Here is a 144,179-nt window from a genome sequence, read left to right on the forward strand (position 1 = left end):
AAAAGGCGTTGCACACTCAAATGACGTCATAATCAGCCTGCGCCCATGAGCGGGCGCTAAGATATAGCGCCGGTGCTAAATGCATGCTCAATATGGAGCGAGGTGCTAGGCGCCTTGCGCCCGCCCAGAAATTGGCTAGCGCCCCACTTCTCGGCCTCTTTAGGCATTAATCGGTGGCGCTAACAACCGAATTTCTCCCCCATAATCTTCTGACTCAGAGGGGTAAGAGTGCCAGCAACAGAGCCAAGCTGAAACAGCATAACTCTGCAATTTTAGCTTAATTGCTACAGTCTAATTAACAGTTATCTGTATTAGTATAGCTTTTGGGTATATACTAAAAATAATGTATGGTCACAATATTCCAAAAGTATTGTTAGATAATATAACGTTACGTAACAGTGATACCTAAAGCAAAAATAATTAACCCAATTTTGGAACCACGCAAGAGGCAGTTTTTAAAAGGCAGTGCAAAAAGAGTGCAAAACATTATAAAAGGCTCCCGAGTCTGACCCCATTTGAACGAGCCCTTCAGAAAAACCACACTGCAAACTCCTCCTATCCTGATAGAACAGGCAATTAAAAATGCTGAAAAAAATTAAAAACTTGTAAGTGAATGAACCACATCAAGCAGTATTCTGAAAGTATTAGAATATGTACCTCCCAGCTGACCAGAAGAGGAAAGCAAGCAACAACAAATGATTAACAATTGTCCCACGCAGCAATCAGGTAACAAAGTCACAAAAGCCTCCGCAAAAAAAAAAATTCACACCACAATGGCCCCATTGATGCAAAAATTCTTCCTCTGCTGTCCATGTCCTCCTTAACTGGCAGATTCAAAAGTCGCTCCTTGAATCCCCCAATGAAAAGTCAAACAGTAGCACCCCTTCTACCCCGGGTAAAGCCTAACTTTCCCCTCTGCTCGTGTAACAATTGCTGTCCAACCCGACACCACTCCACACAACCAGCATAGGGTGCATTCACACATAAGAAACTATAACTGAGGCAAAATCACCCATTAGAAGCCCCTTTCCCATTTAATGAAAAAACATGCTAAGCCAACATTCACACTTTGCCACTCCCCCCACCACACTAAGAGGAATGGTGACTCTCATCTCATCCTCTCCCCTCCGTTTTGCATGCTCCCCTCTCTTTCCTCCTCTTTGTCCTTTCCCTCTCTCCTCCTATTTGCCTACTCCACCCTCCCCCACCTTGATTCAATTATCTTCCTGTCCTTTAACCTTGCTGGACCTGAACAGTGTCCATGATCGCCAATCCCCCTGTGCAATGTCATGGCAGATCAACTAGTACCTGTTCAAAGATCAAATTCCCATAAAGTTCATATTTTTTCTGTCCTGTTAACTTATTATTTTAGGATTTACCTCAACTCTCTTCCTTAACTCTTAGGGCTAGATTTTCAGTTGATAGCGCCAGCAGTTAGCGCCTTAAGAGAAGTGATTTTCGGGCGCTATGCGTGTAGCACCCGTGCGCAGCGCAGTTTGCGCCCCGCCCCAAATTAAGTTGCCCGTTAGCGCCGGCGCAAAGTTTAGCGCCCGCCCGGATGCGCGCGCAGAAAATTACGTCACATCCTCGTGCAACGCCCTTTGTGCGCCCCGATTCCAAACTTCAGTCGGACCGCCCCATTGTGCGGCTGGCGGCCGGAGCGTTTGGAAAAAGGAACGCAACACAACCAGCGCGGGCCCCGGGGGGCGCAAATTAAAGGGGACGTGCTCTCCAGTATAAAGGCCAGCCTTTTTTCAGAAAACACTCTTGTGCAACGCATTTCTGGAGACACAACAGGGAGGATAGCTAACTGGTTTCAAGCAGCAAGAGCTCAGGTATTTTTGGACTCAGGCCAGAGCGCTGCAAGTGGCCTTTTGGAAATTTGAGTGTTTGCCAGGATTTGATGGGGGCTGCATGGGGTGCCAACGCGGAGCTGCAGCTCCATGTCCGTAGGGCTCGCAGACGCATTGTGAGAGGGGCAGCCCTGGCTAGAGGCAGAGGGGGCTACAGGCGTCGGCCACGTAGGCCTTACCCAGTCAGGCTACACCGCCAGCAGCGCTCCTACCTAAACATGAGTGCCGCGCGATGTGTTAAAAGGCTCCGATTCTGAAAGGAGGTGATTGCAGAGATCTGCCACCTGCTTCGCCGAGATCTGCGGCCAAAGCTCAGGTGCAGGACGTCTCTGTCGGTGGAAGTGAAGGTGACGGTGGCATTGAACTTCTATGCCACCGGATCCTTCCAATACGCTGCTGGGGACATAGCAAACATCTCCCAGTACGGCGCGCATCGCTGCATCCGCCAGGTGACCGAAGCACTGTTCAGAAGGAGAAGCCAATTCATCTCCTTCCCCATGGCCCTGGAGAGCCAGCATCAGCGCGCATTGGGATTTTCCAGACTCGGGGAATTCCCCTTGGTGCAGGGCGCCATTGACTGTATGCATGTGGCTTTGCGGGCCCCTCTGGAGCATGGCGAGCAGTATCGCAACAGGAAGGGCTACCATTCTCTGAATGTGCAGCTGGTCTGTGACCACAAGCAGCGCATCATGGCAGTCAATGCCAGCTTCCCAGGCAGCAGCCACGATGCCTTTATCCTGCGGCAGAGTACTGTGCATGACATGTTCCAGGCACAGCCTCCCCCAAGAGGATGGCTACTCGGGGACAAAGGCTATCCTTTGTGCACCTGGCTCATGACCCCGCTCCGCGCGCCCAGGACCGCTGCTGAAGAGGCCTACAACGAGAGCCATCAAACCACCCGCAACATCATCGAGCTAACTATTGGGGTCCTCAAGCAGCGGTTCCGCTGCCTTGATCGCTCCGGAGGAGCTCTCCAGTATTCGCCGGACCGGGTCTCCCAATTTGTGGTGGTTTGCTGCATGCTACACAACCTGGCTATCCGCAGGACTCAGGCACTGCCACCTGACGTTGGACCAGCACCTCAGGAGGAGGAGGAGGAGGAGCATGAGGAGGAGGAGGAGGAGGAGCAGGAGTACGTTCCCAGGAGGGAGCGACCAGGGCCATGGGCCGCACGACGCCACCTTATTACACGGTACTTCTAAGCCCCCTGTCAGGGAATGGCCAGGGGCCATGAGGGAAGATGAATGCAGCCGCTCCGCAAGCCCTCAGCCGGCGAAGCCAACAAACACTAAGAAGAACAATCATGGAGACTGCATGAATAAAGATAATTTTTTATTACACAAAAATGAAAAGCCATTCCCACATGAATCCCCAAAAACAATAAACGGGCCCCACAAAAAGCCCAACAAACGACTCACTCCCACAAACTGGGGAGGAGTCACTCCACCTTTCTTCAAACCGGGCCTCAATGTCGGCCTAACGCAAAAAATAAGCCCTCCAACAACACAACCATGGGCAAAATAAAGATGGCCACCGCCATATAAAAGGAAAGCTGGCCACACCCTCTACTGAGTGGCCCGCGAGGGCGAGACCTTGCCCAGCCTTTTGCCTCCCCTGCCCGGCCTGCTGCTCCTTCGCAAGCTCTGCCCAGTGGCTGCTGTGAGGCTGGGGGAAGGTGCCTGAGGCTCAGATGCCCTTCCGCCAGATGCCGCTGGGGGGCGGCCTACACGGCGTTTGGGCCTCGAGGGGCCGTCTGCTGAGTGGCGCACCTGAGCCTGGCCACCATCAGCTGCAGCCGCTTGCCCTTGACGCCCCAGTGGGGGAATGGCGGCGACGGATGGCGCAATGTGGGCCAGCTGGCGTCTGGGATGCGCTGGCTGGTGCTGTGGCGCGGTGGCACTCGGCCGGGCCCGCACTGCAGGATCCGCAACAATCAGCCGAGGGGCGGCTTGCTGGGATGGCGATGCCTGCCTGAGACAGCGCGTGTGGCAGCAGTGAGTGCCCCTGTTGTCCTGGTGTGCGCGCGCATCACATCCGCCAGGGTCTTGACGGCATCAGTCAGCATGCGGCCACTCGCGGCAGTTGCTGCCCCGAACTCGCGCACACTGGTCGCCAGCGACTCGATGGCCTCAGGCATGCGCCCCACCACGCTCATGAGCTCCGTGTGGCGCCGGTCCGAATCCTCGGCCATCTTATCCAGCTTCCGCACCTCCTCCGAGGTGAAGGTGTCCGGACTGGAGTCGCGACTCTCCCGCTGGGGAGGAGGGGGCCGAACTAAGGGACCCTTGCCACGTTGGTGGCGGCGAGTGTGCCGATCAGCAGCACTCCCCTCTGATCCTTCCCCCCTTTGGGGGGAAGGCCGTGGGCCACGCGCACGGCTCCTGGGTGGCTGGACGCCACTGGTCCCAGAAGCTGCATTGCCCTGCGACAGTTCCTCCAGGCACTCGTCCAGTGAGGAGGTGTCAAGCATTTCCTCCTCTCCTGCGGGACGTGACTGTTCCCCCGATGGTCCGGCTTGCTCCTCCTCCTCCTCCTGCTCGGCGGTGCTGTCACTGGCAGCTTCACGGTCCTGGTCGTCACCAGCTGAAAGCAGGAATGCACAAGAGTAGCTTCAGAGTGAGGAGACGGCGTCAGCGAGGGAGTTAGGACTGGTGGCATTCAGCGCATTGGTGGGACAGTGGCAAAGGAGGTAGCTCGGATGGGCCAGTGCGACGCGAGAGGGCCAAAAGGCGAGGTCCTTACCATTGCCGGGCAGTGGAGGGTCGGATACTCCGCACGCTGTGGGGACGATCACACGGGCTCCCATGAGCACACACACGCGCTCCTCCAGCCGAGTGAGCTTCTGCAGCTTGGCGCGGCCACCCCTGGCACGGGCCTGGCGATTAAAGGCTACTTTAGCCTGCAAGAGAAAGGACGGGCTGTAAGTGCGCAGTGTAGCCCTGATGTAGTGTGCACTGCCTCCCATGGTGGAATAGCTTGGCCAGAGTGAAGCCCTGATGTAGTGTGCACTGCCTCCCATGGTGGAATAGCTTGGCCAGAGTGAAGCCCTGATGTAGTGTGCACTGCCTCCCATGGTGGAATAGCTTGGCCAGAGTGAAGCCCTGATGTAGTGTGCACTGCCTCCCATGGTGGAATAGCTTGGCCAGAGTGAAGCCCTGATGTCGTGTGCACAGCCTCCCATGGTGGAATAGCTTGGCCAGAGTGAAGCCCTGATGTAGTGTGCACAGCCTGCCATGGTGGAATAGCTTGGCCAAAGTGTAGAGTGCCGAATGGCCATTTGATGCTCATGACTGTCCCAATGCTGCTGGCTGAGGGCTGGCCAATAGGATTTTCAGCTCCCTTTGCCCATCATGTCAGGTGTACATGCAAGGATGAGGAGGAGACTGGAAAGGCTACTCACCTTGACAATCCTGGTCAGGTCGTTGTATTTTTTACGACATTGTTTGTGGGTCCTGGGGGCATCGCCGGTGAACGTCACCCTCTGGGCGATCTGCTTCCAGGCTTTGGTGTAGTCGTGGTGGGTTGGATTCCTCCCACTCTCTGGGAACAAGATCTTGCGCCTCACCTCCAGAGCTGTGACCATTATGTCCAGATCACCCTCTGAGAAGCGCAGGGCACGCTGACGGGCCTTCTCTGGCGTTGCCATGACTCCCTGGGGCTGAGCAGCAGTGTTGAGGCCTCTTTGCAAGGCTGCAGTGTGCAGGGCGTGGCAGCAGACCAATTCGTCCCTTCCCCCTTTAAGAGCTGGTCGGCGCCACGGGGTCTGCTGTCAGTCCAAAAATGACCGCACCCGCGCTGCGCCCCGCCTGGGCGCTATCCCTCTGGACCGCCGGCTTAGCGCCTAAAGATAGTAGTGGAACGCCTCTTTTAGCGCTCCACCAACCTCTTAGGGCGAAGCCACTGAATTCCCGGCAACGGGGCGCTACTTTGGGGCGGGCGCTAACTTCGGGCGGGCGCTAAGGTTAGCGCCCCAAAACTGTCTATACTGAAAATCTAGTCCTTAGTCTTCTTAGTCATAATATCATGGAGTCTTTTAGCACAGAAGGAGGCCATTTGGGCCGTCGTGCCCATGCTGGCAAATGTGTCCATAATACTTTATTCACCGTCTGGTTGATGTACTTCAATTCATGCTCATTCGTTGCTTACTTGTGGCTCATTTTCACCAACCAAACATGTCATGGCCTTGCTCATTGCACCGTCTACTAAAGCTTGGAGCAATTTGCCACTGAAACATCCTTTTCTCTACTGCTGTGTACCTCATGGTTGCATTAACAAAGTTTGGGGGATTTATATAATTTAAGTGGCTCATCAGCTGTCTGAGAACTGGTAAAGGATCATTATTACAGTTACATCATGATTGGCTGGTTTTTTTTGTTACTTTTTTGTTACAAATTGATTTTTGCTGGAATTTCACGTATGATTTTTACACTATTTATGATTGGCAAGAAAAATCAGGCTTTTCTCAAATTTATTGTTAAAAGAAGTTTTTAACTCAAATCAATATGCAACTCCTTGCCCTGGCACATAGTCATATTCTATGGACATTAATTGTTAATGCTGGGAAAAAGGCCAAGTGCTTGGTATACATACCATAGTGATTGATGCTGTTTATCAGCCTCACTCCTACTTGGGCATGGTTATTAGTCATTAGAACGATATCAAAAATTTCATCACTGCCAGGATAAAGTTCATGTAGTCGAACGTTAACTGTCTCCAGTGCCTAGAAATAACATATAGGTTTCCAATTATACAAATATAATTCAGACAATAGATACATATATAATATAAATCTCATGTTTGTACATATTTTCGGTCTATAAACTTTAGTTAATGCCAAGTTTTTTGGTCACACTTTTATATAAACTTTTCCCCTCTTGTAAATTCCTACATCCACATTTCCCATTGAATTTTCCTGTCAACTGACTCTTGTCCCTATATAATTATTGACCACTAGGTGACGCTGTATTACTCTTTCCCTAAAATGTTATCATCCACCATTTTATCAATTGCCTTTTGTGCCTTCTAATGCCTTTATTAAAGGATTAACTCGAAAGCCACAGCGTCTTCCAAAAACCTCAGCTTGAACCTGACATTTTTGCGGTGAGCTGTGACACTGTTAGCTGAATTCAGAATGTACAGTCTGAGCATTTGCCGTTCACCCAATTTTCCAGGTTGTAAAAGGAGCAGAACGTTAAATAGATTGACTATTTTTCTTTAGCTTCCAGCAGTTCCTGATAATTTTTTTAACTTGTTTTTATAATATACTCTCAGGATGTGGCATCACTGGCAAAGCTGCTTTTGTTGCCCATCCCCAGTTGTCCTGAGAAGGTGGTGGTGGGCTTTTTGTTTGCACCGCTGCAGTCTGCCTGGCAATGCTCCCACAGTGCTGTTATCTGAAGAAAAGCTATAGACTTTATGGCCGGAATTTTGCCTACTTGGGCAGGTCTGGTGCGGCCGGTGTCCATGGCGGGTCGTGACTCCGCTGCTGGCTCCATCCTGCTGTTGAAAAAGAACTTACCTTAATGGGGCCTATTAAGCCCATCCAGCACATTACCCGGCCCAATGAGATGGAGTGGGTCTGGTGACATCATTCATGACGCGTTTTCAGCCGGGTTTCTTAAAGGGGTCATGGCCATATTACATTTGAAGTTTTATCTAGCACAGTGCAGCACTGGAGTGCTGCAAACACTGACAATTACTGCACAGAGGCAGAGGGCTGCACTCAGCACACAGGGAGATCCTCTTCCCTTCCAATGGGTGGAACAGACCTCCCCAGGAGACCAAGACAGCCTGGTTGGAGATTGCAGAGGAGGTCTCAAGCAGGGATGTGTTCAGGAGGACCTGGGTGCAGAGCCGCAAATATTTCAATGATCTCATTAGTTCAGAAAACGTTAGTATAAAGCCACACTCAACTGCATCCCGCTATTCCTCTCATCACATCCCCATCACTCTGCCTTCCCTACCCTACTCCTGCACATCCTTACTCACACCAACATACCTTCACGTCCACCCATCCTTCTCTCTCTATCTACATTATCACATCCCCATCTCAGTAGCCATCCCTCACACTCACCCTCATCCTAGCGTAATCATAGCAGTAACACACAAGGGTAGGCACTTGAGTGTTTTATGCAATGATTGTGTAAAGTTTCTGTTAATGTGGTGTCAAACATAAAAATCTTTATTTTTAACATGTTCTGGTCTAGGACAGATTTGTGTGCATCTTTGGAAGTAACTTAGTGAGTTGCAATGAATGGTGAGACATAATGGTACCCCCCGCAATGGTGATGAATGTGAAAGGAATGGCTTGGTCATTGTAGGGATGCTTTATGCTGTTGGTGCAGTGTAGTGCCAACCTGGCGCATCATGTGGCAGCCACATGGGTGTACAGCGTTAACTAAATCTGGCCATGACGAGGCCATCCCTGGCCTCCCGGGCAGCAATGTGCTCGGGTGCTGATGCCCTGTGTCCTGTGCAGCATCAGGTGATTGCGGAGAAGGCTGGTGTTGTTGTTGCTGGTGTGCCTGGTGCTGCTGGTGTTGGGGCTCATCGTGGTCTGATTCTGAGGACCAAGGTGAGACAGTATAAACGACACCCATGCTGATGGAATAGATGACAGGTGAAGTAGAGATGACAGGAGCATTCTGTCAATGGTGAGAGAGTTCTTCCAATGAGGTGACACGGGATGGAGACTTTGCTGGAAACACTTGCAGCCTGCAGAATCTGTGCTGGAAATGGACTGAGCAACAGCTTCTGCCTGAGGCAAGTGATCATCTATCAGATGGGAGCTTTTACTGTACATTTGATGCTGTCAAGTAATCAGCTGGAGCAATGGCCACGGAACTCCCACCTCAGTTTGAAATTTAATAAGTAAGTGAAAAAAGGCTCTTAAGTGCCTGTAAATTACCTGATAATCATCTCAAATGAATCCCCCGCCACTGCCGGTCGAGTCGGCTCCGCGATGACAAGACGCGCTTGGGGTAAAGGTGCGTGGGAAATGACAGCAGGTCAAAAATAATAACTTTCCCACCCCGCCCGCCACCAATCACGCCCGCTACCACCCCGGAAAACTCCAGCCTATGTGTGTGTGTGTGTATGTATGTGTGCGCAAAAAAAGAATGAAAGTGTGCACTGATTACACAGCCTTGTAGCTTTTGTTTTGTTCTACAAACTTTGGAAAGCATATTAAGCTAACAGAGTCAGAGGGCCTCTCGTCACGTGCCCTTGGGGAGAGCCAGTGAAAGTGATGTGAGTGACAGTTGAGTGAACGGGAGCAAAGGCTATAGGAGCTAAGCAGGCAGTTCAAAGGGGAAAAGGCAAGGGTAGAGATTGGAGGGAACAGGGATTGTGCTGGGAAGGAGGGACTTGGAGTAAGTATAAGATTCTCAAAATTCACAGATCCCCCAAAGCTAGAAGAAAACCCTAAGGAAAATGACTTTGGACTCTTTCTAACAAGCTTCAGGATGATAAAATACACATTGGGCCTAACAGAGGGAGATTCAAGGTCGGAAACCAAGATTTGGCATTTTAAAAGGCATGTTGGGCCTGTAAAGGGAGAAAAGGCTGCAACAGGGAATGGGATCAACCTCTGTAAAGACAGTTTGGGAATTGGAGTAAATCAAATTGTCTGGGGAACTGTGTAACCTCACTCAGCCCCTATCAGACATTAACATCCTAACAATCGACCCACAGAGAAGCAGTCCCCACCCAAAACACAGGACCCATCCAAAACATGCATAATGCAAATCACCTCGCCAACCTACACAGAAATCTCGGGCTCGGACAGGAGACTCGAAACCTGAGTATAGCTATGACAATTAACTAGGAGCTCAACAGCTCATTGAATAATCAGTACAGCATCCCGAAACCATTTTACACATTTCTAATCAAGTTACCATTAACGAGCCTGCCCAAATCAAACAATAAACCGGGACTGATTTGGCGTGCAGATTAGAAGGCCCCTCAAAGTATAATTGAAGGCCTGTTTTCTCAAGAAGACTCAGTTCTCTCTGGAAGCAACACACAAGAAGAAACCGGAGCATCGAGATGGGGCAGCATTCTACCGTACACCCAAGTTCAACAGCTTCAGTGACGCAGGACATCATTGGACACATCGCGGCAACAAGAGCCTTACGAAACTACCAACAAAATATTACCGCCAACCAGCCTGGTAATATCGAGCCACCGCGACCAAAGAAAAACAACTCAGGAGAAAACCGAAGATTCGAAAGTTTTCCACTCTACAATCTATTCCTGACTTACCCCCGGGTAAGATTTTTACTTAAAAGAAACTCTAAACCCTATCTCTACAGAAGAAAAGTGGGTACTCACCCCATAAATCCAAAACGCACCCTACCATGTAGGGGGTGGTGGGTGTGGCGCGTGTGCCCAGTCAGTTATGCCCCTGACTGTTTGTGAGCGGTTCGAATCGCTCCCATGCCCCTGGGTTCTAGACACCGGACTTAGGTACAGGCAGCGATACAGAAAACTCGAGTAGACAGGCGGTTTGGATGTAAGCAAAACCAAGACTTTATTGAACAGGAAAAATTGATACAATCTTGAAAGAAGTTACTAATATAAAATTACAGGCAAATACAAATAACTACACTTATGCAGGGAATGGGGAACACACAGCACATCGAGGGAAAACAACTATCTTAACAATCCCCTTATCCTTATCCCACCCCTATACCTAACTAGAATAAGCTATGAGGGGCCAGAATTCAGGCTCACCAATTCAAAATCAAAGCCAACTGTTGAAAGGAAATGCAGGTTTTGAGGTTTAGCTCTCTGTCCTCTTAGGTACCCCGTCGCCACGTGGTCTTCAGTAGCGCGGTGCTGGAGCTGCTGCTGCGACACACCTTCTTCTCCTTCACTATCGTCGTCGTCTCGTCCCGATGGGTTCTCCTCTTCTTCTCCCTCGGACTGTCGTTGGCGGTAACGTTACGTCGATGAGACGATTAGCAGTTTTTACTGCTCAGATTTTACTAGCCAGGCATTGAACACCAGCATATTCGTCATGGCGTGGACATCTGCCTTTATTTGCAGTGTTCAACAAGATGCTTGTCTTCACCGTCCTTAAGGACTTTCTTCCCCAAGCGTCAGCTTATAACTAGGCGCTTGGTTTAATTAATCGATACGTTTTTCGCTGCCCTGCTCTGCTTGTATCGAATTATTATCGTCTTCTTCCTCATCTTACAAGACTACTATACAAGTCCTGAACTACCTGCTCAACCTCGCCTTGCCCCCTTCTGCGGCCTGGGCGTCCTGGATGGCTATGGACTTGGGTTTTGTTCCCCTCCCAAGAGCGAGGGCCAAGCGCAGGAGAACAGGGGGGTGGGGGGCAGAGCAGGGAGCAAGCAAGCCAGCAGTCGCAGCAGGGGCCGATTGCTACCCGGGGCCTTCGGTTATACCCTTTTGAAAACCCTTATCTTCGCGCCAAATCAGGTTAGTTCGTTGTCTTAAACTTGGCGGGCTAGTTTAAACAATGGTAGCAATCTATACTGACGGTTTTTAGATGGCCGGTAATCGCATCTACCGGCCCGATAATTGACTTGTATTGTCCTGAAAGTTCTTTGATGGGCTTGTCCAGCCTCGATGGCTGTGTTTAATCTGTTTCCGATTATGTATGCAGACTGTTTGATGGCTTTAACTATAGGCCTCACTGAATTTAGATCTGTCTCCAATTCAGTCTAATACATAATTCAAAGTCCTATCTCGTTCCAAAACACAAAGTTTCTCTTCACAGAAAGCCTGCCGCCTTAGTTTCGATTTCTTCCAAGCTGTCTGTGCTGCAGAATCCATTTTGGAATCCCACAGGCTTTCTGCCACGAGGCACGGACGCCATCTTGGGTACCCTTTTTAATTTTAAAATGTCCATGCAGGGTCCCTTTTATTGATAATAACATTCGGGGAGATGCAGAAATTTTGCAAATCTTACAACCGCATCAGCGGACTCGTGAAGACTGACCAGCAGTCGAAGTCCTCTACCACGTCCGAGGTACGGCAGACACCGACCAACACATCCAGCAAACCCCGAAACCGCAAACCAGCTCAACTGTCAAGGATTCGTTTGGTGAGCATTATCCCTGGTCCTCTAGAGTTCAACTTAGCTAGGAAGTGGGATTGGGAGGGGTGAGGTATTTTCTACTGTATTTCCCTCGTATGTATTAAAATGTTCCCCATTTTTATTAGAGTATAAGATTGTTATGTTGTATTTTCTTTCTTGAATAAAGGTCAAAGTTTCTTGCATCAAAACCAGTTGTCTGCTGCACTTTTGTCACCCCCCCAAATAAGCCCAAGGTCTAGAATCAAGGGAGTGGGAGCGATTCAAACCGCTCATAAGTCAGTGGTGAGGCTGACCCACACACCACCCCCTACACAAGACAAGATGGCAATGGGCAGAGTGGTGAGAATGTGGAACTTGCTACCACATGGAGTGGTTGAGGTGAACACCATAGATGCATTTAAGGGGAAGCTAGATAAGCATATGAGGGAGAAAAGAATAGAAAGATATGTTGATAGGGTTAGATGAAGTAAGGTGGAAGGTGGCTCGTGTGGAGCATTATCACCGGCATAGACCTGTTGGCCCCAATGGCCTGTTACTGTGCTGTAAAATTCTGTGTATGAAGGGGTGGGGGTTGCAAGGGAGTGAGGAGGTGGGGATGGGAGGAGAGCTGCTGAGGGCCACATTTTCTCCGTAACTCACCAGTGGAAAATGCAGCCTGCAATCGTCAGCATCTCCTATCCCTGCCATGCCATGCCACACCATCCCACCCGCCACCTGAAAGGAAAGAAGAAAAAAAGAGAACCATAAGAGCACAGAGAGAGAAGCAAAAAAGTATTATGGAGAGAAAAGGGAAAGAGACAGAAGCAGAAGATCAGTAGATAGTTTACTTTTGAGAAAGGCCACTCAATCCACCTTAATTCAACCAGCCACCCAGAGAAACTGCTAAGCCCCTCTATTAGAGGGAACGTTGCCAGTGGCTCTCTCATAATGATTGTTAGTGTGTCACAAATCTCCTCCCTAGTCTATCAGGTTTCCGCCCTTGCCACAGTACCGAAACGGCTCTCATCAAATTCGCAAATGACATCCTTTGTGACAGTGACAAAGGTAACCTATCCCTCCTCATCCTTCTTGACTTGTCTGCAGCCTTTGACACGGTTAACCACTCCATCCTTCTCCAACGCCTCTCCACCGTCGTCTAGCTGGGTGGGTCTGTACTCGCCTGGTTCCATTCTTGTCTATCTAATCGTAGCCAGAGAATCACCTGAAACGGTTTCTCTTCCCGCTCCCGGATCGTTACCTCTGGTGTCCCCCAAGGATCTATCCTTGGCCCCCTCCTATTTCTCATCTACATGCTGCCCCTTGGCGACATCATCCAAAAATAGTGTCAGTTTCCACATGTATGCTGTGTTTCCACATAGGGCATGTTGTTCATCTCTTCCCTTGTGAATACTTGATGGGAGTAATCACTCAGAGTATTCACTATTTTGTGTTCATCCTCATTTTCAAGTCTGTTTGCATCATTTAGGGCTTAAAGGGCACACTGATTGTAACACTTCAGTTTAGAGTACTATAGATAAGTTACTATGATTTAACCAACTCAAGTGATAAATCTATGGACCAGGCTCCCCAGGGAGACAGTAGAAGAGATATTGTCAATTCATTCAAATGCAAATTTGATTTTTTGGAAAATAATATTTTGGGATGCAGTATATAAATAATTTAAGACATCATGTGGCAAATGTAGGAACAGGTGACTTTGTACATGTTTCCCAAAACTTTCCACTACTGGGAGTTTCCCTCACCTAGGGCTGAACTCTGCCGGCGCTCAGAGGGCGGGTTCGGAGACGGGTCAGCTGTCAAATTAGCAACGATTGACAGCGGGTAGGGATCCCACTATCAACCCGCCTCCACACGAGTCTCCCAGGTGTTGGGTCTGTCGGCGCTGAACAGACCCGACACCAAGCGGCGGGGGAAGCAATTCACATCATTAAATGGGTTATTAACATCCAATTAACTGTTATTTTAAGCCTACATTTCAATTTTACGTGTTCCCCCAAGGGTTACCCGCTGCTCGGGGAACACGTCAGCTCAGCTGTCGTGAGTGGATTCAGCATTGAATTATTTCATGATTTAACAGCTGCCAAAGTTGTATAAAAGATCCCATGTTACAGCTGTTCACTTTCAAAGCTTAGAAACTGTTGCTTACTGCATTTGGAAGACGTATTGAGCTTTCTGCAGCTTGCAAGTGGTTGGAGTCAACTCTCTATCCAGTGCCTCCTCATTGGAACAACCTCTCTCATCATTGACAGATCACTTCTGTCGTCTCAACCTCACCTGCCATCTGTTACATCAGCATCGTTGCCCTTGAAAATATCTCACCTTGGTCCTCAGAATCCCACCAAGATCAGCCCCAACACCAGCATCACTGGGCACACCAGCAGCAACAACAACACCAGCTTTCTCCGCAATCAACTGATGCTGCACAAGACCCAGGGCATCAGTACCCGATCACATTGCTGCCCGGGACACCAGGGATGGCGTCACCATGGCCTGATTTACTTCACTTGACGCTGTACAGCCTGGATGCCACATGATGCGCCAGGTTGGCACCACCCCACACCAACACCATAAAGCATCCCTACAATGTCCAAGCCATTCCTTTCACACTCATCACCATTGCAGGGGGGCGGGGGGGGGGGTGGTGGTACCCTTATGTCTCACCATTCACTACAACTAAGAAACCACTTCCAAAGGTGCACACAAATTTGTCCAAGAATGCAAAGTGCTGATAATAAAGGTTTCAATGTTTGACAGCACATTACCAGACACGGCACGGCAAGAGAGCCCCAGGTGGGCAGAGGAAACACTTCAAGGACACCCTCAAAGCCTCCTTGAAAAAGTGCAACATCCCCACCGACACCTGGGAATCCCTGGCCCAAGACCATACAAAGTGGAGGAGAAGCATCCGGGAAGGCGCCAAATACCTCGAGTCTCTTCGCTGGGAGCAAGCGGAAGCCAAGCACAAACAGCAGAAGGAGCGCATGTCAACCCAAGCACCCCACCCACCCGTCCCTTCAACCACCATCTGCCCCACCTGTGACAGAGACTGTAGATCTGCATTGGGCTCAGTAGTCACCTGAGAACTCATTTTTAATGTGGAAGCAAGTCATCTTCGGTTCCGAGGGACTGCCTAAGAAAGAAGAGAAACTTCACATGAACATTGGCTAAACCACCCAAGTGCCTACCCTTGTGTGTTGTTAGTTGTTATGCTTGCAGTAGGATGAGGATGAGTGTGGGGGGTGGCTAGTGAGATGGGGAAGTGATAATGAGAGGGATGGGTGGAGGTGCAAGGTAAGTTGGTGTGAGTAAGGATGTGCAGGAGTAGGGTAGGGAAGGCAGAGTGATGGAGATGTGATGAGTGGCACAGCAGGATGAGGTTGCGTGTGGCTTTGCAGTAATGTTTCCCGATCTACTGAGATCATTGAAAGGTTTGCGCCACTGCAGCCAGGTCCTCCTGATGACATCCCTGCTTGTGTCCTCCTGTGCAATGTGCAACCAGGCTGCGTTGATCTCGTGGGGAGGTCTCTTCTGCCCAGGGGAAGGAAAGAGAACCTCCCTGCGTGCTGTGACTCCCTCATATGGAGGGAGTCATGGGAGAGTCTGAGTGCAGCCGTGCACCTCTGTGCACTGCTCATCAGTGTTTGCAGCACTTCAATGCTATAGAACACTGACAGCAGAACAGTCAAAATCAATTTGGACAGGGACCCTTTACGGAAACCGGCTGATGACATGTCATCAAATGACATCATCAGACCTGCTTCCTTTTAATTGGCCAGGAAGCTCATAGGGCGGGCTTAACAAGCCCTATTAACATAAAATCGCTTGAAGAGTGCGGGCTGCAGTAGGCAGCGGGCTGGGACCACGACAACGACCCTGGCCACCCCGGTCCCACCTCGGTCGGCGAAATCGCGGCCCTAATGTCTGGATCTGTTGTACGCTAATTATTAGCGATTGTTATGATTTGTCAACAACTCCATTATTATTGTATCATGTGACTACCAGGATGGTAGAAGGTAAACTGGAGGGACTTTAGTCTGATTTGTCTAACAATTCCTTGGCTAAAAATTTGTTTACCCCGAAACGGGCGCGGGGATTGCATGGTGCGATCACCCCGCGCCCGTACAAAGGAAGTCAGCAGCACGCTAACGTGGTGCTGCCTGCTGATACAATGATTGCAGCGTTCAGCCCAGCGCTGAACGCGCTGCTAAGTGGCTGAACGTTCAGCAGGGTGACAAGTTCGTGTGAGGCTCGCACCAATTAAAGCTAGGCTGCACTTCTTAAAGGGGAGGTGCATTCTGCCTGCAGCAGCTCATTCAACTGGTTGGGGAAGAGAGTGCGAGGAGAAAAAAACACCAATAATGTCACAACAGGGGAGAGCACGTGTGCCAAGGTTCTCCGATGCAGCACTGGAGGCCTTGGTGCAGGAGGTCAACTCGAGGAGAGAGGTCCTGTTTCCACAGGGAGCCATGAGGCCCCCCAGGCAAATGTGTAAAATCCAATGGGAGCAGATAGCCACTGTGGTGAATGCCAGCAGTATAGCTCTGAGTACCTGGATGCAGTGCAGGAAGAAGTTTAATGACAGAACATGAGTGGTCAAGGTCAGTGAATTCATTTTCAAAAGCCATATCCCACCATATGTGTCTTGTTTTGCACACTTTGTACAAAAATAATAAATTGCAGGACAACGGAGTATTACAGTTTAAACTCTTTTATGAAGCATCAGGTCTGTGAACTTACTCATACAGCACCGTGTGGACAAGATGGAGTTAGGACCCCTTACAGATGCCTGCAGGCCAATGACAACTCAGCATGTGATCACATGTGAATATAATAGGTATTCCTTACAGATGCCTGCAGGCCAATGATAATTCAGTATGCAAATGTTACATCTCCTTTCTTTTAAAAGAAAAATGTTATGCATTACTTTTAAACCTTTCTTCTACCTAATGTTCTCGGTAGCATAAACATATAAGTAAACTCAGCATTTAACTAGCGCTGAAAACATCTCAACGTTTCAATAACGATGTACATTTTTTTTAGGGCAGCGATCCGCCTACACCCTTTGACAGTTCACAAGTCAAGGATAACTCTAGGCTTGACCTCTCGTCCCGACCTTGTGTGGTATGGACCTGAGCATGCTCCTGAATTGGTCAACAAATCAGGTTCAGGTTTAGGTTCAGGTAAGTATGATGTGTTTTGTGTATTGCTATGTTCATCACACTCTGTTGAACTGATCCTCTCGTCGGAATGATGGTTTTGTTCCTTGTTGTTCAGGAGGTGCCTGCGATTGCGGCGGTACACCTGTCCTTCTGGGGCGCGGACGTGATACGATCGCTCAGTGTCAGCTGGCTGGATGACGACTGCTGGCTTCCAGTAGTCATGCTCCTGGATTCTGACGGATCCTCCATTGTGCAGCGGTGGCAGTAGTCTAGCTGACCTGTCATAGTATCTCTTTTGGTGTTGTTGTCTCTGTACACGTTTTGCATGCACTTGCTTGCAGCTGACGACCTCTGGCTGCAGCTGCTGGTTGGTGCTTGGAAGGATTGAGCGAAGTCTGCGGCTCATCAACAGCTGTGCTGGTGACTTGAAGTTGTCAACCGGAGTGTTGCGGTACTCAAGGAGACTGATGCAGGGGTCTCTTTTGTCCGCTTTGGCTTTGTCCATGAGTGTTCTTGCAATCTGGACAGTTTTTTCAACAAGGCCATTATTTGAGGGTAATGTGGGCTTGATGTGACATGTGTGAAATCCCATGCCTTGGCAAACGACTCGAACTCTTTTGATTTGTATTGGGGGCCATTGTCTGAGACTAAAGTCTCTACAATGTCATGCCTGGCAAAGGCTGCCTTTAGCTTGTGGATCACAGCTGCAGATGTGGTGCTGTGAAGCTTGTCCAATTCAAAAAATCTGCTGTAGTAATCAACAGTCACTATGTAGTCCTCGTTGTTCCATGTGAACAAATCCATTGCCGCGACCTGCCAGGGCCTGTCTGGGATATGGTGAGGTATCATGGGCTCTTTGACATTTGATGGGTGGCGTTCTAGACAAATGGAACATTTTCCGACAATGTCCTCAATGTGTTTGCACATTCCGGGCCAAAACATAATGTCACATGCTCTTTGTTTGCATTTTTCCATGCCCATATGTCCAGCATGAATTTTTGTCAACATCTCTTCTCTGAGACTGGTAGGAATGATGATTTTCTCCCCTTTGAAGATGATTCCGTTGATTTGTGACAGTTCGTCTCTGTGGTTCCAGAATTCAGATATGCTCTGAGGGCATTTCCTCCTTTCCTCAGGCCATCCTTCATGTATGACTTTGCTCAGCAGTGTGAGTTGTGCATCTTTCTCTGTTTCTGCTCGGATCTCCTTCAGTTTTGAGTCACTCACAGGTAAGCTGTTGTACACCATGTGCACCTGCACATCCATGCCTTCACTGAGGCTGCTGTCTTGGTAGCTAAGAGACTTTCTGGAGAGCGTGTCTGCGACAGGAATGTCTTTGCCTGGACGGTGAGTAATTGTGAAGTCGTACTTCTGTAGCTGAAGGATCATTCTCTGTAGCCTTGGTGGGGCTGCGGCTAGTGGTTTCCTCATGATTGACTCGAGGGGCTTGTGGTCGGATTCCACAATGACTTGTCGGCCATAGACGTACTGGTGGAAATGCTTACATCCGAACAGAATTGCATATAGCTCTTTTTCGATTTGAGCTTAGTTGATTTCACTATCTGTGAGAGATCTGGAAGCGTAGCCGATGGGCTTTCCTTCTTGCAGTAATACTGCGCCTCGTCCGTACTTTGACGCGTCCACTTGTAGTCTGAGCTCTTTGTTGGGGTCGAAGTAGGCAAGAACTGGTCCTGGTTCTCTGGTGATTAGGTCTTTCATTTTCTGAAATGCTGTGTCATGTTGTTTGTCCCACAGGAACTCATTGGATTGTTTGAGCAACTGACGCATGGGTGTGTTGATTTCAGAGAGGCTCGGGGCAAACTTGGCTAAGTAGTTAACCATGCCTAGTACTGTCTCTAGCTCTGCGCGGTTCTTCGGCGGCTCCATCTTCTTGATGGCGGAGATTTTCTCTGGATCCGACTTAATGCCATCAGTTGAGAGGCGATGCCCGAAATAACTGATCTCGGTGGATCCGATTATGCTTTTCTCGGGGTTGAGCCGGATACCTTTCTCCCGTGATCTTTGTAGCATCGCATGGAGGTTCCTGTCATGTTCCTCTCTATTCCTGCCATAGATGAGGATGTTGTCTACGATTGCGACTACTCTGTCAAGGCCTTCATAGGTTTCGGCGATCTTCCGCTGGAATTCATCCTGAGCTGAGATAAGACCAAATGGTAAATGCAGAAATTGGTAGCGTCCAAATGGTGTGTTGAACGTTGTTAGCTTAGATGACTCTTCCGTGAGCTTGATAGTCCAGTATCCTGATCGTGCGTCCATTACACTGAAGTAACGTGCTCCCACTAGCTTGGGTGTGATGTCATCTAGCGTTGGTAGAGGGTAGTGAGGGCATTTGATAGCCTTGTTCAAATCTCTGGGGTCAAAACAGACTCTGAGCTTGCCTGTACGTGGTTTCTCAACCACTACTAACGCGTTGACCCACTCTGTCGGTTCTGTTTCCCGGGCGATGATTTCTGTATTCTCCATGCTCTGCAGCTCCTCCTTCAGGCGACTACATAGAACAAGGGGTATCCTTCTCGGTGGGCAAACCACAGGGGTTGCTGCTGGGTCAAGGTGAATAGTGCATTCACCTGGGAATAGTCCGATTCCTTTGAAAACGTCAGCAAACTCCTCCATGACTGTCGGCTTATCAACTGGTGCTATCGATGATAGCACTGGCTTGACGAGGTCCATGTCTAATCATGCCTTTAGACCTAGCACTGGAGGTGCTTGAGTGTCAATAATGTAAAAGTGCACCATCATGTCGCTTTCTTTGTACTTGCATTTCATCACACATGTGCCTTTTACAATAAGCTGCTCACCCCCATAGCCGGTCAGTCTGCGTGAGGTGGGCTGTAGCTCACACTCATCCTTCAAGCTGTGATACTCACTCAGAGGAATTACATTAACCTGAGATCCAGTGTCTAGTTTAACCTTAAGCTCTTTGCCCTGTTTTCCTATCTCAATATCGGCAAAGGCTTGCTCAGTCTCTGAAATCTGTTTTTTCTGTGACACAGAATCAATAAACAGTTCCTCTGCATTTGGCTCTCTATCTGGCATTTGGCTGTCACTCACTGTGTGTACTGTTTTTCCAAAAACAATCCTGCAGACTTTAGCAAAGTGGTTCCGTTTACCACATTTAGCACATCGCCTTCCTTTGACAGGACATTGCTCCTTTTCCCCATGCCAGTTGTTTCCACAATATCCACAGTTTTTGAAGCATTTTATGTCTGTGTCGCTCATTTTTAGAACTCTCACCGTTCTTTCTGTTCTGAAACACGCTCTCTGGGCAGTGTTCTTTGGTGTGTGTCTATTAAATGCGTGCACTGTCTGTTCACGTGAGCTGTTCATGGCGCCGGTTATGGTTTTCAACTGTGCTTGGGCTATCTCGTGTGATCTAGCTATGTCCATAGCTTTGCCCAGCGTTAGCCCGGACCCAACATTCAAAAGTTTCTCTCTCACTTTAGCTGAATGTATTCCAAACACGATGCGGTCTCTGAACATCTCTTCTTTATCTTCTGCATATTCACAGACTTTTACCAGCAGTTTTAACTCAGTCATGAACTGTTCAAATGACTCACTAGCTCCTTGTACTTTCTTCTGAAACTTGTACCTAGCAAATATCGTATTTGTCTTGGGCATCACATATGATTCAAAATAACTTTTCAGTACCTTTGCTTCATCCGCGGTGAGAGACCATGCGTTAAAAATGTCTCTCCCTTTTTCTCCGATCCACAGGAGTAGGTAGCTGCATTTTTCTTCCTCCCCTTTGCTTTTCAACGGACCCGAGAACATTAACTCCACGTGTTGCTTGAACTTGCACCATTCTCTATGTAAGTTCAAAGATTCCCAATCCGTTCGAGGCAAGGGAGCTCCAACAATGTCCATTTTCAGTCCCTGTTCTGACACCATGCCTTGTTTTGCACACTTTGTACAAAAATAATAAATTGCAGGACAACGGAGTATTACAGTTTAAACTCTTTTATGAAGCATCAGGTCTGTGAACTTACTCATACAGCACCGTGTGGACACGATGGAGTTAGGACCCCTTACAGATGCCTGCAGGCCAATGACAACTCAGCATGTGATCACGTGAATATAATAGGTATTCCTTACAGATGCCTGCGGGCCAATGATAATTTAGTATGCAAATGTTACAATATGCACCACTAGCCTCACACACTGCTCAATGCACCACACCCCTATCACTCACCTACCAACAATCTCTACCAAACATGACTCATACCTCACATTCATAGCTTCACCTCACCCTCACACTTATCACTGCTACAAGCCTCACACCCACATCTTACAGCTTGCACATACTGTCCGCTATTCAAACATGACAGGCATATCATCCAAACACATTGCATCACACTCACTGACACACTTCCCTTTCTCTTGCAGGAAAAGGTGGCTCACAACCGGCACCAGCAGACCTTAACCAGCAGTGGACAGGCGCGCCTGTATAGCCTGACTCCCATGGAGGAGACGGTGCTGGCCATTATTGGGAGAGGCATCGTTGAGCCCCTGGCCAGCGGTGACTCAAAGAATATAAGATGCCGGTGTCCTCATACGTAATCCTCCTTCTCACATCCCACTTCCCCCTCATCCCACAATCTGTTCTGATTCACAAGCTGCACATGGTGCAAGCATGCACCTCTTGCTTTTTCCCTCTCCTCACCACATTACCCTTGTGCCATTCCCCTTTCAGATAGCTAAGAACTGACAGTTGGCCAGGTATGGATAGAGGAGCATGAAATAGAAGAACACCAAGGCACTGATAAAGGCACAGCACCGTCACTCGATTTCACACTCGCAGCCACCAGCTCTGACACGCCACGTAGAGTAGGTTAGAGGTGGGATCTGCATGTGGTGAGACACCGCGCACGAGTGGCCTGCAGCCAGGGCAGGGGGAAAGGTTAGCGCAGGTGCCAGTTCCCCGGACTTCGATGGGGCAGCCTACAAAAGAAGCACAATGATTGGCAGTTAGGATCAGATCAGCCATGATCTTATTGAATGGTGGAGCAGGCTCGAGGGGCCGATTGGCCTACTCCTGCTCCTATTTCTTATGTTCTTATGTTCTTAAATTCTTGGTGCATTGGGAGGCCTGCCAGAAAGCCTGAGTGCAATGTCAAGGAGCAGGGAGGAGTCCGGCGCCAACCTTGCACAGGGCTTTGCGCAGAGCTTGGTGCCTACGATTTCCAGCTTGATAGTGATGGGCAACTCCATTTGCGCACTTGCGGACCCAACCATGATGCAGCATCTGAGGCCTGATGTCTCAGCTTTCATTGCAGCACAAGCAGAAGCCACCCAACATCTGAGTCCTGCAGTGGAAGCTCAGACTTCTGCCATGCAAGCTCAAACTGCTGCCACGCAAGCACAGACTCCTGCCATCATGGCTGTGTTTACCAGTGTGGAAAGGGGCTTGCAGGGTGTCACAGCATTCCAGCAATCTGTCCTGCAAGAGATTACTAGGAATGCTGAGGTGCCGCACCAGGGGAGTGGCAGTGGCTCCATAGAGCACGACCCTGCTGTCCTCTCCCAGGATGACAGCATTCATCCTCCCATCACTGCCACTCTGCCAGTGCGCTTGCTGTTGCCTGTCAGCCAGCCAGCCCAGACTGCTGCTGCCCATGCCAAGGTGGTGCAGTCCACAGCTGGTCCTTCTAGGCCAGAGCTGCTCGAGGTCATCATGCAAGGTGCCATCTGCAGTCTCCCCACTGAAAGTAGTCTTCCACCAGCCATGCTGCAGCCACTGGAGCAGCACTTCTTAGGAGCACTAGGACAGGCAAAGGCACACTGAAGAAAGGCACTAAAGGAATGCACAATGGTGATTAGCTGACTTTGTTATGAAATATTGGATGGACTGATGTATAATGTTGGATTAGAAGGTTTCTTTTGTGGTGGCTTTTATTTCAGCATTGTGACCAGGAGGCAACTTTCCCTCTCGCTGTACTACTGCATGGCCACGCAGCTCTCTGCTGGTCCCGCGCAGCCCGGGCCGGCTTTTTCAATGTTAAGTTTTGCGCAAAACTGTGATTGGGCCGCGCAGCTCCTTAAAGGAGCCATGCGCGCAAAAAAATTAGGGGAACATTGCCAACAGGACGCTGTGATGGTCAATACCAAAGGGAAGGGGAGGTGTGGGACTATTGTTAAACAGGGAATTGGGGTTGCATTCACTGGTACCGCAGTCGGATGAGTCAATCACGGACAGCCTGGGCAGAAAGGGGCTGCATAGGTTGCCTCCTCCCTTCCGCTTACTCCTCTTCCACTTCCTGCTCCTCCTCTTCCACTTTCTCCTCTTACTCCTCCTCCTCCTCCTCAGCTGGTTGCCGTATGCCTGGTGGCAAGGGCTGTGCCCTCATGATAGCGAGGTTGTGGAGCATGCAGCAGACCACCACGAATCTTGAAACGCACTCTGGTGAGTACTGCAGGTCTTCTCCAGAGCGGTCCAGGCAGCAGAAGCGTTGTTTAAGGACGCAATGGTCTGCTTTATCAGGTTCTGTGTGGCAGCATGGCTTTCGTTATATGCATGCTGCCCATGTGTGCGAAGGTTGCACAGCAGAACCATGACCCAGGTGGTCAGCAGATAGCCCTCGTCACCCAGTAGCCACTCTCTGGTTTGTTGTGGTGGCTCAAAGACTGAGGGAACAGCGGACTGGTGCAAAATAAAAACATCATGACTTCTGCCAGGATACTAGACATTCACCATCACGCTGTGCTGAGCATGGGCGCGCACCAACTGCACATTCAGTGAGTGATAACCTTTGCGCTTGTGGTACATCTCAGCATTTAGATGTGGTGCCATCAAAGTCACATGCGTGCAGTCAATGCCGCCCCGCACCATGGAGAAGCCCGCTATCCTGGCAAAGCCACATGCACACTCTGCCTGCTTATCTCTGGTCAATAAGAAGACAATGGACTTCCCTCTCCTGGCATAAAGAGCTTCTGTCACCTCTCCTATGCAGCAGTGGATGGCAAACTGGGAGATGTTACAGATGTCACCTACTCCAGCCTGGAAGGATCCGGATGCGAAGACATTCAGGACCACGGTCACCTTCACAGCCACTGGCAGCGCTGTCCTTGCCCTGGAGTGAGGCTGCAGGTCTGGTTGCAAGACATGGCAGTGTTCTGTGAGCACCTCCTTCGTAAAGTGCAGACACCTCACACACTGTTCCTGGCTCAGGCTGAGGTAAAGGAATTGCTCTCGGGAGACCCTAGGTAGGTAAGGACTTCTGCTGAGAGTCCTTCTCCCCCTCCTCCTCCTCCCTCTGCGACCAGCTTGTCCTCTTCTTTGCTGCCTCTGCTCCATCTCCCTGTTATGCTGCAGACCAAGGGCGATGACAACTCCAGCACCCATGACTGGGACCAAGTGGTCTTAACCAGAACCCTTGAAATCAGAAGCAAGGCCTTCTCCACTTGCAGCACCACTCCCTGTCATTTCACTAACTTTAAACAACTCCAGAAAGCTCCAATCACTTCCAAAAACTTACACAGAGCCAGTAGAAATCAATCAGCAACTAACATGACAGTGGTTGCTGATTCCTTTAAATATCGCTGGTGGGGGTCCTTGCTGCTGCTGAACGCATGTTCAGCTGTACGAGGTTAAGACAGGGCATTAGCTCCAGCGTTGAGGACATAAATGGCAGCGCTGGCATCAAATCAGCTTTGCATGCTGATTGGCATCATGATCTGCCCACTCAACATACTTCCGCCCGCCCTACCGCCCTCACCAAGATGACATATGGTGTGGCATGCACCAGCAGTATACACGCGCAGTATGGACGCCATTTTTGTCACAAAACAGCACCCATAGTACCCCAAATTTCTAGCCCCCTATGTTTCTATTTCTCTGCTTCCAAAATTGATGTAGGTTTTGCTTTTTAACTATAAATAATCGATAAGGGCAGAGTGCATGACTTCAAAATAGGAATGGAATTATGTCTGCTCACCCTGGCTCTCTCACCCAGCTTCAGCTGAAGACTACACTTGGTCTGGACTTCCTCTGTGCAAAGCCAAGGAAGGCAACTAGTGAAACAAGCCAGCATAATATACTCAACCTGTTTCTAAAGGGCTTTCTTCACTGAGCTAACAATACACTGTCATAGTGCTGGCAAAGAACGAAGTTGTTATTAAGTAATCAGCGATTTGTTTCCAATCATCAACACACGACATTTTCAATTGATTAAAATAAAAACAGAAAATGCTGGAAATACTCAGCAGGTCAGGCAGCATCTGCCAGTTCTTTTGCCAGTTCTGATGAAAGGTCATCAACCTGAAACATTAACTCTGTTTCTCTCTCCACAGATGCTGGCTGACCTGCTGAGTATTTCCAGAATTTTCTGTTTTTATTTCAGATTTCCAGCATCTGCAGTATTTTGCTTTTTTTAAATTTTAAATTGATTCTCCATAATTGATTTGGACGTTGAATATTTTAGAACCGCCTTGTTAACAGAAGAATCCTTATAGTGGATGAGTGCACCTGGTCCTACCTTCATTAAGGAGAAGGCCAGTCCTTTCTTGAGTGGCTCGTTTTCGTGATCCTGTTGATACTTCACGTAAGACTCCAAGCCGCCAGACTCATAGATCGCCCTCTCATCGGCCATGTTGAAGAGTGTCCGGGAGGACACTGCGATGGTGATGGTCTGCTGAGGTTTGCTCTGAAAACAAGAGCCAGGTTTAGACATTTCTCTCAATTCTAAGTTTCCTTTTCTCTAGAATTATACACATGCGTAAAGTTAACATTTTTTCCACCTCTAAATCTATATGGACGCATAGATTTCTCTCTCTCGGCACTTACTGTTGCCGTTGGAGTCGCCGTTGAAGTTGCCTTGAATGACCCACTTGATCCTCGGTTCCTCTTTGTGGATGAGGATCTTTCCGGAACTGGCACGGCGCAAATGTCCATATCGTCAAGTGTGTAGAGCCCGGTGTCACTCATCTTAACTCGTTCCCTTTCTTGACTGGCAAGCCAACAACTGAGGCACTGCGGCTGAACGGAAGGTGGCCGTAGCAGGGTCGGAAACGTTAATGCCCCCGGGGTTTGGCGGTCTGCTGGCCCGCTCCTCCAACAGGTTACACGCCGCCGCGTCACAAAGAGTTAGCGGGGCTGTCACAAGAAGCGGCGGCGCACACGTCTGTACTGTGTGTCACTGGAAGAGCAGGGCTGTGTGATGGGCATCACTGTCACACTTAGCTGGAGAAATGAGCGGATCAAAAACTCCTCCTCCACTGGCCTGCCATCATAAATGCCCAGTTACACGAGAAGGCAGATTCAACTGCCATCAAAAATGACAGAAATAGGCTTTGAAACTCTCCTTTTCAGCCGAGGACTGGTTGATGTATATATTCATGTATGAATGGAATCTACCAGCAGTGTGAAATACATTCTATTGATGAAGCATGATTATAACTCAGGACTTTGTCACTGATGAGTTGCCTGCAGAAGATGGTTTTGTGTTTATATATTTATAGAATTGCAATATAAAAGTATAATAAAATCACATTAATTTTCACATGCAGCATTATATTTATATAGCATTTCTCTACCATAAAAGAGTCTTGGAATAAGAATCCCACTATTCATGATGTGTAGTAACATCATAGATGGCTTTGTCAAGATTTCCTCTGTTCACTATTTCCAGTGAAATCGTAAACACATCTTGAATTAGATATTTCATATTTTGCTAGAGAAAATCTTCAAAAATGCATTCAAAAGCAAGCAGAGCAATTCTTGCCTTCATTATTATTGTTTTAATGTTTACATGTTATCACAATGGCTCAGTGAACAGCTGAACCATGCAGAATAGATTTGATCTCTGGTTTGTGCTTGAGATAAAATGGATTTTTGCTTTTGTTCATTTTTTTAAATTTGTAATGTTAGATTCAACTGCCACCAAAATTGACAGAAATAGGCTTTAAATCTCTTAGAAACTCTCATTGAAACATATACGATTCTGAGGGGTCTTCCAGCTGATGTTCCTCCTGTTCCTCCTTCTCCTCCTCTGAAGAGGCTGTGCACTCAGTGCCCTGCTCCTCGTGCAGCGCTAATCCTCACTGCTGCGCTATGTTGTGCAGGGCGCAGCAGACCACGACGATTCAGGAGACCCTGACTGGTGCGTACTGAAGGGCTGCTCCAGATCTGTCAATGCATCTAAAATGCATTTTCAGCATGCCTATTGTTTGCTCTATGACAAAGCTGGTGGAAATGTAGCTTTCGTTATTTCTCTCCTGGGCCTCAGTACTTGGCCTCCTCAAGGGTGTCATGAGCCACGTATTCAGTGGATAGCCCTTGTCTCCAAACAGCCAGCCGGAAAGTGTGTTTGGAGAAGCGAAGACCTGAGGGAGGGTGGACTGGCACAGGAGCGGGCGATTCTGTGAGTATAAAGAGCGGGCGATTCTGTGAGTATAAAGAGTGAGCGATTCTGTGAGTATAAAGAGCGAGCGATTCTGTGAGTATAAAGAGCGGGCGATTCTGTGAGTATAAAGAGCGGGCGATTCTGTGAGTATAAAGAGCGGGCGATTCTGTGAGTATAAAGAGCGAGAGATTCTGTGAGTATAAAGAGCGGGAGATTCTGTGAGTATAAAGAGTGAGCGATTCTGTGAGTATAAAGAGCGGGCGATTCTGTGAGTATAAAGAGCGGGCGATTCTGTGAGTATAAAGAGCGAGCGATTCTGTGAGTATAAAGAGCGAGCGATTCTGTGAGTATAAAGAGCGGGCGATTCTGTGAGTATAAAGAGCGGGCGATTCTGTGAGTATAAAGAGCGGGCGATTCTGTGAGTATAAAGAGCGGGCGATTCTGTGAGTATAAAGAGCGGGCGATTCTGTGAGTATAAAGAGCGAGCGATTCTGTGAGTATAAAGAGCGGGCGGTTCTGCGAGTATAAAGAGCGGCAGATTCTGTGAGTATAAAGAGCGAGCGATTCTGTGAGTATAAAGAGCGAGCGATTCTGTGAGTATAAAGAGCGAGCGATTCTGTGAGTATAAAGAGCGGGCGATTCTGTGAGTATAAAGAGCGAGCGATTCTGTGAGTATAAAGAGCGAGCGATTCTGTGAGTATAAAGAGCGAGCGATTCTGTGAGTATAAAGAGCGGGCGGTTCTGTGAGTATAAAGAGCGGCAGATTCTGTGAGTATAAAGAGCGAGCGATTCTGTGAGTATAAAGAGCGGGCGATTCTGTGAGTATAAAGAGCGGGCGATTCTGTGAGTATAAAGAGCGAGCGATTCTGTGAGTATAAAGAGCGGGAGATTCTGTGAGAATAAAGAGCGGGAGATTCTGTGAGTAAACAGAGCGGGCGATTGTGTGAGTAAACAGAGCGAGAGATTCTGTGAGTATAAAGAGCGGGAGATTCTGTGAGAATAAAGAGCGGGAAATTCTGTGAGTAAACAGAGCGGGAGATTCTGTGAGTAAACAGAGCGGGAGATTCTGTGAGTAAACAGAGCGGGAGATTCTGTGAGTATAAAGAGCGGGAGTTTCTGTGAGTAAACTGAGCGGGAGATTCTGTGAATATAAAGAGCGGGCGATTCTGTGAGTATAAAGAACAGGAGGTTCTGTGAGTATAAAGAACAGGAGATTCTGTGAGTATAAAGAGCGGGAGATTCTGTGAATATAAAGAGCGGGCGATTCTGTAAGTATAAAGAGCGGGAGATTCTGTGAGTATAAAGAACAGGAGATTCTGTGAGTATAAAGAGCGGGAGATTCTGTGAATATAAAGAGCGGGCGATTCTGTAAGTATAAAGAGCGGGAGATTCTGTGAGTATAAAGAACAGGAGATTCTGTGAGTATAAAGAGCGCGAGATTCTGTGAGTATAAAGAGCGCGAGATTCTGTGAGTAAACAGAGTGGGAGATTCTGTGAGTAAACTGAGCGGGAGATTCTGTGAGTAAACAGGGTGGGAGATTCTGTGAGTAAACAGGGTGGGAGATTCTGTGAGTAAACAGAGCGGGAGATTCTGTGAGTAAACAGGGTGGGAGATTCTGTGAGTAAACAGAGCGGGGGATTCTGTGAGTAAACAGAGCGGGGGATTCTGTGAATATAAAGAGCGGGAGATTCTGTGAGTAAACAGAGTGGGCGATTCGTGTATATAAGGAGCAGGAGATTCTGTGAGTGAACAGAGTGGGAGATTCTGTGAGTAAACAGAGCGGACGATTCTGTGATTAAACAGAGCAGGCGATTCTGTGAATAAACAGAGCGGAAGATTCTGGGAGTAAACAGAGCGGTAGATTCTGTGAGTAAACAGAGCGGGAGATTCTGTGAGTAAACAGGGTGGGAGATTCTGTGAGTAAACAGAGCGGGGGATTCTGTGAATATAAAGAGCGGGAGATTCTGTGAGTAAACAGAGTGGACGATTCGTGTATATAAGGAGCAGGAGATTCTGTGAGTGAACAGAGCGGGAGATTCTGTGAATATAAAGAGCGGGAGATTCTGTGAGTAAACAGAGCGGGCGATTCTGTGAGTAAACAGAGCGAGAGATTCTGTGAGTAAACAGAGCGGACGATTCTGTGATTAAACAGAGCAGGCGATTCTGTGAATAAACAGAGCGGGAGATTCTGGGAGTAAACAGAGCGGACGATTCTGTGATTAAACAGAGCAGGTGATTCTGTGAGTAAACAGAGCGGTAGATTCTGTGAGTAAACAGAGCGAGAGATTCTGTGAGTAAACAGAGCGGGAGATTCTGTGAGTGTACAGAGCGGGAGATTCTGTGAGTATTGTGATGAAATATGCCATTCATCAGGCACGCTGTATTCTCTGTGTTTGATTGTGCCTGTGACTGTGACAAGCAGGGGAGTTTAGTTTCAGTTTCAGTTTCATTTCCTTACCTGTATTGTATTGTGTGTAGGGCTCCGCCCATACCTGGCCCCTACTTAAGCAGGCCCCAGCGTGTCTCACAGGCAGTACAGCAGATCTCTGGATGAGAGACACTTCTCCACTGTGTATTACTTTCTGAGTTAATAAAAGCCTTGCTTTGCTCCGTTAATGTTGAGTCTCGGATTCATTGAGGCACATCAAGTATAAAGAGCGGGAGATTCTGTGAGTAAACAGAGCAGGAGATTCTGTGAGTAAACAGGGCAGGAGATTCTGTGAGTGTACAGAGCGGGAGATGCTGTGAGTAAACAGGGCAGGAGATTCTGTGAGTAAACAGGGCAGGAGATTCCGTGAGTTTACAGAGCGGGAGATTCTGTGAGTGTACAGAGCGGGAGATTCTGTGAGTATAAAGAGCGGGAGATTCTGAGAGCAAACAGAGCAGCGGCAGTAGCAGGAGCGGCGGACCTGCGAGGGAGCAGCGGCTGTGGGAGAAAATAAAGGTCACTGATTTTCAGGCCCAGTCGAGCAGCGGGAGTGGCGGCAGAATTCGAGAGTGACGTCACAGTACAGAAAGTGACGCCGGCGCAGGGGACAAGCTGATTGGTGAATAGTGGGTGAGTGCTTTTTTTTCTTCAATTTTAACTTTATTTGTTTTAAGGTAGTTCATAGTTAAGGTAGTTCGGGAGAGCGAGAATCCGAGAGTTTAAATTTGAGTTTTCTAATTAAAAGCATGGCAGGGGACCTCAGTCCCGTGCGTTGCATGGCCTGCAGCATGTGGGAATTCCTAGACGCTTCTTGCAGTCAGGATGACCACATGTGCAGTAAGTGCCAACGGTTTGGCCAACTTGAGATCAGGTTTTCGGAGCTCGAGCGTCAGTTGGAGGCACTGCGGTGCATCCGCGAGGCTGAGAGTTATGTGGATAGCACGATTTTAGATGTAGTCACCCCGCAGCTTAGGAAATTGCAGTCAGAGAGGGAATGGAAGAAGGGGGGCAGGCAGGTAGTCAGGAAAGCCCCAGAGTGCATCTCACTCAACAACCGTTTTTCTGTGTTGGAAAACAGTGAAAGTGATGGTTCCTCTTGGGAGTGTAGCCAGAGTGTAGCCAGAGCCAAGTTCACAGCACTGTGGGTGGCTCAGCTGCACAAGGGGGGAGGAGTGAGAGTGGAAGAGCAATAGTGGTAGGAGACTCAATAATGAGGGGTGCAGACAGGCGTTTCTGCTGCTGCAGATGTGACTCCAGGATGGTATGTTGCCTCCCAGGTGCCAGGGTTAAGGATGTCACTGAACGGCTGCAGGGCATTCTGAAGGAGGAGGGTGTGCAGTCAGAGGTCGTGGTTCACATTGGTACCAACGACATAGGTAGAAAGAGGAATGAGGTCCTACAACAATAATTTAGGGAGCTAGGTAGCAGATTAAAAAACAGGATATCAAAGGTTGTAATCTCTGGATTACTCCTGGTGCCACGTGCTAGAGAGTATAGGAATAGGAGGATAGAGCAGATGAATGTGTGGCTAAAGAGTTGGTGCAGGAGGGAGGGCTTTAGTTTCCAGGAACACTAAGTCTGTTTCTGGGGAAGGTGGGACCTGTACAAGTCGGACAGGTTGCACCTGAACCAGAACGGGACCAACATCCTTGCAGGGAGGTTTGCTAGTGCTGTTTGGGGGGGGGGGGTTTAAACTAACTTGGCAGGGGGATGGGATACGGAGTGGAGCTATAGTAGGGGTGATGCACAGCCAAATACAGAGGAAAAAACAAATCAGTCTGGAAGGCAGACCAAATATGTAACGGCACAAGGGAGTATATGGCAAGGCTGGATGGCATTTATTTTAATGCAAGGAATCTTTCGAGTAAGGCAGATGAATTGAAGGTGTTGATGAACACATGGGAGTATGATATTCTTGCTATCACAGAGACATGGTTGAGGGAGGGGCAGGACTGGCAGTTCAATATTCCGGGGTATAGAATCTTCAGGCGAGACAGAGGGGGGTGTAAAAGAGGAGGGATGTCGCAATATTAATCAAGGTGTCAATTACTGCAGTAAAGAGGGATGATATCTTAGCAGGTTCCTCTAATGAGGCCATATGGGTAGAACTTAAAAACAAAAATGGGGCAAGCACTTTGCTGGGAGTGTACTATAGGCCCCCAAACAGTCAGGGGGAGATAGAGGAACAGATATGTAGGCAAATCTCAGAGAAGTGTAGAAATAATAGGGTAATAATAGTAGGGGATTTCAACTTCCCCAATATTGACTGGGATAGTCAGAGTGTGAAAGGCTTAGAGGGTGCGGAATTCTTAAAGGGCATCCAGGAGAGCTTTTTGAGCCAGCATGTAGAAAGTCCTACAAGAGAGGGGGTGGTACTGGACTGAATTCTAGGGAATGTAGCCGGGCAAGTGGTAGAAGTGTCAGTAGGAGAGCATTTTGGTGACAGTGACCATAATTCGGTGAGATTTAAGGTAGCCATGGCAAAGGACAGAGATGGACCGAAAATAAAGGTTCTAAGTTGGGGGAAGGCCGATTTTAATATGATAAGGCAGGATCTGGCCAAAGTGGAGTGGGATCAACTACTTGTAGGAAAATCCACATCAGAGCAGTGGGAGTCATTCAGAAAGGAAATAGAGAGAGTACAGCACCAACATGTTCCCGTAAAGGTCAAGGGTGGGACCAACAAGCCCAGGGAACCCTGGATGTCAAGGGATATACAAGAATGGATTAGGAAAAAAAGGGAGGCTTTTTGGCAGATACAAAGGACTAAAAATAGTGGAAGCCCTAGAGGAGTATAGAAAGTGCAAGGGGGTACTTAAAAAAGAAATTAGGAGAGCGAAGGCTGACCAAGGTTGGGAATTCAACATCCAGGGGTATTCAATATTCAGGAATGACAGGCAAAAGGGAAAAGGAGGTGGGGTAGCATTGCGGGTTAAAGAGTAAGGAAGGATATTAGCTCTGATGATGTGGAATCTGTATGGGTAGAGCTGAGAAATACCATGGGGCAGAAAACATTAGTGAGAGTTGTATACAGACCCCCAAACAGTAATGCTGAGGTTGGGGATGGCATTAAACAGGAAATTAGAGATGCATGCAATAAGGGCACTGCAGTTATCATGGGTGACTTCAATCCACATATAGATTGGGCTAATCAAGTTAGTAACAATACTGTGGAGGAGGAATGCCTAGAGTGTATACGGGATGGTTTCCTGGACCAATATGCCGAAGAACCAACTAGAGATCAGGCCATCTTAGACTGGGTATTATGTAATGAGAAAGGATTAATTAGCAATCTTGTTGTGCGAGGCCCCTTGGGGAGGAGCGATCATAATATGATACAATTCTTCATTAAGATGGAGAGTGAAGTGGTTGACTCAGCGACTAGGGTCCTGAATTTAAATAAAGGAAACTACGACGGTATGAGGCGCAAGTTAGCTAGGATGGATTGCGGAGCATTACTTAAAGGGTTGACAGTGGATAGGCAATGGCAAACATTTAATGATCGCATGGATGAACTACAGCATTTGTTCATCCCTGTTTGGTATAAAAATAAAACAAAAAAGGTGACTTAACCGTGGCTAACAAGGGAAATTAGGGATAGCATAAGATCCCAGGAGAGCACATATCAATTGGCCAGAAAAAGCAGCAAACCTGAGGATTGGGAGCAGTTTTGGATTCAGCAAAGGAGGACAAAGGGATTAATTAAGAGGGGGGAAATAGAAGTAAGCTGGCAGGGAACATAAAAACTGACTGTAAAAGCTTCTATAGATATGTCAAGAGAAAAAGATTGGTGAAGTCAAGCATAGGTCCCTTGCAGTCAGAATCAGGGGAATGTATAATGGGGAACAAAGAAATGGCACACCAATTAAATACATACTTTGGTTCTGTCTTCACAAAGGAGGACACAAATAACCTCCCAGAGACGTTGGGGAACATAAGGTCTAATGAGAGGGAGGAATTGAATGAAATCAGTATTTGTAGGGAAATGGTATATGAGAAATTGATGGGATTGAAGGCTGATAAATCTGCAGGGCCTGATAATCTACATCCTAGGATACTTAAGGAAGTGGCCCTAGAAATAGTAGATGCATTGCTGATCATCTTCCAAAATTATATAGACCCTGGAACAGTTCCCATGGATTGGAGGGTAGCTAATGTAACCCCACTATTTAAAAAAGGTGCTGGAGAGAAAACGGGGAATTATAGCCCAGTAAGCCTGACATCGGTAGTGAGGAAAATGCTAGAATCCATTATAAAAGATGTAATAGCAGAGCACTTGGAAAACAGTGACAGGTTCGGACAAAGTCAACATGGATTTACAAAAGGTAAATCATGCTTGACTAGTCTACTGGAATTTTTTGAGGATGTAACTGGTAGAATAGATAAGGGAGAACCAGTGGATGTGGTGTATTTGGGCTTTCGATAAGGTCCCGCATAAAAGCTTGGCGTGTAAAGTTAAAGCACATGGAATTGGGGGTAAGGTACTGACTTGGATAGAAAACTGGTTGGCAGACAGGAAGCAAAGAGTTGGAATAAACGGGTCTTTTTCCGAGTGGCAGGCAGTGACTAGTGGGATACCGCAGGGATTGGTGCTAGGACCCCAGCTATTCACAATATATATTAATGATTAGACGACGGAACTGGGTGTAATATCTCCAAGTTTGCAGATGACACAAAGCTGGGTGGACGTGTGTGCTGTGAGGAGGTTGCCGAGAAACTCCAGTATGATTTGGACAAGTTGGGTGATTGGGCAGATGCATGGCAGATGCAGTATAATGTGGATAAATGTGAGGTTATCCACTTTGGTAGCAAAAACAGGAAGGCAGATTATTATCTGAATGGCAATAGATTGGGAAAAGGGGAAGTACAATGAGACCTGGGTGTCCTTGTGCACCAGTCGCTGAAGGTAAGCATGCAGGTGCAGCAGGCGGTTAAGAAGGCAAATGGTATGTTGGCCTTCATAGCGAGAGGATTCGAGAACAGGAGCAAGGATATCTTGCTGCAGTTGTACAGGGCCTTGGTGAGACCACACCTTGAGTATTGTGTGCAGTTTTGGTTGCCTTATCTGAGGAAGGATGTTCTTGCCATGGAGGGAGTGCAGCGAAGATTCACCAGCCTGATACCTGGGATGGCAGGAATAACGTATGAAGAGAGATTGGGTCGATTGGGCTTATATTTGCTGGAGTTTAGAAGAATGAGAGGGGATCTCATTGAAACTTATAAAATTCTAACAGGACTAGAGAGACTAGATGCAAGAAGGATGTTCCCGATGGCGGGGAGTCCAGAACCAGAGGTCACAGTCTAAGGATAAGGGGTAAGCCATTTAGGACTGAGATGAGGAGGAATTTCTTCACCTAGAGAGCGGTGAACCTGTGGAATTCTCTACCATAGAAGGCAGATGAGGCCAATTCATTAAATATATTCAAGAAGGAGTTAGATATATTTCTTAAGGCTAAAGGGATCAAGGGATATGGGGAGAAAGCAGGGTACTGAAGTTGGATGATCAGCCATGATCTCATTAAATGTCGGAACAGGCTCGAGGGGCCGAATGGCCTACTCCTGCTCCTATCTTCTATCTGTATTTCTATGAAGAGGGGGCATGAAAAAACACTGGCAGGCAAAATAAAGGAAAATCCCAAGGTGTTTTATAAGTATATTAAGGACAAGAGGATAACCAGGGAAATAGTAATGCCCATTAGGGACCAAAGTGGCAATCTGTGTGTAGAGCCGGAAGATGTAGGTGAGGTTTTAAATGAATATTTTGCATCTGTGTTCACTATGGAGAAGGACGATATAGGCATCGAAATCAGGCAGGGGGATTGTGATATACTTCAATAAATTAGCATTGAGAGGGAGGAGGTACTAGCAGTTTTAGCAGGCTTAAAAGTGGATAAATCCCCAGGCCCAGACGAGATGTGTCCCAGGCTGCTCTATGAGGCAAGGGAGGAGATTGCAGGGGCTCTGACACAAATTTTCAGAACCTCTCTGGCCACAGGGGAGGTGCCAGAGGACTGGAGGACAGCTAACATAGTACCATTATTCAAGAAGGGTAGTAGGGATAAATCAGGGAATTACAGGCCAGTGAGCCTAACATCAGTGGTAGGGAAATTAGTGGAAAAAATTCTGAGGGACAGAATTAGTCTCCACTTGGAGAGGCAAGGATTAATCAAGGATAGTCAGCGTGGCTTTGTCGGGGAGATCATGTCTAACCAAATTGATTGAATTTTTCGAGGGGATGATTAGGTGTGTGGATGAGGGTTGAGTATTTGTTTAGTCTACATGGACTTCAGTAAGGCTTTTGACAAAGCCCCGCATGGGAGACTGGTCAAGAAGGTAAGAGCCCATGGGATCCAGGGCAATTTGGCACATTGGATCCAAAATTGGCTTAGTGGCAGGAGGCAGAGGGTGATGGTCGAAGGTTGTTTTTGTGACTGGAAGCCTGTGTCCAGTGGTGTACCGCAGGGATCGATGCTGGGTCCCTTGCTGTTTGTAGTGTACATTAATGATTTAGATATGAATGTAGGAGGCATTATCAGTAAGTTCGCAGATGACACAAAAATTGGTGGAGTGGTAAATAGCGAGGAGGGAAGCCTTAGGCTACAGGACGACATTGACGGGTTGGTCAGATGGGCAGAACAGTGGCAAATGGAATTTAACCCTGAAAAGTGGGAGGTGATGCATTTTGCGAGGACTAACAAGGCATGGGAATAAACAATGAATGGTAGGACCCTAGGAAGGACAGAGGATCAGAGGGACCTTGGTGTGCATGTATATAGATCCTTGAAGGCAGCAGGACAGGTAGATAAGGTGGTTAAGAAGGCATATGGGATATTTGCCTTCATTAGCCGAGGCATAGAATATAAGAACAGGGAGGTTATGATGGAGCTGTACAAAACGCTAGTTAGGCCACAGCTGGAATACTGTGTGCAGTTCTGGTCGCCACACTATAGGAAGGATGTGATTGCATTGGAGAGGGTGCAAAGGAGATTCACCAGGATGTTCCCTGGGCTGAAGCGTTTCAGCTATGAAGAGTGAACGACTGGACAGGCTGGGGTTGTTTTCCTTAAAGCAGAGAAGGCTGAGTAGGGACCTGATTGAGGTGTACAAAACTATGAGGAGCATAGATAGGGTAGATAGAAAGCAACTTTTCCCCTTAGTAGAGGGGTCAATATCCAGGGGGCATAGTTTCAAGGTAAGTGGCACGAGGTTTAGAGGGGATTTGAGGAAAAACTTTTTCACCCAGAAGGTGGTTGGAATCTGGAACTCACTGCCTGAAAGGGTGGTAGAGGCAGGAACCCTCATAACATTCAAGAAGCATTTAGATGAGCACTTGAAATGCCATAGCATACAAGGCTACAGACCAAGTGCTGGAAAATGGGATTAGAATAGATAGGCCTTGGTGGCCGGCGCAGACATGATGGGCCGAAGAGCCTCTTTCTGTGCTGTATAACTCTATGACTCTAGGACGAAAGAGTCTTGGCAGCTGCCAGGGAATTTGGCGCACACATTGCATGATGATCTTTCTATGGTTGCAGATGAACTGCACATTGAGGGAGTGGAAGCCCTTGTGGTTGACAAAGACTCTTGGGTGATGTGGGGCTGATGGCCACATGTATCCAGTCGTTGATGCCCTGCACCTGTGGGAAGCCAGCGAGAGCAGCAAAGCCGAGCGCCCACTCAGTAACACTAGCTTCATCAGTGGCAAAGTTTATATAATTGATGGACTTGTCAAAGAGGGCATTGGTGACCTGTGTGATGCATCTGTGGGCGGCCGACTGTGAGATGCCGCAAATGTCTGCTGCAGATCCCTGGAAGGAGCCTGAGGTGAAGAAGTTGAGGACTAGTGACAGCCACTGGTAAGCTATGTCCACCTGCTCCTTTGGGCTACAGGTCTTGCTCCAGCAATCTGTAAATGTCTGCAACGACCTGGTGCAATAGTCACATTGACTAAGTTTATCCTCTGCCTGTATACCCTGTGTTGGGGCATCGCCTCTGACACGGTGCAGCCCTGCGCTGATGCCCTCTGTCCTGTGCAGCATCAGGTGGTTGAGGAGAAGGTTGGTGGTGTTGTTGGTGCTGCTGGTGTTCCTGGTGCTGCTGGTGTTCCTGGTGCTGCTGGTGTTCCTGGTGCTGCTGGTGTTGGCTCATCGTGGTCCACTTCTGAGGACCAAGAGGAGACAGTATAAACGGCACCCATGCTGATGTAATAGATGGCAGGTCAAGTAGAGATGACAGAAGCAAGCTGTCAATGGTGTGGCAGGTGGTACCAATGAGGTGGCAGTGGATCCCAACTTTGCTGAAAAGACTTGCAACCTCTCAAAAGCTAAATGTGTGCTCACAATGTACTCAGCAACAGCATCTGCCTTAGGAAAGTGACCAGATGTCAGGTGGGAGTTTTTATTGTACTTTTCATGCTGTGCAATAATGAGGTGGATCACTGGCCACTCAACTGCCGCCTCAGGTTCACAGACGTGGTTCCGGAGCTGCATGATTCCCATGGTCATCCAAGGAAATTTGAAAGGTAGGGTTACAAAGCGGTTTCAGGGTCTGACAAGTACCTGATAATGATCTAAATTACCTCGGCCGCCTCTGCTGTTCGGGTCGTTGCCGCAATGGCAAACGCACCCGAGGGAAAGACTCGTTGGGGCGGGATGACAGCGGGTTGCCGACCCGCTCCAAGGTTTCTCAAATATCCCTCCTGACCCGCCTCCAATCGCATCCGCACAGATGCCAGAAAATTCCGCCCAATGTGTATGTACTCGAATTGGAAGGGAGTGGCTAATGGTGTCCCACAAGGATCTTTGTTGGGCGCTCAACTGTTCACTTTTTATTAATTACTTAGCTAATACAATAGAGAGTCATATATCCAAGTTTGCCGATGACAAAATGATTGAAGGTATAGTAAGCAGTGTAGTCTGGAGCATAAAATTACAAAGAGATATTAATGGATTAAGTGAGTGGGCAAAAGTCTGGCAGATGGATTTCAATGCAGGTAAGTGTGAAGTCATCCATTTTGGAGCAAAAAACAACGGATCCGAGTATTACTTAAATGGTGAAAAAGTAGGAACAGTGGCGGTTCAAAAAGATTTTGGGGCCCATATACACAGATCACTAAAATGTAGTAGGTACAAAAAATATCAAAAAGGCTAATGGAATGTTAGCCTTTATAACTGGAGGGCTAGAATATAAAGGGGAGGAAGTTTTGCTACAGCTATACAAAGAGCTAGTTAGACAACATCTGGAGAACTGCGTACAGTTCTAGGTTCATCACCTTCAAAAGGATATATTGGCCTTGGAAGGAGCGCAGCGCAGATTCACCAGAATATTACCAGGGCTCCAAGCGTTAGATTATGAGGAGAGATTACAGAAAACTAGGCTTGCATTCCCTGGAATATAAAAGGTTAGGGGTGACTTGATTGAGGTTTTTAGGATTTTGAAAGGAACTAATAGGGTAGATCGAAACTTTTTCTGCTGGTGGGGGTGTCTAGGACAAGGGGACATAACCTTAAAATAAGAGCCAAGACATTCAAGAGAGAAGTTAGGAAACACTTCTTCACACAAAGGGTGGTAAAAGTGTGGAACTCTCTCCCACAAAAAGCAGTAGATGCTAGCTCAATTAATAATTTTAAATCTTGTGCTCAATAGATTTTGCTAGCCAAGGGTATAAAAGGATATGGAACCAAGGCAAGTGGATGGAGTTAAGATACAGATCAATCAGGATCTCATTGAATGGTGGAACAGGCTTGAGGGGCTGAATGGCCTACTCCCATTTGACTCAAGAACTTGTCCAACACCCTTTTGAACACTTGTAGCAAATTAACACTTACCACACACACTGGCAATCTATTCCAGAAGTCGACAATTCTCTGCGAAAAGAAGTTCTTCCTAACAGTTCTTCGGCAGCACCTCCCAAAGCCCCGACCTCTACCACCTAGAAGGACAAAGGCAGCAGGCGCATGGGAACACCATCACCTGCAACTTCCCCTACAAGTTACACTCCATCCTGACTTGGACATATATCGCCGTTCCCTCATCGATGTTGGGTCAAAATCCTGGAACTCCCTAAAAGCACTGTGGAAGTACCTTCACCACACGGACTGCAGCGGTTCAAGAAGGCGGTTCACCACCACCTTCTCAAGGGCAATTAGAGATGGACAATAAATGCAGGCCTCGCCAGCGATGCCCACATCCCAGGAATGAATAAAAAAAGTTAACCGTACTCTTATGTTTCCATAACTTATACTTATGCTCCCTAGTCCTCTCTTGCCTTTCTCATGCAAATAATGTATCCATTTAGACAGAATCTAATCACTTAATTATTTTACATACCTCAATACAGGAAACTCTCATTTAAACGGCACCGAAATATCTGGAATTCTCTATTAACTGGCAAAATTCATACTCCGAAAACACCACCTCAATAACCGGAAATGTTGCCGAGTCCAAGTTCGAGTCTCCCGCAGTGGCCGAGTTAGTCAGTGGGGGTAGTTCTCCAAACTGGCACTAGTCGGCTTCTTGGCGTTGTCGGAAGTCTGGACACCTCAATAACAGGAGTCTGACTCTCCCGCGCTGCCGGTAGTCTCTTCCGATCCACCATTTTTCTGTGTGTCTCTCCATCTTTATCGTGAATTATCTCCCCCATCTTGCATTATGGAATTCCCAAAAGTTGGTCCAAGCAAAAGGACTTGGAATAACTGTACAGTCAACTACAGTACTGTATACAGTTGTTAACAGTAAAACAAAACTTCTATAGTAAAGTAATTAAAGAGCTATGGATTACCCTCAACTGGCAGTACTGAACTTAATCAAGCATCTTACACCATCCATTTAACACAATATTCTATAGGTGAGCACCCAATTACTGTATACTGCACATTTCTTGATTTTTTAATTTTTGTTTGTTAAAAATAGCCTCAGTAGATAACCCTCTCTGTCATCCGGAATTTTTAATCAACTGGCACCATCCCGGTCCCATCGGTGCCAGATAGCAAAGAGTTTCCTGTAATATCCTTTCAAGGTCTATGCTTTTCCAAAGTAAAATGTCCAATTCTAAGTCTGTCCTGATAACCAAGAGCCCTTAAACTAAGTATCAATGAAATAAACCTCTTCAGATCCCTTTCTAAGTCTTCAATGTTCTCCATCATGTGAGGGGATCTAAACTGCACACATTATTTTGGTTGTGCCTGGACTAAGGCTTTGTACAAGGAAAGGATTGTACTTCAAGTTTTTATAGTTCATAGTCCTTAGAGCTTGTTTACAATACCCATACCAAGGGATACTCACCTGCTCGCCTTTAAAACTAGAAATTCGTTATCGCCAAGAAATGGGCGATGTTTAGACTAAATATGGTTAAGTAGCCTTTAACAAATAATGAGGGACTTCTGCAATTGAATCAACACTCCCTGTCATCTAAAAACTTGAAATAACTTAAAGAATACTGTTTCAGTTGCAAGAAGTAGCAAACAGGCACTGAAACAGCAGAACCATGTTAATTGGAGCAACAATTAAATATTGGGAAGACCAAAGCCATTGTTATCGGTTCCCACCACAAACTCCGTCCCCTAGCCACTGACTCCATCCCTCTCCCTAACATCTGTCTGAGGCTGAGCCACACTGTTCGCAACCTTGATGTCATATTTGACCCTGAAATGAGCTTCCGACCACATATCCGCAGCATAACAAAGACCGCCTATTTTTCCGTCTCCATCTCTGGGGATAGGTTATCGACCAATATTTACTACAAGCCCACTGACTCCCACAGCTACCTGGACTACACTTCCTCCCACCCCGCTTCCTGTCAGGACTCTATTCCATTCTCCCAGTTTCTCCACCTCCGCCGTATCTGCTCCGACGACGCCACCTTCCACACCAGTGCTTCAGACATGTCTTCCTTTTTCCGCAACCGAGGATTCCCCTCTACTGTGGTTGACACTGCCCTCGACCGTGTCAGTTCTATCTCCCGCACTTCTGCCCTCACCCCTGCCCCTCCCTCCCGGAACCACGATAGGGTTCCCCTTGTCCTCACCTTTCACCCCACCAGCCTCCACATTCAACGGATCATCCTCCGGCATTTCCGCTACCTCCAAAGTGATCCCACCACCAAACGTATCTTCCCCTCCCCTCCCCTCCCCTTTCAGCATTCCGCAGGGACCGCTCCCTCCGAGACACCCTAGTCCGCTCCTCTATCACCCCAAACAGCCCTTCCTCTTCGCCTGGCACCTTCCCGTGCAAGCGGAGATGTAACACCTGCCCCTATACCTCCCCCCTTCCCACGGTCCAGGGCCCCAAACACCCCTTCCAGGTGAAACAGCGATTTACTTGTACTTCTCGCAATCTAGTATACTGTATTCGCTGCTCACGATGCGGTCTCCTCTACATTGGGGAGACCAAACGCAGATTGGGTGACCGCTTTGCGGAACACCTCCGTTCAGTCCGTAAGGGGGACCCCGAGCTTCCGGTCGCCTGTCATTTTAATTCACCGCTCCATTCCCACTCGGACCTCACCGTCCTTGGCCTCTTGTATTGTTCCACGGAAGCTCAATGTAAACTCGAGGAACAGCACCTCCTCTTCCGATTAGGCAGTCTGCAGCCTTCCGGACTCAATATCGAGTTCAACAATTTCAGATCATAAGCTCGGCCCCCATTTCATTTTCTCTTGTAATTGTTCCACTCCTTTCCCCCCCCCCCCTTTCCTTTTGTTTCTCTCTCACACCTGGCAGCTATCTTTTGCCCTGCCAGTACACTTTACACCTAATCCCAGCCTATTACCATCTCGTCTAGCTTCTAATCTCTTTTACTTCTTTTGTTTCTTTTATCCGATCGCAGCCCTGCCTCCGATCTAGTTTCTTTTCTTTCCAGTTTTGAAGAAGGGTCCAACCCGAAACGTCAACTCAAATTTCTCTCCACGGATGTTGCCTGACCTGCTGAGTTTTTCCAGCATTTTCTGTTGTTATTACCGCCTATTTCTACCTCCGTAACATCGCTCATCTCTGCCCTTGCCTCAGCTCATCCACTGCTGAAACCCTCATCCATGCCTTTGTTACCTCTAGACTTGACTATTCCAATGCTCTCCTGGCTGGCCTCCCACATTCCACCCTACGTAAATTGAGGTCATCCAAAACTCGTCTGCCCATGTCATAATTTGCACCAAGTCCCATTCGCCCATCTCCCCTGTGCTCGCTGACCTACATTGGCTCCTGGTTAAGCAGTGCCTCGATTTCAAAATTCTCAAATCCCTCCATGGCTTCGCTTCTTCCTATCTCTGTAATCTCCTTCAGCCCCACAACCACCCGGAGATATCTGCGCTCCTCTAATTTTGCCCTCTTGAGCATCCCTGATTATAATCGCTCAACTTTTGGTGGCTATGCCTTCTGTTGCCTAGGCCCTAAGCTCTGGAATTCCCTGCCTACACCTCTCTTTCCTCCTTTAAGTCGCTCCTTAAAACCTACATCTTTAACCAAGCTTTTAGTCACCTGCCCTAATTTATCCTTATGTGACTCGGTGTCAAATTTTTTGTGTTAAAATACTCCTGTGCAGCGCCTTGGGACGTTTTACTACGTTAAAGGCGCTATACAAATACAAGTTGTTGTTGTTGATTAGCGATGATACCTTTAAATCTCGCTGCTGCAGCCTGCTTCCTGCTGATAGATGCCAGCTCTCCCTATCATTGTTCTGCGCTGCCGTTAAGGTAAGTGGTTATAATGAAGTTGGGAGATCGGACATCCAGTAAGTGTAGCACACTCACTGACGTCACGGTCTCCATGATGGCGAGGTCCCTGGTGATTGAGTTTACCGGCAGTGCTGCCGGCACCACTGATAGGGCGTGTGGCGCTGGAACCGACATCAGCTGTCGTTACAGCTGTTAATGGCATTTTAGCACCACCTTGTGGCGCAAACCACACAAATTTTTCCCCCTAAGATTTGGGAGATATTCTGCTTGTAGTTTATAGTGGTAATTGACTATTTAGCTATCTGCGCTCCTCCAACTCTGACCTCTTGTGCTTCCCCGATTGTCACCCCTCCACCATTGCCGGCCGTGCCTTCAGCTGAGAGGCCCTAAGCTTTGGAGTTCCCCCCTAAACCTCTCTGCCTGTCCACCTCTCTCTCCTTTAAGTCACTCCTTAAAACCTACCTCTTTGACCAAGCTTTTGGTCACCTGTCCTAATATCTCATGTGGCCCAGTGTCATATTTTATCTGATTTAAACGCCTTGGGATGTTTTACTATGTTAAAGGTGCTAGATAAATGCAAGTTGTTGTTCTTTGCAGTGAAATTTCTCTAAAATTTTAAGGGGCTTCTGGCAACAGACCATTCTCTGCAAGGGGACCCTTGTGTCAATTACACTCTGCCTAGAGGAAGAGAAGAGCTGTAGCTGCAGCAAAGGCAGATAGTAGTAGGCATGTTTACAATAATCCTTACCCTCTAAACAGGGAGTACAGGCCCAGGACAACATACCTGTGTAGCGATCATAAGATTCAACTTTCAGTTCGTTGGTCCCTTAGCTGAGACAGTAACAGAAACTGATATTAATTGAAAACTGATATTAAGCCAGTTTATTGGCTGTCATTTGAAAATATAAACCATTAAAAGCGATGCTTACAACTGCGGAGCACGGCCCAGAACGTGGAGTGATCAAACCATTGTGACGGGAGAACTGGAATGACCATCTTTGTGTCTTCGTCCAATTCTTCGTCTTCCTAGTCGATATTTCCCAGCACTCGGTGTTTAGCTGCTCCACCGCAGTGCCCTTTCGCTCTCTTAATTCTGCAGTATCTTTCTTTTATGCTTTTCAATGGTTTGTTATGGGTCTTGCCATATATGAATCCTTCTTCTGACACTATACAGTTATCAGTTGATACAATTAACAGTCCTATCGTCTCTGCACTTTAGCTGATCCTGTGCAATGGTTCATTATGCTCTGCACCAACCATTCTGTGCTGATCACAGAGGCTCCTGGTTCTTACACCTGTACTTCTCAAAGGAGGCTGTCAGAGTTCCTGCAACAAGACCTTCAACTTATTGCCACAACTAGCACAGCATTTCCTGTTACAGTTAAAGTCACTGCAGCCCTTTGCTTCCCTTCCTCGGTCTCCTTCCATGCTGCAACAGGGATATCAGTAACATCACTCATTCTGCAGTTCATGCTTGCATTTAGCAGGTGACTGATGTCATATTTGCTAAAGCAGACACTTTGATTACTTTCCTCATGGACAACCGGAAACAGCAGGATAGGGTTCTGGGGTTCGCAAAGATTGTAGGCTTCCCCCAAGTCCAGGGTGTCATTGACTGCACCCACTTCAGACAAGCCCGCAGCTTTCATGAATCACAAGGGCGGCCACTCTATTAATGTGCAGCTATGATGTGATCACCAGAAGTGCATCGTGCAGGTCTGTGCCTGCTTCCCTGGCAGCTGCCATGCCTCATTTATATTATGGTAATCCTTCATGGCCCCACTCTTTGCCCCTGCACAGCAAGTGAGAATCTGGCTGCTTGGCATATGATTCCTGTCAGGAACTCCTACTTGGTGGAAAAACTGTGCATCAGTCAAATCCATTGGTCAATTAAAGTCCTTGTCAAGCAGACATTTGGAGTCCTTAAGAAATAATTCTGCTGCCAGGATAGGCCTGGTTGCTTCCTCCAACACAGCCCACAGAGTGCATCCCATGTAGTCGCAGTTGCTGTATGCTGCATAGCTTTGCTCTGCAATGGGGGCAACACACAGAGCCTCCATTGGACAATGTGGTAAATGATGCAGGTGTCCACCTTCTTTACATTAACAGGATTTGGGACGAGGTCGACACTGTCGGGCTAAGGTCCTTGCGCCGCTGCACTTCCAGTCACCTGGCCTGCCAGGGCTTTCAGGGACTGCTGTATAATTCAAGCATTTTCTGTTTCTCAGATTTCCAGCATGCAAAGTTTTCCTTTAATCCCTTAAGAAATACATTTTTGATGCAAAGTAAAAATACCATGTTGATCCTGATTTTTACATAAGGCAGCTTTATTGAAATTGTAAAAACAAAGTACAGTATTTTTTTTAATTGCAAAGGCAATTGCTGTTAACAAAACAAATATAAAATGCATAGACACTACAATTTAATACCCACACAATGCAATAAGGTAAACCACAATAGACCAAATAATTTCAATTTAGTTTGATACCATCATCATTTTACAGACTGTTGCCTCTAAACAAACCCATTAAGTATGTCATTAAATAATGTTTGTGGAATGCAGCTTGTAAAAAAAGGTGCCATTTGCAGGACAATATGCCGAAATAATCTACACACAAAACTTAAAAATGGCATTGATGTTTAAAAGCTTTGTATATCTCTTTCACACTTGATTTAAAATACAATACCGTTCAGATATAATTTTCTAAGCCTCGTTTGTCAGGAGTATAAATCACTCCCTTCTTGTACACTCAGTTACAAATATGAAGGAAACATTTATATTATTGTCATTTGTTTAATTCTCATAATTCTAAAAAAAATATGGCCTAGAAATTGGTTTCGGGCGGTGGCACAAAACAGGCGGCATCGGATCGGCCGCCCATTATACCCAGTGCCCGATATTCAGAACACCAGGTGCTGGGTATAACAGGCGGCCAATCCGGTATTGCCTATTTTGTGCCACTGTCCAAAACGAATTTCGAGGCCTAGGGGTTTTAAAACTTGTTTTTATTTCCTTACCTGGGTGAAGGATGTTAATACTGACTGTCAGTCCGGTGTTTCGCGGTTAGATACAAAATAAATGTCCCTTTACTTTGTTCTGACACACCCTAGCCACAATTAGCGAAGAGTCCATACTGCTCTGGTGTGGCATTTACATTTCCCATAGCAACCATCTTGGTGGTCTCTATAAATGAGATTGTTAATTTAGGAAAAGTTCTGTGTTATTAACCTGCACCCAAGTGGGAACTGTGCTAAGATTTTTCAGACTCATTTCATTCAGGGCCTTCACATTCACAGACAACAGAGATCAAAAGACTTACAGCCCATGAGTTTGGTCTGGAATAGAATCCAGTCTGAGGCCAAGAGATAGTATACAAGCCTACTGCACCAGTTATTCCTGGATTTCCTTTCAAAAAGGAAATTCCCAATTGCTTTGTGTGAAGGAGTTAAATAAATGCATTAATCAGAAAAACTTTAAAAAATAATTTCTATGGGCTTCTCACAATGTAACAGTTTACAAATTGAAAGTGATATTCATAGGATTAAAAACACTGAGGAACTTCAATACATTTTGATATATTTACTGAACAATCCCAGGTACAAAGAAAGTCCAAATTATTAAAAACCATAACTCAACTAATCTATCAAACAGCATCTGCTAAAAACATTCATTCCCAAATGATGCCACTCTTAGAATCATTTACACTTTTTAATTTAATAGTTAAAAATGAAAATAGGAATTCCTGGAATATTTTCCAAGATTCACTGTACAACTCATGGATTCTCAGTCCAAGTTTTTTTCCTACTCATTTCATCCATAATGGTGTCCTGCACCATGGGCCTATACCTTTACCTAGATTTTGCAATAATAAAAAATTGAGATAATGGTGAATGTAAACATCTATGCTATTGCAGACAAGAAACATGATCTAAAATCATCTACTTTGATGTAAAACAAGAGGAAAGATTAATATAGAATGTAAATAGAATTCATCACTGTAACCAGAGGATTGTATCATAGGATTGCTGGTGTAAGTCCCAATCTTTTACAGATACAGGAATGGTGTCACTTATTAGTATACAAAAGTGAAAAGAATTAAACCACATGTAGTGATACGAGTGACCTAAAATGCATTAGCGTATGATGTGCATGATTGGCTTCCATCAAATAACAGCTGTCTTGCAGCAATATTGCATCCCTAGCATATACGTTAAACAAATAAAAAGTTAAACTGGAGAAGGGAGTCTCACAGAACATAACTCCAATGTAGTGTCAAACCTATTTTAAATACAGTAGTGCTCAGGAATGGTATCAGGGATCAGAGGCTTTTGTTATGAGAAGGAATTGGAGAAACTGGGGCTCTTTTCATTTAAAGAGAGAAGATTAAGAGATGATCTGATGAATACAAGGGATTTTGATCAAGTAGAAAGAAACAATTTCTGCTGGTCGATGAATTGGTAACTAGATGTCAAAATTCATCACCAAAAGATCAAATGGAGAAATTAGGGAAAAAAAAAATTAGACAGAGGGCTATTAGGACAGAGTTAAGACAGTTAAATTGGGCCACGTAGCACTTGTTATTCAGGTGCTCTCTCTCTCTCTCGTCGGCAGTCCCTCTACGCGGCTTCCTAAGACCGCAAAATGGGGGGCGGGGAGCATGTGTGTACTTCCGACCAGAAGTGCGCCGCCCATCATATTGGTAAGGACAAACACCTAGAAGGACAAGTGCAGCAGGCGTATGGGGACACCATCATCTCCAAGTTCCCCTCCAAGTCATACACCATCCCGACATGGAAATATATCACCGTTCCTTCATCATTGCTGGGTCAAATCCTGGCACTCCATACCCGTTACATACAAACTTCAAAAAGCACTTCATTGGTTGTAAAGCGCTTTGAAACGTCTGGTGGTCATGAAAGGCGCTATATAAATGCAAGTCTTTCAAGTCTTTTAACAGCACTGGCAGTAACTTCAGCACATGGACTGTAGCGGTTCAAGAAGGTGGCTCACCACCACCTGCTCCAGGGCAGTTAGTGATGGGCAATAAATGCTGGCCTTGCCAGCAGCGCCCACATCCAGTGAATGAATAAAAAAACAAGCGACGTCCTTTACCCACGCTAGAAGCAGGCATTAGTCCCTTTGCATATGCAAAGAAAAGGCTCAACCCCGGCTGCAGGTCCCTGCTGCAATACTGGTTTGTCCAGAGGCAATCACACTCAGGGAAAACCAACCCTAAGCATCGCCTAGATAAACAAAAAAGGTAAGTATTCACCAAAATTAGCAACCCGATCGCCGCTGCTCCCAGTCCCGAGATCCCAACCCCCTATCACTCCCCTGGCCCCAATTCCTTGTCTGAGACCCCGATCCCACCCAGCCCCCGATCCAGAGTTCAATCCCCCTATCCTGACTCGACCCCTCCCCTGGCCAATCCCAAGCTTAAGCACCTTGCAGCGGCCCAAGCCTGTTGCAGCGACCTCCTCCCGTAGCACCAGGTCCGAGGCCCAATATCCAGGGCGCCTCGGACCTCACCATTTGTGTGCGGGCGAATAACGCTGCGCCGGGGGTCCCAGAATTGGACGCTCCCGAATTTAACCCCCAGAATGTCCTACCATAAACAGAAGTGGAAGCAAAATTGATAATAGCTTTTAAAAGGGAAGTGGATGAATATTAGCAAAAAACATTCTAAGTATGGGGAAAGGGCAGGGGAATGGGACTCTCAGAGAGCTGGCACAGAAATTGTTTCATTCTGTGTCATCAAATTCTGTCTCCAAGGGACTTCTTTGATCTTTTTAAACTCATCTGGAGTTCATTTAATTTCTAACCTAAGCAAACAATTTCAATTACATAATATTCCAAGTGGAACAAACAGGCTGAAAGTACAGTGTCAATAAGATAAATGTCTATCATTCTAATTGTTGTTAACACCACTCAAAATAGCTATATTATGGTTGCCACAAATCTGAAATCCATCTGGCCACCATCTTCCATTTTATTGGAGCTATTATGGAAAAGATAAGCAATTTTAGTGATAGGAAATTTTTTGGTGCTAATCTGATAAAGTGTTGTAAAGTTACTGTGGGTTAAATAAATGGTACCACTAAAAGATATGGTAAACTCATTTTAAATGTTGCCAGTTTTGAAAAGAAAGTCAAGCATTCTTAAATGAACAAAATTATTTCAAGGCTATTGTGGTCAGAATTAAAAGTGGGATGAAAATGAAAGCTGATGACTTCATGCAGCTCTCCTACCCCTCAAGCTTGATAGCATAAAAGATAAATAAGCTGTAACAAATATTAGAGAGTGTGGAAAAGAGACAAATAAGTGAATGCGTGCTATGTAGAACAGGCCCCACTGACTAAAGTCCAATTTTCTCATTGGCCTAACAGTGTGATTTTATCACATTTCACTTACAGCTATAGTAGCAGTAAACGTTCTGAACTTGGTATTTTGTTTATATATAATATATATCTGGAGTTGATTTACCATGCTGCAAGCTTAACTTTTTTTAGCTGGTTCAGTTATGGGAGTGCTCTTATTGTACTTCTGTCCAATGCCATATGGAACATGTGCTGCAATGGTCCCCATCTCCTGCGCTCCTTTAACATGGAACATCTGGTCATCAAAGAAAATATGTGGACGTATTTTTTCTAAGAGTGGCCCTTTTGGTGCCCCAGCAAGGAAGAGTGCTTCGTCAACTTCCAGCCCCCAGCTGCGAAGAGTCTTCAAAGCCCTTGCTCCAGAACTTGCAGCACTTCTTGCTGTGACAAGATAGGTCCTGATGGGGCAGTTCAAACGCAAATTCTTGGCATAAAACTTCTTCTGGAGTTTTCCTAATGCTTCCAAAAATCCTTTGAGTGGACCCTATTTGGAAAATAAATGAGTAAATTACACCTTTCAGAAACAATTGCTGTGTAATAGTTGCTAGATCAGATATCTTTAACCTCTATTTAAAGATAATTTCTCATTTTACACTTCTGTCATTTGAGGTAATTGCTGGCACTATTACCAGTTACTACCTCAAAAGCACTTCTCCCCCCCACCCCACATACTTTCAAGTCAAGGCCAATTTGGATGAAGTGAAGTTGACAGCTTTCCCGACACTTTCCTGAAGTACTCCCAAAGCATAATCTGAGAAATCTCCAACCGATACAGGACAAGGCAAGATGCTCCTTTTCACCTTACACAGAATAGCAGTCCGACATTACCATGTACATTATCTACATTTTGTCTTGAGTGTCAAACTCAATTAAAAATCTGATGGGGTGGGATAGGAGTAATTTTATCTGGTTTAAAATAATCAAAACATCGCTAAATGTTTTTTTCAAAATGTTCTTCTCATTTCACTGTGTTTCTGCTTTTGCCAAATAACATAGAATCTTCAATGGAGTGTCCCTTCCCTGACCATTACTGATTTGAATCTTCCCTTCCCTTACTGTTTGGAAAATAAAAATACGTTTTTCAAAAATGTGTTACTGAATTTTGTGCTCACCAAAGGGAGTTGGTGCAGTAGAGGTTAGCATTTAGGAGGAGGGGGGATGGGGCGCTGAGGGGGCAAAGGATGGTCTGTCCAAAGATCTGAAGGCCTCAAATTTCCTTCCCTGCTGCTCCCTCACTGGTGAGCCCCTTATTCAAATGGAAATCGATCTCTCTTGGATCATTTGCTATTTTAATAGAGCATTATGGGGCTCATATACAGCTCTGTATGGCAGGCGCTGCTGGGAGATGCCTCAGTCAGAAGTTATTGTGGGAGCCAGTAAAGGGCAGACACCTCGCGGAAATAGGTTCAGCTTCCCGCTCCTCCACTCCCAGTACATTGGATTTCTGCCCCATTAAAGAGAGGAAGGTCGATATCTGCTTCCAGCTGCAGCAGTTTTCTTCTCCCTGCCTAATTCATTGTTCATACCAAAGGTTTTATTTTTATTTTAAGAGTAATTTGTGGTTGCATTGTTCCAGCAATTCGCATATGGTGAGAATTCAGCCCAAGACAAGACATTTGAGGAAGCCACTGAATAGAAGATGCTGTCCCAGAAGGATTTATTCTGAGCCACTCGTGCATTCCTCTCACTACATGAATTGCATTCAAACATTCTAAAATATTTACCAGGATATCACATTTAAAAATGACACTACCTTCATGGAAAAAAAAGTTTGGCAAACTTTCCACTTATAAAAACAGAATGCAATGGCAACTTGCACTGAAACAGATCGCTTACGCTTAATGTTACTGGAACAAAAAAACATCTAGCTTCTCTCCCTCCCCAAATGAAGAAAGGTTTACTAAACACTCAAAACGGACCATGAAATGAGGTGGTAAGAAGTCCTGCTGGATTACCACAGGATGTCAGCCATACTCCATTTTTTCATCTGCCCAGCAGTGGCCTTTAGAAGTTCACATTTGAAGCAGGCGGGAGAGTCAGTAGTATACATAAAAAGGAATAGGCAAGAACCTCACTGCATTTTGCGACCATCAAGTATACTGAACACCAAATCCTCAGCATGCCAAGGAAACCTGGTGGGAAGTGAGCTTCGGGGTGGACTTTCAGGCTGCTCTATCAGTTGCCTGTAGACTTGTGCTTGCACCGAGAGTTATCTATTTCTTCACTTCTGCCAGCCTCTTTTGGGGTTCCTGTTCCTTCAGGCTCAGCAATGGCTGCTAATGGGTTGAGATACCTTTTGAGGCTGTCTAAAAGCTTTGTTTTTTGCCTCCTCCCCTCACCATTGTAAGACTTCCCTTTAGTAGTTTCATGCCAAGTGGACTTGAACCAATGTCTTCCCTAGGCCCTTCTGAGATTGCACATGTTGTTGTGAATAATTATGCAAATATGCTTAGACTGAAGAATTGAAAGCGATTTGTACTAGATTTTTCAGGCAAGAACTATGCAGAACTAGCATGGAGCTGCAGCTGAAAATCAGCCAGTGCCTCTTTGAAACTGTAAATAAAGCAGAAAGTATTATATAAGTGTCAATCTTACCTGTGCGAGTGGATTGTCTTCATACTTCTGCTCGTGTTCAAAGAATGTATCTAATCCATGAGCCTTTACAATCCTCTCTGACTCATCAGAGAAAAGAACGGCATCTCCGTCAAACGCCACTCTGAGCTGGTGAACTGAAAGCTGCAGGTCCTTCTTACTATGAAACATAGTAGCTGCTGCAATTCCTGAAATCAGGTAGGCAAAATAAAGCAAAATATTATTACAGAGCATAGTTGCTAAATAGTGTCATGCTGCTAGTAATCGTGTTAATACCACAAGAACTGTTCTAGTAATGCCACACCACAATCTAGCGAATGTTAAATTAAAATTTGAAAATGACTGAATCCCTAAAGGGACTCTAAAGGGACAGAGCGATTCTAAACATTCTTTTAACCGTGTAGATTAGAGGAGACCTATCCTAACACAAGGTGAAGCTCACAATGGAACACATTATCTGCATCCATCTCCCGCCCCCTTTTTCCAGCAGTATCATATTTTGGGGTCTTTATTTAGTAAATTCCTTTGAAAAGCAACATTTACATGGGGTTACTGCCACCAACTCCCAATGTCTGAGTCTTGCGCAGCCAATAGCTAACTCAAGGTAAACTTGCTGGATTTGCCAATGTCAGCTAGTAGGATGATCAACATATTTTTGCTAATAAGGTTTTCCTGGTAGCTGATATTAACAAATATGGTAAATTTGCTTTGGGGTGCTACTTACTACCCAAGATTTGCTCATTGGAAGCCAGCAGCACTGCCACAAGACTAAACCAATATAAAAACAGTTAAACTGTGCAATCAATTCAACAACATGTATTTATATAGTGCCCTTAACATAGTAAAATGTCCCAAGGCTCTTCACAGGAGTATTAGAAGACAAAAAATGTGACACCGAGCCACATAAGGAGAAATGAGGGCAGCTGACCAAAAGCTTGGGCAAAGAGTGAGGGTTTAAGGAGCGTCTTAAAAGGAGGAAATAGAGGTAGCGAGGCAGAGCGGTTTAGGCAGGGAATTCCAGCGCTTAGGGCCAAGGCAACAGAAGGCACAGTCACCAATGGAGGAGCGATTATAATCAGGGATGCTCAAGAGGGCAGAATTAGAGGAGTGCAGATATCTCGGGGGGGGGGTGGGGTGGGGGCGGAAGTAGATTACAGAGATAAGGAGGGGCGAATGACACAAAACTTGGATGTATAGTTAACAGTGAGGAGGAGAGTGATAGACGTCAGGAAGATTTAGACAGGCTAGTGAAATGGGCGGACACGTGGCAGATGAAATTTAATGCAGAAAAGTGTGAAGTGATACCTTTTGGTAGAAAGAGGAGAGAACATATAAACTAAATGGTACAATCCTAAAGTGGGTGCACAAACAGAGAGACCTAGGGGTATATGTGCACAAATCGTTGAAGGTGGCAGGGCGGATTGAGAAAGCAGTTAAAAAGGCTTATGGGATCCTGGACTTCACAAATAGAGGTATAGAGTTCAAAAGTGTGGAAATTATGATGAACCTGTATAAAATATTGGTTCGGCCCCAACTGGAGTATTGTGTCCAATTCTGGGCACCGCACTTTAGGAAGGATGTGAAAGCCTTTGAGAAGGTGCAGAAAAGATTAACGAGAATGATTCCAGGTATGAGGGACTTCAGTAACGTTGATAGACTGGAGAAGCTGGGGTTGTTCTCCTTGGAGTAGAGAAGATTGAGAGGAGATTTGATAGAGGTGTTCAAAATCATGAGGGGTCTGGACAAAGTGGATAGAGAGAAACCGTTCCCACTGGCAGAAGGGTCGAGAACCAGAGGACACAGATTAAAAGTGATTGACAAAAGAACCAAAGGCAATGTAAGAAGAAAATGTACGCAGCGAGTGGTTAGGATCTGGAATTCACTTCCTGAAAGGGTGGTGGAAGCAGACTCAATCTTATCTTTCAAAAGGGAGTTCGATAAGTATCTGAAGGAAAAAAAATTGCACGGCTACAGGAAAAGCACAGGGGAGTGGGACTAGCTGAAAGATGGCATGGGCTCGACGGGCCGAATGGCCGCCTTCTGTGCTGTAACCATTCTATGAAGGGCGAGGCCATGGAGGGATTTGAAAACAAGGATGAGAATTTTGAAATAGAGGTGTTGGTTAACCGGGAGCCAACGTAGGTCAGCGAGCACAGGGGCAATGGGTGAACGGGGCTTGGTGCGAGTTAGGACACGGGCAACCGAGTCTTGGATCACCTCAAGTTTACATAGGGTAGAATGTGGGAGGCCAGCCAGGAGTGCGTTGGAATAGTCAAGTCTAGAGCTGAGGCAAGGGCGGAGACGGGCGATGTTACGGAGGTGGAAATAGGTGGTCTTAGTTATGCTGTGGATGTGTGGTCGGAAGATCATTTCAGGGTCAAATATGACACCAAGGTTGCAAACAGAGTGGTTCAGCCTCAGACAGATGTTAGGGAGAGGGATGGAGTCAGTGGCTAGGGAATGGAGTTTGTGGCGGGGACCGAAAACAATGGCTTCGGTCTTTCCAATATTTAATTGGAGAAAATTTCTGCTCATCCAGAACTGGATGTCGGACAAGCAGTCTGACAATTTAGAGACCGTGGAGGGGTTGAGAGAAGTGGTGCTGAGGTAGAGCTGGGTGTCATCAGCGTACATGTGTAAACTGACGCAGTGTTTTCGGATGATGTCACCAAGGGGCAACATGTAGATGAGAAATAGGAGGGAGCCAAGGATAGATCCTTGGGGGACACCAGAGGTAATGATGCGGGAGTGGGAAGAGAAGCCATTGCAGATGATTCTCTGGCTATGATTAGATAGATTAGAATGGAACCAGGCGAGTGCAGTCCCACCCAGCTGGACGACGGTGGAGGCTTTGCATTCCAAAATGGCATGCTATTACCCAACTCCACCCCCTCAACCCATGAAAGACATTACAGATGAGCCTGCTCCTGTCCTCGCCCAGAGTGGGCAGCACAGATTGATTCTAAACGGAGTGCTTCTAGACAGAGTGCTAAATTGGGAATTTGGAGAGAGTGGTAATTTGGAGCAGAGGGGGAACGAGGAGAGCGCGAGAGGAGTGGCCAGAGATTAAGGTAGGCGCGAGAGCCCGGAGGGAGTGCGAGCGTCAGGGAGCAAGGTGAGTGACATCAGCACAAGGGAAGGAGCTGAAGAGAAAAAAACCAAACTGGCGAGTAGCTGGTGATTGTTCTTTTTTAAGTCTTGAATTTATTTCTGTTGTTAGTTAATAATCTATTAAGTAGATGCATGGCAGGGCACCTCAGTCCTGTGGAATGCACATCTTGTGCCATGTGGGAACTCCAGGACGCTTCCCCAGTCCTGGACAACAACGTATGCAGGAAGTGTCATCAGCTGGAGGAGCTCAAGCTCCAGGTTTTGGAGCTTGAGCAGCAGCTGGCGACACTGCGGTGCAACCGTGAGGCTGAGAGCTACGTGGATAGCACGTTTCAGGAGGTGGTCACCCCGCAGTGTAAGGGTGTGCAGGTAGAGAGGGAATGGGTGACTGTCAGACAGACAAGGAGGACCAGGCAGGTAGTGCAGGAGTCCTCTGAGTGTATCTCACTCTCTAACCGCTGGCGAGGGCGATGATTCCTCTGGAGAGTACAGCCAGAGCCAAGTCCACAGCACCACGGGTGGCTCAGCTGTATCGTGGGTGGGGGGGAGGGAGGAAGATCGGGAAAGCAATAATGGTAGGTGATTCGATAGTTAGGGGAACAGACAGGCGTTTCTACAGCCGCAGACGTGTTTCCAGGATGGTATGTTGCCTCCCTGGTGCCAGGGTCAAGGATGTCACTGAGCCGCTGCAGAACATTCTGAAGGGGGGGGGGGGGGAGGATGAAGAGCCAGAGGTCGTGGTCCATATCGGTATCAACGACATAGGTAGAAAGAGGGATGAGGTCCTGCAGGCAGATTTTAAGGAGCTAGGAGATTAAAAAGGAGGACCTCAAAAGGTTGTAATCTCCGGATTACTCCAGGTGCCACGAGCTAGTGAGTATAGAAATAGGAGGATAGAGATGATGAATGGATGGCTGGAGAGATGGTGCAGGAGAGAGGGCTTCAGATTCCTGGGACATTGGGACCGGTTCTGAGGGAGGTGGGTCCTGTACAGGCTGGACGGGTTGCACCTCAACAGAGCCAGGACCAATGTCCTTGTGGCGGGGTTTGCTCGTGCTGTTGGGGAAGGTTTAAACTAATTTGGCAGGGGGTTGGGCAGAATGTAGCATTAGAAAGAATAAACAAAGTGCACAGAGGACTGGGAGAGACAGATAGCACTAGCGTAAGGTATAGTACAGTATTAAGTGGGGTCAGACTAAGAGAATACAAGAAGGGATAAGATAGGGTTACAGTGCATGTGTGTAAATGCACGAAGTGTGGTAAATAAGGTTGGTGAGCTGCAGGCACAAAGAGCCACATGGGAATATGATGTCATGGTGATAATGGAGACCTGGCTCAAAAAAGGGCAGGATTTATTTTAAATATTCCTGGATATAAGGGGCTAAAAATTTGCGACGCTAACTTTGCCGGGGCGCTACTTTTAGTGCCCCAGAAAAATTAGCGCCCCCACGCCGGAAATTGAGTGGTTGTGCCCCAAGAGGGAAGCGGGGCGCTAGTGGAAGCGACCCGCATTCCTCTTGGGGAACTGCGAGTCAATATCGCGGCGCTACGTGCCTTCTTAAAGGGGAGGGGCCTTGCGCAGCGCGACCTGGGGCCCAGCTGGGTCCCCGGGGACTGGGAGTGCCAGCAAAAGTGCCCAGCACTCGAGAAGAGCCGGGCTCTTGGAGCGCAGCCGGCACTCCGCGGGGGAGGGGCAGTTCAGGAGGCCGGGGACGGGAGTGCAGGCAGGTGGCCAGCAACAAAAATGGCCGGCCCGCACCTCGCCTTTAAATAGCGCCTCCTCGGCTGCAGGCAGACCCCCTGACGCTGTCGAACATAGCGTCCGGTGGCAAGTCAGGGGGCACTCCCGAAGTTCGCGGCCGGAGCGCGAGCGGGGCGCTGCGGACGGCGTTGACGTCATCGCCGGCGGCACAGCGTCGCCGCTAACCTCCCGCTAAGTTTCACGGGAGGCGCTGCACCTGGGCGCTAGTTGCTTTGCGCCCTCTTAGGCGCAAAGCAACCCAATTTTCCTCCCAAGGTGTTCAGGAAAGATAGGGAAGGAAAGAAAGGAGGTGGGGTGGCAGTATTGGTTAAGGAGAATGTTACAGTGATGGAGAGAGAGGATATCCTGGAGGGGTCAAGGACAGAATCTATTTGGTTAGAGTTAAGAAATAATAGAGGTGCCATTACACTATTAGGTGTAGTCTATAGCCACCAACTAGTGGGAAACATGTAGAGGAGCAAATCTGCAGGGAAATCCTGTGGCAATCAGAGAAATCAAGGGTTTAAAACAAACATGGCCACAGTAAATAATAATTCTAAAAGGTCTAAGAGCGTTAAAAAAACAAGCCTGAAGGCTTTGTGTCTTAATGCAAGGAGCATTCGTAATAAGGTGGATGAATTAGCAGCGCAAATAGAGGTAAATGAATATGCTATGAATGGAATTACGGAAACATGGCTCCAGGGGGACCAAGGCTGGCAACTCAACATCCAGGGGTATTCAATATTCAGGAAAGATAGGCAAAAAGGAAAAGGAGGTGGGCTAGCATTGCTGGTTAAAGAGGCGATGAACACAATTGTAAGGAAATAAATGAGCTCTGATGATGTGGACTCTGTATGGGTAGAACTGAGAAATACCAAAGGTCAGAAAACGTTAGTGGGAGTGGTGTATAGGCCCCTAAACAGTAATGCAGAGGCTGGGGATGGCATTAAAAGGAAAATTAGAGAAGCGTGCAATAAGGGCACAGCAGTCATCATGGGTGACTTTAATCTACATATAGATTGGGCTAACCAAATTAGTAACAATACTGTGGAGGAGGAATTCCTGGAGTGTATACGGGATGGTTTCCTGGACCAATATGTCGAGGAACCAACTAGGGATCAGGCCATCTTAGACTGGGTATTATGCAATGAGAAAGGATTAATTAGCAATCTTGTTGTGCGAGGCCCCTTGGGTCGGAGCGATCATAATATGATCGAATTCTTCATTAAGATGGAGAGTGAAGTAGTTGACACAGAGACTAAGGTCCTGAATTTAAATAAAGGGAACTATGATGGTATGAGATGCGAGTTGGGTAGGGTTAATTGGGTAATGTCACTCAAAGGGTTGACGGTGGATAGGCAATGGCAAACATTCAAAGATCGCATGGATGAACTACAGAATCTGTTTATCCCAGTTTGGCATAAAAAAACAAAACAAAAACGGTGACTCCACCGTGGCTAACAAGGGAAATTCGGGATAACATAAGATCCAAAGAGAGGACATATAAATTGGCCAAAACAAGCAGCAAACCTGAGGATTGGGAGCAGTTTAGGATTCAGCAAAGGAGGACAAAGGGATTAATTAAGAGGGGGAAAATAGATTATGAAAGTAAGCTTGCAGGGAACATAAAAACTGACTGTAAAAGCTTTTATAGATATGTGAAGAGAAAAAAATTGGTGAAGTCAAGCGTACATCTCTTACAGTCAGAATCAGGGGAATTTATAATTGGGAACAAAGAAATGGCGGACCAATTAAATGCATATTTTGGTTCTATCTTCACAGAGGACACAAATAACCTCCCAGAGATGTCGGGGAACATAGGGTCTAATGAGAGGGAGGAACTGAAAGAAATCAGTATTTGTAGGGAAATGGTGTTGGGGAAGTTGACGGGATTGAAGGCCGATAAATCCCCAGGGCCTGATAATCTACATCCCAGGGTACTTAAGGAAGTGGCCCTGGAGATAGTAGATGCATTGCTGGTCATCTTCCAGAACTCAATAGACTCTGGAACAGTACCCATGGATTGGAGGGTAGCTAATGTTACCTCACTATTCAAAAAAGGTGGTAGAGAAAAAGCGGGGAATTATAGACCGGTAAGCCGGTCATCGGTAGTGGGGAAAATGCTAGAGTCCATTATAAATGATGTAATAGCAGAGCACTTGGAAAGCAGTGACAGGATCGGACAAAGTCAACATGGATTTACAAAAGCTAAATCGTGCTTGACTAATCTACTGGAATTTTTTTGAGGAAGTAACTGGTAAAATAGATAAGGGAGAACCAGTGGATGTGGTGTATTTGGGCTTTCGGAAGGCTTTCGATAAGGTCCTGCATAAGAGATTAGCATGCAAAATTAAGGCACATGGGATTGGTGGCAAGGTATTGACTTGGATAGAGAACTGGTTGGCAGATAGAAAGCAAAAAGTTGGAATAAACGGGTCGTTTTCCGAGTGGCAGGCAGTGACTAGTGGGGTACCGCAAGGATCGGTCCTCGGACCCCAGCTGTTCACAATATATATTAATGATCTGGACGAGGGAATTGGATGTAGTATCTCCAAATTTGCAGACGACACAAAGCTGGGTGGGAGGGTATGCTGTGAGGAGGATGTCGTGAAACTCCAATACGATTTGGACAGGTTGGGTGATTGGGCAGAAACATGGCAAATGCACTATACTGTGGATAAAGGTGAGGTTATCCACTTTGGTGGCAAAAACAGGAAGGCAGATTATTATTTGAATGGCAATAGATTGGGAGAAGGGGAAGTGCAAAGAGACCTGGGTGTTCTTGTGCACCAGTCGCTGAAGGTAAGCATGCAGGTGCAGCAGGCGGGTAAGAAGGCAAGTGGTATGTTGGCCTTCGTAGCAAGAGGGTTCGAGTACAGGAACAAGGATGTCTTACTGCAGTTGTACAGGGCCTTGGTGAGACCGCACCTTGAGTATTGTGTGCAGTTTTGGTCGCCTTATCTGAGGAAGGATGTCCTTGCCATGGAAGGAGTGCAGCAAAGATTCACCAGGCTGATACCTGGGTGGCAGGAATGACGTATGAAGAGAGATTGTGTCGATTGGGCTTATACTCACTGGAGTTTAGAAGATTGAGAGGGGATCTCATTGAAACCTATAAAATTCTGTCAGGCCTGGACAGACTAGATGCAGGAAGGATGTTCCCGATGGCAGGGGAGTCCAGAACCAGGGGTCATAGTTTAAGGATAAGGGGTAAGCCATTTAGGACTGAGATGAGGAGGAATTTCTTCACCCAGAGAGTGGTGAACCTGTGGAATTCTCTGCCACAGAGGGTGGTGGAGGCCAGTTCATTAAATATATTCAAGAAGGAGTTGGATATATTTCTTAAGGCTAAAGGGATCAAGGGATATGGGGAGAAGGCAGGGACAGGGTACTGAATTTGGATGATCAGCCATGATCTCATTGAATGGCGGAGCAGGCTCGAGGGGCCAAATGGCCTACTCCTGCTCCTATCTTCTATGAAATTACAGAGAGGTGCAAGAACTATAGAGTAGTGGTAATGGGGGACTTCAATTATCCTAATATAGACTGGGATAGTAATAGTGCAAAGGGCAGAAAGGGGGAAGAATTTCTGAAGTGTGTTCAGCAGAACTTTCTTGATCAGTACGTTTCCGGCCCAACGAGGAAGGAGGCATTGCTGGATCTGGTTCTGGGGAATGGGGTGGGTCAAGTGGAGCAAGTGTAGGGGAACATTTAGGGATCAGCGATCATAGTATCATAAGATTTAGATTTCCTATGGAAAAGGACAGGGAGCAATCTAGTGTAAAAATACTTAATTGGAGGAAGGCAAATTTCAGTGGGTTGAGAACGGATTTGGCCTGGGTAAATTGAAATCAAAGATTGGCAGGCAAAACTGTAATCGCACAGCAGGCTGCCTTTAAAGAGATGGTTCGGATATAGTCGGGGTACATTCCCACAAGGGGGAAAGATAGGGCAACTAAAGCCAGAGCTCCCTGGATGAGAAAAGAGATAGAGAGTAAGATGAAGCAGAAAAAGAGCAGGTATGACAGATGTCAAGTTGAGAATACAAGTGAGAATCAGGCTGAATATAGAAAGTTCAGAGGGGAAGTGAAAAAGAAAATAAGAGGAGCAAAGAGAGAGTATGAGAATAGATTGGCAGCCAACATAAAAGGGAATTCAAAAGTCTTCTATAGGCATATAAATAATAAATGGGTAGTAAGAGGGGTGAGGCCGATTAGGGACCAAAATGGAGACCTATGCAAGGAGGCAGAGGACATGGCTGAGGTACTAAATGAGTACTTTGTATCTATCTTCACCAAGGAAGGAGATGCTGCCAGTCATAGTGAAAGTGGAGGTAGTGGAGATACTGGATGAGATAAAAATTGATAGGAGGTACTAGAAAGACTGTCTGTACTTAAAGTTGCTAAGTCACCAGGATCAGATGAGATGCATCCTAGGATGCTGAAGGAAGTTAAGGAGGAAATCGCGGCGGTACTGGCCATAATCTTCCAATCCTCCTTAGGTACGGGTGTGGTGCCAAAGGATTGGAGAATTGCAAATGTTACAACCTTGTTCAAAAAAAGGGTGCAAGGATAAACCCAGCAACTATATGCCAGTCAGTTTAACCTCAGTAGTGGGAAACATTTAGAAATGATATTCCGGGACAAAATTAACAGTCACTTGGACAAGTGTGGATTAATTAAGGAAAGCCAGCATGGATTTGTTAAAGGCAAATTGTGTTTAACTAACTTGACTGAGTTTTTTGATGAGGCAACAGAGAGGGTTGATGAGGGCAATGCGGTTGACATGGTGTACATGGATTTCCAAAAGGCGTTTAATAAAGTGCCACATAATAGGCTTGCCAGCAAAGTTGAAGCCCATGGAATAAAAGGGACAGTGGCAGCATGTATACGAAATTGGCTAAGTGACAGGATACAGAGAGTAGTTGTGAACGGTTGTTTTTTGGACTTGAGGAAGGTATACAGTGGTGTTCCCCAGGGGTCGGTACTAGAACCACTGCTTTTCCTCATATATATTAATGACTTGGACTTGGGTGTACAGGGCACAATTTCAAAATTTGCAGATGACACAAAACTTGGAAGTATAGTGAACAGAGGATAGTGATTGACTTCAAGAAGACATAGACAGGCTGGTGAAATGGGCGGACGCTTGGCAGGTGAAATTTAACGTCGAAAAGTACAAAGTGATACATTTTGGTAGGAAGAACGAGGAGAGGCAATTCTAAAGCGGGTGCATGAACAGAGAGACCTGGGAATATATGTGCACAAATCATTGAAGGTGGCGGGGCAGGTTGAGAAAGCGGTTAAAAAGGCATACGGGATCCTAGGCTTCATAGAGCACGATTTTCATTTGGCCGTGGAGGCGGGATTAGAGGCATGTGGGGGGTTAAAATCCCAAAATCGGGGGGCACGAACCCATCCCGACCCCAACCCGCCTCCATGCCAATTTCAAAGGAGGCGGGTACCCAACCTGTGCTGGGACCCGCCTCCCCGAGGCGGGAAGGGGATTAGTGCCAATTAACTGCCTGTTAAAGTAACAGGTAGTTAACAAGCAGTTTTTAGCCTAATCCCTATTTTCATTCTTGAAGTGTGGGATTCCCGACAGCTCCAAACCACGCCAAGTTAGCGAGGCGGGCCGTCAGGCTGAAGGGCTTGGAGGGGTTGAGATGTCTGGTGTTCAGGTAATGGGTGCATGAGTGCAGAGGTAAGTGTGTTTGGTGTGTTTAAAGTATCTAAAGAAGTTTTACTTACCTTTACAGCCTTCCTTCCTTCAGGTCTCGAGTGTCCCTCATCTCACCAGCACAGAAAGCAGAATGGCCGCGAGCGGTCAAAAATTGCAGCATTCAGCTTTCTGTTCCGGACAGATCTCTAAATCATCCTGAGAGGAAGGAATTAACTTAGAGTACAGATTGTCAGTGTTTGACAGCTTCAAACAGCTGTCAAATGCTGAGATTTCATCTGTCAAAAGGTCTTGGCAGATGAAATATCAATCTGTGACGTCACCTGTTGCTGGGTGGCCCTTAATTGGCCTGCTGAGCCCGCTGGGCAGGCTCAACAAGGTCAATCAAGTCAAAATCACGTGGGTTGGCTACAACTCGACGGAGGCGGGACTACAACCCCGAAAGTTGTAGTCCTGCCTCCTACCCGTCTCCTCAATGAAAATCCAGCCCATAGAGTAAAAAAGCAAGGAAGTTATGATGAACCTTTATAAAATACTGGTTTAGCCTCAACTGGAGTATTGTGTCCAATTCTGGGCACCACACTTTAGGAAGGATGTGAAGGCCTTAGAGAGGGTGCAGAAAAGATTTATGAGAATGATTCCAGGGATGAGGGACTTCAGTTACATGGATAGACCAGAGATTAAGTTTATTCTCCTTAGAGTAGAGAAGGTTGAGAGGAGATTTGATAGAGGTGTTCAAAATCATGAGGGGTCTAGACAGAGTACATAGAGAGAAATTGTTCCTATTAGCGGAAGGGTCGATAACCAGAGGACACAGATTTAAGGTGATTGGCAAAAAAAACAAAGGCGACATGAGGAAAAACTTTTTTACGCAGCAAGTGGTTAGGATCTGGAATGCACTGCCTGAAAGTGTGGTGGAGGCAGACTCAATCATGGCTTTCAAAAGGGAATTGGATAAGTACCTGAAGAAAAAAAAATTGCAGGGCTACGGGAAAAGGATGGGGGAGTGGGACTAGCTGAATTGCTTTTGCAGAGAGCCGGCACGGGCTCGATGGGCCGAATGCCTTCCTTCTGTGCTCTAACGATTCTATGATTACCCACTCAATGGATAGCTGCGTAGCAATTGAGAGCAGGAATCTTGATTGATTTCTCTCCCATCTCCATCATAGCCAGAGGCCCTGAGACCATCGTAGTACCCCTACCATTACTCCGGCTGACAACAGCTAACTCAGCAGCGACCAACAATTGAAGTTGGGATCTTTCTGCTATGTACAATTCTGTGCCACATCAAGCAATACATTTACACTTGAAGCTGGTAGATTGTTTTTTCGGGGTGGGAGGGGCAGAGACTGTGACTACATGATAATACATAAATGCTCCCACTATAGGAACAGGAGTAGGCCACTGAGCCCCTCGAACTGGTTCTGCCATTCAATGAGATTATGGCTGATCTGCGACCTGACTCCATATACCCGCCTTTGGCTCATATCGCTTAATACCTTTGATTAACAAATATCTAGCAATCTCAGATTTAAAATGAACAATTGATCTAGCATCAATTGCCGTTTGCGGAAGAGAGTTCCAAACTTCTACCATCCTTTGTGTGCAAAAGTGACTTAATTTCATTCCTGAAAGATCTGGCTCTAATGTTTAGACTATGCCCCCTAGTCCTAGACTCCCCAACCAGTGGACATAGTTTCTCTCTATCTACCCTATCTGTTCCCCTTAATATCTTGAAAACTTCGATCAGATCACCCCTTAACCTTCTAAATTTTAGGGAATACAATCCTAATTTGCGTAATCTCTTCTCGTAATTTAACCCTTGGAGTCCGGGTAATTCTGGTAAACCTATGCTGCACTCCCTCCAAGGCCAATATATCCTTCCTAAGGTGTGGTGCCCAGAACTGCTCACAGTACTCCAGGTGTGGTCTAACCAGGGTTTTGTATACTGCAGCATAACTTCTACCCCCTTGCATTCAATGCTCTAGATATAAAGTTCAGCATTCCATTAGCCTTTTTTCAATATTTTCTGTACATGACATTTTAATGATCTATGTACCTGGACCCTCAAGTCTCTCTGGATCTCCACTGGCTGCAATGCCACCGATCTTTGTGTCATCGGTAAATTTGGATATATGGCTTTCTATGCCATCTTCTCAGTTGTTAATAAATACTGTGAATAGTTGAGGCCCCAACACAGATCCCTGCGGGACACCACTAGTTACATCTTGCCAATTAGGCTACCTGCCCATTATCCCTACTCTGTCTCCTGCCGCTCAGCCAATTTCCTAATCAGGTCAATAATTTGCCTTCAATTCCATGGGCTTCTACCTTAGTTAACAGTCTCTTTTGTTGGACTTTATCCAATGTCTTCTGGAAGTCCATATAAATAGCATCCATAGACATTCCCCTGTCCACTACGTTAGTCACCTCCTCAGAAAAATGAATCAGGTTTGTCAGGCATGACTTACCTTTCACAAATCCATGCTAGCTCTCTCTGATCAGCTGAAAATTTTCAAGGTGTTCAGTCAATCTATGCTTCAATATAGACTCTAGTAATTTTCCGACAACAGATGTTAGGCTAACTGGTCTATAATTTTCTGGGTTCCCTCTCTCACCATTTTTAAAAAGTGGAGTGACATGCGCAATTTACCAATCTAAAGGAACGGTTCCTGAATTGAGAAAACTTTGAAAGTTTATAGTTATGGCATCTGCAATGTGCTCACCTATTTCCTTTAACCCCTGGGATGGAAACCATCTGGTCCTGGGGATTTGTCACTCTTCAATGCCATTATTATCTGCATTACTGTTATTTTACTGATGTTAATTTTATTGAGTCCCTGTCCCTGATTCAGTATAGTTTCCTTGGGATTTCTAGCATTCTATCCTCTTCCTCTACTGTAAACATTCCCCACATTTGGCCAGAAAACTATACTAAGGTTTAGACTGTCAACTAATATTGTTACAAGTAGGACCACTTTCAAAAACTTCCCACTCTAATCCCAAATTTATTACATTTAAAATAATGATTAACCATTAACTAGCCCAAAATTCAAGTCAGCTTGTAGGTTATTTTTAAGTAAATACAATCCTGTAAATATTTATCCCCACTTTGCAGTGCCTATTGTTTTCTTCTTGCTATACAGGAAACTTTCTGGTATCCGGCACTGACGGGACCGAGCTGGTGCCGTACCATCAAAACTGCCATAGAAACCAGCGCTAATGTTAAAACATACGGAGCTTTTGAGCTCCATGTGAATCAACAAACCCTGTTGCTTAGCAACAGCTTCAAAACAGTCGGCCGCAGCTTAAAAGCGTCTTTGTAGCTAAGCAACAGCTTCAGGTAGACCTTGCAGAGCCTGACTGGGAAAAAAAAAAACGAGAAGTAAAAAAACTTATAGGAAACGACTCCTGAATTTTGCCGGTAGATAGAGCTTTCCAGACATTTAACCTCTGGTTAAACGAAAGTTTCCTGTATTTCTTTTCTTTCTCATATTGCCTGCTTATTGTTGTTTCATATGACAGGAAAAGCTTATAATGGGATGTCTAGTTTGGCTATCCATTCGATGGCCTCCTTATTGAGTGCATTTGCTCTTCTGCTCATGTTCTCTTGTTCTCTTAGTGAGGGGACCTTCATTTGTTGTTCAGGTGCGGCAGGGGGGTGGGGGTGGGGGGTTGTCATAGGCTGGAATTTTCTGTACCTGGGTGGGTCGGGTGCAGGTGGTCACCATGGCGGGTCGCAACCCCGTTCTTCATTTCATCCTGCTCCTGAAATTGACTTTCCCTTAATGGCGCCTATTAAGGCAGCCCTGTGTGTTACCCGGCCCTATTAAACGGTGCGGGTCTGATGACATCATCGATGATGCGTTATCAGCCGGGATATTTAAAGGAGCCATGGCCACTTTGCATTTGAAGGTTCATCTAGTATTGTGCAGACACTGCACTGTGCCATTGGAGTGTTACAAAGAGTTTTAAACATGACTGCACAGAGACAGAGGGCTGCACACAGGTTCTCAGATGACTCCCTCCATATGCTTGTGGAGTGAGCGAGAGCACGCAGGGAGGTTCTCTTCCCTTCCGATGGGCGGAAGAGACCTCCCCAGCAGACCAAAGGAGCCTGGTCCATCAAGAGCCGCACCCCGCCACCCCCCCCCCCCACTGTCTTAGGAGGAAGGGGAAGACAACTCCTCAGAGGAGCCTCCAGCCTCTGAGGGTGCAGCATCACTGCACATAAGTGCACCCAGCGCCAGCGCAGATATGCACACCTTGGCAGGTGCCACACGAGATAGAGTAGTGTTGTCACCTAGTGTCTCACAAGTCACAAGTGAGCAAGAGCAGATGGTGGAGACAGGAACAGCAGTGGAGACTCCTTGCCGGAGGGCGCAAGACGCTCCCAGCTCTGCTCAGCTGCATGCAGATGCTGAGCCTCGGGGGCCATCGAGAAAGAGGGCAATCCTGGAGGTGCAGCAAGAAGTGCTGGAGGCTTTGACAGGTTTTGTGACCATGATGTCTGTAAATGTGCAGAGAATGGAGAAGTCTATCTCCAACATGTGCATCACCGTGTCACAGGCAATGGCGACGGTAGGTACTTCCATGGATTGGATGGCCACCTGCATGGAGCAGCTAATGCGCCACAGGAGCACATGGTCTCTATGGAGAATAGATGGCTATCTATGGAGCACAGATGGCAGATGCTCATAGACCTCCTGTCTAGGAGCGATGTCAATGCAGACGTGGGTCGTCATGGCCTCACTGTTGTGCAGCAAGGTGCTCTCCAGCTCCTTGCTAGCAGGGATGAGGGTGAGGGGGGACATGGAAGTGGGGGCTCCTTTCAAGGCGCTCACACTTCTCCCCTGTTGCCCCCCTCCCCCCTTCAGTCAGAGCCCCAGATGGCTCCAGCAATCTGCAAATGTCTGCGATGACCTGGCACGATAGCCGGAGCCCCCTTTGGCAGTGCTGTTCCGTCACATTGAGGAAGCTCATTCTTTGCCTGTATACCCTGTGTTGGGGGTATCGCCTCTGGCGCGGTGCAGCCCTGTGCTGATGCCCTCTATCCTGTGCAGCATCAGGTGGTTGAGGAGAAAGTTGGTGGTGCTGCTGGGTGTTGGGGCTCATCGTGGTCCGATTCTGAGGACCAAGGTGAGACAGTATAAACAGCACCCATGCAGATGTAATAGATGGCAGGTCAAGTAGAGATGACAGAAGCAAGCTGTCAATGGTGTGATAGGTTCTACCAATGAGGTGACAGTGGATCCTGACTTTGCTGAAAAGACTTGCAATTGTTAGAAAGCAAAATCTGTGCTAACAATGAACTCAGCAACAGCATCTGCGTTAGTAAAGTGACCTCGTGTCAGTTGGGAGTTTTATTGTGCTTTCCATGCTGTGCACTAATGAGCTGGATCAGTGGCCACTGAACTTCCACCTCAGGTTCACAGATGTGGTTCCTGAGCTATGTGAGTCCCATGGTCATCCAGGGAAATTTGAAAGGTAGGGTTAAAAAGAGATTCAAGGGTCTGACAAGTACATAATAATCATTTAAATTAGCTCGGCTGCCTCTGCCGTTCGGGTCACTGCTGGTAAATGCGCCCGAGGGAAAGGTGTGTGGGGGTGGGATAATGGTGGGTTCCCGACCCGCTCCAAGGTATTTCAAATATCCCTCCTGACCTGGCCCCAATCGCACCCGCATGGACACCAGAAAATTCCGGCCATAGTATTTGATTCTTCAATTTATAATATGCAGAATTAGATGGGAAATTGAATATTTGATATTTCAAATTTACAGTGACTGAAACAATATAGAATGCACTGATCCTACAAAATAGTAAATTATTGCTCATTTAGGCCTTGCATACAGTAATTATATATTAAAAAAGACTTGCATTTATATAGTGCCTTTCATGATCTCAGGACGGCCCAATGTGCTTTACAGCCAATGAAGTGCTTTTGAAGTGTAGTCACTATTGCAGTGTAGGAATATGGTCAACTTTCACCATTTCTCTCCTACAAATTAAGGACCATCAACCCCTACTTCTATATTAATTATTACTTTCAAATGTAAAGTGAAATATTTGGCTGTCTACACACTATTCTTTCTTCTTTCTGTGTTTCTCCACCTTCTTCCTCATTCTGCCTGTTCATTAGGTGCCTTGCTTCTGCTCCTGCTGTCTTCTGGAGGAATAGTTGTAGATATGCTTTGGGAGAAGGAGCAAGTCTAAACTTCTCAACACTGAAATTTGAAAGAGTGTAAGTAAGCTCAGCTGCCCATGGCATAATTCTGACTAGCATAGCTCTGGACTCTGCTGGAATATCTGGGGTCAAGGTAGGGTCACCAAATTTAAATAAATTGGGTGGGTGCCCAGACTCCTATGGGTGCATCTTGAGCACCCACTAGAGGGGCCAGAGGAAGATGCAGCATTGTACAGCCACATGTGGATGGCATTGGCAGGTCTGCCCTTAAAGTTAAGGGTGTGCAGGTAATCTGCTTCCATTATTATGATGCCAATTTAAACAAAAATTCTATGAACAATTCTGGGGTATTCCAGGTCATGACACTGGACTCCAGTAGCTTACTGGTATCCACGTTGCTCAGTGCAAAGGCAGGCCATCGATCAGGTAGATAGAACTCTGCTCTTCCACCCACAGAGGAAATCCCAACCAGATGTCATTGGGAAGGTGACCTGGAATTTCTAAGTCCCACCACTTTTATACAAGCATTCCACCCTAGCCTCTGAAAAATTCAGGGCCACTCTGAATGGCTTCCATTTTCTGGACTGTTGTAAGCTACTATACTATGATTTAAAAACTAATGGTGAAGTTATGTTCAAAGTTTAGCATGTAATTAAACATCACCTGTGCAATAAAACATAATTAAACATCAATTTTATGTTAAGATAATACAGAATTATTTCATTAAATATTTGGGAGTTTTGCTTGATTACCTTTAAGAGGTGTTTTGGGTGTTGGGGGGGGGGGGGGGGGGTGGTGGAGGTGGGGAGCAGTTATTGTCAGTGGGTTTCCCCAAACAAACTCAAGGCCGCATTTGACATTTTTTCCCCGTTTCCCGCCTAGCAGCTGGCCAAAATCGACAGGCTGGCTGGCTGCCTGCCGTGCGGCAAGGCCTTCACTGGTAGGCTGCAGCTGGGGAGCAGAGAAGGAGGAGACTGGGAGGGAGAGATCATGGGGAGGGGCGGGGGGGAAATCGGGATGGAAGCTCGGGAGTAAGATCGTAGTTGCAAGGTCGGGGATGAGACAGTGAGTCAGGGTGGACTTGGTGGGGGGGCCCAGAGAGATCGTGGGTCGAGCGTCCAAGACATCGGAGGGGCCAGAGAGGTAGGTCAGGGCTTGGAAAGTTCGGGGGGGGGGGGGGGGGGCGGGAAGGGAAAGAGTTAGTTAACAGGATAGCTTGTGGGGCTTGGGGGGAAGCACTCCTGCTCCTCCTGGCCCACAAGCAGTGCAGGAAAGGCACTTGCCAGTTCCATCCAGCAGTTCTCGCCTTCCTTCAGTTGCCGGGTTTCCTGAGACCCCGGAAACATGGCTGGCTAATGTTAAAAGGGCAATTAGCGATGGGCAATAAATGCTGGCCTTGCCAGCGACGTCCACATCCCATGAATGAATAAAAAAGGACCCGCCTCCTGAGAGTGGGTTGCTTGACCGCCACCCGACTCGCCTCCGTTAAAACCGGAAGTGGGGAGGTATTAAAGGCGTGTTGGGTTTGTGTTTTAAATTTTTTAACTTCCCACCTGACAAAAGCCCACGCGTTTCTGGGTGTTAAAATTACCCCCATTAAGCTTTTACTCCTTCCAATGAAGAATAACGGAGGAGAAATAGCAGGCTAAATAGCATGAGCCACTAAGTTTTTAAAGTGCAGTGGGCCTGATATGGTGTAACAGAAGTTTTACATAGCCTGATTTTACAGGAGGCCGATGGTCGCATCTGTTACTGCTTGGATTTAGGAGAACGAGGAACAAACGAGTCAAGATGTAGCCCATGTCTGGAACAGTTGCCGTATTTATTACAGCAATTTACCTGCCACCTATCAATGTTACAGTATCGCATTCAGCTTTTGTGGAGAAAGCTCTTGTTGTTTAAAGCGCATCAAAGTGACACAAGCAAAGCTCCAAACCTGCCTATGGAAGTGTGTTATCTTTTAAATCAGCTCAGGCTCCAGCTCGCAACAGTTCTACAGATGGAAAAAGGGTTCGACAACTTGTTTATTCATTTGTGGGGACTCTGTCGACTGCGCCGGGGAAGTCTGTAGTTTTGATCATATGGGATCGAAGGAAAAGGTGGAGGGTGTGGGTGTAAAACAGGGCAAATTAATTATTTGTTTGTACTGTAGTCTGTACCTCTCATTGTGCTGAAGAAGACAGGCAGCATTCAGTGTTGTTTAAAGAGAAACCTTTCCCTGCGGATGCAATGGCTAAAAGGGAACACTGTTCATTTTTTCTTGCCATTGAGCCAAGATGGCCCATTTAATGCTTTCAAGAACTCTCCCCTATTACTTTACCCACACATCTCATTCAAAAGCAATAGACACTAAGCCAAGCTGATTATTTTAAATGTTTGTTTAAATTTTCATGAAGCAGGAAAAAAAAGATGTAGCACAGGAACGATCAAATCCAGCACTTTGTAGTTTTTAAAACCGTTATACTGTAATCATAATTTCATTGATATGCTGAGGTCACTTTAGTCACTGGCTTAGGAGGATCTGACAACTGAGAGCTTTTCACTGTTCCATGCTGAGGACAGAGTGCTCATAGCTGATAACTTAAAGAATTTGAATTCACACTTCAGATTTCAGAGATCGAAACACTGAACATCCATAGGTGATTCCTAATCCAAACCTCAAGCTTACTCTTCTAGTCACAGAAGTAATCACTTGCAATATTCTGCATCTTCCTATTTGTTACATTTGGTATCACAATCTCAGGCAGGACAGTTTCAAACCACCGAAAAAAAAAATTCACCTTTATAAATCCCAAGGGTTAGCTATCAAGTCCTAGGTTTGCGATTAATATAAACAATATATTGGGGCAGAAATTCGGGTCGGGGGCTTGCCGCGCGTGCAAGCCCCCGATGTGCACTTACCCGACGCGCCGGCCGTTGAGCTTCAGGGACGCCTGGAATTCCTGTTTTAAAATGTTGACTCCCGGGCAGCGTCTAACGTCACGCCGCCCAGGAGTGCAGCCAGCGCGAAGCCTGGAGCGCGCTGTGCAAGTGAGACACGCCCCTTGAGGTCTCACTTTAACAGGACACGCCCCCAATACTTCTCACAAGCTGCAAAGCATTTTTACACGTAGAGCAGCATTTTAAATAGGTTTTTTGTATTTTTAAGAAGCTTTTGGTAACTTTTATAAACTTTTAAAAACGTTTAAATTATTTTGAAGAATCTGAAGTAGTTTTAAACAGAATTAAAGCGATTTCAAGACTTTTAAAAGCCCTGAAAGCATTTTTTTCATTCCATTTATTTAATTAGCAACATCGTCGTCGTACGTGTCTTCACACTGTTCCCTTTGGGGAACGGTATGAAGTGGTGGAAGGATTTCTGGCCGTGATTAACGCTCCTTCCGTGACCGTAACCATCTTTGTACCAGCCATTAGGGTGGTTAGTCCTATGGCGGGAGGGTTTTACGGGCTCCCACAACCTATACGAGGGGGGGGCCACCCACACCCACGGACGCAAATATCCCACTGGATGTCTACCCAGAATTTAGAGCCGGAGCTCCGACTCCACTTGCCGGGAGTGTCTGGAGCGGGGTTCGAAACCCTACGCCGTGTGGCCCAGCGGCGGGGATGCTACCGCTACGCCAAAGGCCCACTCAGATTAGCAACGTGAAATGGCTGGAATGAGCACAATTCACGGCATTAAAAGAACTCACAATTGAACTGATGATGACCTCAGCAATCTCCTCAATGAGGTGGATGTGCAGCGCCTGCTCATCATTGGTAATGAGAAGTCCAAGGCGCCGCAAAAAGGACAGATGATAGCTTGGTCTTTCAAGTGGCAGCATAGGGCTCCAGTCACGGGGAGGGAAAAGGTGTAGGAAACGTAAGGGTGTCATCTTTTGCGCGGAGTGGGCCTTTTGCGTAGCGGTAAGCATCCCCACCGCTGGGCCAGAAGGAGTAGGGTTTCGAACCCCGCTCCAGCCAGTCCCGGCAAGTGGAGTCGGAGCTCCAACTATAAATTCTGGGTGGACATCCAGCGGGATACTTGCGTCCGCGGGTGTGGGTGGGCCCCCCCCCTTCGGATGGGTTGTGGGAGCCCGTAAAACCCTCGCGCCATAGGACTAACCACCCTAATGGCTGGTATGAAGATGGTTATGGTCACGGAAGGAGCGTTAACGTGGCCAAAAATCCTTCCACCACTTCATACAGTTCCCGAAAGGGAACAGTGTGAGGATACGTACGACGATGACCTCTTGCGCAATTGCACCTCCTTGGACCCTCAGTCGCAGATGCGAGTGGGCAAATCGTGCAATTTTTAAATTTTTCATTTTATTGACATGTAAAATGTTGGCCCAGTAATTCCCTTCCAAATGTGCTAGTACGGTCGGGGTATTCACGCGTCTGGCCGGAGGAAATGCCGGTTTTCAGCATGCACAGTGCATGTGGGGAAAACCGGCATTTCCTGTCCTCTGGACGAAGGGGTTCAGAGGCAGAACGCGTGCGACTGCACAGGCAGCGCGTCCGCAGTAAAATTCGCCGGTTTCATTCATGCTTTCAGTGAGGTCAAGTCCTTAAAACTTACACATGAAAAAAGCATGAGTGCAGTTGCTCCAGAGGAAGATATTTTTTAGCGTGGATCTTCTGAAAGGCAATATTTTTGTTTGGGAAAGGGAGGAAAGTTATTTTAAGAAATGCTGAGGTAAGTTTTAAAGTTTATTTTTGTTTTTTAAAATGGGTTTTCAGTACTGTAGGTAGAAGGATCAATTGTGGCTCTGTGAATTGAATTTGCTGTGTTTATTAATGTGAAAATGACTCCAACATTTTTAAGAAAGAAACTTTTCATCAGTAATATATTCTTTTAAGTAATTATGTATGTATGTCTGTATATATTCCTTTGCGTGTATGTATATATTCCTTTACTTATGTGTATGAATGTATTTATTTAATTATGACTTTCAGAGAAAGTAACTTATTGGAAAATCATAATTAAATACATACATTCATACACATAAGTAAAGGAATATATACATATACGTAAAGGAATATATACGGACATACATACATAATTACTTAAAAGAATATATTTTAGAACAGTCATTTTCACATTAAACACAGCAAATTCAATTCACACAGCCACAATTGCTCCTTCTACCTACAGTACTGAAAACCCGTTTAAAAAAAAAAAAAAAAATTAAACTTTAAAACTTACCTCATCATTTCTTAAAATAACTTTCCTCCCTTTCCCAAACAAAAATATTGCCTTTCAGAAGCTCCACGATAAAATATATCTTCCTCCGCAGCCTCTGGAGCAACTTTACACATGCTTTTTTCATGTGTAAGTTGCAAGGACTTACCCTCACTGAATCCATGAATGAAATCGACGAAGTTCACTGCGCACGCGCTGCCTGTACAGTCGCACGCGCTGTGCCTCTGAACCCCTTCGTTCAGAGGACTGGAAATGCCGGTTTTCTCCGCATGTGCTGTGCATGCTGAAAACCGGCATTTCCTCTGGCCAGACGCGCGAGTACCCCGACCGTACTCACGCGTTTGGAACGGAATTACTGGGCCATTAGCTATGTGGAGATATTTCTATCTTTACTTTCCAGCTGTCTTACATTTGTCACTTGAAGCGTCCTCAGGGAATTGCTGTGTATGATGGTGAAGTGCCGTCAGCGGCTGCATGCACGAGTGTGCTTTGGAGAGGGCAGTAAGAGGGGCGATCTCCAAAATGGATGAGCGGGAGTCAATTTGGCGTTACACGCCGATTGACATCACACTCATACTAATTGCAATACTTTCAGCAAGCACATGCAATGGTAGCGTTGCCGACCTACCAAAAATGGCTGCTGCCACGGAACCTGCTGACAGCGGGCGGAAGTGAGGCGGCCACCATTTTGACCCCCAAAACGGGCCTTAACAGCCAGCGCTAACACTTCCAATTTCTAGGCCACTGAGTGCAACCTACGTGTTCCACGTTCTAAATATTTTGCATATGTGATTGCGTATTTTGGGTGTTACGCTGCCTCTGCGGATGTGGCATCTGAATTTCCGAGAGTAATCATGTGGAGTTTTACTTACTGAGATGTGCAATTTTAGTTCTATAGGCCCTGATTTGTGACTGTAACTCGTGAATAAAGGGGGTTTGTAGTTCTCTCTTTTGAGACTGTGCTGTTTAAGGGCTGCTCTTTGGAGGCTTTGCTGTTTAATATTAAACTAGCTTTTCTTGAGTCCATTCTGCTTGCTATTAAATTAACTATTCTTTTGAGACTGTGCTGCTATCAAATCTAGATTGGTGCAAAATGGGACCTTTCTGAAAAGGATTCATATACAACAGGCGATGATCTGCAAAGCCCAGCAATGTCCACCACAACCCACGGGATCATGCACAAATGACAGTACATATGTCAGAAGACAGGCAGGACCAGGCAATTGGAACAACACGCTGGACATGGCGGACTCAAATGCAGATTCATTGGACTTCAACAACAATGATAAATTATATTTATATAGCACCTTTAACATAGAAAAAATGTTCCACACTACACAGAGGCCTCATGGCACCATAATCCCACTAGAAAATTCTGCAGCTAGCACTTACTCCTTCCAATGAAGAATCATTGAGGAGAAAGAGCAGGCTAAATATCATGTGGCACAAACAAACCACAGTAAAAAGGGCAAGTACCAAGTTAAATTACCTTGACAACATTTACAGAACACGTGATGGATAAAATAACCGCCATAGCATACAAGGCTACGGACCAAGTGCCGGAAAATGGAATTAGAAAGACAGAGCTTGATGGCCAGCACAGACACGATGGGCCGAAGGGCCTCTTTCTGTGCTGTATAACTCTATGGGCAAGATTTTCATTGGGCCATGGAGGCAGGATTGGAGGCGTGTGGGGGGTTAAAATCCCAAAATCGGGGGGCACGAACCCATCCCGCACCCAACCTGTCTCCATGCCAGTTTCAAAGGAGGCGGTTACCCGACCCGCACTGGGACCTGCCTCCCCGAGGCGGGAAGAGGATTAGTGCCAATTAACTGCCTGTTAACAGGTAGTTAACAGGCAGTTTTTAGCCTAATCCCTATTTTTAATGTTGAAGTGTTGGATTCCCGACAGCTCCAAACCACACCAAGTTAGAGGAGGCGGACCGTCGGGATGAAGGGCTTGGAGTGGTCGAGATGTCCGGTGTTCAGGTGAGTGATGGGTGCATGAGTGCAAAGGTAAGTGTGTTTGGTGTGTGTAAAGTGTTTAAATAAGTTTTACATACCTTTACTTACCTTCACAGCCTTCCTTCCTTCAGGTCTCAGGAGTCCCTCATCTCACCGGCACAGAAAGCAGAATGGCCGCGATCTGTCAAAAATTGCAGCATTCAGCTTTCTCTTCCGGAGAGATCTCTAAAGCAGCCTGAGAGGAAGGAATTAACCTGGAGTACAGATTGTCAGTGTTTGACAGCTTCAAACAGCTGTGAAACGCTGATATTCCATCTGTCAAAAGGTCTTGACAGATGAAATATCAATCTGTGACGTCACCTGTTCCTGGGTGGCCCTTAATTGGCCTGCTGAGCCCGCTGGGCGGGCTCAACAAGGTCAATCAAGTCAAAATCACGTGGGTTGGCTAGAACTCGATGGAGGCGGGACTACAACCCTGAAAGTTGTAGTCCCGCCTCCTACCCGACTCCTCAATGAAAATCCACCCCTTTGACTCTAACTGCACAGTACTTGATTTGTACAACATCTGTACATCTCATTGATTAAATATAACAACAGCACAATAAAACATAAGATTAGATGGGCATGAAAAGGTTTTAATTGACAGAAAATCCTGTGGTGTTGGCCGACCTCGTGTCCAAATTCTAAATATACCTTCCTAGCAGGCAAAGCACCACACCCGCAATGCAAATTCATAAATATATATCTTTATAAGTAAATAAAATGTATTGCACCATAGTGCCAGGTCTGTGTTCAGATGTAACCACTTCAGTGTATAGTCAAATTATCAGTTTTGCTAAGTAGTTATTTTCCACCCATTTACATCAAGCTTAAAGACAATTTTTGAACTTAACGACATGTGCTTTTCTCACCGCCTGCCATTGGTCATATAACTTGCTGACTTCCCTTGTTGCAAGGGCAGCACTTTCTCATGACTGTTGGAAGCTGCTGTCAGAGGTGCCGGTTCTGCAACTGTCCAGTGTCTGGTGGAGAACAGTGACAGGAGAGAGTGGCACTGGCAGAATGCACCTCTCTTGAAACTGGCCCTAAAAATAGAAAAGCAAACTAATACTTGGCTATTTATTTTCCCAGCTGATGTACTGCACTTATCTAAAGCAACTTCATCTTCCTTGACTTGTCCCAGAATTAAATAAAAATGTTTATCTTTCTAAAGATTTTTTTTTTACTGTTGCGGTTTCCACCTTTTTCACTCGCACTTTTTTTTGTTGTCCTCTGTGGTTGCACTCCTTAAAAAGTGTTCCACACCCTAACTGTCTTGAGCTAAAGGAACAAAAGAACAAAGCACTGATCTGTGTGATTAACAATGGAAAAATTCCTACATGACTCAGATATAGGTTTGCCTAAAGGTACATCACCCACATTACATGTTCAATTTGCGTAACAGATCAGCCACTGATACGGAGGTTATTCACAGAACATTATGAAATTATTCAATGTGAATTCCACAGAAACACCAAGAATCAACAGATTGTAAAAATCCTAGGGGTGGGAAACATCTAACATGCTTGAAAACACTTCCACACAAATCAGTGTTATATAACATTCAAAGTACACTGTGGAATAGCATAGTAAGATTCCCTTGTGGCAAGCCCTACTGAAACTATTGACATTTTCACAATAAACCAAAAGAAATCTCACTCATGACAGATACGTTTCATTTCTGAAAGCAGCTTCATGTTTAGAGAGACAAGTCAAAAGAATGTGCTCTCTTAGTTCGTGTGGCCAGCTTTTAATGCATAGCCACCTTAATAATGGGAACGGTAGCGTAGTGGTAATGTCACTGGGCTAGTGGACTAATGATCCAGAGATGCGAGTTCAAATCCCACCACAGCAGCTGGGGAATTTAAATTCAGTTAATTAAATAAATCTGCAATAAAAATCTAGTATCAGCAATGGTAACCATGAAACTATCGGATTGTCATAAAAACCCATCTGGTTCATTAATGCCCTTTAGGGAAGGAAATCTGCTGTCCTTACCTGGTCTGGCATATATGTGACTCCAGACCCACAGCAATGTGGTTGACTCTTAACTGCCCTCTGAAATGGCCTAGCAAGTCACTCAGTTGTAACTAACTGCTAAGAAACAAAATATGAAACCAGGCATTGACCTTGGCACCGGCTACGGACACGGCAACGGCATACCGAGCCCAGTCGACCCTGCAAAGTCCTCCTCACCAACATCTGGGGACTTGTGCCAAAATTGGGAGAGCTGTCCCACAGACTAGACAAGCAACAGCCTGACATAGTCATACTCACAGAATCATACCTTTCAGCCAATGTCCCAAACTCCTCCATCACCATCCCTGGGTATGTCCTGTCCCACCGGCAGGACAGACCCACCAGGGGTGGTGGCACCGTGGTATACAGTCAGGAAGGAGTGGCCCTGGGAGTCCTCAACATTGACTCCGGACCCCATGAAGTCTCATGGCTACGGGCAAGGAAACCTCCTGCTGATTACCACCTACCGCCCTCCCTCAGCTGATGAATCAGTACTCCTCCATGTTGAACACCACTTGGAAGTAGCACAGAGTAGCAAGGGCACAGAATGTACTCTGGATGGGGTACTTCAATGTCCATCACCAAGAGTGGGTCGGTAGCACCACTACTGACTGAGCTGGCTGAGTCCTGAAGGATATAACTGCGAGTCTGGGCCTGCGGTAGGTGGTGAATGAACCAACAAGAGGGAAAAACCTACTTGACCTCGTCCTCACCAATCTACCTGTCGCAGATGCATCTGTCCATGATGGCATTGGCAGCAGTGACCACCGCCCAGTCATTGCGGAGACAAAGTCCCGTCTTCACACTGAGAACACCCTCCATCGTGTTGGGTGGCACTACCACCGTGCTAAATGGGATAGATTCAGAACAGATCGAGCAGCTCAAAACTGGGCATCCATGAGGCGCTGTGGGCCATCAGCAGCAGCAGAATTGTATTCCACCACAATCTGTAACCTCATGGCCCGGCATATCCCTCACTCTACCATTACCACCAACCCTGGTTCAACGACGAGTGTACAGGAGCAGCACCAGGTGTACCTAAAAATGAGGTGCCGACCTGGAGAAGCTGCAACACAGGACTACATGCATGCTAAAAAGCAGAAGCAGAATGCTATAGACAGAGCTAAGCGATCCCACAATCAACTGATCAGATCAAAGCTCTGCAGTCCTGCCACGTCCAGTCGCGAATGGTGCTGGACTATTAAACAACTAACAGGAGGAGGAGGCTCCAAGAATATCCCCATTCTCAATGATGGTGGAGCCCAGCACGCGAGTGCAAAAGACAAGGCTTCAGCCAGAAGTGCCGAGTGGATGATCCATATTGGCCTACTCCCGAGGTCCCCACCATCACAGAAGCCAGTCTTCAGACAATTCGATTCACTGCATGTGATATCAAGAAACGGCTGAGTGCACTGGATACAGCAAAGGCTGAGCCCCGACAACATCCCGGCTATCATGCTGAAGACTCGTGCTCCAGAACTAGCCATGCCTCTAGCCAAGCTGTCCCAGTACAGCTACAACACTGGCATCTATCCGACAATGTGGAACACTGCCCAGGTATGTCCTGTCCACAAAAAGCAGGACAAATCCAACCCAGCCAATTACCGCCCCATCAGTCTACTCTCAATCATCAGCAAAGTGATGGAAGGTTTCATCGACAGTGCTATCAAGCGGCACTTACTCACCAAAAACCTGCTCACTGATGCCCAGTTTGGGTTCCGCCAAGACCACTCGGCTCCCGAACGCATTACAGCCTTGGTCCAAACATGGACAAAGAAGCTGAATTCCAGAGATGAGGGGAGAGTGACTGCCCTTGACATCAAGGCAGCATTTGACAGAGTGTGGCACGAAGGAGCCCTAGTAAAACTGAAGTCAATGGAAATCAGGGGGAAAATGCTCCATTGACTGGAGTCATACCTAGCACAAAGTAAGATGGTTGTGGTGGTTGAAGGTCAATCATCACAGCCCCAAGACATCGCTGCAGGAGTTCCTTAGGGCAGTGTCCTAGGCCCAACCATCTTCAGCTGCTTCATCAATGACCTTCCCTCCAACATAAGGTCAGAAATGGGGATGTTCGCTGATGACTGCACAGCGTTCAGTACCATTCGCAGCTCCACAGATAATGAAGCAGTCCATCCCCGCATGCAACAAGACCTGGACGACGTTCAGGCTTGGGCTGATAAGTGACAGGTAACATTCACGTCACAGAAGTGCCAGGCAATGACTATCTCCAACAAGCGAGAGTCGAACCACCTCCCCTTGACATTCAACGGCATTACCATCGCCGAATCCCCCACTATCAACATCCTGGGGGTCACCATTGACCAGAAACTTAACTGGACCAGCCACATAAATACTGTGGTAACAAGAGCAGGTCAGAGGCTAGATATTCTGCGGCGAGTGTCTCACCTTCTGACTCCCCAAAGCCTTTCCACCATCTACAAGGCACAAGTAAGGAGCGTGATGGAATACTCTCCACTTGCCTGGATGAGTGCAGCTCCAACAACACTCAAGAAGCTCAGCACCATCCAGGACAAAGCAATCCGCTTGATTGGCACCCCATCCACCACCTTAAACATTCACTCCCTCCACCACCGGCGTACTGTGGCTGCAGTGTGTGCCATCTACAAGATGCACTGCAGCAACTCGTCAAGGCTTCTTCGGCAGCACCTCCCAAACCCTTGACCTCTTCCACCTAGAAGGACAAGGGCAGCAGGCGCATGGGAACACCACCACCTCCAAGTTCCCCTCCAAGTCACACACCATCCTGACTTAGAATTATATCACCAATCCTTCATCATCGCTGGGTCAAAATCCTGGAACTCCCGAACTAACAGCACTGTGGGAGTACCATCACCACACAGACTGCAGCGGTTCAAGGAGGTGGCTCACCACCACCTTCTCAATGGCAACTAGGGATGGGCAATAAATGCTGGCATTGCAAGCCATGCCCTGATCCCATAAAACAAATACATTTTTTTTTTTTTAAAGAAAATACCCTTGGCTAGCAAAAATCTATCTATCTCAGATTCTAAATTATTAATTGAGCTATATCATCTGTTGCTTTTTGTAGGAGAGAGTTATAGTCTGATCTGCCTGTCCATACTGAAAATAGCAGCCCTAGCAAGAAGGTAAGTGTCTGAATTGATGTGCGATGTTCCACTTTGGCAGAATACCATGGGGTGGAGGTCCACCTACGCCAATGGCCCACCTCTGATTACAGCTGATTTTCCAGGGGCACGATAATTTTGGCAATCTGCTATCCAGATTTCTACCTCCAATGAGAAGTCCGCCCGAGTGGGATACAAAATGGTTGCAGAAGGCCTCGGGCACCTGCCACTCTGCAGTGTAACCGGAATAAGGTGCCCAACCTTCCTGGAATGACCATGAATTACCCAGAATTGGGGGTTCCTCCTCCGAGCATTGCCTCAGCAGCCCGGGGGATCAGCAGTTTCAATTTCCCGCCGCAGTGCACCATGTGAGTGCAGTCGGGAGGGGGCCGGGAAGTCCGGAATCAGAGGGTTCTCTGAAATCGGTGGGAGTCGAGAGTGGGAGGGACGAGATGGAGATTGGGGGGAATCAGGGGGAAGAGGGAGACTGGGGTGGGCGTGGGGCCCAGCATTTCCCACAGAGCCAGAAGCAGCATCAGGAAGGTAATGAGTGGGAGCAGCATTGAGAGAGGAGCAGCTAATAAAGGAATGAGAACCCTACTGTGGGTAAACAGTGAAAGACTATTTCCACTGGTGGGTGAATGGGGAGCTAGGGAATGGAAACAAAAGATTCTCACTGGAAGAAAGGGGGAACGGAGGAGGAAAGTTCTTGAGCCGAGGGCTATTAGGCCATGGGGTACTTCACCACATGTGGCTATTGAGGTAGAGACTAAGGGGGAGAAATTCGGTATAGCCCTGTTTGGGGCGCCATTAGTGGCCATGCGCAAAGTTTAGCGCCTGGTGCTAATTATCGCCTCCGACGGCAAACTTGGCTTTTATCGCCCCTGGAGATGATTGGAGCGCTAAATCAGGCGCTACATACCTCTCTTAAGGCGCTATGGCCGAGGAGTGAGGCGCTACCTCAGAGGGCGGGCGCAGCGCAGGTGCTATCAGTTAGCGAATGAACACAGACACACTAGCGCCGGTCAGTTCTTAAAGGGGAGGGTTGATCTTGCTCTGCAGCCACATCCTGCTCAGTGGAGCCTTGAATCTCAGCCTGGGCAGACCTGTGGCTAAATCTAGCAGCCAAGGACTATGGAGAGGGCCAGGGAGCAAGCACAGCGCTTCTGCGAGCAGGCCTTGGAGGCTCTGGTTGGCACAGTGGAGTGCAGAAGATCTATTCTGTACCCAGAGAGTGGCAGGAGGTCTTTGCCACGCGAGTACAGAAGAGTGTGGAGGGAGGTGGCTCAGAGAGTCACCTCAAGCAGCATGGTGCCTAGGACCCATCTCCAATGTAGGAAAAGTTCAACAACCTCACTCGGGTCGTCAGGGTGAGTGCCTTTTTTTCAAAAACCTCTCCATCCTTCCATCTCAACCTCACTTTATGGCCAGAGGGTCTTAAAAGCCCCAATGCCCAACACTCATCCAACACCTATGGCCCTTTCATCAAACACACATGCACATTCCACACTTTGCATAGAGTAAGGGCTATTCAACTATGGGAGGCATTTCAGGCATGAACATGGCTGCATACAGTAAGGGCTATTCAACTATGGCAGGCATTTCAGGCAAGACCATGGCTGCATACAGTAAGGGCTATTCAACTATGGCAGGCATTTCAGGCAAGCCCATGGCTGTATATTTACTCAGACGCCGTCCTTTTTCTTGCAGGCCAAGCTATCTCATAATAGGAGACAGCAGCAAAGGACCGGTGGAGGGCGGCCTCAGCTGCAACCCCTCAGCGATCTTGTGGTGCGCGTCCAGCGGATTGTGGCAAGCCAGGTGATTGGTCCCGTCGCCACTGGAGACGCCGACCCCGTTCTGGACAGCAATGGTAAGGTCATCATCTTTTTGTCCTTTCTCCTTCCACTTGTTCCTCACAACACTAGCCTTTGACACTTTCAATCCAAATCACTAAATCGCTGCACTCATGCCTCCCTTGCTGCCACCCTGTCCTCACGCTAAAGCCACTCTTGTACCTCCCTGCTTTCAGATGGTGATTCACCAGGTGAGGAGACGGGCCCTCAAGCTGCCAGTGGGAGTGACGCTGAAGGCGAGGAGGAAGAGGAAGCCGGAGCATCAGCGCCACCCTCTCCTGAGGAAGCCCATGCCCACACTGGGAACACGCCTTCCCTGGAGGGGAGCAGGGGGGAACGGTCTGATGAGGTTGAAGCTCCAGGACCCAGCAGGCTGCAGCAACGCGATGGGGGTAGGGAAGCTCAGGGTCCTTTTCCCCGGAGGGAGAGTATGCCATTTAGTCCCGCTGCACGGGACGCAGAGGAGGAGCGGGTCCTCACTGAAATGAGCGCCCAGGCGGAGCAAAGGCACACTGAGCTCATGGTTGCAGTGGCAAGGGTGCCCGAATCAATTGAATCACTGGCAAGGAGTGTGGAGCACTTCACTGTAGCACAGGCGGCTGCCACGCAAATTCTTAGTGCTGCAATGCAGTCACTGGCTGGTCTCATGCAGACACAGATTGAGGCCACGCAAACACTGTCTGCTGCCACCCTCGCTGGATCGGACACATTTCCCCGGGGCTCTCACCGCGCCGCAGCAGGCTAGCAATCTGTGCTCCATGAGATTGCTCCGGATGCTGAAGTGCTGCCCCGTGGCAGTGTCAGTGTGTCGGTCGAGCATAGAGTTGCTGTCCTCTCTCAAGATGACAGCATTCCTGCTGCCACCACTGGCACTTCTCCACTGCAGTTGCCACTGCCTGTAGGACAGATTGCTGCCGCCCATGCAGAGTTGGTGCTGTTTGCAGCCGGGCCCTCCAGGCCCAGAGCTGGTCGAGGCCATCCTTCAAGGGCATTTGCAGTCTCAGGTTGTGACAATCAGCAGCCTTCCACCAGCCTTGCTGCAGCCACTGGGGTCCCATTACAGAGGAGCTGCAGGGTGGGAAGGGGGGAAGTGCGCAAGGGAAGGAGATCACCCTCGAAGGGCAAAAAGTAGGAGGTGTGACAAAATGTTTTTCATTCTTTTATTAAAGGCCAAGGTTCGTGGTCAAATTTTTGTAACTGTTTTTGACATTGTTTCCAGGTTGTGACAGCCAGTTATGTTAATGACTTTTTTTTTGTGTTTCTTTCTATTAGTTTGTCATGTGGAAATGAGACACACAGAGTTTGTCAAATAAAGAAGTTTCTGTATTCAAAATGTACATGTTTGGTCTTTGCAATCATTGTTGCCTTGACCGGCTTAGGGGTTGCGGGATGGTTTCATTCAGGTTGTTTGAATGGCAGAAGCCATTTCCTCAGAAGGGGCCTAGAAGCGACTTGCTATGAGCCTTTGACGGACGGCCCTTCCACTTCGTACATTGTGTGCCTCCCTCCTACCTTGGTGCTGCTGATGATCATCCTCCTGCTCCTCTTCCTCCTCTGGTGGTGCTCCAATGTCTGGTGACATTGGCTGGGTCCTGAGGATTGCAAGGTTATGCAGCATGCAGCACACAACAACGAAGTGGGAGACTCGCTCAGGCGAGTACGGAAGGGCTCCTCCAGAATGGTCCAGACAGCAGAACCGTTGCTTGAGCACGCCGATTGTGTGCTCAACGATGTTCCTGGTAGCTTGATGGCTCTCGTTGTATCGCAGCTCAGCAGGGGTGTTAGGCGTACGGAGCGGTGCCATCAGCTAGGTGCACAGAGGATATCGCTTGTCCCCGAGAAGCCAACCACTGGGTGATGCGGTGCCTGGAAAAGGTCTGCCACAGAAGTCTGGCGCAGGATGAAGGCATCGTGGCTGCTGCCAGGAAAGTGGGAATTGACAGCGAGTATCAGCTGTCTGCGGTCACAGACCAACTGAACGTTTAAGGAATGGAAGCCCTTTCGGTTGCGGAAATCCTCGGCATTCTCTTGCGGCGCACGCAAAGCCACATGCGTGCAGTCAATGGCGCCCTGCACCATGGGGGAGCCCGCTATCATCGCAAAGCCCATTGCGCGTTCTTGCTGCTTGACCGGGGTCATGGGGAAAGAAATGTACTGTCGTCTCCTTTAAAAGAGAGCATGTGTGACCTGACGGATGCAGCAATGCACCGCGAACTGGGAGATATTGGTGATGTCCCCTGTAGCTGAATGAAATGAGCCGGTGGCATAAAAGTTGAGAGCCACTGTTATCTTCACTGCCACTGACAGAGACGTCCTGCTCCTCAGTTGAGGCTGCAGATCTGGCTGCAGCAGGTGGCAGAGCTCAGTGACCACCTCCTTGCTGAAGCGCAGCCTTCGCAAACACTGCTCCTCAGACATATTAATGTAGGAGAACTGTTGGCGAAAAACCCTGGGAGGGTAAGGTCTCCTGCACAGAGGCCTGTTGGCCCTCCTCTGTCTGGCCATGATTGCCACTCTCCCTCTGCATCTCTGTGCCCTCTGAATGTGATGGAGAAGGACAATGTCCCCATCCATTGCAGCCCCCATAGTATCTAGGCAATCAAAGTTATGAAGGTCAAAAACCAAAGTACCTGCAAAGTTATGGTCAGAAGCCAAAACTACCTCAGACAGCGTTGACTCAATGCAGAAGTCTCTCTTTCTCTCTTTGTCTCTCTCAAAATCTCTCTCTCTCTCTCAGAACGAGTGGTGCAAAAATGGCTACCACACAAAAGCCAGGAAGAGGCCCCCTTTAAATAGCGCCCCCCCAGCCCCACAGCGATTGGGAAGCGTTCCAGTCTACCTGTCGTTGGTTGCGCCAGGCGGAAAGGAGGGGGGCGCCACTCAATTTCCATCCCGGGGCGTCACAAGGGCGTTGCACTCTCGAATGCCGTCAAGATCTGCGTGCGCAGGAGATTGGGCGGTATTGTTTAGCGCCGCCGCAAAATGTCCGGTCAATTTCGCGAGAGGCGCAGATATCGCCGCCCACGGGCGGTAGTTGCTTTGCGCCCTCTTAAGGCGCTAATGGGAGGCGCAAACCAACTGAATTTTCCCCCCTAAAACTTCATTCCAAAGGGAATGGGATAAATATTCAAAAGGGAGGAATATAAAAAGATCGGAGGGCGGAGATGTGGTTACAGGAGAGCGCGCCAGCACCAGGGGTCGAATGGCCTCCTCCTGTGTTGCAAATTCCATCAGTCTCCTTTACGGAGTCCAAGAACAGGGAGCGGTTTACAAATATTGGTGCGGAGCTGAATTTAGAATGTGGTGCCGTGAGAAGTGCCCTAAATACTGAGCCCACTGCCCTTTGTGCAAGCTCTCGGTTTGGTTCAGGTCGGTCTGTGCTGCCCGGTTTTGACGAGTGAAGTCCAAGTGCAGATCAGAACTGACTGAGGTTCCCAGGTCAGAGTCGTCACCTTCACACGGAACCTGGGTCCAAACTAGAATCAGGCCTGCTAAAAGTGACATCGACTGCGGAGCCTGTCTGCACCTTGTGCAGTGCAGGGGGATTCTGGCTATAGTTTCAGGGTGAATATCAGCAGGTTATAGGATTACTACTAGTTACAGGTAGGATATCGGGGCATTACACCTATTACTACCATTGCATTACTATTGGTTATGAGGGGAACGGAGTGTTACCATTATTACTATTAGTTATCAGTGAAATTTCAGTGAGTTACCATTAGTTACTGGTGGAATCAAAGTTAATCTCACCTCTGGTTTTCCCTCTGAGAATCACTCCCCCACTATCAGATTTCCCCCTTCCACCCCCCCTTCGTTTCTTTCCCCCTTCCCCGCCCTCGGTTTCCCCCCTCAGTTCCTTTCCCCCTTCCCCCACCCCCAGGTTCCTTTCCCCCTTCCCCCCACCACCTCAGTTCCCCCCCTTCGTTTCTTTCCCCCTGCCCCCCCCTCCCTCGGTACCCCCCCTTCCCCCGCTCGGTCCCCCCGCTTTCTTTCCCTTCCCCCCCTCGCTTTCTTTCCCCCTTCCCCCCTCGCTTTCTTTCCCCCTTCCCCCCCTCGCTTTCTTTCCCCCTTCCCCCCCTCGCTTTCTTTCCCCCTTCCCCCCCTCGCTTTCTTTCCCCCTTCCCCCCCTCGCTTTCTTTCCCCCTTCCCCCCTCGCTTTCTTTCCCCCCTTCCCCCCTCGCTTTCTTTCCCTTCCCCCCTCGCTTTCTTTCCCCCTTCCCCCCTCGCTTTCTTTCCCCCTTCCCCCCTCGCTTTCTTTCCCCCTTCCCCCTCGCTTTCTTTCCCCCTTCCCCCCCTCGCTTTCTTTCCCCCTTCCCCCCTCGCTTTCTTTCCCCCTTCCCCCCTCGCTTTCTTTCCCCCTTCCCCCCTCGCTTTCTTTCCCCCTTCCCCCCTCGCTTTCTTTCCCCCTTCCCCCCTCGCTTTCTTTCCCCCTTCCCCCCTCGCTTTCTTTCCCCCTTCCCCCCTCGCTTTCTTTCCCCCTTCCCCCCCTCGCTTTCTTTCCCCCTTCCCCCCTCGCTTTCTTTCCCCCTTCCCCCCTCGCTTTCTTTCCCCCTTCCCCCCTCGCTTTCTTTCCCCCTTCCCCCCTCGCTTTCTTTCCCCCTTCCCCCCCTCGCTTTCTTTCCCCCTTCCCCCCCTCGCTTTCTTTCCCCCTTCCCCCCTCGCTTTCTTTCCCCCTTCCCCCCTTTCTTCCCCTTCCCCCTCGCTTTCTTTCCCCCTTCCCCCCTCGCTTTCTTCCCCCCTTCCCCCCCTCGCTTTCTTTCCCCTTCTCCCCCCCCCGCTTTCTTTCCCCCTTCCCCCCCCTCGGTTTCTTTCCCCCTTCCCCCCCTCCGCGTTTCTTTCCCCTTCCCCCCCCTCGCTTTCTTTCCCCCCTTCCCCCCCCCTCGTTTCTTTCCCCCTTCCCCCCCCCTCGGTTTCTTTCCCCTTCCCCCCCCCCCTCGGTTTCTTTCCCCCTTCCCCCCCCCTCGGTTTCTTTCCCCCTTCCCCCCCCCCTCGGTTTCTTTCCCCCTTCCCCCCCCCCCTCGGTTTCTTTCCCCTTCCCCCCCCCCTCGGTTTCTTTCCCCCTCCCCCCACCTCGGTTTCTTTCCCCCTCCCCCCCACCTCGGTTTCTTTCCCCCTCCCCCCCCCACCTCGGTTTCTTTCCCCCTCCCCCCACCTCGGTTTCTTTCCCCCTCCCCCCACCCTCGGTTTCTTTCCCCCTCCCCCCACCTCGGTTTCTTTCCCCCCCTCCCCCCACCTCGGTTTCTTTCCCCCTCCCCCCCTCGCTTTCTTTCCCCCTTCCCCCCTCGCTTTCTTTCCCCCTTCCCCCCTTCTTTCCCCCTTCCCCCCTCGCTTTCTTTCCCCCTTCCCCCCTCGCTTTCTTTCCCCCTTCCCCCCCTCGCTTTCTTTCCCCCTTCCCCCCCCGCTTTCTTTCCCCCTTCCCCCCCCTCGGTTTCTTTCCCCCTTCCCCCCCCCCTCGGTTTCTTTCCCCCTTCCCCCCCTCGCTTTCTTTCCCCCTTCCCCCCCCCTCGGTTTCTTTCCCCCTTCCCCCCCCCTCGGTTTCTTTCCCCCTTCCCCCCCCCCTCGGTTTCTTTCCCCCTTCCCCCCCCCTCGGTTTCTTTCCCCCTTCCCCCCCCCCCTCGGTTTCTTTCCCCCTCCCCCCACCTCGGTTTCTTTCCCCCTCCCCCCACCTCGGTTTCTTTCCCCCTCCCCCCACCTCGGTTTCTTTCCCCCTCCCCCCACCTCGGTTTCTTTCCCCCTCCCCCCACCTCGGTTTCTTTCCCCCTCCCCCCACCTCGGTTTCTTTCCCCCTCCCCCCACCTCGGTTTCTTTCCCCCTCCCCCCACCTCGGTTTCTTTCCCCCTCCCCCCACCTCGGTTTCTTTCCCCCTCCCCCCACCTCGGTTTCTTTCCCCCTCCCCCCACCTCGGTTTCTTTCCCCCTCCCCCCACCTCGGTTTCTTTCCCCCTCCCCCCACCTCGGTTTCTTTCCCCCTCCCCCCACCTCGGTTTCTTTCCCCCTCCCCCCACCTCGGTTTCTTTCCCCCTCCCCCCACCTCGGTTTCTTTCCCCCTCCCCCCACCTCGGTTTCTTTCCCCCTCCCCCCACCTCGGTTTCTTTCCCCCTCCCCCCACCTCGGTTTCTTTCCCCCTCCCCCCACCTCGGTTTCTTTCCCCCTCCCCCCACCTCGGTTTCTTTCCCCCTCCCCCCACCTCGGTTTCTTTCCCCCTCCCCCCACCTCGGTTTCTTTCCCCCTCCCCCCACCTCGGTTTCTTTCCCCCTCCCCCCACCTCGGTTTCTTTCCCCCTCCCCCCACCTCGGTTTCTTTCCCCCTCCCCCCACCTCGGTTTCTTTCCCCCTTCCCCGGCTCACAGGTGGCCTCCTGGTTGTTGGAACTTGTCGCACAACTGCTGCTAGCACAAAACCATAAGGAAAAATACTCAACTACAGGGGACCCAATCTTTCATACGGTAATTGTCACATTTGTAGAAGTCATGTAATCAGATGTCATGTGATCAGGCATCACATGGCCAGATATCATGTGGTCAGAATGTCACATGATCAAACCTCCAGGAATGCCTCCAACCAGAGTTGGCAACTCTAGGCCGGAAGCTTCTATTAGATTTTTAAAATGTGATCCCAAATTACTTCAATCTATGCAATCGATCACCCTTTAAATATTAAGAGATGCTCCCTGGCTCTTGCAACCTTGGACACCCAAGAATACACCAGCACTCATAGCATGTTGCTCATGTGCAAGCGATAGGAAATATGTCAGCTGATGTAATTTCACCATTTGCATGCTCTCTTATTTTACCCACCCATAATTGGACAGACGTAATCTCCATCCCGACCACTTCCGTCAGAAAACCCCGGAAGAGCAGGGACAAGCAGGGAGCTGGCAGAGCAACTTCTAAAAGATTTTCCACCCCACTGAAGGTACACCAAGGAGGTGGTCTAACCCCAGTGGAAAATCTTAGCCAATAACTGAATCTTGATTTTTTTTATTTTTTTTTTTAAATAAGTTTAGTGATTTCAATAACATATTGGCCCTGAAATTAGGATCGGGAGCTTGCCGCGCGTGCAAGCCCCCGATGTGCACTCACCCTGCGCGCCGACATCTGAAGCCCGGGCCTGCTTGCATTTCCTGTCACTGGCCCGGTTCAGATGTCGGCGCGATGTGCTTACCTGATCCAGCGGCGTAGTTAGTGCGATGTGCCGGCTGGGATCAGGTGAGCACTGTGCAGCCAATCAGGGGAGGGGAAACTCATTCATGAGTTTGACAGTAAGAGCTGTCAAACTCATGAAAACTCCTGGCCCCAAAACACTACTTAAACCTGAAAGAAAATTAAAAAAAACATTGCACTACTTAAATGAACAATAAAGAACTCTGAAAAACTATTTTAAACAATAATTTTAAAAATTGAAAAAAAAATTTATATAAAAAAATCAGGGCTAAAACTAAACTTACCTTACTGTAAATTCTTTAAAAATAACAAACCTGTGGAAAAAAAATTCTCTATTGTACTAAAAGCCCACTTACCTGAAAAACTAAGTACTTGCGTGTGGTTTTTCAATGCGTAAAGACCGGAGGCCTTTACACACGCGCAACTCTGGGAAAAAAAAAGGAATTTCATTGCGCACGCGCTGCCTGTGCAGTCGCGCGCGCTCTGCCTCTTAACCCCTTGGGTCAGAGGACAGGAAATGCCGGTTTTCAGCACATGCGCTGTGCATGCTGAAAACCGGCAATTCCTCCGGGTACACGCGTGAGTACCCCGTCCGTACTCCCGCGTTGTGCCCGGAATTACTGGGCCAATGAACATTCCACAGAGCCAGTATTCATTTTTGTTAGCAAAATGGGCACTCTGTAAATTTATGTAAATAAAACTTCTAGACTGAAACTAGACAAAGATGGATTCTATATTATTTTGAAATGATTTTCTCAGAATCATAGTTTGAATAGATCAGACAATATTTCCATATTAAAATGATTTCGAGTGGGTAGCGAACTCACCTCTGAGTCAGTAGGTTGTGGGTTCATGTCCCACTCCAGAGACTTGATCACAAAATCTAGGCTGACACTCCAGTGCAGTGCTGAGGAAGTGCTGCACTGTCGGAGGTGCCGTCTTTCGGATGAGACGTTAAACCGAGACCCCGTCTGCGCTCTCAGGTGGACGTAAAAGATCCTATGGCACTATTTCGAAGAGGAGCAGGGGAGTTATCCCCAGTGTCCTGGCTAATATTTGTCCCTCAATCAACATAATAAAAACAGATTAACTGGTCATTGTCACATTGCTGTTTGTGGGAGCTTGCTGTGCACAAATTGGTGGCTGCGTTTCCTACATTACAACAGTGACTATACTTCACTGGCTGTAAAGTGCTTTGGGACATCCTGAGGTGAAAGGTGCTATGAGTCTTTCTTTCTAGCAAAGAATGTGTGGAGCACAGCAACTATCCATCAAAACAATAAGTCGAACGAGGTAAATTCATTCCTTACAGGAGTCCTGTTGCCAAGAATATACCCACACTCACGAGCCTAGCAGCTTAACTTCACTGCACTGCTTAAAGCAATAACTATGGTTTCTTTCTCCTGCACTTACTGCAGCATTTCATTGTTGTTGAGTCCTTACCTGCTTCAATTGCCTCCCCCACTTTCTCAGAATCTACCGAAAGGTATAAATTGGTGTGGTATGCTTTCAGATATCCGACTGGACTTTTTCCACCCGTCATACAGAATCGTTCAATTGCCAAACCTGTTTGAAAAAACCAAAGGGAACGTTGTTTTTAAGATGCAGCCCTCCTTAGGCAGCTTATTGAAATTCATTTTCAATTTGCAAGCGTATATCTATAAAAATCATCTTTTCAATATATATGTATAATAACAAGTCGATAGTGTGTGCTTGTTCACATTCCATTACAAAACAGGTTACACCCTTCCAGTGCTGATGAATTGAGTCATTCAGGCATTAATAGGCTGCAGGCACTGCCAATAAGTCTACTTATTCACCAGCCCCTTCTGTGCTTAAACCTGGTCACATCTATGATGCACGCAGGTCAATCTTCAACATTGATATAGACATGTGCATTGTACACGGATGTGTCATTTCCAACCCCCGTGGGGTGGCAAATCAGCCCAGGTCCAAGTGTATTAACAGGTTAATGGAACAAGACATCAATCATTCAGTCATGTCCTGCCCAAGTTGTGCAATGCAAGTACAGAATTGTCTGGTTCCACTCAGAGCTCTAATCTTAGATTAAGGGAATTTGTGCAATGTGCATGCTGTATGCTGGGAGTCAGGGCTCCATGCAGGATGTGGGGGAAGAAATCCCTGAACTCCATTCTCATAAGAACTCTCATGGTTATGCTCTCAGAAGCTGAGTGGCTATGAAGCAAGTGTTTTTTTCGCTCTCATTTCATGTTTTCTGTTGGTGTTTCTGGGTGGGAGCAGAAATGTGAACTCTGTCATTGGGGGGGAGACTCATGCTCCAATTTTAGCTGTCCCCACCTGGCAGAAACCGGGCGGGGTCAGTTAGAATAAGGCGAGCCACTTACCTGCTTATTCTCACTGCCTTCCTGTCGTGCCCCAATATTAACCTGCTCTTTTGAGAAGGGGTACAGGCCCCCCTCAGAAAGGAAGTGGAGTCCTAATCAATGTTCCCTCTAATTTTTTTTGTACTCCTTTGAGTGCAACCTTTTCGCCTGTGGGCAAATTTTACAACAATAATGACAGCAACAGCAACCACTTAAAAGCATATATACAGTAATGCCATATTGCCACCCCAACGTCTCAAATCATGAGACAATCAGACAAGGTTCTGTACAAGTTTAACATAACTTAACTGCTTCTGAATTCTATTCCTCTAGAAATGAACCCCAATGCTTTATTTGCACTTTATGGCTTTTTTAACTTTTGTTGCTACATTTAATAATTTGTGAAGCTATATCCCTAGATCCCTTTGCACCTCTACCCCATTTAGACTCTTACTTTCCAAGGAGTAGGTCGCCTCCTTATTCCTCCTACCAAAATGCACCACCGCCCACTCACCTATATGGAAATTCATTTGTCATTTACATGCCCATTCTGCAAGTTTGTTTACAGTAGAATTAATTAAAAGCTTTTAGTACGTCATGTACAAACTATTAAAAAAAAAATCCTTGTCAGAAATGACTGGGACATAAAAGAACTGCATAATAGTGCGTTAGCACTTCAGAAATGTCACTCAGTTACACAGTTATAAGAACATAAGAAATAGGAGTAGGCCATTCGGCCCCTCGAGCCTGCTCCGCCATTCCATAAGGTCATGGCTGATCGGATCTTGGCCTCAACTCCACTTTCCTGCCCGCTCCCCATAACCCTTGATTCCCGTTTTTCAAAAATCTGTCTATCTCCACCTTGAATATATTCAATGACTCAGTCTCCACAGCTCTCTGGGGTAGAGAATTCCAAAGATTCACGACCCTCCGAGATGAAATTCCTCCTCATCTGTGTTTTAAATGGATAACCCCTTATTCTGAAACTATCCCCCCAGTTCTAGATTCCCCCACAAGGGGAAACATCGGCCCTGCACCTACCCTGTCAAGCCCCATCAGAATCTTATATGTTTCAATAAGATCACGTCTCATTCTTCTAAACTCCAATGAGTATAGGCCCAACCTGCTCAACCTTTCCTCATAAAACAACCCCTTCAACTCAGGAATAAACCTAATGAACCTTCTCTGAACTGCCTCCAATGCAAGTATATCCTTCCTTAAATAAGGAGACCAAAACTGTACGTAGTACCCCAGGTGTGGTCTCACCAATACCCTGTACAGTTGTAGCAAGACTTCCCTACTTTTATAGTCCATCCCCCTTGCAATGAAGGCCAATATTTCATTTGCCTTCCTAATTACTTGCTGTACCTGCATGCTAACCTTTTGTGTTTCATGTACAAGGACCCCCAGATCACTCTGTACCGCAGCATTCTGTAGTCTCTCTCCATTTAAGTATTTTGCTTTTTTATTCTTGTGGATAACCTCACATTTTCCCACATTATACTCCATCTGCCAAATTTTTGCCCACTCACTTAACCTATCTATATCCCTTTGCAGACTCTTTGGGCAGGATTTTCATTGGGCCGTGGAGTCACGATTGGAAGCGTGTGGGAGTTTAAAATCCCGAAATCGGGGGTCCCGACCCCATCCCGCCTCCATGCCAGTTTCAAAGGTGGCGGATACCCGCCCCGCACTGGGACCCGCCTCCCCGAGGCGGTAAGGGGAATTAGTGCCAATTAACTGCCTGTTAACAGGTAGTTAATAGGCAGTTTTTAGCCTAATCCCTATTTTTATTGTTGAAGTGTGGGATTCCCGACGGCGCCAAACCACGCCAAGTTAGCGAGGCGGGCCGTCGGGATGAAGGGCTTGGAAGGGTCGAGATGTCCGGTGTTCAGGTGCATGAGTGCAGAGGTAAGTGTGTTTGGTCTGTGTAAAGTGTTTAAAGAATTTCTACTAACCTTTACTTACCTTTACAGCCTTCCTTCCTTCAGGTCTCGGGAGTCCCTCATCTCACTGGCACAGAAAGCAGAATGGCCGCCAGCTGTCAAAATCTGCAGCCTCTGCTTTCTGTTCCGGGGAGATCTCTAAATCATCCTGAGGGGAAGGAATTAACCTGGAGTACAGATTGTCAGTGTTTGACAGCTTCAAACAGCTGTGAAGCGCTGATATTTCATCTGTCAAAGGTCTTGACAGATGAAATATCAATCTGTGTTGTCACCTGTTGCCGGGTGGTCCTTAATTGGACTGCTGAGCCCGCTGGGTGGGCTCAACAAGGTCAATCAAGTCAAAATCGCATGGGTTGGCTAGAACTCGATGGAGGCGGGACTAGAACCCCAAAAGTTGTAGTCCCGCCTCCTACCCGACTCCTCAATGAAAATCCAGCCCTTTGTGTATTCCTTACAACTTGCTTTCCCACCTATCTTTGTAGCATCAGCAAATTTGGCTACAGTTCACTCAGTACCTTCATCCAAGTCATTAATATAGATTGTAAATAGTTGAGGCCCCAGCACTGATCCCTGTGGCACCCCACTAGTTACAGTTTACCAACCTGAAAATGACCCATTTATTCCGACTCTCTGTTTTCTGTTAGTTAGCCAATCCTCTATCCAATCTAATATATTACCCCCAACACCATGAGCTCTTATCATGTGCAGTAACCTTTTATGCGGCACTTTATCGAATGCCTTCTGGAAATCCAAATACACTACATCTACTGGTTCCCCTTTATCCACCCTGCTCGTTACATCCTCAAAGAACTCTAGTAAATTTGCCAAACATGATTTCCCTTTCATAAAACCATGTTGACTCTGCTTGACTGCATTATGATTTTCTAAATGTCCTGCTGTTACTTCCTTAATAATGGATTCCAGCATTTTCCCAATGAGAGATGTTAGGCTAACGGGCCTATAGTTTCCTGCTTTCTGTCTCCCTCCTTTCTTGAATAGGGGAGTTACATTTGTGGTTTTCCAATCCGCTGGGACCTCTCCAGAATCCAGGGAATTTTGGTAGATTACAACCAACGCATTCACTATCTCTGCAGCCACTTCTTCTGCAACGACAAACAATCCAAAAGCCTAAGGTATATCTATTCGTGCAATTAGTATTAATTTTAAAGTTTTCAACATATTATCCCATCCCTCATGTCACTATACCAATGGCTGCACAAGCAGCAGCCGCGCACCTTAGAGAGAGCAGTGATCCCACTTTAAATATGCAGATCTGGTCTAATTGTATCATCAGGACCTGATCTGTAATTTTAGTTGAAGGCCTGAGCAGATGGCCAGTTACAACTCCTCAGTCAGGCAAACTTGTGCTGGATTGTGGGCCAGGACGGGCCCAGAAGATAAGTTTTACATTTTTATTTTGTGGGGGAGTGCTCTTCCGGACCTCACAAGGAAGCGTTGGGCCTCCCTTGCACTGGGCTAACCCACCTGCCCCCGATCACCACTGACAGCCCTACCCCCCTGCACCCCCCACCCACCTCATCCCGATTCAGTTGACAGCCTTCTTCCCCCACCCCTCGCAAATCTCTGCTGACAGCCTTGTCCCGTGCCCCCCCCACCATCTCCGAATCTCTGCTGACAGCCTTCTCCCGCCCCCCTACACCACCTCTGAATCTCTGCAGACAGCCTTCTTCCCCCTCGCAATTTTTCCATAGGCTTCTCTCCGCCCCCACCTCCATCCCCACCCCACCCCCTCCTGACTGCCCCACTCACACAGGCCCCTGGCTGCAGCCTCCTGCTGTTAAGATTGGCAGAGCCTCCAGGTCCCTGGCCTTGCTGGGTTCCTCGCCTGCTACTGGGCTCCCCTGCACCCCATGAAAATCGAGGCTTCAAATTTTCACAGTGACCAAAGGGGTGAAGAAACAAGAATGGAGAGGAAGGCAACAGACTCCAGATCTTGAGCGACCATGCCCCGGATGTTTGGTGAGGTTTAAAGAGGAGGGATTTTTTTGCCATTTTCACAAAAAATTTTGAATGTAAATTTTCAAATGACCATTATTAGTTTTCAATATTTCTATTTATAAGTTTCCCCTTTACAAAAGAGTAAATCAAGATGATTTGTTTATTGCAATGCACAAAATATGCTACATATGAATATTTCCCACACATGACAAGCAGATACAAACTATCGGAAGGTTTCTCAATCAAATTGACCTGCCCTTTTCAGTATTATTGCTAACAGATCATATATATACCTTGCTGCTATAACAAACCTGATTCTATATTGTCTACAGCTGTGCTGCTGGCACATAACCTCTGACATTACGATGAAAAATATTGCTCAGTTTGAGAGAGTAAACTTGCGATTGTATTTCTAATGTGGGAAGCTGGTGGTGGCATAACTCATGTACAGAGTGAAAAAAAAATAGGGGAACTGGCAGAAAACAGAAAGGAGGAAGGAGGAAGGAAAGTACAGAGAGTGACCAAACATGTCGCAACTCATTGTTATGAAATGAGGACGACTTCATTTTAATTGAAAGCAACTTATTTAGATATACAGTAACTCGTTTATTTCGATATGTTAGCCAGATTTTCAATCTGTCTCTCCCCTTTTGATGAGGAATCTCTCAGGCTATTTATGTTGTCAGTTTTCCCCGCTGCAGCAATTGATTATACTACCAAGGGCTCGTCCTTTATTTCTACTCCCCTTCCTCCAGTTGGGCTCAATTGAGTGTATCGATGGTGCTGTGCCTGGCGTGGGTGGCATCAGTGGGCCCGGACTGGTGCGTCACTGGAGGTGCAGCATGCATAAGCCACAGTGCCCACTCTGCTATGAATGCACCCAAAGCAGCTCAGCACAAATTAACTTGTTTAGTTAATTTCCTTTAAAGAGTTTCAGTGGAATTAACATTATTGCAAAGAGCTGAGGAATGTAGAAGTAACATCTGTAATATTGGAGCCTTCAGGTGTTATTTTTGTCACTGTTGTGCTATGGAAGCCTACTGTAAATGAACCCTCTGCATTTTATGCTTTTCATAGATTTTACAATTAAACCAAGTGGCTATAGGCTATATCAATGGTGCGTGAATAAATTTACAGAATAATAGCTGAATGCATTACATTTAAATTGACATATTTGAATTCTTATAAATGTGCCTATAGTATGTTCAGCTGAAGCTCACGTGGACAAAAATGACCTTCGCTGTTAGAACCTTGAATGTCAAAAAATTCAAAGTACTACAGTGATCAAAATATATTTTTGGATATTAAGGGAATCAAGGGATATGGGGATAGTGCAGGAAAGTGGAGTTGAGGTAGAAGATCAGCCATGATCTTATCGAACGGCGGAGCAGGCTCAAGGGGCCAAATGGCCTACTCCTGCTCCTATTTCTTATGATTTTATGACCCAACCCAGAAGATTGTAACTTCTAATTAAAAATCATCTGTATTTGTGGTGAGGTGTTTCTTAGCAATTTGTTTCACGGGTATACAGTGCAGTTGAGCACTTTCAGTGAGCTGACCATGGGAGTAACCAGTTACTGTATAAGAGATGTGTGAGGCAGACTATCCCCCACTTCTAGCTGTATGAGGAAGCATAGCATCAGTGGAAAGAACCTGCAGTGTGTTTGGGGGAAGGCAGCAGGAGAACCATAGTATAAAATTAAACTAAAATCCAATATGCATCAATGCTGCTAAACATACATCAGAGTTTCTATGAACATACCATAGTGATTGATGCTGTTTATCAGCCTCACTCCGACTTGGGCATGATTGTTTGTCATCAAAACTACATCAAATATTTCATCACTGTCAGGGTAAAGGTCACGTAGTTGCATATTAACTGTTTCCAGTGCCTGGAAGAAACAAATTCATTACATTCTAACAAAATACAATTCACTGCTTTACAAATACAATACAAGCAACGATCTAACCCTCAACATATTGAAAAGTGTTTTAAACTTCATGAAAATCCACAAACTGATCATAGACATTCTGGCACAGCAAGAGGCCATTTGGACCATTGTGCCTGTGCCGCTGCTAGCTCTTCAAGTGCCCTTTCCAAGTATCCTTTTTATCTATCCCGTTCTCTCTAAAATGATGTTATAGTCTCTACCTCATTAACCACTTGTGTAAAGCACTGAGGTCCTAATGACTATCAGAAAAAAATGTCTTCTTTGCTGTTCTAATGGTAATACTGTCTATGCCACTTTGCCACTGATTTGCTAACTGGTAAACAATCTTTCACTGTTTACCCTCTCCAAACCTTTTCATAATTTTGAAAATCTCTATTAGATTCCCCCCTTTAACTTTATTTGTTCCTGTGAGAAAGGACTCAATTTATAAGCCTTTCTGCAGAACTATAATCTTCCTAAACTCTCAAGCTCTTGGATTAGAAAATTGCCAATGTCACTCCATTATTTAAAAAGGGCAGGAAAGATAAACTAGGAAATTATAGGCCTATTAGCCTAACATCAGTTGTGGGAAAGTTGCTAGAATCTGTTATTAGGGACAGAGTGACTGAGCATTTGGGCAAATACGAGCTGATCAGAGAGAGCCAGCGTGGAATTGTAAAGGATAAGTCATGTCTAATGAACCTAGTTGAACGTGGTATGGATATTACTTATACAGACTTCTAGAAGGCATTCGACAAGGTTCCATGTAAGAGACTGTTAACAAAAATGAGAGTGCATGGAATTGGAGGCAACCTATTGGCTTGGATAGGGAATTGGTTAGGAGGTAGGAGACAGAGAGTAGAGATAATGGGTTTGTACTCAAATTGGCAGGATGTGACTAGTGGTGTCCCCCAGGGATCCGTACTGGGGCCTCAGCTTTTCACTATATTTATAAATGATTTGGATGAAGGAATAGAGAGCCGTACATCTAAGTTTGCTGACATCACTAAGTTAGGTGGCACAGCAAAGAGAGTAGAAGGGGGCAGAAAGTTGCAAAGGGACATTGATAGATTAGGTGAGTGGGCAAAACTGTGGCAGAGAGAGTTCAATCTGGGACATAAGAAAGATCATAGAATCATAGAAAGTTACAGCACGGAAGGAGGCCATTTCGGCCCATCGTGTCCACGCCGGCCATCAAAGAGCTATCCAGCCTAATCCCACTTCCCAGCTCTTGGTCTGTAGCCCTGCAGGTTACAGCATCCCAAGTGCACATCCAAGTGCATTTTAAATGTGGTTAGGGTTTCTGCCACTACCACCCTTTCAGGCAGTGAGTTCCAGGCCTGCACAACCCTCTGGGTGAAGAAATTTCCCCTCAAATCCCCTCTAAACCTTCCAATTACTTTAAATTTGTGCCCCCTGGTTTTTGACCCCTCTGCTAAGGGGAATAGGTCCTTTCTATCCACTTTATATACCTCAATAAAGTCTCCCCTCAGCCTCCTCTGTTCTAAGGAAAACAAACCCAGCCTATCCAGTCTTTCCTCCTAGCTCTACTCCCAGCAGCATCCTTGTAAATCTCCTCTGTACCCTCTCTAGTGCAATCACATCTTTCCTGTAATGTGGTGACCAGAACTGCACGCAGTACTCTAGCTGAAGCCTAACTAGTGTTTTATACAGTTGAAGCATAACCACCCTGCTCTTATATTCTATGCCACGGCTAATAAAGTCAAGCATTCCGTATGCCTTCTTAACCACCTTATCTACCTGGCCTGCTACCTTCAGGGATCTGTGGACATGTACTCCAAGGTCCCTTTGTTCCTCTACACTACAGGTAGACTACCCTTTATCTGGACTTCGGAAAACCGAAACCCTCTAAAAACCAAAGGTTTTTTCGTTCAGCGTAAGTCGTGCGTACGAACGAAAAAACCTTCGGTTTTTAGAGGGTTCCGGTTTCGGAAGTTCGGATCAAGGGTAAGTCGTGCGCACGACCCCCCGCCGGCCCCGACAACCGCCGACCCCGCCAGCCCCCCCGCGGACCCCGCCAGCCCCGACAACCACCGACCCCCCCGCGGACCCCGCCGGCCCCGACAACCGCCGATCCCCCCCGCGGACCCCGCCGGCCCCGACAACTGCCGACCCCGACAACCGCCGACCCCCCCGCGGACCCCGCCGGCCCCGACAACCGCCGATACCCCCCGCGGACCCCGCCGGCCCCGACAACCGCCGACCCCGCCAACCCCCCCGCGGACCCCGCCGGCCCCGACCCCCGCCTGACTTACGCTGAGCGTCAGCGTAAGTCGTGCGCACGACCCCCCGCCGACCCCCCCGCGGACCCCCGCCGACCCACCTTCCGAAATCCGAAATTCTCCTTTATCCGAAACTCGGCTGGTCCCGAGGTTTTCGGATAAAGGATAGTCTACCTGTACTCCGTGTCCTACCATTTAATGTGTATTCCTGTTCCTTGTTAGCCCTCCACAAATGCATTGGGGTTGATTTTAACTCAGCCGTGAGGCGGGCTTTGAGGCGTGTGGGGGGTTAAAATCACAGAAACTGGGGGTCGGGACCCCCCCCTCCGCCTGGTTCCTGACCCCGAGCCATTTTAACCCAAGCATGTCTGATGGTCCCAAATCAGTCCCGCCTCCAACAGGCGGGACTGATCTTTGAGGCCCTTAATCAGCAATAATTGGCCTTTATAATCCCATTTCAACAGGCCCTTGCATTTCTAACCCTTTTCCCATGTAAAACACGCCTGGTGGGGATCACACCTGTGAAACCTGGCGTGAGCACTATTGGCTTGCTGACTATCAGCTGCAGGTCAACCATTAAAGAGGAGATTTGATCAGTCATCATTTGCAGGTGGCAGGACTTTATTGTTTCAGGCCTGGGGCAACTTTTACCAGGCTTAACCACACCTGTGGAAGGTTGGAGCCTCACACACATCTCCAGTGTGACCTCCTGGGAAACCCTGCTCGCCACCTTCACTCAGCGCTTCCTCAACGGAGGCATATACCAGAAGCATGGGAGCCATTTATTTCCTTCCCTTCTGGGCATTAGATGAGCTCAAACACCAGCTGCGGCACCAGCAGAACTAGGAACAACAGCAGCAGCAACAGGAGCGCCAGGCTGCTGCTCACCCACCTGAAGCTGCACAGGCCAGAAGGAGCCAGCGCTTGGTAGTGGCTTGAGAGCACCTTGCTGCACATCAGGGGGCCATGGGGACCCGTATCTGCACTGGCAGTCCTACTCAGAAGGACGTCCATGAAGGTCTGGTTTCTCTGTTCAACAGATGCCCATCGCTCCTCAAGAGATGTCATTCTATTATGAACACTCACCATGTTTTCCATACCCTGGCGACTTATCTCCTCCATGGAGGTTGCCATCCTTTCCATGGTGATGCGTTCATGCGCCAATGACTCCACAAAGGCTCTGCTCATGTTCGCTATGTACTCCTCCATTCACTCCACACTCACATCGACCCTGGAGACAAAACCTGCCAGAGACTCCTGCATCTGTTCCTGGAGTTCCAGCCCCGCTGATCTTATGGACGGACCCAGAGGCAGAGGGTCGACATGCAGCTGAGCCGAGCTGGCAGAGTCCTGCGCCCTCCGACGAGGACTCTCCACTGCTGTCCCTGTCTCCACAATCTGCTGATGCTCACTTGTGAGCTGTAATACACCAGGTGACAACACTACTCTATGTCCCGAAGGTCCCACCGAGGTGTGTCTGCGCTGGTGCTGGGTGCGCTTATTTCTGCTGACGCTGCGCCCTCAGAGGTTGCAGATTCCTCTGAGGAGTTTGGAAGCTCAGGCTCTTCCTCCTGGACAGTAGGGATGGGGGCTCTCGATGGTCCTGTGGGGGAGTAAAGGAAAGAGTTAGAGATGTGAGGTCAAGGTTACATGCACATTGCAGATGATCATAGGTCCATCTGTTATAGCTTCAGAATCATTATCAGTGACTCATGCAATGTCAATGAGATGGAAAACTATTCTGTCACCAGCTTGCTGTGATGCACCCGTCTGTCCGTCCCCCACATGCGCCTCATCCTCCAGTCCTACGATCTCCAGGACCACCTCCTCCCAGGGGGTGAGGTGGGCTACTGATGGTGGCCCTCCTCCTGTCCTCGCTCGTTCTCTTTTATTGTGAGCTCTCTTTTCCTGCAATGAGGGAGACAAGTGGAGTTTGAGTGAGAATGAAGGAGTGAGTGTAGAGAATCCATAGCATAGATGCTTAGAAGGAGACAAAGATGGAGTGAGGTGGCAAGACCAAGGGCCCTCCCTGTGTGTTGTCAGTTGTTTTCATAGCATCAGAGTTATAGGGAGTGTGAGGGCTGCAGTCGAATAGTTAAGTGAATGTGAGCATAGAGAGGGAATGGGTAAGGGTACATGGATGTCAGTGTCAAGTGGGATGTGGAGGAAGAGATTGCTAAAGCTGAGTGCTGGTGAGGAGAGGCAATGGAGATCAGATTGAGAGTGATGGGAACTTCATACTCACTTTTCCAGTGTGCTGACGGTCATGAAATCTCTTCCTGCACTGTATCCAGGTTCTGCGGGTAGCCGATAAGGAGTTGATCTCCTCTGCCACTTGCAGCCACGCAGCCTTTGTCTGCTGGGGAGGCATCTTCCTCCCTGATGAAGGGAAGAGCACCTCCTTGTGAGCTCTTGCTCCCTCCACTAAAGCCTGCAGGGCAACGTCGTCAAAACGGGGTGCAGACCTCGGTCTTTCTCTTGCCATTCTGCTTCCAGCTCAGTGTATCAGCAAATGCCAAAAGGTTGGCAGCCTGCAGAAGAAGCAAGGCTTGTTGCAGACCCTAAATGCAGCAGCAATAAGGACGTCATATTATGCGACTTTCTGACTGGAAATAATCATTTGCCAAGGGTTCCCACACATTGGAAATCAATTGGCCAATTGAGTTAAAATTGCATCAATCTCACACACCCATTTAGATTCGTGTGGGAAACACCAAATTCGGGGAACCCGACAATTCCCCGCACCCGAGTTAAAATCGACCCCATTATCTCACACTTTTCCGGATTGAATTCCATTTGCCACTGTTCTGCCCACCTGACCAATTTATTGATATCTTCCTGCAGTCTACAGCTTCCTTCTTCAGTATCAACCACACAGCCGATTTTAGTATCATCTGCAAACTTGTTAATCATGCCCACTATATTCAAGTCTTGATCATTGATATATACACAACAAAAAGCAAGGGACCCAGTACTGAGCCCTGTGGAACCCCACTGGAAACAGCCTTCCAGTCATAAAAACACCCATCAACCATTACCCTCTGCTTCCTGCCTCCAAGCCAGTTTTGAATTCAACTTGACACTCTGCCCTGGAGCCCATGGGCTTTTAACTTCGTGACCAGTCCGCCATGTGGAACCTTATCAAAAGCCTTGCTAAAGTCCATATACACATCAAATGCACTACCCTCACCTACCCTCCTTGTTACCTCCTCAAAAAATTCAATCAAGTTTGTCAGACATGAACTTCCCTTAACAAATTCGTGCTGACTATCCTTGATTAATCCGTGTCTTTCTAAATGAAGATTTATCCTGTCCTTCAGAATTCTTTCCAATAATTTTCCCACCACCGAGGTTAGGCTGACTGGCCTGTAATTACTCGGTCTATCCCTTTCTCCCTTTTTAAACAAGGGTACCACATTAGCAGTCCTCCAGTACCACACCTGAAGCCAGAGGGGATTGGAAAATGATGGTCAGGGCCTCTGCTATTTCCTCTTTTGCTTCGCTTAACAGCCTGGGATACATTTCATCCGGGCCTGGGGATTTATCCACTTTTAAAGCTGCTAAACCCCTTAATACTTCCTCTCTCACTATGTTTATAGAATGGCGAGAAGCTAGGAACTGTGAATGAGCAGAGAGATTTAGGGGTCCAAATCCAGTGGACAGGTACAAAAAATAATTTAAAAAGGCTAATGGAATGTTGGCCTTTATATCAAGGGGACTGCAATACAAAGGGTGGAAGTTATGTTACAGCTGTACAGAGCTCTGGTTAGACCCCATCTGGAGTACTGCATTCAGTTCTGGGCACCGCACATCAGGAAGGATATACTGGCCTTGGAGTGGGTACAATGCAGATTACCAGAATGATACCTGGGCTAAAAGGGTTAAATTATGAGGACAGGTTGCATAGTCTAGGTTTGTATTCCCTTGAATATAAATTATGGGGTGATCTAATTGAGGTGTTTATGATCATTAAAGGATTTGATAAGGTAGATAGAGAGACTATTTCCTCTGGTGAGGGAGTCCAAAACAAGGGGCATAACCTTAAAATTAGAGCTAGGCCATTCAGGGGTGATGTCTAGAAACGCTTCTTCAAACAAAGTGTAATGGAAATCTGGAACTCGCTTCCTCAAAAAGCTGTTGAGGCTCTGTCAATTGAAAATTTCAAAACTGAGATTGATATAACTTTATTAGGCAAGTGTATTAAGGGTTACAGAACCAAGGTGGGTAGATGGAGTACAGATCAGCCATAATATCATTGAATGGCAGAACAGGCTCGAGGGGCTGAATAGCCTACTCCTGTTCCTATGTTGTTCATTTCACACATCATGCTAGTAAATCTTTGCTGTACTGTTTTCATGACTCTAATTTCCTTTCTATAGGGAGTACGCAGAACGTTTAAAAAAAATTAATTCATGGGATGTGGGTGTCGCTGGTAAGACCAGCATGTATTGCCCATCCCTAATTGCCCTCGAGAAGGTGGTAATGAGCCGCCTTCTTGAACCGCTGCAGTCCATGTGAAGGTACTTCCACAGTGCTGTTAGGGAGGGAGTTCCAGGACTTTGACCCAGCGACGTTGCAGGAATGGTGATATACTTCCAAGCTAGGATGTTGTGAGACTTGGAGGGGAACTGCATGCAAAACTTCAACTGTGGTCTCACCAGTGGCTTGTAAATTCAACATCACTTTCTTGCTTCTGTGTTCAATGTATATAAAACCCAGAATCTCATTTGAATGTTTTATGGCCTTTTCTACTTGTACTTCTGCATTTAAAGATCTATGTATCTGCTCCCTTAGATCTCAATCTCTCTCTCTGCCACCACTGTTCAGAATCTCTCCAAATGATTTTCTGCAAATTTCTAGAGGAATTTTATAAAATGGAAGTTGAGAAATATACAGAATGAAATAATCAATCATTCATAATATTCTTGGAATAGGTTTTAAAATACTTGATATACCTATCAATTCATCCAATGAAAAGCGATGAGTTAAGAAAGTAACTATAGGTTTTTATTGGCTAAATAACAGAGCCCACCCTCGTGGGTGATCGGATCCAACAAGGAGGAATACCAGCCAGTCGACCACCTTTATACCTGGGCAAGTAGGCGGAGCTATGGGCGGAGTCAGTGGTCAGCCCAGGTATAACAGCGTGGCAAGCGGCGACCTCGTGTAGTGATACAACAGTGTAAACAGTGATAACCATAGTGTAACGATATAACAGTGATAACCATAGTGTAACGGTAGTGAACGATAAAAGTGGTTTACCACATTCACCCCTTGTTTAGATTTGAGTCCGCCGGGCTGAAGTGTACTACCAGTTTGGGTATGTCGGTCTGTCCGGAGGCCTCGTAAGTCTTTCTGATCGGCACAGCAGCGGCGGCGGTGTTGCAGTCTCCGGTGTTAATGCTGGTGTCTGCGTCGTTGACGAAGGCTCGTGGGGTTCCGGCATGCCGTCTACCTGGGCTGGATTTGGGGGGGGGGGGGTGGTGGGGGGGTAACGGTGGTGTCTCAGGGGTGCCCGAGGGTGCAAGGCCTCGTAAGGAGACTGTGTCCTCCCGCCCGTCTGGGTATGCCACGTAGGCGTACTGGGGGTTGGCGTGCAGGAGGACCACCCTCTCGACCAGGGGGTCCATTTTATGGGCCCTCACATGCTTTCGCAGTAAGACGGGCCCCGGAGAAGTCAGCCAAGTTGGCAGCATGGTTCCCGTAGTCGATTTCCTGGGGAAAACAAACATTCGTTCATGGGGGGTGGCGTTAATGGCAGTGCAAAGCAGTGACCGGATGGAATGCAGCGCTGCCGGGAGGACTTCCTGCCAGCGAGAGGTTGGGAGGCCCTTAGACTTTAAGGCTAAGAGAACGGCCTTCCAGACAGTCGCGTTCTCTCTTTCCACCTGGCAGTTCCCTCGGGGGTTGTAGCTGGTGGTCCTGCTTGCAGCGATACCTCTCGCTAATAGGAACTGGCGAAGTTCCTCGCTCATGAAGGAGGAGCCCCGGTCGCTATGTATATAGTTCGGGAACCCGAACAAGGCGAAGAGGTCGTTCAGGCATTTGATGACCGTGGTGCTGGTCATGTCTGGGCAGGGGAAGGCAAAGGGGAAACGGGAGTACTCATCAATGATGTTGAGGAAGTACACATTACGGTCAGAGGATGGGAGGGGCCCCTTAAAATCGATGCTCAAGCGCTCGAAGGGGTGGGTGGCCTTGATCAGGCTTGCTCTGTCCGGCCTAAAGAAATGCGGTTTGCATTCGGCACAGGTTTGGCAGTTCCTGGTCATGGTCCTGACCTCCTCGATGGAGTATGGCAGATTGCGGGCCTTAATGAAGTGGTAAAGTCTGGTGACCCCGGGGTGGCAGAGGTCGTTGTGGAGGGTCTGCAGTCTATCAGTTTGCACGTTGGCGCATGTACTTCGTGATAGAGCATCTGGGGGTTCGTTCAGTTTACCAGGCCGTTACAAGATATCATAATCATAGGTGGAGAGCTCGATTCTCCACCTCAAGATCTTGTCGTTCTTGATTTTGCCCCTCAGCTTGTTATTAAACATAAAAGCGACCGAATGCTGGTCGGTGAGGAGGGTAAATCGTTTATCTGCCAGGTAATGCCTCCAGCATCGTACAGCCTCCACGATCGCCTGGGCCTCCTTCTCGACCGAAGAGTGTCGGATCTCAGGGCCCTGGAGGGTCCTTGAGAAGAAGGCCACCGGTCTCCCCTCCTGGTTGAGGGTTGCGGCTAGGGCGAAGTCGGATGCATCGCTCTCCACTTGGAAAGGGATAGACTCATCCACCGCGTGCATTGTGGCCTTAGCAATGTCTCTCTTAATGAGGGAGAAGGCTGCGCACGCTTCTGCCGTCAGGGGGAAGGAGGTGGACTTCATGAGGGGTCTGGCTTTGTCCGCATAATTTGGCACCCATTGGGCATAGTAGGCGAAGAGCCCCAGGGTTCTCTTCAGCGCCTTTGGACAGTGGGGGAGGGGAAGCTCCATGAGGGGGCGCATTCTTTCGGGGTCGATGACTCCGTTCTCTACTACGCAGCCGAGGATGGCAAGGCGCGAGGTGTTAAACTCACATTTCTCCTTATTGTAGGTGAGGTTCAGCCATTGGGCCGTACGGAGGAATCTTTCCAGATTAACATCGTGGTCCTGCCGGTCGCGGCCGCAGATGGTGACGTTATCTAGATAGGGGAACGTGGCGTGCAGCCCGTTCTGGTCAACCATCCGGTCCATCTCCCTTTGGAAGACCGAAACCCCGTTGGTGACGCCGAAGGGAACCCTAAGGAAGTGGTAGAGGCGGCCGTTCGCCTCGAAGGCTGTATACTGGCGGTCCTCAGGGCGGATAGGGAGTTGGTGATAGGCCGACTTAAGGTCGATGGTGGAGAATACCCGGTACTGCGCAATCTGATTGACCATATCAGATATGCGGGGAAGGGGATATGCGTCCAGCTGGGTGTACCGGTTTATGGTTTGGCTGTAGTCGATGACTAGGCGGTTTTTATCGCCGGTCTTAATGACTACGACCTGGGTACGCCAGGGGCTGTTGCTCCTCTCGATGATGCCCTCCTTCAGGAGACGCTGCACCTCACAGCTAATAAAAGCTCTGTCCCCGGCGCTGTACCGCCTGCTCTTGGTGGCGACGGGTTTACAGTCGCGGGTGAGGTTAGCGAACAGGGAGGGGGGCGGGACCTTGAGGGTGGATAGGCCGCAGGTGGTATGCGGTGGGCGGTTTAAAGGCTGCTGGTTGTCGACTGAGTGGGGGGAGGGGTCCACCGTATGCCAAAGTGACACTTTGCAGGTGGGATTGGAAGTCCAGCCCTAGTAGGACGGCAGCGCAGAGCTGGGGCAGGACGAGGAGTTTAAAATTTTTATACTCCGTGCCCCTAACCGACAGGGTCACAATACAGTAGCCGCTGATGTCTGTAGAATGGGACCTCGATGCCATCGAGATCCGGTTGCGCGTTGGCCGGACAGTGAGGGAGTAGTGGCTCACCGTGTCTGGATGTATGAAACTCTCCGTGCTTCCGCTGTCGAACAGGCAGGTCGTGGCGTGGCCGTTTACTTTGATGTCCATCATGGACTTGGACAGGTGATTCGGGCGAGCTTGGTCCAGTGTGACGGAGGCTAGTGTATGGCTGAGCGAGCTGCTGTAGTCTGCGGGTGAGGCGGTGGTCGGGTCTGGTGACAAGGTGGCGGTCGACTGTGGTGGACAAAATGGCGGCGCCCATGAGGTTGAATAAGATGGCTGCCCCCACAACTCACATGAGGCATTGCTGGTGTCGGTTGCCTTGGTCAAAGATGGCCGCCCCCACGACTCACACGAGGGGATACTGGCATCTGTGGCCTGGATGAAAGATGGCCGCCCCCACAATTCGCATGAGGCACTGCTGGCGTCTGTGGCTCTCCCCCTGCAGGCCTTAGCGAAGTGGCCTTTCTTCTGGCAATGGGAGCAAGTCGCGTTTCTCGCAGGGCAGCGCGTCCTCGGGTGTTTCGCCTGGCCACAGAAGAAGCAGCCGGCGGCCCGATCGCAGGGGTCCGATGTTGCAGCCGGTACCGGGGGTGGCGGTCCCGATCGGTTCTGGGACGCCGACGCTGAGGTAGGTCCCGGAGGCGGCGTTGCGAGGGGTATTGCGGCCGGGGTCGGGTCGGAGTCCCAGGGTCGCGCAGTACAGTACCTGGAATACGCCTCGAGGTCCCGATGGGCCACTTCCAGAGAGCGAGCGAGGGCTGCAGCTGTGTTCAGGTCGAGGTCCTTTGATTCGAGCAGTCTTTGCCGTGAGTAGTCGAACCGAAGGCCTTTCACGAAGGCATCGCGGATATTCCCTTCAGTATTTTCTGCAGCCGTTACCGCTTTAAAGTCACAGTCCCTGCCGAGTGTTTGTAGCGCCCATAAAAATTCATCTACCGACTCTCCTGGCTGTTGCGGGCGGGATCTTAGGAGGTGTCTGGCATATAGAATTTACCGGGCTCCGGTACTGCTGTTTCAGCAGGTTGATGGCGGCCTCGTATGTAGTAAGGTCCTGTATGAGTGCGAATACTTTAGGGCTCACTTGGGCGGTCAGCACTCTTAGTTTGGATCTCTGAGGCACGCCGGATTCTCCCAGGTAGGATTCGAAACAGCTCAGCCAGTGTTTGAAGTCGAGGGCTGAGTTTGCTGCCTGTGGGTTTAGATCCAGGTACGGCGGTCGGAGGGCTCGCAGCCAGGCCGGCTGCTGTGGCTGTTGTAGCTGGGCGTCTGACTGGTCTGACGGTTCGTTAGACATTTTTAAAATTTAGCCAATAAAATTGATATACCTATCAATTCATCCAATGAAAAGCGACGAGTTAAGAAAGTAACTATAGGTTTTTATTGGCTAAATAACAGAGCCCACCCTCGTGGGTGATCGGATCCAACAAGGAGGAATACCAGCCAGTCGACCACCTTTATACCTGGGCAAGTAGGTGGAGCTATGGGCGGAGTCAGCAGTGGTCAGCCCAGGTATAACAGCGTGGCAAGAGGCGACCTCGTGTAGTGATACAACAGTGTAAACAAACAGTGATAACCATAGTGTAACGGTAGTGAACGATAAAAGTGGTTTACTACAATACTTCCCTGCGTTAAAGGTTTGAAAATGTTCTACATGTGGAAAGAGACAAGCCACACTAATTTCACTTTCTGGTTGAGCGGTATAAAAGACTTGAATGTTCAAAATGACGACTGCTATTTTTTCCACACGCTACCCACAGTAAACCACAGAGTAATCTAACAATTTGCCAAAACCATCCCAGCCCTACCCTGGAATCAAAATTGCCTCTCATACGTTTAGGGGTGTGCCGCACAAAATCAAATCCATCACTAGATCTCTGTAAATGATGTTATCACAGTTAGCTGCTGGAGTAGGTCAACACTCCTGAAGCAGTATCCAGCACATTCTAACTCACACCACTGTCCTGGCACTTTGCCACATCTGGAGGTCCAGTTAGTATCCACCACCACAGAACCCTCGAGTGAACCATCGCAGAAATCATCTGTCCTGGCTTCATGTATGTCAAGTCAAGCTCTACAACATTTGTGGCTGGGGCAGTTAGTGTAATTTGTCGCAAAGAAAGTCTTGTACATTCAGGAACCTCCCTTTCAGAGTTGGGATAAAATAAATTTGCTTCACTCGAAAATCATTCAAAATATTGCAAATATCAAAACGGACAATTTTGGTTCATATCTCAGTAAACTGAGATGCACAGTAAAGAAAGTTGGACGGGCACAGCCCAGAAATCTGCATTACCTTCACAAAGGGGAAAGCCGGCCCCTCCTTCAGCGGCTCCTCTTCATGTTCCTGCTGATGTTTCACGTAACTTTCCAGTCCTTGCGCCTCGTATATTTTTCTTTCCTCCACCATATTAAAGAGGCAGCGAGAAGACACCGCGATCGTGACGGCATACTGAGACTTGGGCTAGCAAAAAACATGCAAAATTCACGGATTATATTCTTGTTCAAAAGGTTCAATCGGTCGCACGAGAAAACCTTTCCGTTCCTTTCATACTCACAGTTCGTAGTTTCTTTTTAGAAGTTAGGCTTTCAAATTGCTCCTTTGCAGCCTCCCAGTTGATTTCTGTATTGTCAGAGCCTCCTTTGACCTGCTCTTTGCTTTGAGCAACGGTGCCGGAACCTTTCTCCTGCGATTTGTTTTTATCTTCACTCATCTTTAAAATGATTGTAAAGAACGGAAAGCTGGGATCGCTAATTCGGCAAGGCTCAACCTCCTGCAGTAATTGCAACAAGGAAGTGCCAATGTTGCCTCTGGGCGTTCCTGCACCCATGATTCTCTCTGAGTCTCAGGCGCGTCACTTCAACGGAAAGACTGTGATGAGGAAAGCTGAGCTGAATCCTAGCAGGCATCATTCAACAACAACTACTTGTATTCAAATAGCGCCGTTAACATAGTAAAACGTCCCAAGGCGATTCACAGGAGTGCCATAATACAAAAATTTGACACTGAGCCGCATAAGGAGGTATTAGAGCACATAACCAAACGCTTGGTCAAAGATAGCAAAATACTGCAGATGCTGGAATACGAAATAACAACAGAAAACGCTGCAAAAACTCAGCAGGCCAGGGCAGCATCCGTGGAGAGAGATACAGAGTTAACGTTAACTCTGTTTCTCTCTCCACGGATGCTGTCCTGGCCTGCTGAGTTTTTCCAGCATTTTCTGTTGTTATTTCGCTTGGTCAAAGAGGTAGATTTTAAAGAATATCTTGAAGGATCAGAGAGATGGAGAGGTTTAGGGAGGGAATTGCAGAGCTTAGGGCCTTGGCAGCTGAAGGCACGGCCACCAATGGTTGAGCAATTATAATCGGGAATGCTCAAGAGGCCAGAATTAGAGGAACGCAGATATTTCGGGGAGTTGTGGGGCTGGAGAAGATTACAGAGATAGGGAGGGGCGAAGCCATGGAGGGATTTGAAAACAAGGATGAGAATTTTAAATTCGAGCCGTTGCTTAACCGGGAGCCAATGTAGGTCAGCGGGCACAGGGGTGATGAGTGAATGGGACTTGGTGCGAGATAGGACGGGCAGCCGAGGTTTGGATGAGCTCAAGTTTACGTATGGTAGAACATGTTCATTCAGTTCTATTGGGTAAATCCAAGGAAAGAGATGCAATATATTGAAAACTTGATTTACTTTCTTCATAACAGTCCGCCAACTTAATTTTCCCAGGAAAAAGAACCCCTGATCCAGAAAACTACTTGTATTTGTTTGGAGTAACCTGGTGCATTTTTTAAAATCCCGTGTTCTCATTTCCTAGGTGTGGAAAGTGGTCCTAGGTCACTCAAAAAAGTACAGTTGGATAGAATGTAATTTCTATTAAGAGGTCGTTGTCGTACGTGTCTTCACACTGTTCCCTTTGGGGAACTGTATGAAGTGGTGGAAGGATTTCTGGCCACGTTAACGCTCCTTCCGTGACCGTAACCATCTTCATACCAGCCATTAGGGTGGTTAGTCCTATGGCGGGAGGGTTTTACGGGCTCCCACAACCCATACGAGGGGTGGGGCCACCAACACCCACGGACGCAAGTATCCCGCTGGATGTCAACCCAGAATTTAGAGCCGGAGCTCCGACTCCACTTGCCGGGACTGTCTGGAGCGGGGTTCGAAACCCTACACCTTCTGGCCCAGCGGCGGGGATGCTACCGCTACGCCAAAGGCCCACTCCTATTAAGAGGTAAAGAACAAAAATGCAAATGTTAAATAAAAACATAAAATGCTAGAAATAATATGAATGGGTGGACAAATCCTGTGGTCCCACTGATTTCTGTGCATGAATTTCTGGACCTTAACATCGGGCGGGATGTAAAATGGGCGTCTGACCTCCAAACCGCCCCATTTTGTTCGGCTGGGTTTGGTTAAAATTAAGGCTTCAGTGCCACAACTACTGAGGTCCCAAATTCCCATGCAGTGAGTTGCACTGCTTTTACGCCATAAGAGTTGTGCCTGCTGATGGTCTGGAGAGGTATTTACATGAGAATTTCCTATGTCCTTTCATTTGCACATTCATTGGAATGATGGCATAAAACCCATGAAAAACAGGAGTAAAACATTACAAATCCTACATTACAACAGTGACTACACTTCAAAAGCACTTCATTGGCTGTAAAGCACTTGGAGGTGTCCTGAGGACATGAAAGGTGCTATATAAATGCAACTCTTTCTTTAAAATGCTGGGGTGCATGGAGATTTGAATCCAGCCTTTACAATGCCAGTTCTGCCTGAAGATTGCAGCAGCAAGCTGGGGGAGTATCAGAGAGGTAAGGAACAGTGCCTGGCACAGTGAGCTGACTGTCAGCTAGCTTGACTGCATGTCTCATGAATGTTTTTATGCCACTTTTCAAGAATGCCTAACACAGGAGCAGCTGGCATGGGCAGCTAAACAAGGGAGCAGGGCATGGCAAATTTCTCGGAAATGAGCCTGCGAACCCTCCTGGATGAAATTGAGCTAAGGCAGCACAGACTGCTGGGTATGTGTGGCAAGCAACCTGACAAAATTGCAACTCATGCCATGTGGAGCAAGGTGGCACTGGCACTGAGTGCAAACTCTCTCACTCCCAGGACAGCCGCCCAGCACTGTAAAAAGTTCAATAACCTGATGAGGGTAAGCAAAGTTGTACTCTGGCCACTCTCCTTTTTCTTCCTTGTGCACCAACACATTCCTCAGCCTCTAAAAGTAACATTTGCTCAACTAACCCTTCACAATGCACTCTGATTATGGTGGGTTCTAACTTGGGATCTTTCTGTATTGTTACCCATCGCCCCCAATAGCAGTTACTTTCATGCACAACTCTAAAACCCCATCCTCCACTTTAGCAGGGTGCCACTCCCATGCTGCTTGGCATACAATCCTCAATTATTAACTATCATCTACTTTACTAAATCGTGCTTGCAGGCGAAAATGGTGCAATAGGCAGGCCACTGGATGATGTATCCCCAATGTGAAACAGCTCACAGTGTGTGAAGAGAAGGCCATGGAGCTCATGGGGTGGCATTCTGCTTTTGTTTTTGGAGATGGTGAGGTCGGGGTCATATTACTGGCACCCTTAATAACTGAAAACCTACAATGTTGCTGTGGCACTTCTGTGAAGAACCACACAGCCACATGACAGTTTCAGCCCCTGAGGCACACCTACCACCATCTCCACTGGTAGTGGAAACAGGATGCTGGCTACCAGCAACCAATGGGAGAATGGATATCACAGAATCAGAAAGATCCCTGGGATAGAGTCGATGGAATATCCTTTAGTCTCTCTGATATGCTGCCCTTACATGCTTTGCAATCCATTTGACAACAACCCCTCCATACGATCCTTGAAGACCAAAAGTTCTTCTTTCAATGCCTTCACGTTGAGTTGACTGATTTCTTATGTAACGGGGGAAGGTTTGTAGATTCTGTTGCAGCTGTTACTTTCTCCAGGCTGCCCTGCAGTGAGTTTGAACCCCTCTCGGATGTTGGACAGAAGGGCAGTGGACTCCAGTCATTTGTTGCGCATCTTGGGAAAGGCCATGGTGAACCTCACTCCATACTTGTGTGAGGCTCCGCTAATGTCGTGATCTTCATTGCAGGCTCCCTGTGATCATCATTCATTTGCTCTGCAGCCAGAGGCTGACAAGTCTTACGCCTCCACTCAAGTGCCAGTTTTAGACGTACTAACTTCCCCAACCAGAAAAAGTAAAGGCAGATTTAATTCTGTCCGCTGGGCAGAAACTGGGCTCGCAGGTAGCTCAACACGCCCATTGTACTCACCCGCTGACGACCTGCACCGACCCCACAGCTTCTGATTTTAACCTGCTCCTCTAAGCAGGCGGAAGCTTTACGTGTCGGAAACCAGATGGGTCCTTATATAAATATGCAGATCAGGTTCCCATTACATTATCGACTATTATTTAAACCACGGGCCTGAGAGGGGAAGCCATTCCCCCAGGCCAACCTAGCGGAAAGGGGAGTCAGGACCAGAAAAGGCCCCAAAATAAGTGTACCAAAACAAGGAAAGTTTAGGCTTCTCCTACCATGGCAACCGCCCCCCGCCCCGATTCCAAACCCTTCCGCACTCCCTCCTGACAACTTACCTGAGTGCCTGGGACATTTCCTTCAGCATTGCCCTCTGCTGTTTTTTTAGCTGGAGACTGACTGAGGCTTTGCCGATGAGGTCAGGACTTGAAATCTGCTGAGCCTCTCGCTGCCAAGATTAGCACAGTTTGCCTCCACCTGCCCAACTCCCACCTCGCTTGTCTTTTTGTATTCACTCTATAATTTTAAAATCTCTATTAAATCAACTCTTAGCATTCTCTGCTCCAGGGGAAGTAATCCCAATATCTTATGCCTTTCCCTGTAACTATAGTTTTCCGTCCCTGACATCATCCTGGTGAATTTACCCTGTATGTTCTCTGTGGCTTTAATGTCCTCTCTACAATGGGACACTCAAAAGTACACACAGTTCTCCAACATATTCCTAATATTCATCGCTTATAAATGACTCATACACGTAAGTCAGTCAACTGAATCATTTTGCATCTTATCTAAGCAATGCAGTCCAGGCAGTGGATCCTGTTTCTTACAATGAAGCATTAAATTCAAAGGGAACATTTTCAGGCCTACCACACCTACTATTTTGGGTACAGTATGTGTTGTATCTATGCTTTAATGCGTTCAATCAAGCATGTAGATACGTCGAATTAAATCAGAGTCAGGCAGACAGGCTTATAACTGCGATGTTCACTTTATTGCGTAAAATGGCCGACTGCCGTTTTCCCGGGTAATTCCCATAATGCAATGCACATTACATTACTGTATTGACTGGTGTCAAACTCACAATCAATACACGACATCCCCCTTTTCCTTGGAAACAAACTTGCAGTTTACAAACAGTTGCTTACAATAACACTGCATAACTTATTTGGTTTATAAACGTTTTACAAACTTGTGTCTTACCACACAACTAAATAATTCCCAGGTTTAAACATTTAACATCACCCATGCAGTTCTCGCTCAGTTTATGTTGTGACATAATCAGACAGTCTTTGGGGTTTTCTTTTAACCCTTTGAGGTCTGGCTGTATTGGGTATGTCTGACATGTTGGTGTCAGTGGGTATTGCCTGTGTCACAGTGGTATGTGTGTCAGGGTCTATCATACTGTCGTCAGTCCCTTGTGTTTCCTCCTGCTCATGGAGTGTCTCCTTTGGTCCATTGGTTCTGTATTTCTTCACAAACGTAGTGTTTCTCGAGTAGCGTGCTCCGTCTGGAGATTCTACTACTACTTGACTCCCTGTTTTACTCAAAACTTTGTGGGGTGTGGCATTAAAAGGAGTGGTGAACTTGTCCACTTTGTCCTGCCGTACCAGCACCGTGTCGCCAACTTCCACCTCTGAGTATTGTGTTCTCCGCTGTTCATCTGCGTACAGTTTGGACTTGCCTTTTTGTTCTGCGTCCCGGTCACGTACTTCCATGTCTGCGCGCGACTCTGTGATGTCTGGCAGCTTTCCTCTCATTTTCCGTTTAAAGAGCAGCTCTGCCGGGCTCTTTCCTGTTGTGGCATGGTCAATGCTCCTGTACACAATCACATATTTTCTAAGTTCACGTTTCCAATCTAGTCCTTCTGACTGAGCAATTCTGATTCTCTTCATCAGCGATGCATTCTGGCGCTCGACTTCTCCGTTAGCCTGAGCCCATTTTGCTGTCGTTTTCAGGTGTTTGATCCCGTTGTTTTCACAGCATTCTTTGAATAATTCAGATTTGAATTGGGGACCATTATCAGATTTGCAGGTGATTGGCAAACCATGACGGCTGAACATTGACTCTAAACTATCAATAACCTTCTCTGTTGCTGTGGAGGTCATGATGTCATATTCATAGTAGTGACTATAATAATCAACTACCACAAGAATGGAGTGGTTGGATGGCAAGGGCCCCAGTAAGTCTATAGCTACATCCTGCCAGGGGCCCTCCGGTAATGGTGTTGGTCTCAACGGTTCAGGTGGGTCGGGTCTGGCTACTATCTGACAGCCGTGGCACGCTTTACAGTGTTTTTCAACTGCCTTGTCCATGCCAGGCCACCAAACCTTGGTTCTGAGATGTTGCTTTGTTCCAACTATTCCCAAGTGTCCTTCATGTGCTAACACCAGAGCTCGTGCGTGTAACACTGTGGGTAGCACGATGCGTGTTCCCCGAAGAACTAGGTACCCCACTACGCACAGCTCGTTTGCAATTGCTGCATAAGCTTTACAGTTCTCAAAATGTCCGTTTGTGATTGCCTCCGTACCTCAATCAGCTCTGGGTCGGTAGCAGAGGCTTCCTCCACCTCTCTAGTAGTGAGTGCTTTTGGTGTCGCACTCACAGCTATAAATCTCACGTATTCATCTGAGCCATGAGAATGTCTCTCCTGTTTTGCTGCCTCCCCCAGCAATCGTGACAGTGAGCCTGCACTGTTTTGCTTGCCTGGAATGTGTATCACCTTAAAATCGTACGGCTGTAATCTAAGTACCCATCTCTCTATACGGGCACAGGGTTTAGAGTGTGGGCCGTATATCACTTGTAATGGCTTATGGTCAGTTACCAAGTTAAATTTTCGGCCATACACATATGGATGCAGCCTCTCACAAGCCCATACAAGAGCTACGGCCTCTCTCTCTGTTTGAGAGTATTTCCTCTCACAGTCTGTTAAACTACGACTTACATAGCATATTGGCACCTCTTGTCCCTGTTGGTCCTGAACTAGTACTGCACCTAAACCTACAGGGCTGGCATCTGCTATCACCTTGGTTGGTGCGTCCTTATCAAAATATGCTAAAGTGCCGGCTCTGGCCAACTCTTCCTTGAGTGCACTGAATGACTGTCTCTGTTGTGATCCAAATTTAAATGGTGTGTCTTTTCTCGTCAGGCGTCGCAGTGGCTCTGATAGCGTTGCAAATTGTGGGATGAATCTACTACTGTACCCAACGAGTCCCAAGAAACTCCTCACCTCTGTAGCATTCTCTGGTTCCCAAGCTTCTGCCACCGCTCGCACTCTCTCTGCTGTTGGTCCGATGCCCTTTTCAGACAACAGGATTCCTATGAAAATCAATCGGTCCATGTTGAATTGGCACTTCTCTGAGTTTAGTGTCAGTCCACTTTCCATTAGTCTGGTCATGACAGCGTGCAGGCGTCTGTTGTGCGTTTCCTGGTCGTGTGCATGCACGATAATGTTGGCTGAGATGTTTTCAACACCCTCTATTCCAGCTAAGGCATTAGCTATCTTGCGCTGATATTGCTCACTAGCTGAAGATACACCGAATATCAGCCTCTTGTACCTGTATACTCCATTATGTACTGTAAACGTTGTGATTTCTCGTGACTCAGGGGTCAGTTCTAGCTGGTGATAACCCAATTTCAGGTCTAGATTACTAAACACCGTCGAGCCATTCATACCTTGGAGTATCTCATCAACGGTGGGGATTGGATATCGTTCCCTCACTATTGCCTGGTTTGCTCGTCTCATGTCTAGGCATAACCTTACATCCTTATCCGCTTTTGGTACAATAACCACAGGATTTACCCATGGGGTGGGACCAGTTACAGGTTCGATAATGTCCATGTCCCTCAATTGTTTTATTTTGGCCTCTACTGCCCCCCTTAAGTTGAATGGTATACGCCTGAGTGGCTGGGCCACAGGCTTCACTTGTGGGTCAATATACAAACTGATCTGTTTTGTGTTCAGCCTTCCTACTCCCTGGAACACCTTTGGATACAGCTGTTCTAGTAGCTGTCTTACATCTACCACAGCTGAGACATCTGCGCCTATTTTTAAAACTCCCAGTTTCATGGCTGTCTCCCTTCCTAGCAACGGCTCTCCATGGCCTTTAACCACAATGAACTCTGCCTGCTCAGTTCTCTTACCTATTGTAATCCCACATGTGAATATACCTTTAACTGACAGTGGTCGGCTAGAAGCATAAGAGAATAACTTTCTCTCTGTCTTAGGGACATGTGACTGACACTTAATGTGTTCTGACTTTAATCCTTCCCATGTATTCTCATCCATCACATTACTAGTTGCACCCGAATCAATGAACATTCTCAGATTTACTCCCCCCACACAAAAGGTAAGTCTCTCTGTCCTGTTATTTCCAGTAACAGCAAATGCAAAGTCATTTTGTTCCTCTACATTGTTCACACTGTGTTTCTTTTTACCCTTTGTGCGGCATACTTTGGAGAAATGATCCTTTCCCTTGCACTTATGACACGTTTGTCCACGTGCTGGGCATTTCGGATCTCTGCCCATGTGGTCTGTGTGTCCACATCTGTAACATTTCCTTTCGTTCCTATCGTCATTTCCCTTTGGTTTCCCTGTCGAGCTTTTCGCATAATACCCTCTTTTCTGTGTAACATGACGAACAGTATCTGTCTCCGCCTTCTCTGTACATGACATGGCTGACATCTACTACTTGACATTTTCACATTGTGAGGCCAATTGTAACGTGCGGGCGAGTGTTAGACCTTGCCCTTCCTCTAGCAATTTCCTCCGCACATAGGCTGACGTGCACCTACTCAGGATAGCGTCTCTTATTTGATTGTCCAAAACCCCCCCAAAAGCACAGTCTTTAGCAGCCTGCCGCAAGCGAGTAGCAAATTGTTGCACAGTCTCACCTGTCTTCTGGGACAACTTATGAAAAGTCTGTCTAGCAAATGCTGCGTTGACCTGGGGCACGAAGTAGTGATTCAAAGCACTAACCGCCGCTGTGTAGTCTGCTGGCTCTCCTGTGTCCGGTAAAGTCGAAAAGATATCCTGGACATCTGGTCCTGCTAGGTGTAGAAGTAGAGCTCTTCTCCTCTGCTTTGTGGCACCTGTAGAGGTATCATCGATAATGAGTCCTTTGCCGTCGGCATAAAGCTCAAAAGACGTTAACCACCTCATCCACCTTGGACCCAACGTGGCTGGCTCTGCAAAGCATGCAAAATTTTGAATGCTGGTCTTCTCCATCCTAGCTAACTAAAACTTGGGCAACTACCTATCTAAAATTATTCTGTTCGTTATCCTCGTCGCCAATGTTGTATCTATGCTTTAATGCATTCAATCAAGCATGTAGATACGTCGAATTAAATCAGAGTCAGGCAAGCAGGCTTATAACTGCGATGTTCACTTTATTGTGTAAAATGGCCGACTGCCGTTTTCCCGGGTAATTCCCATAATGCAATGCACATTACATTACCATATTGACTGGTGTCAAACTCGCAATCAATACACAACATCATGAAGCACTGAAATCACTAAATTATACAGCAACAAGCTCATTCCTCCCCTATGGAATCACCCCTCCATCACAACAGCAAATTCATTTCGTTTAACATGAAACTACTCTTTACAAGGCAAATTTCCAGTCATGGCACTAAGGTGGCAGAATCTTGGAGCAGTGAGTGTAATGCCTGTAGAAATTATGCTGAACTAATCTCATGGATTTTACATAGAAACATAGAAACATAGAAGATAGGAGCAGGAGTAGGCCATTCGGCCCCTCGAGCCTGCTCTGCCATTTAACAAGATCGTGGCTGATCATCCAAGTTCAGTACCCTGTCCCTGCTTTCTCCCCATATCCCTTGATCCCGTTAGCCTTAAGAAATACAGGAAACACTCGATTTACTTGCACCTAAATAACCGGAAATCTCTGTTAACCGGCAAAATTCAGGAGTAGGTTCAGGTAAGTTTTACTTCATATTAGTGGCCATTCCTGGACCTGTGGCTGTGTAATCGGGGTTCCTGCACTTGTTGCTAAGCAACAGGGATGCTCGGTCTGTGGCTGGGGTTCCTGCAGCTGTTGCTAAGCAACAAGGAAGCCTGGATTTGTTGCTGTGTACAGAGCTCTCGTACCGTTTAACTATACCTCTCTGTAATCCGGACTTTTTGATAAACCAGCACCACGTTGGTCCCGTCGGTGCCGGTTAAAAAAAAGTTTCCTGTATATTTAACTCCTTCCTGAATATATTTAATGAATTGGCCTCAACTGCCTTCTGTGGTAGAGAATTCCACAGGTTCACCACTCTCTGGGTGAAGAAATTCCTCCTCATCTCAGTCCTAAATGGCTTACCCCTTATCCTTAGACTGTGACCTCTGGTTCTGGACTCCTCTGCCATCGGGAACATCCTTCCTGCATCTAGTCTGTCTAGTCCTGTTAGAATTTTATAAGTTTCAATGAGATCCCCTCTCATTCTTCTAAACTCCAGCGAATATAAGCCTAATCGACCCAATCTCTCTTCATACGTCATTCCTGCCATCCCAGATATCAGTCTGGTGAATCTTCGCTGCACTCCCTCCATGGCAAGAACATCCTTCCTCAGATAAGGCGACCAAAACTGCACACAATACTCAAGTTGTGGTCTCACCAAGGCCCTGTACAACTGCAGCAAGACATCCTTGCTCCTGTACTTGAATCCTCTCGCTATGAAGGTCAACATACCGTTTGCCTTCTTAACAACCTGCTGCACCTGCATGCTTACCTTCAGCGACTGGTGCACAAGGACACCCAGGTCTCATTGCTCCTCCCCTTTTCCCAATCTATTGCCATTCAGATAATAATCTGTCTTCCTGTTTTTGCCACCAAAGTGGATAACCTCGCATTTATCCACATTATACTGCAGCTGCCATGCATCTGCCCAATCACCCAACCTGTCCAAATCATACTGGAGTTTCTCTGCATCCTCCTCACAGCACACACGCCCACCCAGCTTTGTGTCGTCTACAAACTTGGAGCTATTACATCTAGTTCCCTCGTCTAGATCATTAATATGTATTGTGAATAGCTGGGGTCCTAACACCGATCCCTGCGGTACCCCACTAGTCACTGCCTGCCACTCGGAAAAAGACCCGTTTATTCCAACTCTTTGCTTCCTGTCTGCCAACCAGTTCTCTATCCAAGTCAGTACCTTACCCCCAATTGTAAGAATTCGCAATAATTTACTGTTCTGAAGATTAATTTTTTTGATTAATGAATCCCTGGGCGATGTGCCTTTAAATTTCCAGGGATAAAAATGGCCGTCAGACCGCAAGGCCGAAGACAAAATGACTTGGAAGCAGCTTGTGAGTGTGTCAGTGAAAAAGGGGTGATCAAAGATGGCTGCCCGACCTCGTGTCAGGACACAGAGACAATCGACATGAAAAAGGAGGATCAAAGATGGCTGACTAAACTGCCAATCAAAGGTAGTTCGGGGAGTTCCCTCCCTGCAGAGACAATCGATGTTTGTTTACAGAAACTGCTACAAGAATGTTTGCACAAGGGATTAACCACTTGACTGTGGTTTAGCCTGACCACAGAACAATGGCCTTCTGTTTACACTCCTCTCAAGCTGTTTACATAGTAATACAGCTCCATTCAAAACCCATCAGGATGAATGGAAATGGTTCAATAGCCCATCACACACAATGAAGACACATCCAAACTGCAGCTTTACATTCAAAGCTCAGCACAGAAGAGACATTTGAACTAAGAAAAGGAACAGTTTAAAATGAATGGGTTTGGATGAATCACCCATTACTGGACAATGGGGCAGTTGGATCCCTTTTGTTTTAGCCTAGAAACCTCCGGAGCTGGGTGGGCCCCAAATGGGGGTATAAAAGATAGCTTCCCAGAAGCTCTCGCTCTCTCTGGCCTTGCCTCCGTGTGCCTCTACAGCATGGGAGTCTGCCTGTGGAAGTGAAATACCAGCAGTTTACTTTTAAAACACTGGGGTGTTTTTCACTTCGGGGCAGTGAAGATCTAAGTTCACAGGGCACGGAGCTGGCATTGCAGTGGTGAGCATATATTTTTCTGGCCTTCCACAAGGCAACTTAGGATAGGCATAGGGGTGGGAGGAAAGTGGGAATTTCATTAGAATTGTGATTTTACTCGATTTCCCTCATTGTGTCCGTTTTTCGTCCCTGATTTAAGTAAGACAGTGTTGCACCTAGCAGAGAAGTGCGATGGTGAGCACTGAATTCGGTATTTAAAACTGTATTAAAAGGGAGTAGCAGTTTTAAAGTACTGTATTTAAAACTGTATTAAAAGGGGTGTTGCACCAAGCAAAGGAGTGCTGTGGTGAACGCTGTTAGCTGTTTTAAAGTAACTGTATTAAAGTGCTGTGTTTTTTTAAGTAAAAGCCACTAAGCTAAGGTGCTGTAGTGAGTAAAGGGTCTTTTAAGTAAAAAGTACTGGATTTAAAATAAATGCAGTGTTGCACTGAGCAGGGAGCCCTCTAGTGGACACTAAGTGTAATGCGTTTAAGCAAAAGTGTTGTATCAGGCATAAGAGCCATATTAATTATTTTAAGTTGTTTCTTTCTTTTGTTTTCAATAAATACTGCTCTGTTTTGCACCCAAACCATGAGTCACATTGTTTTCTGTCCACATCGCCACCGAATAAGTCTGGGGGTCAGAACTCAGGAATAGGGGAGTGCTTCAAAACTGCAAGGGGGTCCCTAGAGCAGCTCAGAGGCTTCTGACTGGCCAGAGACAAATAACCCCAGCCCTGCTAGCGTGTGTGATAATTCCTTACACAATCCCATGTGCTTTAACTTTGCACGCCAATCTCTTATGCGGGACCTTATCGAAAGCCTTCTGAAAGTCCAAATACACCACATCCACTGGTTCTCCCTTATCTATTCTACCAGATACATCCTCAAAAAATTCCAGTAGATTAGTCAAGCATGATTTACCTTTTGTAAATCCAGGTTGAATTTGTCCGATCCCATCACGGTTTTCCAAGTGCTTTGCTATTACATCTATATATATAAAGCGGCTCTTCTGTCTGTCCGGATGTCTGTCTGTCCGCTTGTTCTCTATACGTTTGAAAGTTAGAGAGCGTACCGACGCGCGCGTCGCCTCAAAAGAAAGCTTGCGATTCCGGACCGGTCATAGGCGTATTTACGTTTCAGCCGGACAAAAATCCCGCCCACGGTATCTGAAAAACGTTCAGCGTTCCGCTCATTAGCATCTCATTAGCGACCGTGTGACGTCGCGGTCGACCAATCGGACGGGCGCGTGCCATCCTACAGTTGAGTGTCGAGTGACTCGACGATTGACCAATCCTACGCTTCGGTGACCTGACCGGTCGACCAATCGGTGCGTGTGTGGGTGGGCCTTATCCTTCTGAACCGAGGTGAGTGGCCGCCATCTTGATTTTTCACAATTTTTTCCCCCACACTTTCTGTGTGTTAGGGAACTAAGGTAAATATTTTAATGATGTGTTAGGGAATTAAATAACAATTTAATAGGGGGGGGGAGAGCCTCGGGAAATCGCGGGGGGGGAGAACCTCGGGAAATCGCGGGGGGGGGAGAGCCTCGGGAAATCGCGGGGGGGGGAGAGCCTCGGGAAATCGCGGTGGGCTCGCGCCGCCCGCACTGACCGCGCATGCGCTGCCCGCCCGCCCACAGCGGCCGTCCATCAGCCGCGCGATACGCGGGGGACCTCAGCTCCGGACCTCAGGCGCTAGGCAGGGGGAGGGGCCGGAGAGAGGGACAGAGGGGAGTGGGGGAGGGAGGGAGACAGGGGAGGGGAGGGAGGGAGAGGAGGGGAGAGGAGGGGAGGGGAGGGGAGGGAGAGGAGGGGAGGGGAGGGAGGGATAGGACAGGGAGAGGACATGACAGGGAGAGGGGGGACACACAGGGGCAGGGAGACCAAGCACCCCAAAATTGCCCTTGCAATGCGGGGCTCCCCAGCTAGTCTTTTATAATGGACTCTAGCATTTTCCCCACTGCCGATGTCAGGCTTACCGGTCTATAATTCCCTGATTTCTCTCTACCACCTTTTTTAAATAGTGGGGTTACATTAGCTACCCTCCAATCCATGGGAACTGTTCCAGAGTCTATAGAATTTTGGAAGATGACCAGCAATGCATCTACTATTTCTAGGGCCACTTCCTTAAGTACCCTAGGATGTAGATTATCAGGCCCTGGGGATTTATCGGCCTTCAATTCCGTCAATTTTCCTAATACCATTTCCCTATAAATACTGATTTTATTCAATTCCTCTCTCTCATTAGACCCTATGTTCCCCGACATCTCTGGGAGGTTATTTGTGTCCTCCTTTGTGAAGACTGAACCAAAGTATGTATTTAGTTGGTCTGCCATTTCTTTGTTCCCCATTATAAATTCCCCTGATTCTGACTGCAAGGGACCTACGCTTGACTTCACCAATCTTTTTCTCTTCATATATGTATAGAAGCTTTTACAGTCAGTTTTTATGTTCCCTGAAAGCTTACTCTCATATTCTATTTTCCCCCCTCTTAATTAATCCCTTTGTCCTCCTTTGCTGAATCCTAAACTGCTTCCAATCCTCAGGTTTGCTGCTTTTTCTGGCCAATTGATATGTCCTCTCCTTGGATCTTATGCTATCCCTAATTTCCTTTGTTAGCCATGGTTGAGTCACCTTTTTTGTTTTATTTTTATGCCAAACAGGGATGAACAAATTCTGTAGTTCATCCATGCGATCTTTAAATGTTTGCCATTGCCTATCCACCGTCAACTCTATAAGTAATGCTCCCCAATCCATCCTAGCTAACTCGCGCCTCATACCATCGTAGTTTCCTTTTTTTAAATTCAGGATTTTCTGAGGTTGGCCTCATTATTTGTTCATATTGAGCTTGCAGGCCAGGTTGGGTACACTTGTGGGAGTCACTATCAGTAGTGGTAGGAAATAGGGGCTGACTTTCACTTGCGGTGGGACAGAAAACTGGTGATAGCGGATCAGCCGCCCGTTATACACCTGGCCCAATTTTCCTTTCCATGAATAAAGGCTGAGATCCTTTCCATTTTCTGACACATGTTGAAGTGGAGGAAGTGCCGCAATGGAGAGTAGCTTGTTTTGGCACCCAAGGATACTCTCCTGATGGAAGAAATATGCAATGTTGCATGGCAGGAGGTGGCTACTAGAGTCAAGACAGTGACAAATACCCAGCAGGCATGATGTAAAAAAAATGAATCACCTCAGGAAGTCAGCTATTGTAAGGCTAGCCAGCATTATTACACTATGTTAAGTTGATGGACAAAGTACATTAACAGTTTCTTCTCATCCTATTACATCCTAACTGAGGCTACATGATAGCTCTCATAAGATCATATGAATTAGGAACAGGAGTAGGTCATATGGCCTCTCGAGCCTGCTTGCCATTCAATAAGATCATGGCCGATCTTCGACCTCAACACCACTTTCCCACCTGATTTCCATTCCCCTTGCTTTCCCTAAAGTCCAAAAATCTATCTATCTCAGCCTTAAATATACTCAACGATTCAGCATCCACAGCCTTCTGGGGCAGACAATTCCAAAGATTAACAACCCTCTGAGTGAAGAAATTCCTCCTCATCTCAGTCTTAAAAGGCCGACCCCTTATCCTGAGACTATGCCCCGTAGTTCTAGACTATCCAGCCAGGGGAAACAACCTCTCAGCTGCTACCCTGTCAATGCCCCTCAAAATATTATGGGCTAAAAATTCGAGTACACTGGAAACCTGCCGGTAACAGCAGTGGCCAAGGATAATGGCTGCCTGCCGAAAGAGCACAGGCAGCACCAGTATTTTGCTGCTGTCTGCTCAGTAACATCAGCAGTGCATTGATTTTGTGGTGTAATGCGCTCTTTCCGCCACTCAGATCAGCAGAAGGCCAAAGTTTGCCTCTGTCTCCCGCTTGCAGTGAAGGGGAACGGGGAAGAAAGGAGTGACCCTGTAGGCCATGTACGGAACAGTTGCCACACTTGCTACAAAAATATTTGTTGATTTCTTAATTGTTTATGAAATGAATGCATCTGCGTTCTTTTGTTCTCCAATGAGGGGGAGGAGCATGGCCCACTGCTGGCTGAACTGCTGGGTCTGTTAAAGGAAGCTGGGTTCAAGGTTAATCCCAAGAAAGCACAGATCGGCCAGCAGGAAGTAAAATTCCTCGGGCTGACTGTGCATGCTGGGGAGAGGGCCATCGATGAGGTGAGGAGGAAGGCGGTACAGGAGCTACCTGCACCGACCACGGTAACGGGGGTAAGATCCTTCCTGGGACTCACAGGGTACTGCAGGGATTTCATAGAGGACTATGTCACTACGACAGCTCCTCTACTCCGGCTCCCCCACAAGGGAGTGGGCTGGGAGTGGGATGAGGACTGTATGGCAGCTTTTAGTCGTCTGAAGAGAGATCTGCAGACCGCACTGGCTTTAGGAGCGATTGATGGGGGAAAGGAATTCTTTTTGGAGGTAGCTGCCACAGGGGACAGTTTGAGCGCAGTGCTGCTCCAGGAGCGGCATGGCAAGCTGAGGCCTGTGGTATACTCCTCAGGAATCCTCACAGATGTAGAGAGGGGGTACTCCAATTGTGAGAGGCACCTGCTTGCCACACATTGGACCGTGAGGAGATCACAAATCTTCACGGGGGCATCCCCGATAACTCTCTTAACCCATCATAGGCCCACTCAGATGCTTCTGGATGGGAGGATAATGGACGGCACAGTGAGCAGTGCACGCATTGCTCGCTGGACTTTATTGCTCTCTCAGACGAATTTGAGTGTGAAAGGCCTCTGTGAGCCCAAGCTCGCCGCAAATTTGATCTACCCAGGGATGGCCCACAAATGTTCTGTTGAAGCGGTATGGGATGTAGACATAGGGTTTCAGGCTGAGATCCATCCCACGGGCCACGAGATCTATGTAAACGGGTCGAGTACAGTGGTGGCCGGGGAGCGACTCACTGGATGCGGGATTTTTGACCCAAAGGCAGGCATTGCCAAGACCATTAAACTCCCGAGCACCATGAGCACCCAGCATGCTGAACTGTCGGCGGTGGTGTATGTGGCAACCCACCCCGAAGAGTTCCCTACACCCTACACGATTTGCTCGGACAGCATGTTCACTTTCAATTCGTGTACAGAATGTTTAGCCATTTGGTCTCATCGCAGGTTTACATCTGCAGGCGGGAAACGCCAAGCAACCAAGCCATTGTTGCGACAGATCTTAACATCGATAGGAACCCAGGGGGATTTCTATATCCACAAAGTCAAGGCCCAATCTAAGACAGAACCCCGTGCAGAGGGCAATCAGCAGGCTGATGTGCTGGCCAAAGAGGGTGCTTGAACGGGCACGTTTTGGGATCCATATGGGTCGAGTCTGGTAGCAGCGATCAGAGACAGAGGTGGGACCCAAGGCAGTGCAGGGGTAGCATTGGCCCCGGACCTAAAGATGGTCCAGGCACGGGATCCCGCCCTAAAGCCTGTTCTGGAGACGCTGGCTAAGGGAGATAAGGTAGAGGGTCCATACGGAGTGGCAGGTATTACGGTAAGGGTAGAAGCCTTCCCATGCCGAATAGCCACAGCTTTGGGGACCGCAAGGATTCTAGTGAGAGAAGTGTTCTCTAGGTGGGGGCTACCACAGTATGTGGAGTCCGATCAGGGGAATCACTTCACAGGGGCGGTCATGCAGGTGACTCTGAAGATGCTAGGTGTAGAGGGTAAATGGCACGTCGCACACAACCCGCAGTCATCGGGGATTGTGGAGCGGATGAATAGGACCATCAAGGAAAGGTTACGGAAGGAGACGGGAGACTCGCCTAGAAAATGGGCGGAGGTCTTGCCGTTAGTTCTGATGGGGGTCCGAGCCAGCCCGTCTAGAAGCACAGGGTATTCCTCGCATGAGCTCGTGACTGGCAGGGTCATGAGAACACCCAGCCATGTACTGGCCCCAGTTCTCACGGAAGGTCAGTTGAGGGAGGTGAACCGGGACAGATTTGTTAAGAATTTGCTTGAGCATCTCAGGCAGATCCATTGGCAGGCTGCCAGTAACATGGGGAAGCAACATCATAGAAATCATTTATTGCTTGAGCCTCAGAGGCACGAGTGGAAGGTCGGAGATCAAGTAATGGTTAGAAACTTCAGCAGGGTAGGGACTTTTGAACCGCTATACATGGGACCGTACAGTATCGTGGATAGGGCAAGTCCAATTTTATATGCGGTCAAAATGTCCCGACGCACTAAGTGGTTCCATATCAATCAGTGCAAGCTTTTCAACCCTGGGGAAAGAGCTGATAAGAAGAGGAAACAGCAGGGAGTGGTGAGCTGCGCTATAGGTGTGGGTCTCCAGCCCCTAATCTGGGACTGTGAGGAGCCCACAGAGGGACCAGTCGTTCCGCCTGTGGGGGCAGGAGTGAGAAGGAGTGCCAGGATCCCACGGCGGAGGGTGCCGTGGACACCACCTTACACACCGGTGAACGAAGGAAGCCGGAGTCGTAAGGGGCCCAGGGTCGAAGAGACCTAGGGCTTGATTTTAACTCAGCCATTAGGCGGGCTTTGAGGCGTGTGGGGGGTTAAAAATAGCAAAACCTGGGGGTCGGGACCCCCCCCACGGGGTCGGGACCCCCCCCACCCCCTGCCTGGTTCCCGACACCTAGCCATTTTAACCCAGGTGTGTCTGATGGTCCCGAATCAGTCCCGCCTGCAACAGGTGGGACTGGTCTTTAGGGCCCTTACAGCACGCATTGGCCTTTATAATCCCATTTTAACAGGCCCTTGCCTGTTTAACCCTTTTCCCATGTAAAACATGCCTGGTGGGGATCACGCCTGTGAAACCTGGCGTGAGCACTAATGGCTTGCTGACTATCAGGCCTGGGGCAACTTTTACCAGGCTTAACCACACCTGTGGAAGGTTGGAGCCTCACACACTTCTCCAGTGTGACCTCCTGCGAAACCCCTCTCGCCAGCCTCACTCAGCGCTTCCTCACCTGAGGCATCTACCAGAAGCAAGGGAGACCTTTTTTTCCTTCCCTTCTTGGCATTAGAGGACCTCCAGCCCCATTTGCGAAATGACACACGCCACAACTGCAGAAGTTGCCATCAGAATTTTTATGCCAAACGAACAACTGATGGCATTTTTACAGAATACACAACATTTCACCCAAGTGACTACCCTTGTGACTATTTGCGCTTTATTTTCCTCTTACGCATGCTCCTACGTAGTGGTTCCCCTGTGGCTTCAGCAGATGTGGAGGCCCCTTGCTCACTTTCCTGCTGCTCCTGCCTCAACAGCTTTGGCGGGCGTCCTCTGGGATGGCGAGCCTCTGAGGGCTCGCCAGCAGTCTGCTGCTCCTGTGGCTGTGCAGGAGTTGAGACGTCTATCTCAGTTGGGTGTGGACTCCAGCGGGGCTCTGACCAAGGGCTCTGCAGTGGCATGGAAGTGTGAGCGCTTGGAGAGGAGCCCCCACTTCCTTGAGGTCTGCCACCTACCTCCCTCTCATGGGCCAGGTCCCTCTCAGTGCCTGCAAGTGGCTTGAGAGCACCTTGCTGCACATCAGGGGGGCCATGGGGACCCGTATCTGCAATGGCAGTCCTACTCAGAAGGATTTCCATGAAGGTCTGGTTTCTCTGTTCAATAGATGCCCATCGCTCCTCAAGAGATGTCATTCTATTCTGAACACTCACCATCTTTTCCATACCCTGGCGACTAACCTCCTCCATGGCCGTAGTCCTCCTCTCCTCTACCGTAGCCAGCCTTACCATGGAGGCAGCAATCGTTTCCACGTAGGTAGCCATCCTTTCCGTGTTGAAGCGTTCATGCGCCAATGACTCCACAAAGGCTCTGCTCATGTTCGCTATGGATTCCTCCATTCGCTCCACACTCGCAGCGACCCTGGAGACAAAACCTGCCAGAGACTCCTGCATCTGTGCATGGAGTTCCATCACCTCTGATCTTATGGAGAGGCAGAGGGTCGACATGCAGCTGAGCTGAGCTGGCAGAGTCCTGCGCCCTCCGACGAGGACTCTCCACTGCTGTCCTTGTCTCCACAACCTGCTGATGCTCACTTGTGAGCTGTGATACACCAGGTGACAACTCTATATCCTGAAGGTCCCACCAAGGTGTGAGTGTCTGCGCTGGTGCTGGGTGCGCTTATTTCTGCTGATGCTGCGCCCTCAGAGGTTGGAGATTCCTCTGAGGAGTCTGGCATCTCAGGCTCTTCCTCCTGCACACTGGGGGCGGGGGCTCTCGATGGTCCTGTGGGGGAGTCAAGGAAAATGTTAGAGATGTGATGCCAAGGTTACATGCACATTGCATTTTGCAGATGATCATAAGTCCATATGATGTAGCTTCAGAATCATTATCAACGACTCATGCAATGCCAATGAGAAAGATGGAAAACTATTCTGTCACCAGCTTGCGGGGATACTCCTGCCTGTCCTTCCCCAACGTTCACATCTCGGTCAGCCCCGACAATCTCCAGGACGCCTTCCTCCCAGGGGGTGAGCTGGGCTAATGAGGGCGGCCCTCCTCCTGTCCTGGCTCCTGTTGTGAGCTCTCTTTTCCTGCAATGAGGGAGACAAGGGGAGGTTGAGTGAGAATGAAGGAGTGAGTGCAGAGATTGAATAGCATAGATACTTAGAAGGAGACAAAGATGGAGTGAGGTTGCAAGACCAAGGGCCCTCCCTGTGTGTTGTCAGTTGTGTTCAAAGCATCAGAGTGAGAGGGAGTGTGAGGGCTACATGGTGGAATAGTGATGTGAATGTGAGCATAGAGAGAGAGGGAATGGCTAAGGGTGCATGGATGTGAGTGTCAAGTGGGATGTGGAGGAAGAGATTGCTAAAGCTGAGTGCTGGTGAGGAAAGGCAATGGGGATCAGCTTGAGGTTGATGGAAACTTCATACAGTACTTACTTTTCCAGTGCAATGAAGGTCATGGAATCTTTTCCTGCACTGCATCCAGGTGCACCGTGTGAGCCCCAAGGAGTTGACTTCACCAGCCACCTGTAGCCACACAGCCTTGGTCTGATTGGTGGCCTCTTCCTCCCTGAAGAAGGGAACAGGACCTCCCTGTGGGCCCTAGCACCATCCAGCAATGCCTGGAGTGAAGCCTCATCAAATTTGGGGGCAGCTCTTGCCCTCCCGCTGGCCGTTTGCTCCTGCAGGCTCCTGTGCCATCTCAATGGTGAAGTTTGGAAGCCTACAGAAGAAGCAAGGCTTGCTGTGGGCCCTAAAAGCAGCAGCAATGATGACGTCATATTCTGCGACTTTCTGACTGGAAATACTCAATTGAAAAGCTTCCCACACGTTGGAAATCAATTGGCCAATTGAGTTAAAATTGCATCAATCTCATAGACCCATTTGGAATCGTGTGGGAAACACTAAATTCAGGGAACCCGACAATTCCCCGCACCTGAGTTAAAATCGAGCCCCTAGTGTGGCCGCCCGGAGATGGGTGGCACTGTACATAACTTCTTTCTCTCCTGCCTGTTGCCTTAGCTTGTCTGTATAGTTTGGATTTTAATCGTGTGTAGCTGCGTCTGGAAAGGTGAGGCATCACCCAAAGACAACGTTGCATTCTGTGTGTTTTCAGGGAACGCCTAAGAACAAGATGAATTCAGCCATGGTAGTCCTGATCATCATGATTGAAGCCAGCATGAGTGACAGGGGCGACACCGAGGAATCGGTTATCTTCGGCTGCACCGGCGGAGACGGACCGACCGTGATCACTGGAGGTGGCTCGAAGGATGGGGCGAGCATCTATCTCCACGAGGGAAGATGGCCTGGGTGGCTGGGGTCGAATTCCACCCGGTATTCCAGCCATGACGAGTTCACCTATGGTGAAGCGTCCATCTCATGCCTGAGAATAGGGGTTACCACCTCCCGCGTTAGGGTAACAGAGGGTAAACGGGTGTGCCTTAGCTGTAGGGGACACATTCCACTGGGAAGGTGGTGGTGGCTCAGGAAACTGAGCGAGGATACAGGGGACCAGACAGCTGACTGGGAAAGACTAAGTAATGACAGATACTGGATGATCACGGGTTCTCAGGGAGAAGTGAATGTGTGTTGGGATAAGTGGTAGGAATCCGAGGAAGGGATTTATGTGTGTATGTGGGGGTCGGAAAAGATCTGCCCAGCGGGTGTGTCGATCGCATTTAGCAGGCGATGGCAGGACGCCGGGGGTGGGATCGGTTGGGATCGGAGTGTGGACTCCTGTATGATCCTAAAACCCCCGAACACCATCAACGCCACAGAGCTCATCTCATACACCAGGAAGCCCTCGCCCAGAGCCCCGACGGTACAGACGACTGTAGATGGGTGTCCCACCACCACCAGGGGTCCAGGGAATGGGTTGGTGTTAATCCCTACTGATAAAGTGTTGTTTCAGAACGTGCACTACGCCATGGCATCCATGATCCTGAACCTGACTGAAGTTCATCTGCCTGTGTGGTGTCCAAGGAAGACAGAGAAGCTTTATGAAGCTCTGTTAAAAGCGATGTTTCAGGAATTTTATGAACTAGACTATGGAAATGTAGAGAAAGAACAGCTTTATAATCTGAATGCTGGGGATAGTGTGGGGTCCGGGAGGCAGAGAAGATGGACCTGGAATGATGTAGCCACAGCGTTCAGTACAGGAACGGTTATTGTTAATAGTATGGATGATGCACAACTCCAGATGCAGATCACTGGGTTAAAGAGCCAACTGCATAAGATTCTAGGGGAAGAGAATACAGTGGTGGATTCAGAGCTGCGTGAGGACCAGGCAATGACCGTTCATTTAAAGGAGGTCATTGAGAAGCTGGAGAGACATGCAAAAACTGTTAATGATTTGATATGGGAGGACAGGAACGCCTCGGAGCAAGCTGCATGGAATGAGATGTGTGTGTTGTATGGAACATGGTTGCTGGGCGAGGGCCACAGTAACCTGGAAGACCTGAGACAAGGTCGCGTCCCTTCATGGTTAAGCAACAAGCATCTCGCCGCACTGCACCCGTATAGCAATTCGTTGAGCCCATACCAGCTTTGTTTAGCCTCTGAAGCCTACCTTGTCCCTGTAGATTGCGGGCGGTCCAATCATACTAGGTGGAGCATTTCGGGTACCCAATTCCTTTTCTGCCAGAACACCTCACTGAATTAATAAAGACCGTCGAGCTCTCCCAGAAACATTTTTACACTTTAGAGCAAAAGACAGTAGAAGTGAGGGAGGAGATCAAGGGGATTGTCTCACCACCATGGTGGGATATTGGTCTGAGTATAGAGATTCCCCCCCTGGATCCGCATCTGTTCCCATGCATTAGTTATCATACAATTGTTGCTTGTAAACTACTTGTTTTACACCAGCTGCAGGCAACAGAGCCAGATGCTCCGAGCGCGGTGGCAAGGGGTGTTAGATCGATCTGGAAAGGTGTAATTTGATTTGTGTTTGTTGTGTCTGTCATAGAGTTTTACAGCACAGAAAGAGGCCCTTCGGCCCATCGTGTCTGCGCCGTCCATCAATCCCTGTCCAGTCTAATCCCATTTTCCTGTGTAAATGGGCGTTCCTGTCCTCCCATATCAAATCATTAACAGTTTTTGCATGTCTCTCCAGCTTCTCAATGACCTCCTTTAAATGAACGGTCATTGCCTGGTCCTCACGAAGCTCTGAACCCACCACTGTATTCTCTTCCCCTAGAACCTTACGCATTTGGTTCTTTAACCCAGTGATCTGCATCTGGAGTTGTGCATCATCCATTCTGTGTATAATAAGACACAGACTGCAGGAGAACGGTACAACAGGTGTTTACTCAATGTGGCTCACACTGGAACTGATCTGTACAGATTACTACTCAGTACTATATACAGGTGTGGTCACTGCCGGTACTGCAGTATACATGAGCTGTAAAAGATAGTTCCCCCTGTTGTGTCCGTGTATAATAAGACACAGACTGCAGGAGAACGGTATAACAGATGTTTACTCAACGTGGCTCACTCGGGAACTGACCTGTACAGATTACTACTCAGTGCTATATACAGGTGTGGTCACTGCCAGTACTGCAGTATACATGAGCTGTAAAAGATAGTTCCCCCCTTAATAAAGGTATATACATTACAATTCCTCCCCTTTTAGATTAACAGTAACATAACACTCATTTAACAATTAAATATCAAACTAATTACAATTAACACTTTTAACATGCAACATTAGCTGAAAATAGTCTATTTATATATTCAGTCTTTGGGGAGGCTTCCTGATCCTTTCTGGATAGCACCTTTCCTGAGTGTCTTGCTCTTGGTGTGGAGGCGATTCTGGCCCCTGTCGTTGGTTGGTTCATCAGCTTCCGATGCTACTGTTTCTGGGGTAGATGCGACCTGTACGTCGGGTTCATCACCAGGTACGTATGGGCGATGCATGGGGTTGACTTGTTCCTGTGACTCTAGGATCTGGTCAGCATGGCATCTCACGATGCTCTCCCCAACGTCCACTGTGTACATTAGTGGGCCCTGCTGTGTGCATATCGTTCCTGGCTGCCATTTCTCTGTTCGGTAGTCACGGGCCAAGACTGGTTGCCCTACATTGAAGCTCCTTGTTGGCTTCTCATGGATGTGCTGGAATTGCTTACTCTCAACATCTCTTCGTACGTTTGGTCTGAGCAAATCCAGGCGAGATCTTAACCTTCGGTTAAAGAACATCATGGCTTGGTGAATGCATGTGTCGCATTCCGGTAGGCGAACAGGAAATTGTCCACCTTGTGCTGCAGCGGAATGTTGTCATTGCACATAGCCTTTATTGCCTTCTTAAAGGTTTGTACGAACCTCTCAGCCAATCCATTTGTGGCTGGATGATACGGGGCGGATGTGTAATGCCTTACCCCATTCTTTTTCAAGAACCTTCGGAACTCTTTGGACACAAACTGTGGTCCGTTGTCGGAGAAAATCTGTTCTGGCAAGCCATTCCTGGCAAAAATGGTCCGTAGGACTGCAATAGTTTTCTCCGTGGTGGTGGAGGACATTTTGATCACCTCAGGCCATTTCTAGTGCGCATCCACGGCTATTAAAAACATTGAGTCCATGAATGGACCAGCAAAATCAATATGCACCCGTTGCCATGGAGATGAGGGCCACTCCCATGGGTGTAGAGGGGCCTGTGGTGGTGCATTTTGGACTTTCTGGCATCCTGAGCAGCTCTTGGTCAGGTCCTCGATTTGTTTATCGATTCCCGGCCACCACATGTAGGCTTTTCATTTTTACCCCTCCCAGATGACCCTCATGAAGCTCATTGAGCACTCTATCCCTTAACTTGGGTGGAATTACCACTCGGAATCCACAAATCAAGTTCCCCCGGCACACTGACAGCTGTTCTCTCCTTGTCGAGAATGGTGGCAACAGTGAGTCGCCATGTGCTGGCCATTCCTTCACCGTCAAATCATATACCCGAGACAGTGTCGGGTCATTTCGGGTTTCTTTTTCGATACAAGCGTTAGTTACCAGTAGGTATTCAACTATAGTCGAATGGAATATTTCGACAGGATCCACTGCTGGTGCTTCCTCCGCAGTAGGCAGTGGCAGGCGTGATAGCCCATCAGCATTTCCATGCTGTTTTGTGCCCTTATATTCAATCTCATAGTGGTGCGCCCCTAGAAAAAGTGACCATCTTTGTAGTCGTTGCGCAGTCATCACCGGAACGCCCTTCTTCAGATTAAAAATGGAGACAAGAGGCTGGTGATCAGTCAGCAAGGTGAATTTCTGCCCGTGCAGATAGTGATTGAACTTTTTCACTCCCCACACTAGGCTGAGGGCCTCCCTGTCAATCTGGGCGTAGTTACGCTCGGCTGAGGTTAGTGATCGTGATGCAAAGGCTAGTGGCCTCTCTGAGCCGTCCGAGAATTTGTGCGACAGCACCGCTCCAATGCCGTAGGGTGACGCATCACATGCCAACCGAATTGGTAATGCCGGGTTGTAATGGGCCAATACCTCTTTCGACGTGATTAGTGTTTTGCTCTTCTGGAAAGCTCGTCTACATTCGTCACTCCACTTCCATGGCACCCCAGTTTGCAGTAGGGTGTTCAGTGGGTGTAGTATTGTAGACAAATTTGGCAAGAACTTATGGTAGTAGTTTACCAGCCCGAGGAACGACCTCAGTTGTGACACATTTTCCGGTGCTGGAGCCTTGACTACTGCCTCAATCTTCTCTGGGGACTTATGTAACCCATCTTTATCGATAACGTGGCCACAATACGAGACCTGTTTTCTAAAAAACTCGCATTTGGGGCGGTTAGCTCGGAGCCCATATTCCTGCAATCTAGTGAGCACCTGCTCCAGGTTGGCAAGGTGATCACTGTCATTTTCGCCCGTGACCAGGATGTCGTCCAAATAACACTGGGTCCCTGGGATCCCTTGCAGGACTTGTTCCATTGCCCTCTGCCAAATAGCCGGAGCTGATGCTACCCCGAATACCAGCCGGTTGTATTGGTAGAGACCTTTGTGGGTGTTGATTGTGAGGTATTTTTTGATGCTTCTTCTACCTCCATTTGCAGATACGCCTGGGCCAGATCAATCTTAGTGAAGCGTTTCCCTCCAGATAGCGAGGCGAAAATATCTTCAATCCGCGGAAGTGGATATTGTACGGTGTGAAGGACCGGGTTCACTATTACCTTAAAGTCCCCACAGATGCGAACCTTCCTTGGTTCCCCAGGCGTGCTGCTCAACGACTTTTCATCACAGGGATGATGGGTGTAGCCCACTCGCTCCAGTCTACCTTGGACAGTACACCTGAACGTTCCAGACTCTCCAGCTCTGCTTCGACGGCAGGGCGGATCGCATAAGGTACCGGTCTGGCCTTAAAAAATTTTGGGCTTGCGTTTTCTTCAATTTTAATCGTCGTTGTCGTGCCTTTTAGTGTTCTGAGTCCTTGTTGGACACTTCTTTCGCATCAGTTAGGATCTTTGACAGTCGCCCAGGTGTGACGTCGTCATCCTTTTTGTCAGCCACAGTCAGTGCCTGTATGGAATGCCAATCCAGTTGTATTTTCCGGATCCATTCACGTCCCAGTAATGGTGGTTCTCCATCTTGCAGTACATACAGGTCTAGTTTTGGTGTTTCCTTACCGTTATATATAACGGTCACCCTTATTTTTCCTTTGGGGTAGACTTTTTGCCTCATGTACGTCTTCAAAATAATTTTTGTGTCTCTCAAGGGTATGTGTGAGAATAGCCGCTCGTAGTCCCATCAGTTTATGACTGTTAGGGCTGGTCCTGTGTCCAATTCCATCTTTACCTGGACTCCTGCTATCTTGAGAGTGACCCAAATGGTTCGGTGATCCTCCATTGTGATCACATTATGTAGTTTCAGACAACTCAGTTCCCTGCTTTCGGAGTCGTTATCACTCTTTTGTTCGTCTGAACTATTCTCCGTCATCTTATGTACCTTCTTGTACTTTTCTTTGGTCGGTTTCTTATTGCTGGTTTTCTTTCCCGACCTGCAGACTCGTGCTATGTGTCCTACTTTTCCACACTGTCTGCACACTTTGTCTTTGAACCAGCAATCATTCTGGTCGTGTGTTGTTCTGCCGCAGCGATAGCACTTCTCTGTTCTATATGACATTTCGTTTGTGCCATATTCTTGCAGTCTCTGTTGTATCTCTGCACCGCCCCGTGCTGCTGCTTCATATGATACCGCAATGCTGAAAGCCTTTTCCAGCGTAAGGTCCTTTTCAGATAAAAGCCGTTTCTGGGTCCCTTCACTTTGAAGCCCACACACAAACTTATCCCTTAAGGTATCTGCCAGTCCGCTCCAAACTGGCAGTGTTTCGATAGTTTGCGCAGTTCTGTTAAATAATCAGCATTGCTTTCATCCTTATGCTGGTTCCGTTTGTGAAACTTGAATCTTTCTGCTATCAGCAGCGGTGTGGGGTTTAAATGTTCCTGTAGTATCGTTACTATGTCTTCAAAACTCTTTTCCATTGGCTTCGTTGGGGTTACTAGATTTCGTTACCATTAAATTTAACAATACCGATGCTTTCTTGTCATCTGACACCTCATTTGCCTTGCAGTATACCTTTATTCATTCGACATATGTAGTCCAATCTTCAACTTCATTGTCAAATGCAGCGATACTGCTACTCTTCGGCATTTTGGGTGTGGTTTAAAATGGCATCTCCCAATGGCTTAAAATGGCGTCTCCCGGGCTTTCCTTCCTCCCCCGCTGCTGCCAACGCCGCTCCCGGCGGTTCTCGTGGCAATGGCGGCGCCCTGTAGGTTTTGCATGCTTCTCCTGCGCTGCTGCCAACGCCGCTCTCGGCGGTCCTCGTGGCAATGGCAGCGCCTCGCGGGTTTCTGCGCGTCTCTCTCTCCCTCTCTTCGACGCTGCTCGGCCCCTGAACACCGGCTGCACCCTGTGCGCTCTGCCCTCTGTCTCTCTCCCCCGTCGACGCTGCTCGGCCCTTTGCTGTGCCGCTCGGTCGGGCTCTAGCCCGCCGCTGTCCGGGAAGGGTCTGCGCACTACCTGTTGCCAGCCCGTTTCGCTGGACCACCTTGACTGGAAAGCCAAGCCTGGCTCTCGACAGCCTTCCCCCGCAATTCTCGAGTGTCTGCTGGATGACTGGGCGGTTGCCCATGGTCGACGCCCGAGTCTCTGGCCTTGAACTCCAATCCACTGATCTCCAGAAACGAATCCCCGGGAGGTGATGCAGAGTTGCAGGTAGGTTCGAACTTGCCTTGTCGCCAATGTTGTGTCTGTGTATAATAAGACACAGACTGCAGGAGAACGGTACAACAGGTGTTTACTCAACGTGGCTCACACTGGAACTGATCTGTACAGATTACTGCTCAGTACTATATACAGGTGTGGTCACTGCCAGTACTGCAGTATACACGAGCTGTAAAAGATAGTTCCCCCCTTAAAGGTATATACATTACAGTGTTGATGATGGTTTCTCCCTGCAAAACTTGTAATGTTCAGGTACCAAAGTTCTGTAAGCAAGTGTATTGTATTCTGGTTATAGTTTTACACTCTGTATTGCACAATGTGTGTGTTGCATTTTTGTGATATGTTACTGTAGTGTATGTGTTTTAAGTCAGAACTACTTTTTACAGCTCCTGTATACTGTAGTACTGGCAGTGACCACACCGGTATATAAGCTGTGCGCATGCCTCTGTACCCCAGTCTAGAGATCCTCCAGTAAAGACCTGTTATTTGTTTATGTACAGCATCCGTGTAATTATTTATCCACTGAGCCACGGATCCAACAGTGGCAACGAGTATTGATGCGAATTTACCTGCAACATAAAAAAAAAATAGTCGAGTTCAGGAACACTGGCGTCGACCGCGAGCAACCGCCCAGCAGTCAGGCAGAGATCCAACTTCGCTGGGGAGGCTGTGGAGAGCCGGGCTTGGTTCCCCAGCCACAACGAGCAGTAAGAGACCGACAACAGGTCCAGAGCAGACCCTTCCCGAGCAGCGGCGGCTGGAGCCGACAGGCGGCAGAGAGAGAGAGCCGGGCAGCGTCGACGGGGTAAGAAAGAGGGTGAAGAGAGCAGGGCACAGCCGGGGGTTGATCACCGAGCGGTGTCGAGGAAAAATACTGCAAACCGGAGAGAGAGAGGGTAAGAAACAGCCGGGTTCTAGACTGAGCGGCGTCGACAAATATCAAGAGAAGAATGCGCAGAGCACAGCCAGGGATCACGGGCTGATCAGGGTCCGCGGGGCGAAGCAAGGGGAGACGCCATTGAGCCGCGGAGAAGCAGGGAGAGCGCGGGAGACGCCATTGAGCCGCGGAGAAGCAGGGAGAGCGCGGGAGGCGCCATTGAGCCATGGAGAAGAAGGAAGAGCACGGGAGACGCCATTTTGCGAAGCCGCAGCGGAGAAGACGGGCGAGCGCGGGAAGGAAGGAAAGCGCGGGAGACGCCATTTTGTGCCAGCGGAGAAGAAGGGGAAGCACGGGAGGTGCCATTGGTGATAGTTAACGCACAACCAAGGATGCCGAAGAGTGGCAGTTTCTCTACGTTCGACAATGAAGTTGAAGATTGGGCGACATATGTGGAACGTATTGAGGTGTACTGCAGGGCGAATGAAGTGCCAGATGCTAATAAAGCACTGGTTCTGTTAAATTCCATGGGTGCAAAAACTTATGGGTTACTGCGAAATCTAATAACCCCAGAGAAGCCGGTAAACAAGAATTTTAAAAGCATAGTAGAAATCCTACAGGACCACTTAAACCCCACACCGCTGCTGATAGCAGAACGATTTAAGTTCCATAAAAGGAACCAACACAAAGACGAAAGCAATGCTGAGTACCTAACGGAACTGCGCAAGCTATCGAAATACTGCCAATTTGGAGCGGGACTAGCAGACACGTTAAGGGACAAGTTTGTGTGTGGGCTACAAAGTGAAGGAACCCAGAAACGGCTTCTATCAGAAAAGGACCTTATGCTGGACAAAGCTTTCAGTATGGCAGTATCACATGAAGCAGCCGCAAGGGGCGCTGCAGAGATACAACGGAGACTGCAAGAATATGGCACCAACGAAATGACCTATGGAACAGGGAAGTGCTATCGCTGCGGCAGAACAACACATGACCAGAAAGATTGTTGGTTCAAGGACCGAGTGTGCAGACAGTGTGGGAAAGCAGGACACATAGCAAGAGTCTGCAGGTCTGGGAAGAAAACCAACAGCAAGAAATCTCCACAGGAGAAGCACAAAAAGGTACACCAGGTGATGGACAGTGGTTCAGACGAACAGAAAAGTGACACAGACTCCGGAAGCAAGGAGCTGGGTTGTCTGAAACTACATAATGTAACCGAAATGGAGGATCACCAGACTATCTGGGTTACACTCAAGATAGACGGAGTCCAAGTGGAAATGGAATTGGACACAGGGTCAGCTCTAACAGTCATAAATCAAAGAGACTACAAGCGGCTATTTTCACACATACCCTTGAAAGCTACAGAGATTGTCTTGAAGATGTATACGGGGCAAAAAGTCTACCCCAAAGGAAAAATAAGGGTGAAAGTGATATATAAAGGTCAGGAAATACCTAAAATGGATATATATGTATTGCCAAATGGAGGACCACCACTGCTAGGACGTGAATGGATCTGGAAGATACATTTAGATTGGCATTCCATACAGGCACTGAAGGTGGAGGCCAAAAAGGATGACGACGTCACACCTGGATGACTGTCAAAAATGCTAACTGACGCAAAGAAGTGTTCCAGGAGGGACTAGGAACACTAAAAGGAATAACAGCAACAATTAAAATAGAGGATAATGCAAGCCCAAAGTTTCTGAAGGCCAGACCAGTGCCTTATGCGATCAGACCAGCGGTTGAAGCAGAGCTGGAAGGGTTGGAACGTTCAGGAGTACTGTCCAAAGTGGACTGGAGCGAGTGGGCTACACCCATCGTTCCTGTAATGAAGAGGTCGTTGAGTAATACACCTGGGGAACCAAAGAAGGTCCGCATCTGTGGGGATTTTAAGGTGACAGTGAACCCAGTCCTTCACACGGTGCAATATCCGCTTCCACGAATTGAGGATATTTTCGCCTCGCTATCTGGTGGTAAACGCTTCACCAAAATTGATCTAGCCCAGGCGTACTTGCAAATGGAGGTAGAAGAAGCTTCGAAACATTACCTTATGATCAACACCCATAAAGGTCTCTATCAATACAACCGGCTGGTGTTTGGAGTAGCCTCGGCTCCGGCTATCTGGCAAAGGGCGATGGATCAGGTCTGGAAAGGGGTTCCAGGGACCCAGTATTATTTGGACGACATCTTGGTCACGGGCGAAAATGACGGTGATCACCTCGCTAGCTTGGAGAAGGCGCTCGCCAGATTAAAGGAATATGGGCTACGAGCTAATCGCCACAAGTGCGAGTTTTTCCAGAAACAGATCTCATATTGCGGCCACGTCATCGATGAAGAGGGGTTACATAAGTCCCCTGACAAGATAGAGGCAGTAGTCAAGGCTCCAGCACCGGAAAATGTGTCACAACTGAGGTCGTTCCTCGGGCTGGTAAACTATTACCACAAGTTCTTACCAAATTTGTCTACGGTATTACACCCGCTGAACACCCTGCTGCAAACAGGGGTACCATGGAAGTGGGATGACGAGCGTAGACGAGCTTTCCAGAAGTGTAAAGAATTGATCACATCAAAAGAGGTGTTGGCCCATTTCAACCCTGCACTACCAATTCGTTTGGCATGTGATGCATCACCCTACGGCATTGGAGCGGTGCTGTCGCACAAATTCCCAGACGGGTTGGAGAGGCCAGTAGCCTTTGCGTCTCGGTCACTAACCTCAGCCGAGCGCAACTACGCCCAGATTGACAGGGAGGCCCTCAGCCTAGTATGGGGAGTAAAAAAATTCAACGACTATCTGCATGGACAGAAGTTCACCTTGCTGACTGACTGTGGTAAACCACTGTTATAGTTATCACTGTATATTGTTCTCACTGTTCTCACTGTCACATCACTACACGAGGTCGCCTCTTGTCGCACTGTTATACCTGGGCTGACCACCTCCGACTCCGCCCATTACCTGCCCAGGTATAAAGGTAGCTGACTGGCTAGTATTCCTCCCTGTTGGATCGGATCACCCACGAGGGTGGGCTCTGTTATTTAGCCAATAAAAACCTTCAGTTACGTTCTTAACTCGTCGCCTTTTATTGGACTAATTGATAGGCATATCAATTTTATTGACTAAATTTTAAAGATGTCTGATAATGAACAGCAACAGCAAGGAGCTCACCCAGCAGCACAGCAACAGCAGCCTCCAGACAACGGGCCACACCAGCCGGCTTGGCTGCAAGCCTTGAAACCACCATACCTGGATCTAAACCCACAGGCACCAAACTCAGCCAACGACTTCAAACACTGGCTGGACTGCTTCGAATCGTACCTGGAGGAAGCCGTCGTCCCTCAGAGATCCAAACTAAGAGTCCTGAAAGCCCAAGCGAGCCCGAGAGTATATACAGTCATCCAGGACATGACTACGTACGACGACGCCATCAACCTACTGAA

General features: G+C 47.8%; 2 protein-coding genes across 2 annotated transcripts in view; both read right to left on the bottom strand.

The window, feature by feature from the left end:
• The window catches only part of LOC147112545 (cytosolic 5'-nucleotidase 1A-like), a 154,217-nt gene extending 127,985 nt beyond the window's left edge, over positions 1-26,232 (bottom strand). Inside the window, exons 1-3 of the mRNA XM_085996873.1 lie at positions 25,882-26,232; positions 25,574-25,741; positions 6,444-6,573 (exon numbers count right to left, since the gene is read on the bottom strand). Coding sequence (XP_085852999.1) covers positions 6,444-6,573; positions 25,574-25,741; positions 25,882-26,022 — 439 coding nt within the window. The 5' untranslated portion in view covers positions 26,023-26,232. The remainder of the gene's footprint in view (positions 1-6,443; positions 6,574-25,573; positions 25,742-25,881) is intronic.
• Positions 26,233-45,842: 19,610 nt separating this feature from the next.
• LOC147112546 (cytosolic 5'-nucleotidase 1A-like) lies at positions 45,843-111,786 on the bottom strand. Its single transcript, XM_085996874.1, has 6 exons — positions 111,492-111,786; positions 111,230-111,397; positions 98,572-98,701; positions 92,003-92,125; positions 52,511-52,695; positions 45,843-50,399 (listed from the first exon to the last, which is right to left on the bottom strand). The coding sequence occupies exons 1-6, from the start codon at positions 111,762-111,764 to the stop codon at positions 50,034-50,036; spliced, it is 1,245 nt and encodes a 414-aa protein (XP_085853000.1). The 5' UTR covers positions 111,765-111,786; the 3' UTR covers positions 45,843-50,033.
• Between the last annotated feature and the right edge of the window lie 32,393 nt (positions 111,787-144,179).

The sequence above is a fragment of the Somniosus microcephalus genome, chromosome 9 (genome assembly GCF_052327205.1).
Source record: "Somniosus microcephalus isolate GS21.2 chromosome 9, FLI_Smic_1.0, whole genome shotgun sequence".
In the NCBI taxonomy this organism is placed as follows: Eukaryota; Metazoa; Chordata; class Chondrichthyes; order Squaliformes; family Somniosidae; genus Somniosus; species Somniosus microcephalus.

Coding starts and splice junctions, on each gene's coding strand:
- LOC147112546 (XM_085996874.1), bottom strand. CDS start 111,764: ATGGGTGCAGGAACGCCCAGAGGCAACATTGGCACTTCCTTGTTGCAA. Junction 111,398..111,491: donor CTAAAAAGAAACTACGAACT/GTGAGTATGAAA, acceptor GTTTTTTGCTAG/CCCAAGTCTCAGTATGCCGT. Junction 52,696..92,002: donor GGGGGAGGCAATTGAAGCAG/GTAAGGACTCAA, acceptor ACCTGATTTCAG/GAATTGCAGCAGCTACTATG.